Source organism: Oryzias latipes, chromosome 1, assembly GCF_002234675.1.
Source record: "Oryzias latipes chromosome 1, ASM223467v1".
In the NCBI taxonomy this organism is placed as follows: Eukaryota; Metazoa; Chordata; class Actinopteri; order Beloniformes; family Adrianichthyidae; genus Oryzias; species Oryzias latipes.
In genome coordinates this window covers 16206973-16350244 of record NC_019859.2, presented here as the reverse complement: position 1 = coordinate 16350244, position 143272 = coordinate 16206973, and the positions used below count along the sequence as shown (strand labels likewise).

General features: G+C 40.2%; 7 protein-coding genes and 1 long non-coding RNA gene across 9 annotated transcripts; 6 read left to right on the top strand and 2 right to left on the bottom strand.

The window, feature by feature from the left end:
* The first annotated feature begins 2262 nt into the window (after positions 1-2262).
* On the top strand, positions 2263-5076 carry LOC105358436. Of its 2 annotated transcripts, XR_002873671.1 has the most exons (6): positions 2263-2419; positions 3307-3570; positions 3652-3915; positions 3997-4260; positions 4342-4605; positions 4687-5076. It is a non-coding gene; the product is annotated as an uncharacterized LOC105358436 (long non-coding RNA). The 2 variants fall into 2 exon arrangements; XR_002873670.1 differs by having other exon boundaries at positions 3997-4605.
* Positions 5077-32336: 27260 nt separating this feature from the next.
* Positions 32337-40072, top strand: LOC101157418 (tetratricopeptide repeat protein 39B-like). Its single transcript, XM_023957457.1, has 16 exons — positions 32337-32440; positions 34292-34423; positions 34575-34651; positions 34988-35117; positions 35217-35322; positions 35625-35690; positions 35833-35941; positions 36533-36600; positions 36689-36748; positions 36823-36984; positions 37066-37157; positions 37236-37356; positions 37434-37545; positions 37628-37745; positions 37897-38013; positions 39354-40072. The coding sequence occupies exons 2-16, from the start codon at positions 34305-34307 to the stop codon at positions 39466-39468; spliced, it is 1572 nt and encodes a 523-aa protein (XP_023813225.1). The 5' UTR covers positions 32337-32440; positions 34292-34304; the 3' UTR covers positions 39469-40072.
* A 2365-nt stretch (positions 40073-42437) lies between these two features.
* On the top strand, positions 42438-49562 carry dnajb14 (DnaJ heat shock protein family (Hsp40) member B14). The gene is made up of 8 exons (XM_023957452.1): positions 42438-42624; positions 45387-45561; positions 46073-46218; positions 46909-47097; positions 47280-47365; positions 47644-47753; positions 48493-48665; positions 48752-49562. Exons 1-8 carry the CDS (start codon positions 42492-42494, stop codon positions 48874-48876), a joined length of 1137 nt encoding a protein of 378 aa, XP_023813220.1. The 5' UTR covers positions 42438-42491; the 3' UTR covers positions 48877-49562.
* A 1152-nt stretch (positions 49563-50714) lies between these two features.
* Positions 50715-56533, top strand: pla2g12a (phospholipase A2 group XIIA). The gene is made up of 4 exons (XM_023957447.1): positions 50715-51159; positions 52304-52380; positions 52506-52671; positions 56043-56533. The coding sequence occupies exons 1-4, from the start codon at positions 50895-50897 to the stop codon at positions 56159-56161; spliced, it is 627 nt and encodes a 208-aa protein (XP_023813215.1). The 5' UTR covers positions 50715-50894; the 3' UTR covers positions 56162-56533.
* Positions 56534-59363: 2830 nt separating this feature from the next.
* LOC101157998 (caspase-6-like) lies at positions 59364-62147 on the top strand. The gene is made up of 7 exons (XM_023957445.1): positions 59364-59401; positions 60136-60166; positions 60261-60416; positions 60552-60628; positions 60712-60887; positions 61059-61209; positions 61849-62147. Exons 1-7 carry the CDS (start codon positions 59398-59400, stop codon positions 62079-62081), a joined length of 828 nt encoding a protein of 275 aa, XP_023813213.1. The 5' UTR covers positions 59364-59397; the 3' UTR covers positions 62082-62147.
* A 9048-nt stretch (positions 62148-71195) lies between these two features.
* Positions 71196-75534, top strand: casp6 (caspase 6). Its single transcript, XM_023957443.1, has 8 exons — positions 71196-71286; positions 71553-71594; positions 71986-72019; positions 72102-72251; positions 72388-72464; positions 72554-72729; positions 72895-73045; positions 73710-75534. Exons 1-8 carry the CDS (start codon positions 71271-71273, stop codon positions 73940-73942), a joined length of 879 nt encoding a protein of 292 aa, XP_023813211.1. The 5' UTR covers positions 71196-71270; the 3' UTR covers positions 73943-75534.
* A 1948-nt stretch (positions 75535-77482) lies between these two features.
* mcub (mitochondrial calcium uniporter dominant negative beta subunit) lies at positions 77483-92710 on the bottom strand. Its single transcript, XM_023957439.1, has 8 exons — positions 92385-92710; positions 82860-82929; positions 82598-82765; positions 81824-81928; positions 81550-81710; positions 81274-81477; positions 77782-77898; positions 77483-77695 (listed from the first exon to the last, which is right to left on the bottom strand). Exons 1-8 carry the CDS (start codon positions 92493-92495, stop codon positions 77618-77620), a joined length of 1014 nt encoding a protein of 337 aa, XP_023813207.1. The 5' UTR covers positions 92496-92710; the 3' UTR covers positions 77483-77617.
* An 11145-nt stretch (positions 92711-103855) lies between these two features.
* LOC110013859 (zinc finger and SCAN domain-containing protein 2-like) lies at positions 103856-119442 on the bottom strand. Its single transcript, XM_023957433.1, has 2 exons — positions 118920-119442; positions 103856-105869 (listed from the first exon to the last, which is right to left on the bottom strand). The coding sequence occupies exons 1-2, from the start codon at positions 119089-119091 to the stop codon at positions 104707-104709; spliced, it is 1335 nt and encodes a 444-aa protein (XP_023813201.1). The 5' UTR covers positions 119092-119442; the 3' UTR covers positions 103856-104706.
* Between the last annotated feature and the right edge of the window lie 23830 nt (positions 119443-143272).

Here is a 143272-nt window from a genome sequence, read left to right as displayed (position 1 = left end):
ACATTTTTTCTGCATTGCAAGTTTTTCAAAGTATAAACTGGCCAATCAGATGCCTCAATCAAAGCAGGTGGCCTCACGTTCAACGTTTAAAATGTTTGATTGGCAGATTTCGTGAAGCCTGCTTTCAGTAGAAGGGTTGTTGACTTCCAACAGGCTCACTAGTAATTGTCCAGGGTGGATGCCATAGAAACTCAGACTGACTCGTACCAATCACTTCTTACTAATGCTGTTTGGTTCCTACATGGTGGCGACTGAACTGACTTAATTTCATTGGAACTGAAAATAGACCGTTTTCTTATACAGTCAATCATGCTGATAGATGACTGTCTGTTCTCACCATTTTGATGACCTCTCGGATGGCAAAGTATTTTTCGGTCAGGTCACCTGCCTCCGTCAACGGGGCGTCATAGTCATAGCTTGTGGGCTGTGCGCTGTAAGGTGAGTTAGCACCTGGAGGTGAGATAGCGGTGACCCTGTGGCGGGGGGCTACTTCAAAACTCTTGCGGTTTTTACGTTCCAGCACACTCACCATTCCAATAACCAAACTTTATTCCACCTATGAACATGTACCTGTAGGAGAGGGAATAAAAGAGGCTAAAATATACAAACGTCTGTGATGGATGGAAAAAGCCTGGTTGCCCTAAATTTGTCAACAGGTGTTTTTATAGCATGTTTTCATGGTTTTCCTGATGATGGACAACACAGATTAGAAAAAATAAGTTAAAATTACCAATTTGTAACATTTCTTTATTCAAATCATTAGGAATCAGGAGGAGATGAGAAAATGCCTTTGGAAAATATCGTATTTGTTAAATAGAAAATGCAATTGTCAGGCCACAAGCTCCCTCGTTGGCTACATACTGATGCATCCACTTGTAGATGACTGGATCCATGCACGTCTTTGTTTTCCTCGTGCACGCTGGAATCCGCCTCAAAACTGTAGGGCTGGATAGCTCCGACATTGCTCTCCATTTTGGTTACACCGGTAAAGTTATATTGGGGTTGTGAGGGGCTGTAATTGAGAATTGGATGGCTTGGCCAGTGCACAAGAGAAGCAGGCCCTGATGTATTTGCGCACATCCTTGTCCACGGTGGGCCAAAAAATGGCAGAGAATAAGGGCCAAGGTCCTGTGGATTCCAGCATGTCCCCAGGTAATGACATCAGACCATAGTGAAGAAGGCACGAATAGAGTACCTGTTAGGGCATGGTGCATGATTCGGTTCTTCACCTTGGGCTTGTTGAACCTTAGATTCGATTTCCCACATGAGGATGCCCACAATACAGGTGGATGGAAGAATAGAGGAGTCAGAACTGTCTTCGGAGGAGTTGAATTGACCAGAGAGTGCCTCGGATTTCACGTTACGGCTGCCGGGTCGGTAAGTGATGGTAAAATTGAACCAGTCGAGGAAAAGACACCAGCGGGCTTGTCGCGAATTGAGTCTTTTAGATGAACGTTGGTAGGCTAGGTTTTTGTGGTCGGTCCAGACAATAAACGGTTGCGCTGCCCCCTGCAGCCAGTGACGCCACTCCTCCAGGGCGAGTTTGATGGCCAACAGCTCCTGGTTACCAATATCATAGTTCTGTTCTGCTGGGGATAAATTCTTGGAAAAGAAATCACATGGTTTTAGCTTGCCTAAAGTGTTCTCTCTTTGTGACAGGACCGCGCCAACGCCGGAGTCAGAGGCATCCACCTCTACCACAAACTGGCGTGAAGGATTAGGTTGGATCAGATAGGAGCGGAGACAAGATGCTGGTTTCCTGCCTGCAGTACCAGATAAGATGTACCGAGGTCAGCAGCAGGCTGGTCTCTGGTTTATTTTTGTGCAGGTGTGTTTATGGAACACAGTCTTGGCAGAGAGAAAACAAAAACGTTTTTTCAAAAAATGTGACGGTAAGGTAAAATATGATTCACACAGACAGCTCTCACACAGAGCGGGAGAGAAGCTACCGCTACTGGGAGAATCTTTGAATGAGCTCAAGAAACCCTGAATGGTACATGATTACCGATAGCCCAGTGGAAATTTCAGAATAAAAGCAGAGCATCCGTTGCAGGTATACTTCCGTTTTGAGACAAAGTGTTGTGGTGTGAGTTGATTTGGTTGTGTTGTGAGTTGATTGATTTGTGTTATGATTTATTGTTTTTTTGTGTTGTGAGTTAATTGTTTCGTGTTGTGAGTCATTGTTCTGTGTTCTGAGTTATTGTTTCATATTGTGAATTATTGTTTCGTGTTGTAAGTTAATTTTTTTTATACCATGGGCTTAGCAGACATCAAATCTTGGATGGAGCCTAACTTCCTATGTCTGAATGAAATCAAGACAGAGGTGCTTGTTTTTGAAAAGACTGATCTGCTAACAGGTTCCTGTAGTGCTGTTGGCCCCCTGGACCCTTCAGATGCTTCTTTCATTAGGAATCTTTGGGTAAACCTTGACAGGCATTTTAAATATGACTAACATGTCAGTGCTGTAGTCCAGTCTAGTTTTTATTACGTGAGGCTAATCAGCAAAGTTAAGCCATATCTTCCTCCTCATGCTCACAAATGATCCATGCTTTGATTTTCTCCAGACTAGACTACTGTAATTCTTTGTATAGTTGCATTGGCCAGTCTCTGCTCCACTGTCCCCTGGTTCAAAATTCAACTGCTCGCGTGTAAACAGGGACCAAACGGTGGGTGCATATAACTTCAATATTATGCTCTCACTGGCCGCCTGTGACTTTTAGAATCATTTTTAAGATTTTACTTCTAGTTTTTAAATGTTTGAATGCTCTGGCACCTCAGTATCTTTCTGATACATGTCAAGTCCTAAGATCTGAACATCAAATGCTTTTAATGGTTCAAGTTGATGTATCAAGTTCGTGCCCTTTTAAACACAAACAGTTCTTGCCAATATAATTAATTGATACACTCTTTAATTTGAATTGAATGTCAATAATGAACTCTAAAAAATACTATTGAAACAAAGAAACCAGAGTACCTGAAAAAATCCCACACATGCATCTGAAGAACATGCTAACTATACACATAAAGAGGCTGTTTCAAGTTTTAAATGTGCTCTTTTTATTAATTTTTTTTTTAAATGTGCTCATTTTAAATGCAAACAGTTCCTACCAATATACTAATTTAATACACTCTTTAATTCTAATTAATTGTCTAATTCTTAAAAATCCTACAAAAAATCCTACACATTAGCTAAACATGGTTACTCTTTCCTTCCCCACACATACTGTGAGGTTACAGGTCTCTTGTTTGGTTCAACTGTCAGATTCCTGTGAGTCTGTTCAGTTTTCTCTCGTTTGGCCTTTTCAGCTTGTTTTATGCCAGCCAAACGATTTCTCGCCATACGGTTATGGCGATCCAACAGCGGAAGCGGTGGTGAGCGTGTTGCCTGCTTCCTTTTCACAAGGGACGTTTGGCGAGTGATGTGATGAGGGAGGGTTTCGCCTTTGAAGTCTAAATAGTGTTGCGCCGTGTCTAAGATCCTATTACTTTTTGTTTCTTTTTGAGAGATCTCAGACAGCTTGAGTGTCCGACCTGTCCTTAGCTCCATTTGTCTCCCTTTTGGAAGCTCAGGTGGGTGAGGCTTTGCTTCTTTTAATTGAAACTGGCCTTCACTGTGCATTTCCTGAGCTTTCTCTCGTTTGGCCCTTTCAGCTTGTTTTATGCCAGCCAAACGATTTCTCGCCATACGGTTATGGCGACCCAACAGCGGAAGCGGTGGTGAGCGTGTTGCCTGCCTCCTTTTCACAAGGGACGTTTGGCGAGTGATGTGATGAGGGAGGGTTTCGCCTTTGACGTCTAAATAGTGTTGCGCCGTGTCTAAGATCCTGTTACTTTTTCTTTCTTTTTGAGAGATCTCAGACAGCTTGAGTGTCCGACCTGTCCTTAGCTCCATTTGTCTCCCTTTTGGAAGCTCAGGTGGGTGAGGCTTTGCTTCATTAAATTGAGACTGGCCTTCACTGTGCATTTCCTGAGCTTTCTCCTGTTTGGCCCTTTCAGCTTGTTTTATGCCAGCCAAACGATTTCTCGCCATACGGTTATGGCGACCCAACAGCGGGAGCGGTGGTGAGCGTGTTGCCTGCCTCCTTTTCACAAGGGACGTTTGGCGAGTGATGTGATGAGGGAGGGTTTCGCCTTTGACGTCTAAATAGTGTTGCGCCGTGTCTAAGATCCTGTTACTTTTTCTTTCTTTTTGAGAGATCTCAGACAGCTTGAGTGTCCGACCTGTCCTTAGCTCCATTTTTCTCCCTTTTGGAAGCTCAGGTGGGTGAGGCTTTGCTTCATTAAATTGAAACTGGCCTTCACTGTGCATTTCCTGAGCTTTCTCTCGTTTGGCCCTTTCAGCTTGTTTTATGCCAGCCAAACGATTTCTCGCCATACGGTTATGGCGACCCAACAGCGGGAGCGGTGGTGAGCGTGTTGCCTGCCTCCTTTTCACAAGGGACGTTTGGCGAGTGATGTGATGAGGGAGGGTTTCGCCTTTGACGTCTAAGTAGTGTTGCGCCGTGTCTAAGATCCTGTTACTTTTTCTTTCTTTTTGAGAGATCTCAGACAGCTTGAGTGTCCGACCTGTCCTTAGCTCCATTTGTCTCCCTTTTGGAAGCTCAGGTGGGTGAGGCTTTGATTCATTAAATTGAAACTGGCGTTCACCGTGCATTTCCTGAGCTTTCTCTCGTTTGGCCCTTTCAGCTTGCTTTATGCCAGCCAAACGATTTCTCGCCATACGGTTATGGCGATCCAACAGCGGGAGCGGTGGTGAGCGTGTTGCCTGCCTCCTTTTCACAAGGGACGTTTGGCGAGTGATATGATGAGGGAGGGTTTCGCCTTTGAAGTCCCAATACGTTTGTGCCATGTCTAAAATCTCAGTTGTGTCCTTATGCCTGAGACCTTGGTTCTTGAAACACACTTACAGAAGAACATTTCATGTATTTGCAGATTTCTAAGTACTATGCAAATGATGTAATTTAGTCAAATATGATATCAAATGATGTCACGGGGTTGTATGTTGTAGTGTTGGGGACATCAAAACAAGCAATTATGAAGTCACAGGGTTGTATGTTGTGGTGGTGGTGACATCAAAACATGCAATTATGATGTCACATGATGTCACAGGTTTGTATGTTGTGGTAGTGCTGGTGGCGGCATCAAAACATGCAATTATGAAGTCACATGATGTCACAGTGTTGTATGTTGTGGTAGTGTTGGTGGCGGCATCAAAACATGCAATTATAAAGTCACATGATGTCACAGGGTTGTATTTGTTGATGTCACAGTGTGAAATATGAGGATGTTATAGTGTGACATGTGACGATTTCACAGTGACATCATCACAATGTCACATGTGATGACATGTGACCATAGACCCTATACATAAAGATGGACACAGCTGAATGTGACTTCTCGAGGCACACCATTCTGCTTGTTTTCATGTTGCCCTGCTTTTGCACACATGATTCAGCTCATCATCAAGCCCTGCAGAATTCAATTCAATTCTATTTTATTTGTATATCCCAAATTCACAACAACAGTCATCACGATGGGCTTTGTATAGGTAATTGAAGAAGTAAAACATAAAATCAAAAGGATCATGAATACAAATATTCAATAGAAAAAAACTAAATTGAACTTAGAAACTGACTTAGCTAAACTGGACATCCTTGCCCTTAGACTCCCATTCGCGCTAAGGAAATACTCCTAAAAAAAAAGGATTCCGGGAAAAACGTAGAAGTCTGACAATGACAGTCAACAAAGACAAGTGTGTTTGAGGTTGGATTGAAGAAATGCAGAACAGTGTCCCCCGAGGACTAGGGTTGGGAAACATTGCTTTAAAAAAAACCAAACTTCACAAATAAAAAAGAAATAGGTTTCCACTGTTGTTCAAACCACTCTCCACGTTTGTGGATCAATTTTAGTTCAAAGATTCTAAATTGGGGGTTGAGCTTTCAGTAAAATTATTGAATACATAGTTGAAATCAATCAACCAAGATCAAGTTTTATCAAAGAACAGCATGTGCAGTTTTGTTTGGTTTCCTATGTTTTGCTTAAAAAAGTAAGTGTTTTGGAAGCTGACCTTCCTGCATTTGGGTCTTTGGTGTTCCCAGTGAAATTACATTCTGACTATGATGGACCCAACAGGACAAGCTGGATTTTTCTCTGCTATCCTGTTGTTTACTTAAGGGGATCTACCACAGGATGGGTTTTTCCTGGGATCTGAGGAACTGGATGTCGAGCATGGACACTCATCTCGCCTGAAGAATACTTAGTGTCCTTCCAAGCAGATTAGACTTGGTGCTCCTGCACCTTTTGATGGGTCTGCTGAGGACTGCTGTGCCCTGTTTATCTCCTGCCAACTGCACTTCGACTTCAACCCAAGAGAGCTTCCCTTTGAATGGAGTAAAGTGACGTTTGCTCTGAGGTTCCTTATGGGCAATGCTCAGTGGTGGAGGAAAGCAGAGAGGGAGAGAGATGAGGATCTTTTAGCTTTTAATAAACTATCAGAAGTCCGTGAAAAACAGGCCGGTAAACGCTCTATGAAGACTGGGTAACACAATAAGTCAGTTCCAATAACACGTCTTTTGCGTCCTCTATAGCAGCAGGAGTCGTCTAGATCTCCCCTTCAGGCGGAGGGATGCTAGACGTACAAAGAAAGCAGAGGCCAGAACTCTGTCCTAAACACAGATATAAAGAAAGGTAAGCCCATCTACAAATTGGAACCTCTGCTGGGGACTGGGGTGTAAGAGGTATGGGGACAAAATAGACTTCAAACATTCGTGTGTGCGTAACACTTGATTTGTAACTTGTGTCTACCTAGTTGGGTATAGCTTTGGGTTTCTCTGTGCATAAAATTTGATTTGTAACTTATACATTTTATCCGTAATTGTGTAATTGCAGTGTATTTACATGCAAGTATCAAAACCGTACAAAATTACAATACAATTTACACATGCACAACTTGAAATTACACCAACTAACTGAAGTGAAAAGAGTCTCATAACCCCTCGTGCACTTGTAACTGTGATCCGTGCATAGGTGTGGTTTTGTCTGTGTGTACCGAGATTTGTAGGCATGGGAGCCGTTTTGAATGAGTAATTAGGAGTCATTTCAAGTTTTGCGTGCATAAATTGTATTTCTTATTTGAGCGTACATGTGAATGCACATTTGCAGATACACACAGTTACACACAAAATGTACTGTATGAGTTACAAATCAAGTATAACACAAATGATTTGACTATTTTCTCTACTCACATACAGGACTCTTTTAGAGCATTAACACCATGGCACCGTTTGTAAAAAGACAAACCTATAAGCCTTTTTACACATGAAAACATATTCCTGTTTATTTTGAATAAAAACTTTAAATGCACAAATAAGTTTTGCAAAGTGTCTCCTGTGCTGTTCATACTCGGACCGGACTGTGGCGTTAAGGATGGGAGTGGCAGAGAACTCCACAGTTCACGGCTGGGGATTGCAGGAAGCCCCTTCGAGCTCCAGGACGGAGTGGAACTTTTAGACAAAGCTGCTTCATCCTTTGAGTATTAACATGTTTTGTATCCTAAAAACCTAAAATAAACAAAGAAAACAAATCCTCTAAATCACGTTAGATACAAAGACTAGACTGAACATGCCTTCCTCCAGTTGGGCAGTTTGATGTAGGTGTCTTGGGGGAGGTCTGGGATGCCGTCTGGAATTATGAAGCTTCCTCCATAGAAGGCTGGTGTGGACAGAGAGGCAGGCTGAGGAGGGTTTGCCCATGCAGAAGGTGTTTCTCCAAGACGGCCCTGGCTGACAGCATCATCTATGCTGAGACCATACATGGTCCAGCCAGTGAGTGTATCCTCGCCCAAGGTCAGGTTGGACACCAAACCCTGACATCCGATGACAGCAGTTGGAAAAATTCTAATGACTATCTACACACTTTTTGTCAGTTCAACAGAAATAAAAAGCCATTCAGTGGATCTTTAGGCTTGGAAATGCATTTTAATGAACCTTAAAGACGTTGATGCCTTTCCCGTAGTTGATCCGACCCATGTTCTCTACCAGCATGTCCAGCTGCCAGCTTTCCCGGTAATATTGATGCTTATGACTTTGTTCCTTTCAAGGATTCCTGCAGCCACCTTTAGAGTATATACTAAAAGAAAGAAAGTGCCTCAGAATTTCATAAATTTTAAAATACTATATATACACTTTAATACCAATTAAAAATCCTTAATGTCATACATCATCTAAGAAAAGCATTGTAAACATCTGATGGTGAAGAACAAGACTCACCCTGTCTACAGAAACAAACGCCCTGATAAAGGGGGGTGGGCTCACTGCAGGTCACAGGCAATGTGGTTCTGTAAAGAACATACCCGTAAGCCTAGAGGTAGAAAGAAAATCATTACAAGCCCAAGTTTATTTATGAAAGATGAAGAATAACATCTTTTTTAAGAATGCCGGATTTAAATCTATGAAAGTCTGAGGATACGTGCTTTTGACAGGACCAGAGAAAGACAAGATTTCCAGAGCGTCCGCTACTGTCTGCAGCCACAGGATCATAGTGTAAGTACAGAAATACGAAGTTAAAATGTTCATGAACTAATTTTCAGAACGGAGATCCAACCTTCTCCATGGTAATGGTCCCTTATGTGTATTTGGGGGTTGACGGTGGAACTGATCCCTCTGGGATTCTCAGATACTACAGTGAGAACGTTTTTAGTGAAACAGTGTGTCTGTGATGAGAAATGACTGTATATGACAACTGGACTGAGTGACCCCCTCCCCTTTCGTGTTCCAAACAGGAAGTACCCCTCTGGTCCATAAAGCCAAAATCCCACAGATTAGGAAATGAACAGCTATTACTCACTCATTGTTTTTGTCAGAATAAACATTCTTGTGCAATACCGTTTTTAACATGTCCTTGCTAATCCTAATATTTTTTCATTACATTTTTTCTGCATTGCAAGTTTTTCAAAGTATAAACTGGCCAATCAGATGCCTCAATCAAAGCAGGTGGCCTCACGTTCAACGTTTAAAATGTTTGATTGGCAGATTTCGTGAAGCCTGCTTTCAGTGGAAGGGTTGTTGACTTCCAACAGGCTCACTAGTAATTGTCCAGGGTGGATGCCATAGAAACTCAGACTGACTCGTACCAATCACTTCTTACTAATGCTGTTTGGTTCCTACATGGTGGCGACTGAACTGACTTAATTTCATTGGAACTGAAAATAGACCGTTTTCTTATACAGTCAATCATGCTGATAGATGACTGTCTGTTCTCACCATTTTGATGACCTCTCGGATGGCAAAGTATTTTTCGGTCAGGTCACCTGCCTCCGTCAACGGGGCGTCATAGTCATAGCTTGTGGGCTGTGCGCTGTAAGGTGAGTTAGCACCTGGAGGTGAGATAGCGGTGACCCTGTGGCGGGGGGCTACTTCAAAACTCTTGCGGTTTTTACGTTCCAGCACACTCACCATTCCAATAACCAAACTTTATTCCACCTATGAACATGTACCTGTAGGAGAGGGAATAAAAGAGGCTAAAATATACAAACGTCTGTGATGGATGGAAAAAGCCTGGTTGCCCTAAATTTGTCAACAGGTGTTTTTATAGCATGTTTTCATGGTTTTCCTGATGATGGACAACACAGATTAGGAAAAATAAGTTAAAATTACCAATTTGTAACATTTCTTTATTCAAATCATTAGGAATCAGGAGGAGATGAGAAAATGCCTTTGGAAAATATCGTATTTGTTAAATAGAAAATGCAATTGTCAGGCCACAAGCTCCCTCGTTGGCTACATACTGATGCATCCACTTGTAGATGACTGGATCCATGCACGTCTTTGTTTTCCTCGTGCACGCTGGAATCCGCCTCAAAACTGTAGGGCTGGATAGCTCCGACATTGCTCTCCATTTTGGTTACACCGGTAAAGTTATATTGGGGTTGTGAGGGGCTGTAATTGAGAATTGGATGGCTTGGCCAGTGCACAAGAGAAGCAGGCCCTGATGTATTTGCGCACATCCTTGTCCACGGTGGGCCAAAAAATGGCAGAGAATAAGGGCCAAGGTCCTGTGGATTCCAGCATGACAGGTGACACGAGACGTATGTCCCCAGGTAATGACATCAGACCATAGTGAAGAAGGCACGAATAGAGTACCTGTTAGGGCATGGTGCATGATTCGGTTCTTCACCTTGGGCTTGTTGAACCTTAGATTCGATTTCCCACATGAGGATGCCCACAATACAGGTGGATGGAAGAATAGAGGAGTCAGAACTGTCTTCGGAGGAGTTGAATTGACCAGAGAGTGCCTCGGATTTCACGTTACGGCTGCCGGGTCGGTGAGTGATGGTAAAATTGAACCAGTCGAGGAAAAGACACCAGCGGGCTTGTCGCGAATTGAGTCTTTTAGATGAACGTTGGTAGGCTAGGTTTTTGTGGTCGGTCCAGACAATAAACGGTTGCGCTGCCCCCTGCAGCCAGTGACGCCACTCCTCCAGGGCGAGTTTGATGGCCAACAGCTCCTGGTTACCAATATCATAGTTCTGTTCTGCTGGGGATAAATTCTTGGAAAAGAAATCACATGGTTTTAGCTTGCCTAAAGTGTTCTCTCTTTGTGACAGGACCGCGCCAACGCCGGAGTCAGAGGCATCCACCTCTACCACAAACTGGCGTGAAGGATTAGGTTGGATCAGATAGGAGCGGAGACAAAGAGGTTCTTAAGTGTGTCAAAAGTGTCCTGTGCATCGGTAGTCCAGTTGAATGTCTTCACAGGTGAGGTGACCTAAGTTAATGGGGCAATAATTTGGCCTTTGTTGCGGATGAACCTGCGATAGAAATTCGCAAATCCTAGGAATGATTGCAGTTTTTTTCTGTTGGTAAGGGGTTCCCATTTGGAGACAGCCTCAATTTTGGGGGGATCGGAACGAATGTGACGAATGTGACATTTTCTCAAAATCTTCTGGCCTTCGACTAAACTTACAAAAATGTGAATTACTCCTACTGTAGTCTTGTCTGGAAAAAGAAATGCTTTCAATCCCAGTTTTCAGATAATTGCATCTAGACATTAAAGAAAAAACACAAGTAGAAACAACAGACCACAACAAGAATCAAGTTTCTCATGCACGAGGGAGAAGAAGCAAGTGTGGCAGAAGAGGTCCACCACACTTCTCTTCTCAAAGGATCTGCTTCTCCCTGTGCTCCTTTTATTAAGACTTCAAGTAGGAGGTAACAATTTTAAGACAAAGAGAAAAGTTCATTAGGGGGTGTCGTATAATGACCCATTTGGTGGATTCTAACTTCAAACAGTATTCCTTATCAGCTCAGGACAGTGTGTCGTAAAATCCCCTCTTCCTTGATGGGGATGAGAAGCAGATTTACAAACACACAACTGTTTTCAGAAAAGGTAAAAAGGTCAATCTGAGTTAACATTTAAACATAGATTTAAACAAATACATTTAAACAATGATAATAACAAAACATTTTCCTTCACACCAGAAAAACATGAAATTAAATGTTTAGGAATTAATTTAATTAGAAATGAAAAAGAAAGAGAAGAAAAAAACATGATGGAAAAAATTAACCAAATGCAGAAATCATTAAATCATTTGTTAATCAGATTTAACCATTTTTGGAAAAAAAAAATAGTTGTCCAAATCAGAAGGAATTTCAAAATTAATATATCCGTTTCAATCACTCTACATTAACCTAAAGAATGTAAAAAAAAAATAACTATAAATTTATTTGGAGAAATAAGACCCATTACATGAGAAAATCTCAACTAATTAAGGAATATAATTTGGGAGGTATAAAGAGGACTGATTTTGAATCAATGGTTGGAACCTTTAGAATAAAATGGTTAAAAGACTTTATAGCTGACCCTGAATATGGTTTCATAATCCCAAAAACATTTTCAAAAAAGTTGGTGGATTCAATTTTTTGCTGAGATGGGATTTTGAAATTTCCAAACTACCTATAAAGATTTCAGGATTTTACGAGGGGAACTTTTTCACTGGAAAATGATATTTAGTCATAATTTTATCCCTCACTGCGCCACCCTGTGGAACAACAGATTAATTACCACAAACAGGAAGACGATGTTTAATCAGAATTTGTTTGATTACAAGATTATCTTTGTAAATGATATCCTTGATCCGAATGGAGAAATTCTTCAGCTTAGAGACTTCAAAAGCAAATATGATATTGAGTGTTCAACCAAGGAATTACAGAAAACCTGCAGAGCAGTTCCAATTGCTATAATACATTTAATAAAATACAATATTGTCGTCCAATGTTCAAATTAAACTACCAAATTTAGTAGTAGGAGAATTTAAACTTCATGAAAAAAATGTGATAATAAATACCTAAACAAATAATTTAAAAGGTAAATTATACCATGACTTTAATAGAAAAGTGAAATATAAAATAACTAAGACACCTGTCACATCTGGTGCTCATCTATTGAAATTTATAAAAGGGCCAGTGGTCCCCAAAATTAAAGAAATGCAGTTCAAAATTATAAACAACTATTACCCATCGGCAGAGACGTTGAGGAGTAGATTTGGCTTGGAGGTTGATCTGTGTGATTTCTAGAGGTGTAACGATAAGCTAAAATCTCAATTCGGTTCGATTGCTTTGTAGGGCTCGGTACCCCTAATCTAGGGGTACCTAGGGGGCGTAACATAAAATTGTTTTGGCCACCAGATTTAAATTAACAAAAACACCAAACGAATGTCTCCATACAAAATATAACAAATTTTATTTACAAATAAATAATCAACATTAACTAAAAGCGAAGCAAAAAGGCTTCAGGGTGAACCAAGGCTAAAATAACAAAAACCCCCACTTACCTGAAATCTTGTTTTCTTAACTGTACAAAAGAAAAGGGAAAACAAAGACAAACACTAACCTCCCTGACTTAAGAAAACCAGGGGAAAACAAGTACTAAAGAAAATGTAAGAACCCCTACAGCTTCACATAACATAACTACAAACCGGAAACAGTAAACAGAGTGGGCATGGACAAAACTACGAAGAACTACAAAGTAAAAAACAAAGTGCAATACAAACTAAAAAAGGTGGTGAAGTCCAAAACAAAATAGAGAAGAGGGCCAAGCTACAATGGAGACTAGTTGCAGCCAAACTCCCTTCTCACAGGCTGGAGGTCCAAATGGTGCTTTTATATGAAGGTATTAAAGGCTGCCTCCATCAGCTTGGGTCCAAATGGAGGCCACACCCTTTCCAGCACACCTGAAAATAATCACACATAGACATACACACACAAAGATACACAAAAAACACAAGTCCCACTCTGATTCAAATCAAATATACAGAACACAGAATAAACCGAACTATACATGGCCACAGCTGTAACAATTTTATTGTTATTTATTGTGTGTGTTTTGCTGTCGGACACCTGAATTTCTCCCTTGGGAGATTAATAAAGTTTTTATCTATCCATTTTCCTGTATTTTTCAGTACAAAAAAGGCAGTAAAAAATTACTTACAAAATGCATTTGTGGCAGGATGACCTAATTGAGGTACAGGTGTAGTCACTCATTCTGGTGCTGCTGCTGAGCACCTGGCCAGCTATAAGAGGACTGAGCTGGCTCTCCCTCAGTTCCTGCTGAGACTGCCTCTTGTTCTGCATTCCTGCTCCTCTGTCAGTGCAGGTATTGTGGCTGGGGCTTGCTCCGTGCACATTCTTCCTGTCTAATGCTGCATTTTTGGTGTCCTGTTTTTATCATACTGCAGTGATTGACGTTGTCCCTTGTCACACAGTGTATCTGCGTCTGACAGGAAAGGGCAAAGTGGAACGGAGCGCATCGATCCCTGCCCCTCCCTTTAGGTGCAATCAGCGCTGATTGGTGTGTGTGTGAGGTGTGCCTCTTCACCCTGCATGTCCTCTGGTTGCGGATGTTATGCCCTGCCGCCCGTCTTCTGGTTTGCTCCACTGGGTTTTTTGGTGGAACCCGCTGCTGCTGGGACCGGTTTTTGGCCCTCCTTTGGGAGCCTGTTGGACTCGTGACAAACTACTCCTTCCTGGCCACCTGTAAAAGTGACTCTGGTACACAAGTGGGAATTCACTTATGGCCCACAGCATATTGTAACTGATCGTAACTGACCATATTGTAACTGCAACAAGGGTCGAACACTCAAAAAGGCCAAAAATCGCTTATGTGTTTTTTTACACAAAATGGAAAATTTTACTTCTTTTTTTTTAGAGCGATTTACATGAAATTTGACTCAAATGTCCCAAGCATAAGTCTTCAATTACCTCTGGAGTTTCGTCGACTTTTGACTTTGTGAAAAGGCTGCTATCTTGAATTTTCTATAAAGAACACCTTTTTTGTTTGTTTTGTTTTTTACTTGTCCTGTCCAACAGCTGGCAAGCAGATGAGAGCTGAAGGCCTCTTGTGTTGGACATATTTTACTGTTACACAGGGGTTTTGAATCTTCTGACAAACCAGAGGTATGTCTTAATAAACCCCTTTTGTAATCGAGGCCAAATTGTATTTATTTTAATCGTATTTGAAAATCTTTTGTGTTGGACCAGACAGAAAAGGAAAGGAGGGAAGAAGAGAGATGGTTGTTAGAGAGGGGGGGGGCGGGGTAGAATGGTGATCATGGGGGGGGGGGGGGACTAGGGATGGGTATCGTTAAGGTTTTAACGATACTACTACTCTTATCGGTACTCTTATCGATACTTTTTGAGGACGAAAAAAAATAAATAAATAACAAATTAAGAACATAAAGTGTTTTATTTCCTCACTATGCAACAACATTGTTTTTTTTAACAAAACATTTTACTTTATACATGAGAATGTTCCAGACAGGATATTTATTTAATTATTTAATCTAATTGTTTTTATTATTTATGAGTGTGATGTTTCCTTTGATCTTTTGTCCATTTTCCACAACCTTGAATAGACTTTTCTGTCTGTCAAACACCAGAGTTAAGTTAAGTTAAATGATGGAAACAAATTCACTTTGATGCAGACTCCTTTCTATTTTGCCAACTCCATTTATTTTTCTTTAAATCCAGTAAACCCAACAAATGATATTAATTTTACGGATGACAACTATCATTAGTTATTAATTATTATTAAGTATTAGGAAGCAGCTGATAGTTTGTCGCGGGTCTGGAATCATAAGCGGTGAGTCTAAGCCCCGCCTCTCTACCTGTTTGTTGTATGCTCCGCGTGCAACGCCCCCCCAACCCCCCCTCCCGCTGCCCCAGCCTGTTCTGCACAAACAGCGCAACATACGGTCATCGTAGTAGCAAGGTGACAGCATGTTCGGCAAACTTAATAATTTTTACGCAGAAACGTTAGTTCTTAGTCTAGGGCGCTCACGTGTCCCCTACAAGATCGCCACTGACTGCGTGTGCGCTGCCTTGTCTTGTGTGTGCGCGCGCGGCGCGTGCTCTCTGAACAACAGCCCCGCCCCCCCGTGCACACAAATAGACAGACAGAGCTCTCCGCTTCAACGAGAATACCGAAATTAATATCATCATTAATTAACGGAAAATTGACTGACTTGGTGAGTCAAATATGGCAGATAACGCTTATATTTTGTGGGACACACAAAAAAAAAAAAAGAAAAAGTAACTTCTCCAGTACCGATAGCAGAACCGTTCAGGTCAGATCTTAACGATACTGCAGTCTTGAAGAATGCGGCCCCGGGGCTGGTTCAATACCGGGGCACGGTACCCACCCCTAGGGGGGACCATGAAGCAGCATAAAGCAACAAGTTGCTAGATGTTAATCATCGCGGTTAGGTTCAGATGTAATACAAATCTAGAAGGGGCGGGGCCTGTACACACACGCTCAAATGTTGTAAACACACCTGTTGGCTGCAAAAATCTCAACATGTACACAATACACATAGTGTTCACACACACATACTTATGCCTTCAAACCAACTAGTGTGAAATATTTCATTCAATCATGCGAAGTGTTTGTGCAAAGGTGAGCTAACACCTGTGCTCAGATGAGTGTTTATGTTCTTCTAAAATGGATGGTGGAACGTGAAAAGAAGGAGGGAGAGTTCCCAGCCATCCCCACACTAAGACCCCCGCCGCAGCAGCTGTGGCAGCCAGAACCCTCCAACGCCACTTGGCAGCAGGCAGAGAACAACCGCCCCCCGGGCGATCACATCCGCCACCCAGGCCAGGGCCAGCAGGACCGCCCCGAGGCCCCCAGAGCCAGAGAGCAGAGAGGCACGGAGGGACAGAGAGCGCAGCCCCGGCCCAACCAGGAGAGCAGACCCCACCAGGCCGGGAGGGTCCCACGCCGGGCCCCCACCCAAGAAGAGTGCCCGCAGCCTCAGACAAGCACCTCATCACCACCCAGGAGTTCTTGGCATCCCCCCGCCCCACCCAAGGTACGGGCCAGCACCCTCCAAGGGAGACCCGCTTTGCGCTCCAGGCAGCCACCCACCCAGCCCATGGTGGGTCCAGGAAGGAGTATGGCAGGGGCCAGCCGCCCCCGGCCAGGAGGAGGGCACCCAGGAGAAAAGGGAGCCAACAAGGGGTGTTGTAAAGTTGGCCCGACCAGACTCGGCCACCATTGGAAATGTGGTGAGGCCCAGCACTCAGGGGCAAGGACCAGAGCCCACACCACAGGGACACAGACACCCCCGGCTCAGGTGTGATGTAAACCACGGCTCTTGGCCTTGCCAGAGAGCTCAGGGATCCCTCTCCCTGCGTGGAGAGAGCACTGCCGGGCCCAGAAAACCAGCCCCCAGGGGACGCGGCCACCGTTGCCAAGGGCCCAGTAAAGAACACCTTTACCACCGGATTCAAAAGTAAACTTGTCATTGGAATTTTCATCGATCGTTTCGGGACTTTTTTGGCATCAATGGCAAGCTACTTTGGAAAAAATGTTGGAATTAAAAGTTGTAGATTTTGAACGGCATGCGCGTGGCGCACTTTTAACTTTCTTTTACAGTCCAGTTTCATTGTACTTAAGAGGTATGTACCAAGTAATATTCAAGTGAACATATCCAGCATTTACTACTGAAAATACCATGTAGTTGAGTGGAAATAGGGCTGACTTTCTTTTACAGTCCAGTTTCATTGTACTTAAGGGGTAGTTTCTGTGGTAAATTCATGGTAAATACCATGAAACATACGAGTGCAGACCTGACGGTCAATGTCATGGTGCCTCTGGCAGTATTTCCTCCCCCCTTACCTCTCTTCTGCTCTGATGATTGGAACCAGCTGTGGACACTCACCTCATCTGCTCACTGCCTTTTAAGGAGATCAGCATTCATCGGCAGTTCATTGGCCTTCACGGTGTTTAGTCTGGTCACATAGTCTTTTCAATGCTTGCTACGTTTTCTCGTGACTTACCTCGCCTTGTTGTCTTGTTCTCAGGTCATTCTCCACGAGTGTCCACCTGGAATAATCCTCTTCAAGATCTGCCGCTGCCTTACCTCGCCTCCTGTCACGCTCCGCTCCAGCCACGACTCTAGCCACAGCCACGAAGAGAACTCCTACTACGGCAAGACCACTGCCTATACTGATCATTAGCCGAAAGGAAATAAACTCCAAAGACTATTAATTTTTCCAGCCAGAAAAATAAAAACTTTGCCATTCATTCTTCGTTTGAGTTCTGGGTTCCAGTATCTGGGTCTGCTACGTCATACAAATCATGACATCCAAGGTACTTTGTTTGTACTTAGCTTGTTCTTACATGTGGTAAGTACCACAAAGACACCTTTGCACAACATGTAAATACCCAGGAAGTGTTTTATAATTACCCAGTATGTACCACATAGGTATGAACCAAATAGTAAGACAAATACACAGTAGGTACCAAGTAAGTACAGAGTAGACACAAAAAAGTACCATGTAAACACACTATTAGGACCCAGTATTTACACAATAAGTACCATGTAAATGCCACTTAAGTACACTGTAAGTACTGTAAAAGAAAGCATTACCTTTTCAAAATAGTTGAATTCATTAATAAATTGTTTTTCTTCATTTCTATTTTTCATGCTAGTTAATGATAATTCATTTCTACTGTAATGGTTCTGACAAAATTTCTCTTGGGGTTGAAACCTCAGTCTTCAAAAACTAAACAGTTTTAGGGGCATATCCAACACTTCTAGTTCCAGCTTCTTTAGCTCTAATTGTCCTTTGTGTTATTCATATTCTTGTTGTTTTTTATGTCTTTGTAACATTAATTACGTACTTACTTTACACTAAATGCTATGGGTTTGAGAAATTCTGTTAAAAGAAAATCATTTTTTTTGTTTTGTAAGAATCAAAGATCTCAATGCTTCTCTTTGCAGGAAACTCATTCCAGTGAAAGGGATGAAAAATTCTGGTCTAAGGGGCGATAAAATCTACCTCTGTCATGGCAGTAACAGGTCAGCAGGTGTTGCTATACTACTGAATAACTTTCCAGAGAAATTGTTAATAGTGAAGAGGGATGTTTGGGGTTGTTGGATTATTTGCGTTTTCTGGCCCTAAGTAATGTTTACAGCTATAATTCTAATGCCCAAAATAAATTAATGTTTTCCCAGCTGATCGACACATTTAAAGACCTTAGACAGAGGTATCCTATTCAAATACGATTAAATGGTGGTGATTTTAACATGGTGGAAGATGATTGGCTGCACAGATCTCCATCTGCATTTCTGAATCAGCGTTATAATCCAATACTCCTTCATTTCTGCAAAGAGCTGCATCTAATAGATGTATGGCGTAGAGATAACCCTGATGCTCAAGCCTTTACCTGGTTTAAACTGGATGGTACAGTTAAATCTAGACTAGACTTTTGGCTAATCTCAGACGATGATCAGAGTTTCATCCCAAAAGTAAACATTTCAGCTGCTCCGTTAACGGATCACAGTATGGTCAGTCGTTCCATTCAACCTCAGAATTCTCAATCTAGAAACAAAAGCTATTGGAAATGTAATTCTAATCTTCTTAATGATGAAACATGCTGTCAAAACATTATTAATACAATTAATACAATTAATAGGGAGGCCCAATTCACATCTTATAGAGATAGATGGGAGTTTTATTTTAAAGAACAACAAATTTCTATATCTAGAGGTAAGCAGATGAGTAGGCAATATAAACTGAAGGAAGAAGAATGTTTAAATGAAATATGATCATCTTGCAATCCTCCTTGGATAAAATGTACACAAATAAGGCCAAAGGTGCATATATCAGATCGAGAGCAAGATGAATTGAGAAATGTGAAAAAAAAATTCAGCATATTTCTGTAGACTGGAAAAAGGGCAAGAGTGAAATAGTGTAAAAATATTGTTAATTAAAGATGTGGAGAGGACAGGTCCTACAACAGTTACAAAAGAAATGTTTCAGTTCTACAGTGAGCTATACTCATCCTCACTCCCTCCATGATGCTGAGGCCTTTTTGAATCAAATCAAACATTTGGTCCCTAAAATAGATGGTGGCTGAAGAGAGCTTTGTGAGGCAGAGATCACCATGTCAGAAATAGAAGATGCTATAAGGTGCTTACTCCAGGTTCAGACATGTGAACATGTCAGCCCATATCGGCCCATGGGAACATATGAAAGACCTCCTCTACCTGACACTGAAAGAAATAAGTAACAGGCACACTCTACCAACAACTATGAAGCAAGGCATTATAACTCTCATACCGAAATGTGGCAATGATCCTTGAGTGATTGATAATCTGAGACCAATTACCCTGCTCAATAACCACTATAAAATCTTAACCCACATGTTTGCCACCAGAATGAAAACTGGGATGTCCCAGATTATTTCTGACACTCAATCTGGCTTTCTGAAAGACCGACCCATTCATAATAACATCTACCTCAGATTGGACCTGTTAGATTACAATCATCTGATTGAAGACGAAGGCTTCGTTTTATTGATTTTTTTTAAAGCCTTGCTCAGTCTAGAACATTAATTCATGTTTCAAACTCTAGATTTAATTGGTTTCAGACCCAACTTTATCAATTTAACCAAAACACTTTATAGAGATCATTTCATTGCCACATAGGGGACCTCGCCGAGATTCTCCATTAACAGAGGAGTTAAACAGGGCTGTTCTATCACCGCTTAACTCTTCATCATAGCCGATGAAATGTTATCTATCCATTTGGATAAAAACTCAAAATGTCAGAAACTTAATGTTTAGGCCAGCAAATAGCAATCACTCAGTTTGCTGACAACATTTCTAATCACTTCTCAGTCCACCTCCAATAGTAAAACCCAGGTACTCTGTTTCAGTCTCGGCAAAAACACACTTGGCTGGATTAACTGTCAGTCCCACTGAATGTAGACACTCCAGAACTTTAAGGTGTTCTAAATGTTCGTCCCACGTTGTGCTGTAAACAACAATGTCATCCAGATATGCACATGCAGACCCATCAAGCCCACTGAGTACCTGGTCCATGAGTCTCTGGAAAGTTGCTGGGGCACCATGTAATCCAAACGGTAGAACAGTGAACTCACAAAGGCCCCAGGGCGTCCGGAAAGCTGTGTACTCTTGTGACCGAGCAGTAAGGGGCACCTGCCAATAACCTTTGCAGAGGTCAATGGTGGTTAAGTACTTTGCTTTCCCCAGACGCTCAATGAGATAGTCAATCCGAGGAGTCGGATAGGAGTCGAATTTTGACATTGCATTCAGGTATCTAAAATCAATGCAAAATCGAATCGACCCATCTTTCTTTGGAACCAAAACCACCGGATTACACCACTCACTTTTTGAAGGCTGGATAATCCCAAGAGGCAGCATGAAGTCCACCTCCTTTTTTAATGGAACTAGGAGACGCTCTGGAATCCTGTAGCTCATCCGCCTTACAGTGGCATGGTCCTTCAGCACAATGTCATGTTCCACAAGACTGGTGTGTCCTGGGCACTCCTGAAATACCTCAGGATTTATTAGTGCTTTCACCTGAGATTGCTGGTTTCAAGGTAGATGACTTAAATCCGGAGTGGTGGCAGTTGATGTTGGCAAAAATTCAACCTCCTCCTGCTTTACATTCTGGATGAGCAGCACCTTGACCTCCTCCTCAGCTCTTGGGAACCATTCCTTTTTTTTTTTTTTTTTTTTTTTTTTTTTTTAACTTGTCCTGTCCAACAGCTAGGCAAACAGATGAGAGCTGAGGCCAAAATTTATTAATTTCAATCATGTTTGAAAATCTTTGGTGTTGGACCGGACGGAAAAGGAAAGAGGGGAAGAAGAGAGAGGGACGTTAGAGAGAGGGGGGGGTAGGAGGGTGATAATAGGAGGGGAAGGGGGGTAAGACCATGAAGCAGCATAGAGCAGGCAGGTTTACTGGTTGTTTATCGTTACGGTACGGTTCAAATGTAGTACAAAAAGGGCGGGGCCTGTTCACACACACTCAAATATTATCAACACACCTGCTAGCCGCAAAAATGTCCACATGTCAACATGCACACAAAACAGATAGTGTTCACGAACGCATACCTATGCCTTTAAACCAACTAGTGTGAAATCTTTCATTCATTCAATCATGCAAACTATTAGTGCAAAGGTGAGCTAACACCTGTGCTCAGGTGAGTGTTTATGTTCTTCTAAAATGGATGGTGGAATGTGAAAAGAAGGAGGAGGAGCGCCCAGCCACCCCCACACCCATACCCCCGCCGCAGCAGCAGCGGCAGCCGGAATTCCCCCAACGCCACACGGGAACAGGCAGGGAACAACCGCCCCCCGGGCGACCAAGACCGCCACCCAGGCCAGGGCCAGCCGGACCGCCGCGAGGCCCCCAGAGCCAGAGAGCAGGGAGGCGCAGAGGGAAAGAGAGCGCCGCCCCAGCCCAGCCAGGAAAGGGAACCATTCCTTTAAAAGATTCACATGAAGCACTCTGCTGGAACGTGCATGACCTGGAGTAGACACCTGGTAAGTCGTGGCTCCAAGTTTTTTGTGCACCACAAAAGGACCTTGCCATTTGGCCAGCAGTTTACTGTCGCTTGTTGGGAGCATCACAAGAACCTTCTGACCTGGGAGGAAGCTTCTGTGTCACGCTTTCCTGTCATACCAGGTCTTCTGGTACTGCTGAGCATCAGCCATGTGGTCTTGAGCCAGCTCACTCATCTTCTGCAGTTTTTCTCTCATCTGTAGGACATAGGAAACTGCATTAACATGCCCCTCCCTCCCCTGATCTTTGTCCCAGGTCTCCCTCAGCAAGGTCAGAGGTCCCCTTACTTCAAAACCATCTAGAAGTTCAAATGGGGAAAACCCAGTTGAGGCCCGAGGAACCTCCCTGTAGGCAAAAAGGAGGTAAGAAAGCCACTGATCCCAGTCAGAACCAGTATCATTAACAAACTTACGGAGCATCTGCTTGAGTGTTTGGTTAAACCGCTCAGTCAGTCGGTCTGTCTGTGGATGATAGGGGGTTGTTCGAATACTCTTTATCCCCAGGAGCTGGTAAACCTGTTTAAGCAGTGTAGACATAAAGTTAGTCCCCTGGTCTGTTAAAATTTCTTTAGGGAAACCCACTCTTGAGAAAAACTGCACCAGAGAGAATGCAACAGCTTTTGCCTTAACACACTTCAAAGCAAAGACTTCTGGGTATTTTGTAGCATAATCTGTAATGACCAACATGTAACGATTTCTAGCTCTGCTTCTTTCTACAGGGCCAACAACATCCATGCCCAAACGTTCGAAGGGAGTCCCAATAATTGGAAGAGGCTGGAGCGGAGCTTTCACTGAACTCTTCATAGATGTCTTCTGCCACTGAGGGCAACTCTTACAGTATCTGTCAATGTCTGCATGCAAACCAGGCCAGTAAAAGTCTTTAACAATGCGAGCAGTAGTCTTGTGCTTTCCCAAGTGGCCAGCCCAGGGAATAGAGTGGCCCAAGTTGAGTATTACATCTCGGACACTCTGAGGGACCACTAGCTGCTTTGTTTGACCACGCTGATGATATAGAACACCATCATGCAGAAAAAACTCCCTCCTTTTCTTGGACTCAGTCAATTCTTTAGCTTTCAGAAAGCAGAAGGACAGAGTTGGATCATCATGCTGCATTTTAGTGATGCCATAGGGCAATTCAAAACCCAAAGCACTGTCTGGAGCCGTTTCAGTTGTTGGCTTTACAGCTGTGTGCTTAAATTTCTCTTGCCTCCGTTGACTACGTGGCTTGCGAGACTTTCCCAGGTTTGTCTCTAGCTCAGCATCATAGAAAGGCAAAGCACTGAGAAGTTGGGAATGCGCCTCCTCAAGTTGAGTCTGTGCCCTTGTAACTGCAACATTGCTATTTCTTTTTGTCTCCAACAAGTCAAAAAGAACAGGAAGGTCATGACCTAGGACCACTGGAAAAGGCAGATCATCCACAACGCCAACATTTAACAAATATGTCTGGCCTTGGACTTCAACATAAAGTTCAGCAGTGGGGTATATTTTCCTATCCCCATGCACACAGCAGATTGAGATGGTCTCACGGGTACAAATAATATTAGCTGGTACATGCTGTCTCTGCACGAGAGTCTGTGTGCTGCCAGTGTCCACAAGGGCCTTGTGACTTTTCCCATTAATCCGTACAGTGGTCAATGTCATAGATTCACCTTCTTGGGTTTCTGGTGGAAGACTTTGGTATGGAACAAGGCACATTTGAGTGAGCTTCACTGGATGTTTCGGACATAATGGTTTAATGTGGCCTTCCTGTCCACACAAATCGGTGTTTTACTGGAAGGCTTTCCTGGTCTTGTCGGTTTTTCTGTCCCCAAAGGAGTTCTATTCGTACCTGGGGCAGACCTCTGATGGTATTGATGGTTTGCTGACCTTCGAGAGTCTTTGGAGGCCTGCCATGCAATGTTGCTCCATGGAAGGTTTTTCTTTCGAGCAGCCACAAAAACCTCTCCCAGGGAGGCCACTTCAGCTGCCGAGTTAGGACCATGTTCCTTTATCCAAATCTGAAGCTCAGGTGACACCATTCTTAAATATTGTTCCATGATTATTATTTCAGCAATTTCTTTTGTTGTTTTACCTTTAGGCTGAATCCACTTGTCATACAGCTCTTTCAGTCTGGCATACAGCTCTTTGGGAGTCTCCTCAGGTCCAACTTCTAAGGAGCGAAACCGTTGCCTGTAAGACTCGGGGTTGATGTCATATTTGTGCAGAATGGCAGTTTTCACTTTTTCATAATCCTGTGAGTCATCAAAATCCATGCCAACATTAGCACTCCTAGCCTTACCAGTGAGCAGTGGAATAAGGTGGAAAACCCAGTCAGATCTGATCCACTTGCAAGCTGTGGCGAATCTTTCAAATGTTACAAGGAAATGTTCAACATCATCATTTTCTGTGAGTTTCTCCAACCTTGGCTCTCTAGAAAAATGAGGTCGACTAGGTGCTGATGGTTCACATTCTGGAGCAGATGTTGGTTGTGAAGATTGATTTTCAAAGTTTGACACATCTGAAGGATCAGGTGCTGATGAAGTGAGTTCTGGGATAGGAGAAGTGCGGGCCTGCACCTCCATCTGAAGAAGATGAAACTGGTGCTGCAGAGCTTTTAGACGATGTTCTTGCTGTTTAGCTTTCTCCTGAAGTTGCAGCTCTCTGGCTTCCTGTTTTCCCATGAAAGCCTGGAGAATATCAGTGAGATTTTTCAATGTTGGCTCATGCGTGTCTTCACCCTCAGTACCTGGTGCAACCCCTGTAGCTCCAGCCTCATGTTGTTCCTCTTCACGGTCTCCAAGTCCACTATTAATGTCCTTGTTCTCTGTGCGAGGTCTCACAACTCTTCCTCCACGATTCATGGTACACTCCACAATGAACTGCAGGTGTCAAAAAGGGGAGAAAAAAAATTCTGTGTCCTCAATTGCTGATTCCACTTCTGACACCACATGTGAGGGATCGAGCAGCCAGAGAGGACAACAGAAGTTTATCAAAAATGAAAGTTTTAATTTTCTCAAAAAATGTAAAAAGATGAACAAACTGGGCCCATAAAAGAGGTCAACAGAAACATAATTAACTCAGGCAATAACTTTAACTTAACTAACTGAACAGACCAAGTAACAGAAACAAACTGACCTAACCAAAGACACAACAGGGAACATATATAGTGGCTGATCAGACCACTTGAGAAACATGGGGGAACTAACATGACTACAAAAGACATTTAACAAAGACTATAAAGACAAGACTAAACACAACACTTGGTCTCCTAGTGGAAAAGAAAAATAATCAAAAGTGGAACAAAATTAATAATGACCAACAGAAGCAAAGCAAATAAACATTAAATAAGTCCATTGGTTTCTCCCCTGAAGGCTTCTGTAGATGGCGCCATCCTAATTGTCTGACTGGAGTATTTAAAGGCTGTGAAGACTTGACCTTCTCCTTTGCCAGTCCTCACAGCACAGCTGCAGCAGCAGAACCCCGGCCACACCCGTAGCAACCAGTAGCACCCTCAGCAATGGCAACTCAAAAACAGGTGACATTAATTAAACAGACCAAAATAAGTAAACTAAACAAGTGTACATGTGCTAGAAATTATTGAAAACAGATAATAAATGTATATTTTAACTCAAAGAAATGTGTGCATTTATTTATGAATAATGAATCTGAAATAATAAAATTAAAAAGAAAGTGTGCAATGCTGGGTGAGGTTACCGCCATTTTGTTTGTGGGTGTGGCAGGGTACGCTGCCATCACAAAAGAAAAAGGAAAGCATTTTTGTATTAAATAGTATCACAGTGTTTAAATAGGATCACAGCCCCAGGGCTGTGTGCTAATCCCCCTCCAGTTCACCCTGCTCACGCACGACTGCACAGCGAGTCACCCCAGCTGTCTGATCGTGAAGTTTGCGGATGACACAGCTGTGGTTGGACGCATCTCCAACAACGATGAGTCCGACTACAGGCAGGAGGTGGAACATCTGGAGAGCTGATGCAGAGACAACAACCTCTGCATCAACGGGAAGAAGACCAAGGAGATGATCGTGGATTTCAGGAAGGACAGATGCCCCCTCCCCCCATTCACATCGGAGGGGACGTGGTGGAAGTGGTTTCCAGCTTCAGGTATCTGGCTGTGCACATCTCCAGCGACCTTACCTGGAGCACCAACACCTCCTGCCTGGTCAAAAAGGCACACCAGCGCCTCTATTTCCTGAGGAGGCTCAGGCGTGCTGGGATGGGGATCTCAGTCCTGACCTCCTTCTACAGGTGTGTGGTGGAGAGGGTCCTGGCCTCCTGCATCACGGTGTGGCACGGCAGCTGCTCTGCGGCAGAGAGAAAAGCTCTGCAACGGGTGACCAAAGCTGCACAGAGGACTGTGGGCTGCAGCCTGCCGTCCACCACTGACATCTATACGGCCAGATGCCGGAAACGGGCCTCCCACATCCTGAATGACCGCACTAGCCCCTCACACCCTCTGTTCTCCCTGCTCCCCTCAGGCAGGAGACTGAGGAGCATAAAGAGCAGGACCACCAGACTGAGGAACAGTTTCTTCCCTGAAGCAGTCAGACTGCTGAACTCCGGTTGATCACTGCACCCCCCCCCTCTCCATGGACAACAAGCTAATTCTCAAATGCAGTATCACAGGGCTGTGCAATACTTAATATAATATACTGTGCAATTTGAAGCATACTTTCTGTGCAATACTCATCAGGAACAACACCGTAACATATTGATATCACATTGATGTTAAATTATTTATTTATGTCTGAATGTAAACGGCTGGCCCGGGACCAGAGAGCCTAATTTCGTTTTATCATGTGATAAAATGACAATAAAGATTTCCTGATCCTGAGTGTTTGTCATTAGTTTTAAACTTTAAAAAATTTCTTTACATTCTTATTGTAGCGTTGGTCTGAGTCTGATGATGTAATCAATTAAAATAACTTTATTTTACGAAGTTTATTTGTGCCTAAACAAACTTTGGATAAAAATTTTTTTTATAGAAAAAAGGATGTTCTTTAGTGACAAATCAATAATGAGCAGTAAGTCACATCTAAACCAGCCAAAGACCAGAAACCTTAAAGCGCCTCATGCAGTTTCCTGTCCTCTTCCAGGGGAGATCATAAGGTCTCTGTGGTTTGCAGACAGAGGCGGTTCAAAGATTTCCAGCCACATCCTTGCTGGAATTCAGTTTTTCCAACACGGGTCCATAGTTTAGTCAAAGGTCTTTGCTTTTGGGTTAAAAGCTTAGCTAATTGGTGTAAAATCATTCACTTGAATGGAAGTCTGGAGTGCTGCATGTGTTATCACATGCTTTTCTTTCTGTGGTAGTTGGAATTGTGAAATGACATTTCATCTAGACTGAAGTGGTGATTGTTTCAGACTCTACTGACAAGATGACCAACGGTGAGATGAGTCCTGCAGAAAAGAAGGAAGAGATGGAGCAGGAGAAGTTCCTGGAAGACTCCTCAGCAGCAGAAAACCACAGGTGTTTGATGGAAAACTTCAGCTTTCCTCATTTGAACCAAGACTTTTATTTTTGTCAAGTAAATAGTAAATTACACTTGTTATATAAAAGCTTATGTTACTTTCCAATGATTTCTGTTCCTTAAAAGTTGCATCTTTTTCTTTTTGGTTTTTGAACTTTAGAGGCCACCTGAGCATCTGGCTCACCTGCAGAGGTTGGCTGCTGTGCTGACACCACATTTTCTAGAACTGGGTTCGAGATAAAGAGTTGCTGCTCTGAGGTGTCACTACATGAACCAACAACCCCCCAATGCACATTTGTTGTACTGTAAATTATCTTATACCTTATTATGCTACTTACGTAGTTAACCCACAGCAGAAATGAGTGAATGTGCAGAATGTTTGTGATCAGGAACCTGATTGGTCTGTTAGAGCCCTGCACTTCCTGTTTTGGATGCATGGTTTTTCCTGCTGAATCTGCTCTGGCCTTCAGTTCACATGATCTGGAATTCATGAGAATGTCTGAACGGTTGCTGGATGAGCACTTTGATAGATGTACAACTAATGGTGGAACTGCCAAAGTCAAAGTGGAGGCTATTTTTTTTAAACCATGTTCAAGTTTTCTTTTAAACGTAGATGTACTTAAGACTTGTTTGTGTCTTGCAATAAAGTCAGTTATATTCTTCTTAATACTTTAGTTTTGCAGAGAACATTAGTTTTTAGTGTATTTATACATTAGAAAACCAAAGATGTTGGCAGTTTTTGAAAACAGGAAATTTAACAGAATTTAAATCTAACATAACCTGAATGAATGTTTTGCTGCTGTTTAACAGCTGTTTAACAACTACTGAAACAAAAAGGATACTAATTCAATATCTTAAATTGAAAGTATTGTTGAGAACAGCTGATGGAGAACCATCTAGATAAGTCAACGGATGTAAGTTTTTAGTTTAAAAACATAAGTGAGTTTTTACAAAACATTTTTACAAACTCCAAACTGCTGTTTGGCCCGTAAGCTGGATTTACAGTCAGAGACCTGTCCCCCACCCGGAGGCGGAGGGACATGACCCTCTCGTGTACCGGGATGAATTCCAACACTTGGCAGCTGAGATCACAAGTAAGTCCACACCAGCCCGCCGCCTCTCCCCATGAGCAACTCCAGAGTGGTAGAGAGTCCAACACCTCTCTAAGGACTGAGTTTCAGAGCCCAAACTATGTGTGGAAGTGAACCCAACTATATCTAGACGGTATCTCTCAACCTCTCGCACATGGATGGATGGATGGATGGATGCATGGATGGGTTTTTCCAAACCTGGCAATAAAGAGATGGCAGACAGCACACTTCTGTGTGAGGACTTTGTGTTTGTGTGTGAGCATAGGGTACAGCTTCTTATCCAAGCAATCGTATTTTTGGACCAGCCTGTAATAAGTAAAGAAAGTTAGGATTTTGAGATGTTCCTTTTTTCACAGAATGTGGGTGGAAATCTGTCTCACATTCATGATTCCAAGAGCTGCTTTCAGTTGTGGTTAAGATTTGATGTCAGCTTCACTCTGGCTTTTGGGCATATACGCACTTATCCTGCGTAATTGCCTCCTGATGCAAAAACACCACCTACGAATAAAAGTCCAATGAGATCAAAACAAATCTGCTATGTCAAAAAGATTACTGTAGAAATTCTGGGAATAAAGGTTTTTATAATAAAATAAGGGAAAATAATTTCAATTCAAGAGATTTTCCTAATCAAACTTGACTGAGTTGAGCTGAAATAAAAAAAAAACATGTTGAGTGTGATGAAATATCAGTGAAATTACTGTAAGAATCACAGAATTGTTTTCTCCGAACTGTCTTCACTTTTCAGTTTTAAAACAAAATTAATATCTAACTCTGGCAGTCGCATTCTTTCTACTTTTTTTCCAGCAAATACTTACTGCTTCTAGCTGGTGTTCTACTTTACTTTCTTAAGAGCTAACAAAAAAGGTGGCTGAAGTGGCAAAAAAGTCCAGCTGTTTTGCATCTGTCATAAGTTTCTTTTAGAATTACAGTCACCTATTCGCGCCAATATTCACTGTGTGTGGGGTCATGGGGTGTATGTGTCAATGGAGGGGACTGGGGAGGGCAAAAGTGTGAGTTGGTTCTAATTTAAACTTATTTATTTGTTTACCTGTTTTTTTCAGGGTGGAAACTGGGGACCTACGGTGTGTGCTCCATGAAAAGTTTCTGCCTACAGACAGACTAAATGAAGCGTACACAGACGTCACACAAGTCAGGACAAATGCGGGTAGATGCTCTTATGGTAAATTTGGCCACAAAGATAAAAAAAAAAAACTTTAATTGAAGGAGTCTGTGGCAGAATAACTAGTAAAACCAGCAGAAATAATTGCTTGGGAGGAAACATCACATGCCTGCATGTGCACATAAATGTCGTAACACCCATGCTGTTTGAGGAAGCAATATTTATGGTTCACTGCCTTTATCCTCATACACCTGCAGATGCCAGAAGTACTTCTAAAGTCAATGTTCTATGTAGAAAAAAAGCCTTTTTATTAAGATTTTTTAGAATTTTGTGTTTGTCCTGCTCAAATTAAAATTGTGTATGGGAAAAGTACTATAAAACTTTCACACACAGTTAAAGGAATTGTTCGTCAGGACTGTCCCACCTTGCCTTTTAGAGCTCCCTATTTGATTTCCATTTGTGCTCCAGCTGAATATTGTGTGTTCAGTCAGTCAGAAGCTGCATTGTCTAGACCAGCTAATCAGCAGTGATAGAGCAGGAAGACAAAGCAGGCTGATGGTTTTTGATGACCCAGAGGGGACACCTCCTTCAGTTATAAGCCACTCCCAACTTATATTTTTCTACTGCTACTTCAATGTTTGACTTAGACAGCTTATTTAAAGGGATCTTGTAGTGGTTTAGCCTCTTTGTACACTTTTTTGGAGGGACTTAGTGTGTTTAGACACCAAGGCTAAATAAATGGAGAAAAACGAAGATTCCTTTCAAGAAGTGAGTATAACGCTTTTTTTTCCTCAGTTATTTGTTTTTAATTGCCTTGGGAACAATTATTAATCATCTGTTGTTTATTTTATTGTTTTTATAATTCCATTATTCTTTTCTGCACTTAGAGGCTTCATTTTAAAAGTATTTGGATCAAACTTGCTTGCAAACCATCTAAAAGTCTGCAATATTTTAAAATGTATTTTTCATCATCTCATGTTTTTGTTAGCATTTTTGAACCTTTCTTAGTTTAATTGAAGGCTTTATGCTTCCTTAATTATCTGTTGAATTTGCATGTTGTAAGTTTGGCTTGAAAAATGTCTTCTTTTGAGTGTCAGGGACCAAAAATTAAACTTATTGACCTACTTATTTAGAAAATTTTTCTTTCAAGTTTAATATCAAAACAAGTATTGGCGAAAACTGGAGATTTTTTCTATTACATCAAGTAAAACTGAACCTAACAGAATAAATGATGGAAATCCATGTTGGCCACACATAATATGTGCAGCGAAGATGCACATTGCTGCACTGCCTGCATGGATTTGAAGTACTTTCAAGGTTGCATTTCATTGTTGGCTTCAAATTAAAACTAAAATTAAAGCCTCTTTATCTGTTACACACCTAAGGTGTGTGAAATGTGCTCTCTTCATTTGATCCATCCCCTGGTGGAGCGGTGAGCTGCAGAAACAGCCGCGCTCAGGAACCATTTGGAGGTTTAACCCTAACTGGAACCGTAATCCTAACCTTAACCCTTCCTCTTCCTTCGTGCAGCCAAGAAAAAGATCAGGGCTGGTTGCAGAAGAAAATATACTTTGCAAAAAAGTATTAAAAATTATGTGATGTCTTTTTTTAAATTAATTTTTAATGTGGCATCTCTGGCAGACTTCAACAATCACATAGGCTACATGATGCATGGCTTGTCTAATATTTTCTGAAATTTTTTTCAGGTGGACGTTTTTGAAGATGAAACGTGAGTAAAATTTAATGCAGTGATCAACAAACTCTGAATTACAGAGAACCTAATGGATTCAGCCAGAAAACTGGACATCAGAAAAGCTTCAAAGAAGCCTTGTTTTCAAGATCTTCAGCATGTGTCATACGAAAGCACCTGTATTTTTCAAAAACTATGCATACCCATACAGTATACTGTAGTATGCTTTTGTCATTCATGATTAACAACAGTTTGTCTCGTTTTTAACACAGATCAGCACAAATTGACCTGGAAACTGCACTGGAGGAGTGCACGGTTTCCAGTGACGTGCGGTGAGGTTAATGGCTGGTGAGGCACTGACGTCATCAGTCAGATTTACAAACATATGAACCATGAGTATAAATAACTGAGTAACTTATTCACCATTTGATTGACAACAGTTAACGTTTTGTTTAAAATATAATTTCAACATGTTTTTTTTCATATACAAACTGCAGCATAGAAAAAAGCACAAACGTTATTATCGTCTTACCTTTAGTTGTAAATAAAGTCCATACGCCGCTCCTTCTGAAGAAAATGACTTGCCGCTTGCTATCACTTCTTCTAGTATTTTTAGCGTCATAATCTCAGGGCTCACCGGCGCCCCCTAACATGAGGCACGAGAACTGCAACATGAGGCACGAGAATGTCTGGCCTCACCCAGCGGCTTTTTCGCCGTCGTTTAGCGCTCAGCACAAGAAACACGTCCCTCACATACAGTTATTTATAAAAACAAGCACTGTGCATCATATACATCTGCTAAATTATTTAAACTCAGCTCATATAGTACAAGTGATTGAACCGACATACAGAGAGACAGCAGTACCGTCTGACTGCATAGGTATTGCGCAATCCAAGGTGAGGCTCAGCGGGCTGGTGCCTCATCGCAGGTCACTTAGTATCTGAACGGCAAATGCGGGAATTCAGCGATTTTGAAAAGAAAAAACACCCAAAAATGGTACATTTAAATGGAAAATGACCGCAAAGCACAACTTACTGATTAAATATAATAATTGAATTTATTTTTTCTCTTTTCTTCCCATAATGACAGGTGAGGCTGTGCCTCACCTGCCTCTCCTGACTGCACGTCACTGACGGTTTCCCTCTATCACTTTCTGAACAACAGGTTTGCTGATTCACTTGCTGCTTTGAAACCTCGGTGAGTCTCTGGTTCTCTTAAATCCCTCTGGTTTTAATTGTTTTTGTCCTGATTACAATGCATATACTACATTTGGATGTAGCTGCTGTGTGTTTATTGTGTAATTCATGTTTTATCAAGGAAACATCGGTGTGAAAAAGAGAGCATTCTAAAAAAGTGTGCAGTTTAGATTTGCGCTGGACATTTCTCATATCTTTCCAAACTATCTTTAAGGTTATAGATGTAAATTTGAAAAGCAAAGCCATGCAGGCCTTCCCCAATGACAACTTATTTAGTAGGGGGTGTAACAGTCGATACACGTAGCTGGACCGAACCGTTTCAGTACGGCACTTTCGGTTCAGTTCATTCTTGTACCGTTTCGGGGTTTTTTTGTTTTTTTTTTGTTTTTTTATTTTCCCCCAAATGTATTTTTGCACCTCATAGAAACTCATGTTACTCACGGTATTCAGCCGAGACTCTCACTGGTGTCTGCACTCACGCGCCTGTAGGAAGGGGGGGGGGGGGGGGGGGCAGATCGTGCAGCGCAAGAGTGTGTGTATGTGTGTGTGTGTGAGCATGTGTTCAGTTTGTGTAGCTCAGTCATGGAGAACAGCAATAAAAAAGGTTTCCTCCTAAATATTGGAGTCTGGAGGGTCTGAACAGGGAAGTGAACGCCGAAGGAAGATCTGCCTTCCACGGTCAGAAACGTCATTGCAGTTCAGGTTCAACAGCTGTTAGGTGATGGAGGTGACAGTGCGCATGTCCACTTTGGTGGAAGCGATTGTGTAGCATAATTAAAGACAAAAGCCAAAACCAAAAATCCTTTTTCATTTTCAAAATGAAGTTTCATTTTTTTGACTTAAAATTAAAATGAAAAAGCAATCCACCAAAATGCTTTTTCATTTTCTTCCTCATCACAGCTTATTCTGTCACTTAATTAAAATTAAAATGGTATTTGACGTTTCATTTTCAAAAAGTTAGCTGGTAAATATGTAGGAAAATTCATTTAGAAATGTCTAATTTGACAATTAAAATGGATTAACAGAAATGCTTTTTCATTTTCAAAATGAAGCTGCAATAAAAGATTACTTGCAAAATGCATTTATTGGTTTTATATAACAATACATAAAATCAACCTATGTAGGTGATATGGTTTATAAAATAAGAAAAACTATTAGTTGCCACGAACCAAAAACTTTGGATAATTAACATTGGCCTAAAAAATTAACTTGCACCTTTATTTTCTTGTAGACTCGATTATACTCGATATAGTGGGGGGATGCCGTTTTAAGTGCATTAACACGAAAAATACAGAAAATAGATAGATTAAAACTTTATTAACTTTATTTTTTTTCTTTAGCACTTTTCAGTTTTTGTGCAGCTTTTTTCTTTTTTTTTACAGCATTTTGGACACACCCTACATTTACCCTAAATAAAAGTGATTTCGAATAGAAATTGACTTTGCCTGAGCAAAAACTATTCAACTCTGACCCATTGCACATTTTGCGTCACTCCCATGATGACCCTTCTAAGAACATGAAGCACAGGAAGCAACATGAAAAGATAACACAGTAAGGGCCTTGAAGAGATAACAACCAATTCTTTCAAACCAATTCTCAATTCAAAGTAGAACAAAGTGGCCTCAACTAACACTTAATGCACACTTTGAAATAATTGTTCTCCTTTACCCCCCACCCCCACCCCCTCTAGGCTGCCCTATTACCTGATAAGTCTTTTTTTATTCTCTCTATTCTGAGAAGTTGGTTGTAGCAATAACAGTTTGCAGAAAACATGTGTTAAATTCAAAAGTATCTCCACTGTGTGGTCCACAAATCTATATTCACTGCTGAATTTGCGCTGTGTGTTTTTTAGAAAGAATACTAGTATGTACCATGCAGTGGGCTACAGCAGCATTCTGCTCATGCAGGCAGCCATGACCTTTGACCCAAAGGACATGGATGCTGCTATGACATCACTCAAGGATGCCCTGCATGTCTGCCAGAGGTAAGGCTGGATACTTAGAACAAAGTGCTAATTTTGCTTTAATGTTGTGTTTACTGTTGTGTTTTTAAGGTAAATTAAATTAAATTTCAGTTGAAGTTTAGTATTGTTTATTTTGAGAGCCAATGAATCATGGATTTATTCCTAATTTTAGATTTCGAAAGAAAACTGGACTAATGGAGAGCCTAGCCAATTTTTGGTATGGACAGCAAAATGAAACCTTGACAGAAGGTGAGCAAACATGTTAATGTTTGACAATAATAGTCCTTAGAACAAATATGTAGGAATGTTATGTTGGGAGGTTATAAGAATCAGATGGCGTATTTTTACACTTTATTTTAAAGTCTTCGCAAACAGTCACATGAGGACAACGCAGATTCGTTTTGTCCTCTTGCTATTTGTCTCACATTGACATCTAGTGGTCACATCAGAACACAACAAGGAACCATTCAAAAAGATTTGAGTTACTAAAACAGACTATTGTCCTGGTGCCTGGTTTATTATGTGCATCAGAGAAGGTAGATGTCTTATGTCTGTGCTGTTAAAGTCATGCCTTTTTCCCCCCAGAGGAGATGCATGCAGAAATATGCTGTGCAGAAGTTTTGATGCAAAAAGCAGCACTTACTTTTCTGGATGAGAGCATAATCGGCTTCATTAAAGGAGGGATGGGAATGCGAAACAGTTATCAGATTTTCAAGTAAGTGGCTCTGCAGACCATATGACATTAGAAAATATTGAAAAATTTTGGACGTGGATTGTTTGTGGGATTGCTGAAGACGTTATGTTTCAAAATTAGGTATTGCCAGGACATGGAAAATGTGCTGACTGATGAAGAAAAGCAGAAAAGAACTCATGTTCATTTCCGGGGTGGCGTCAGCATGGGAATTGGATCATTTAATCTTGTAAGAACATTAACCGCATTGCCCCAAATTATAAGACACACTGACCTTTGCAGGAGTTAAATGATCATTGAAAAACATCCTTAAAGTTACAGTTATCTACACTTACTGTTCATTATAAAGGTTGTATATTTAATTTCTTGGAAGGCCTGCCATAATATTTTGAAACTAAACCTGAGTTACTTGGAGTTTCTCAAAACAAAATCACTTTTCTGAACTTATTCATTTATTACCTATTTAGAATTTTGTGCATATGTTCTTCTTTTTATGTTCTAACAAACTGAATGTTTTCTGTTTGTTGTCAGATGCTATCTCTTTTTCCAGCCAGAGTCCTCCGACTGATGGAGTTCCTTGGCTTTTCTGGAAACAGGGTGGGCGCTGTGACTCATTTTTTATTCATTTAGGCAAAGCTTTTGTCAACCAATGTACATGTGATGTACATGAGTATCATTAGAATGAAGAAATATTTGAACAAAATTGCTACAGTTAAAATGTTTAATGATTATTCTACAGGAGCTGGGTTTGGCAGAATTAAGAGCAGGGGCATCTAGCAACAACCTGCGCTCCATCCTCAGCACCATGACCATGCTGATGTTTCATCTGTACATCACAGTCATTCTTGGTGAGCAAACTGCATCAATTTCAATATGGAAAAGAGTTTCAAAAGTATACAAAGTTTTAAATTTCATGGAATAAAGGAGTAAAGAATACAACACATAAACTTACAGTCATGTAAGCACAGCAATTGGAAAGCAGGAGCATAAAAAATATTTTTTTGTGGTCAGGTAGTTACCTCTGTTTGTCTTTTTTGTTTAGCAGGAAAATGTGTCTGGGTTTGACAGTTTTCTAGAAACATTTTCCAAATTTGAAGTGTGGTGGCAACAGTTTGGGAAATCCACCACGTCAGTGAAAAAGCTACAGTCCAGTCTGAGTTTGCATGAGTTTGTTTTAACTGGATTTAACACACCAGTGCCATGTGAGATAAAGCTGAACTTTAACTGCAGGGCTGGTCATTTTTTGTTTAACATTTGGTTATCCTTCAAAGATTTTTTTTTCATTGAACCCCATGAGGTGTGCCAGTGCTTCAGTTCATTCACTGTAGTCAATCTGTTGTCCATATGTATTCCCCCTTTCTATTTTGTGTAAAAAAAACACACAATTACAGCTGTTTACTTACATATTTTTTTGAATTGTTCTGAATTCATCTCCTCAGGTACTGGAGATGGAAACCTTGCAGAGTGTGAATCTTTGCTAAAACCTTATGCTGAGAGGTTTCCCAATGTGAGTGGTGCTGTAAATAATTATATTGTATTTTCACCTTGCTAAATCATTATTAGTCAATAAAGACTTCATTTTTTTTTATCCTAAGGGAGCCCTAATGCTTTTCTTTACTGCAAGAATCGCTGTGCTCAAAGGGAACTTCACATTTGTAAGTTATCATTTAATATCTTACGATATTTTGATTAAAGGCGTCTCATTCAGTGACTTTGGACTTCCGGGCAGGCTCAAGAGAAGTTCCTGGCTTGTATCGCAGCACAGGAAGAGTGGCGCCAGATTCACCATCTTTGCTACTGGGAGCTGATGTGGACGTATTCGTTTGAACAAAACTGGAAAGAAGCTTATCGATACGCAAATCTGCTTTCCAAAGAGAACAAGTGGTCTCAGGTAATTTGCTTCATTTTAGTCTCAAGTGGGTTTATTTTGGTCATAAATTGGAAAACTTTTGTAATTGCTTCTTTCTTGTAGGCCATTTATGTGTACCATAAAGCCGCCATCCTGAGCATGCTCCCTCAGGAAGAAGTGTCTAAACTGGGAGAAAATGTAGTGACTCTGTTCAGGTCTGCAACCTATTTGACAATGAATACAAATTTTCTTAAGTCATGCATTATAAAATGACTTGAATTCTATTTATATAGGCAAGTGGAGGGTCTCCGATTAAGAATTGCTGGTAAATCCATTCCAACTGAGAAGTTTGCTGCAAAGAAGGCCGAGAGATACTCGTCCCCCAGCCCTGTGAAACTGGTGGTTCCAGCTTTGGTAGGAACAAGTTTGTCCTTTCATTAACCGCATAACTTAAAAAAAAAAAGTCTTAGTAAAAAAATGTCCTCACACAGGAAATGATGTATGTATGGAATGGCTTCACAGTAGTGGGCAAAAGACCTGACTTGACTGAAAGCATCTTGAGCACCTTAGAGAAAGCTGAGAAGCAGCTTCAAACCGATTTGGGTAAAATATTAAAACTTCAAAGAAATAAATACAATATTTCTCTGATACAAATATGTAACAGAGAGTTATCTTACCTCTGCAGCTCCCTCTGAATATCACTTGGATGATCAGTGTGTTATCCAGCTCCTAAAGGGTCTGTGCCTCAGAGAGCTGGGCTTCTTGGACCGAGCTGAGGACTGCTTCAACCACGTCATTTCCAGGTGAGGTCATCTGTCACTACAAGCAAGAATGGTCAGTAGGTAAAGAAGGAATAAACTGTCAACTGTTAGGCCAATTTCAATGATTTTGTTCATAATTAATTCTAACTGAATTATGTGTTTTAAAGTGGTTTTCCCATTGTCCTTTTTGCAGTGAAAAGGATATCAAGTATGACAACTACCTGGTACCTTTTACCATGTATGAGTTAGGCCTTCTGCATAAGCAGACAGGAGACATCAATAAGGCCATCGCAGTTATGGAAAGAGTGAAGTAAGTGTTTTTAAAGATAGGAAGAATTCTCATTTAAATGTGGTATTGTAGGCTGGGTCAAATTGACCTCGAGTTATACAGTTGGTTTCAAACTGTTGAATCTAGATTTATTAATTTTTTTTTATTTTCAAAATTTAATTTCCTAAGGAAATCATATGCTGTGTTTCTGTGCTGCAATCCATTTCTGAAGACATTTGAACTTGAATAATACTTTGTCTCAGTGTATCAGCTGTTGTGCAGCACACAGTGAGGTTTGTTCATCACAAATGTATTATGGTCAGATAAATCAGTTTCCCAATATGCTCCTTTTAATTTTCAAAGAAATGCATGACATTTTCCTGACCAAACTAAATCAGTAAAAAACCATGAAGCATCTGCAATGGAACACTGCGTCAGCACCCAGGGTGGAGGTTTTTTCCATCTGCAGCTTTTATGCAAAAAAAAGATTGAAATCATGTAAAGTCTTCATTCAGACCAGCCCAAAAACTATACTGGTCTGACTTAAGACGTCACACCGAAGTCCCACTCCAATCATCTTTTGATCTCTTCTAACGGCTTTCCCAGCGGTCTTTTTCAATTTTAATTACGCCGTTTTAGCCCAAATTAAAAAACTGTGTTTTTCAGGTCATAGTTTCTGAAGACAAAGGAGAACTTAACCGAAGGAGTTCATTAGAAATCCTTAGTTGTGAGTGGGACAGTTGTTGTCAAGTAAGCCTGGCACTACTTCCTGGCATTAATCTGTTTACACCCCCTCTTACAGCCCCTCACACCACTAACTTAACATTACCAGTGCAACAAAAATGACAAGCAATGTTGGAGATATCCATTTGTACAGTTTTCTTTAAACCAGATACCAGCTTGGACGAACAAAAGACGGACATGGGTCTCTTCGGCCACAAGTTGCTACATCAGAATGTAGCGGAGCAGGGACCTTGTGACCATAGTAGCTTCACTGCCTCAAGCTTTTTCCAACGGCATTATTGCATCTGCTACTTATTCACTACAATCTGAACAAAGACAAACTTATAAATGCAATTTTAAGTTTAATATCATCCATCGTAAGAAAAATGCCACAAGAACAAGTTGAAAACACCCAAAACAGGATTTTTATGATGTCTATAATGAGAATTTCAAAAGGGAAAAAATAATAACTGCCTCTTAGATTTGCACACTATAGAATATAATCACAGGGCGGACCAATGAGAAAGCTATTGGTGGACAAGCTTTCAAAGATAGCATAATCTCTTTTTATTTTCTAAAATCACATGACATTAAAACTTTTATAAGGTTCCTTAATAATTCATCTTCCAAAAATAAATAACAAGCTGTCTTATTTGCAGGATGAACTACAAAAACTACAGTATGGAGTCGAGGCTACACTTCCGCATTCATGCGGCGCTCAACACCATGGGCTCATTTGAAGCCAAACTCCCTCCTTCACGCACACCAGCTTAAGCCGTCGTGGCCGGAAAATGACAAATGAGGGCGGAACGAGACAGAAGATCTGTTCTGTTTACTGTGTGCAGTTTATACTGTAACCAAAGCATTACTCATACTATCACCCCTCTGTCCTTCATTTCATTTATAGTAAGGTCAAGTTTAAATAACAATATACTGTGTTTTAGACTGAAGAAATCTATTTGAAGATTAAGACTTGTTGTATACTATATTTTGTTGGTGACTTATAAATAGGTACACTGTAACTGTTATATTTAAAGCCAGTAACTTATATGTTGATGTGTAATCCATCTGCAGCATTTCAGTTTTAGTTTTTAAGGCACTGATGGCTTTCTGACTAATTTAAAAGCCCTAGATTAACTCTCACTTTATTCAGATCTCACCCTTATAAAGTTATTCTACCTTGACACATAGAATTTCTGGTTTTATTTTGTCTTACATTTGCTCCCTTCAAGGGATTCATTCACCCACCTCAAACATTATATATTAAATGGCAATAATTTGAAAATAACATTTTAGTACAACATAAATGAATTTGTAAACCTGTCCTGTTACAAAGTGCCTTAGCAAAGGCATTTGAATAAATGGAATGGGCAAATCATCTGATTGTCAAACTCATTTTTTTACATGAAAACAACCATATCGATGGGTAAGGAATGACAAATGTTGGTCCATCAGAGCTGCCTTCATGATAGTTTCAAAAACATCCACTGTGGACCAGAAGGAGGAGGTTCTCCAAAGGATATGCTAAAAGCATTAAAACAGAAAAAGAAGAAAGTTATTTTATCCAGACCAAGCACTTTGAAGAAGATTATGCTACAATATGGAATTGTTAAAGTCCCACTCCTATCATCTTTTGATCTATTGTAAAAGTGGTCTTTTAAGTATGATTATACTGTTTTTAGATAAAATCAAAATACGTGTCGTTTGCTAGAACTGATTTTCTGCAGAGTGGCAGAAGTTCATTAAAAAATTCACCTCTAAGCTGTGGGCGGGACTGTTGGCAGGGAGTAAGCCTCCACATATTTCCCATTATACATCTGTTTCCACACTCTCCCACTATTACGGCCCCTCACAATTCCACCAAAACATTAGCAGTACAACAAAAATGGCAAGCAATATCGAAGCTATCGAGCTGTACTGTTTTGAGCCAGATGCCAGCTCAGATGAAGAAAACAAAGATGTACATAGATCTAGTCGTCTACAAGTGGATGCATCAGAATAGTGCGGATTGAGCTTAATTTTGCGTATATATATATATATATATATATATATATATATATGCAAAATATATATATATATATCGTCCTCCATTTTAAAAATGCTACAAAAACATTAAAAACACCATGAACATAGTTTCTATTGGAGTGGGTCTTTATTTGGTATATAAAATATTGTTTCGTGGAACTTCTTTTAGAAAAAATGTTAGAGCTTTAAGTTAAAATTAGATTTGGTAGTGTAGTGGTGTCAAAAGTAAGATTGCAAATGGCATGGTACTGAGAATCTATGTTTTAGCAGAAACCTGGCTACATTTTTGTGGGGAAACTTTGCAACAAAGTTAATGACAGTTTGTAATTGTGCATAAAACGTAATAGTCAATAATCTGGCTTCCCACAATGCATTACACAGTACAGATCAACCAACCAGTAGCTACTTTTGCAAATACACCATATCTGCCCATATAGTGCCGTCAAGTTTACATTTGAAAAATGATTGAAGCTGCTACTATTTATCAAAACAATATTGTGCTTTATCATATATTTATTTTATTTCACTTTATAATTATTATGATGATTCTAATTATTATTAGTAGTAGTAGTATTATACTCTCAAACACAGGCATCTATGTTCATTAAGTTCCTTACGGAACACTTCCAGTGTTGCCAGATAGAGTCACAGTTTTCCAGCCCAAAAGTCAACTAAAAACCGCCAGACCCCCGGGGGGGGGGGGGGGGGGGGGGGTCAAAAATAAGACCAATATACAGCTTTTGTAGATTTTTTCCCCTACTGGACTGATTAAGTACCCGATGCGGTGATTTTTCAAAATAAAACATTTCTCAAAATCAAAGATAGTTCAGACTATTAATAAAAGGAGTACAGCATTGAATATTTCTTCAGCAGACCAGCCTTCTTCCATTCATTTTCTTAACCCGTTATAACCAATGTATAACCTCTTCCATCCTTGTGCTGCGCTTGCGCCAAAGCGCCCCGACTACTACCGTGTCAACCTGCTGCTATGATGACCGTATTTAGCGCTCTCTGTGTTGGACACACTGAGGAGCGCGGGGGAAAACAACTCTGAGCTGCAGAGGATATGAACAGGTGAACAGGTGGAGCGGAAAAGCAGGTAGAGGGGCGGGGGAAGGGCTTTGGCTTCAAACTGTCAGAGAGATGGAAACACGGGCGTCAGATTTAGACGCAGCTTTCACTGCAGGAGTTGAAGCAGAGACTATCTGGGACGATCTCATGAACTCAAACATGGAAACATGATTACCAAGCAGAACTCTCCAAAATATTAAACCTGATCTCTCCACATTCTCCGTGTCTACCATGCATCGATACACACAGACATGCAGCGATCAGACCATAACGTTAGCTCGTAGCTCCGCCCACACGCGACCGCGGTGTCAGGTTTAAAGAACGCAACTTCTAAGAGGAGGGGCGGGGCGGCAAACCCCCAACAACAGGTTAGATGACAGAACCCATTAAGTGTCTCTACCTGCTGCGTTCACTGAGCTTCAGAACATAAGACTTCAACAGCCACCCAGCTTAAAGTAGTCCGTTATTATGTATTCATGAGTGGAAAAAACCCGCCGAACAGACCCTAAAACCGCCCAAATTATGCATACCCGCCCAAAGCCATTTTTACCCGCAAATTTAGAACAAAAACCGCCCAATTGGGCGGAAAACCGCCCAATCTGGCAACACTGAACACTTCCACTGCCCTCGCGGGTGACCACGTGGTGCGTAGAATGCTCAGCTGACTGACTGACTGATGTGGGAGGAAGGGGGGAAAGAAGATGGAAGGCAACCGGGACGAAGCAGAAAAATGTATCAATATAGCGATCCGGTCGATTGAATGTGGGGACAAAGAGAAAGCGCTGAAGTTTCTCTATAAGGCTGAGAAACTGTATCCCACCGACAAAGCTAAAGGTAAGGCCTTTTTGCGATTGAACCGCCTGTTTAGCATCTGACTTAGCTAGCATAGGAGCGGATATTGCTATCACCAGCATTGGAATCGACAGGTGTTTTCATGTAGCCGCTTTGAAGTAATGCCAATCACATCAGCACGTTCAATTCACACTGTGGTTAGAGTATAACCCACTTAACACTATTACTTAGATCAGGAAGAAGAAACTAGAGTTTGACCATTTATGCTAGCCGTACGGTCTAGGCAGCGAAGTCGCTAGCCTGTGATGTAGCTAGTCAGTGTCTCCTGTCAGTTGCTTCGTATCAAGAAATTTTAGGTTGATTAGCATTAGCATCGCCAAAACACCGCATTAAAGGCATATTCTTATCGAGAAGCTTCTCTTCGCTTAGCTAATGCATTTTATGTCTGTTTCTTGGTCTTTTGGTTACGTGTCGAAACTGTCGTTCCGCTTTCAAGGAACACAACATGATGATGATCGTGAGAAATCCATCAAAAATGTATAGAAGTGCTTGACTGAAAGTGACTTTTGGTTTGAGCTGGTATTTGGGTCAGGGAAAGGATTTAGAGGGATATGGCCACATTATCCAGGCCATACAAGCAACTCTCAATCCTTTAATGAGGCGATTGTCCAGGTAAGAGTCTTGAAGAATAAGCTAGACCAGAGCACTGGCCGATCTGTCAGACCTGCCGTTACTGCGAAAATGGATTCAGTTTGAGGGGGATCTAGTAGCACAATGGGGCACGAGTGATGTGATCTCAGGGCTTAATACAGAAAAAGAGATGCTCAATATACTGCCACTAAATGTATTCTATTACACTGTGATACAGTTACATACTCTTGAAAGACTGATTCAGAAATGGATAAACATACTATCTTTACTTTAAGCTTCCTGCACAAGTTAATGAAAGTAGAGAAATTCAAAGGGGATGAGAAATGCTTAAAAACCTGTAGTAAAAGCCAGATAGTTAACACATTTGTCAACTTTTTTGTGCAAAAAATGCTTTAAATTTGGCGTTTGTTTATTGTTCATTTGATTATGTTTAACACCTAATTATTCAGCACAGAAATATTGTTGAAATATTATTCATTATGGATGTGGAAGGTGTACTTAGTAGTTTCTTATTTTGTTTACATCTTGCACTACCTATAAAAGTGAATGAATCCATCCATCCATCCATCCATCCATCCATCCATCCATCCTCCAAACCCACTTTGGTTTCTCTGGGTTGCTGGAGCCTATCCCAGCCACTGTTGGGTGAAGCTTGGATACACCCTGCATGGTTTGCCAGTCTATTACAGAGCCATGGAGAGACTTACAAGCACACACTCCTTAGGGAAGATATAGAATCCCTAATTAAACTCTGAAGCCTTTGGTCTGTCTGAGGAAACCAGAATGCCCAGAGAGAACCCATGGATGCACAGGGAGAACATGCAAACTCCGGGATTTGAACCAGGGCCTTCTCGGTATGAGGCAAGAGTGCAAACCACTACGCCACCACAAAGCCCTTAGGTCATTCCCATGGTCTCAATTTTAAGTTGCAGTGGTATTAAAATGGATATAAATGTAAAATCTTAAATGCAATTACCCCAAATTTGTAGACTCTTTTGCGTATTTTTCGTTTATTTTTACTTTTTTACCGGTTCGGCTGCATCAGGACAGAACAGACAATATACGAAGAAATATTCTCATAATCGTGAAAAAAATGTAGCATTTCATTTGAGGTTAAAAGGTAGCTTAATGATGAACATATTTCCAAAAATTGTTTTCACTCTGAACAAAATAAAATACAGGGTTGCCGTCCAGGGTAAAACTCTCTGCCAAAAGCAAATGTTCAGATCTGTTAAAGCTGATTGGCTGTGGCGATCCCTAAAGGGATATGGCGAATGGTGTGCAGTGTTCACTCTGAACTTGGCTGAATTTAGGCCCGCCCTCTTTATAGTCCAAGGAAAAAATGAAAACTATCTCAACGTAAAAGCATTTAGACTCTTTAACTACTGTTCTAAACTAGTGGCATTTCTTTTTTAGGTTTATTTTCAATAGGTTTGTCAAAAATCCTGATACTGTTGCACCCATGTTTCTCTGATTTCTTTCAGACTGCTAAAAAGTTGAAATTGAGACTTGGCTTGGAGGGAATTAGTACACAGCCAGTCATCTTAAATATTTTGTCACAGATCATTTTCCCCACAATGCAGCACATGTGTTTACAGGTGCTTCAGAACGGATGGAGACCCAAATGTCACAGTACAGTTCAAGAAAAGCCATGCTCTGATGTGGCCCTTTTGTTTGGCCACATAGGACGTTTGGGGAACAAAAGCACTTGTTGTCATACTGTTTGCTTAAAATGTACTTGTTCAAAACATTTGATTGCATGATTTTAAAAGAACTTCAAACAACTTTAGATATTTTTTATATTCTTTTACATTTAATACTTTTATTCTTGTAGTAATTAAGTATTTGGAATATTTTGGTAAATCCTTAAAGATTTTTTAAACTGCTTATTCTAATAGATTTATTTGGATTTGATATCTGCCTGTCTAAATATTTGTGCTGAAAGCCGTCTAAAAGAGAACAGAAAAGTGTGCTGAAAGACTTGCATTTGTGGATGCTGCTGTATTCAAAATAGTGTTATTGAATTAGTATGTTTATTCAGATTTGTACTCATGTTTGATCTGTTTATATACGTGACTCTCTGACAAAAGGTAAACCAGTGTGTGTCTCCTCATTTGACCTGAGATGACCCCTTCTTGTTCCCTGCCCCTCAGCTCTTTTGGAAGCATTAACAAAGAATGGGAGCTCAGCAGGAAACGGTGCGTATCGGCGGAAACCGGCAGAACAGTCGGAAACAAACTCTTCCCAGCCAGGGAGAGGGGGTCAAGAGTCTGAAAGAACCGAGGCGACAAAAGGTTTCACGAAAGACCAAGTAGAAGGTGTACAAAGGTGAGAGTTTAGATTTGCTCTGATTAGCTTTCATAAATTTATAGTCCCACTATATTTTCACAAGTGTCATTTGTGAGAATAGTTTTCATTAAAGTGGATTACATTTTTTTGTCTGCAACTAAAAGAGGACACCGCAGTCTCTGTAGTGTTGTGTGCACACAGCTGTTACTATGGGAACATCTCCATCTTTGAGTCCCACGAGGAGGCGGTGAGAGACATCTGGCCATGTGAGCTAGATAATAGGAAAACACCTAATGCTGTGATTCAGACCATGCAGGATAGAAACGGAGAGAACTACATTGTCCAAAATGAAATCACAGAATCACAAGGACAGTCGTGATGCTCACACCAACTCTCGTATTGCATCTAAGTTTTATTCTGAGAAACCTTGATGGTCAGAAATAATTATCGTTATTATCTTTACAAAAGCCGACAAAGTAAAAAATGTTAGCCAATGTCAGTGTGCAGTTTATTTCATATCTAGATTGTTATTTTTTTTCCTGTCATTTAGAATAAAACGGTGCAAGGACTATTACGAAGTGCTCGGCGTTATCAAAGAAGCTGGAGACGATGATCTTAAGAAAGCTTACAGGAAACTGGCGCTGAAGTTCCATCCGGACAAGAACCACGCACCCGGAGCAACAGAGGCCTTTAAAAGTAACTCCTTCAGTCACATTCAAAACACATGTATGAAAAAAACCGCCATTGTCTTTTTAACTATTAGACCGTGTCAATAAAATGATTCTAATGTCTGCACTAGGGGTGAAGCAGATCCCAAACGGCTCACAAAGTTTGGATCGTGTCATGGTTTTAGAGTCACGCTTTGGATCATTTATCAGATCCAAAAAAAGGGTCGAAAGAACAAGATAAAAGTTCACACTTCATTTTTTGAAAAGTCCTAAAACCAAACATATTTAAGAAACATATGTAACGTACTTAAAAACAGACAAACTATAATCCGTGGTAAACGTGTGTGCTGCACCGTGGCGAGGTTCAGCCATGATCCTTCAACCAACCTTCCTGTTAAGATCAAATGTTGACAAACTAAGCTAGTTTGGACTCGTGCCTTTCTATATAAAATCACTTGTAGGTTTTCCGGTATTATCAGAAAACATCAGTTAAGATGTCTTTATTTTTTAACTAGGTTTTTGGGTTCTCTCTTTTTTTTTTTCATCTTACAAACAATACATCTGGGCAACGCTGTAGTTTTAGCTTTAGTTTTACAGCTGTTGTCGGGACAATTCAACACATTAATACCAACTACAATGTTCAAACGGAATGTTTCAATGTTGTTACATTTCAATAAGAGATCATTTTTTGCCAACCTTTTTCCTTTTGTTTCTCCAGAGATTGGCAACGCTTACGCAGTTCTTAGCAATCCGGAGAAAAGACGGCAGTATGACCTGACGGGAGGGGAGGAGCCGAGCAGCCCGAGCCACTCGCACAGAGGTGGCTTTGACTTCCACAGAGGCTTCGAGGCAGACATCACACCTGAAGACCTCTTCAACATGTTCTTTGGAGGTGGATTTCCACCCTGTAAGTGAGCAGTCAGATTATATTTCTTTGACTTTTACCCAATATGGTTAAGAAGACGATTTACTCCTGGTTCATCACATTTATTAAGAACAGCTGGGAGTTTTCAAATTGAAGCAGTTCTCATTCATTTGGGACGGTGTGTTCCATGTTTGTTTCTGACCTGGGCTTCATGTGTTCAACAGCAAGTCCACAAACGTTCACCAACGGCAGAACAAGTTACAGCCAACAGACAGATTACCGCCAAGAAAGAACCGAGGAAAGAGGAGACGTAAGTAAATACACTTTTAAAATTATCTTTTCATATTTTTCGCAAATAATATATTTGGAAGCACATTGTGTAAATAAACATTGATTTATTTTTTTGACCCTCTGTGAGAATATTGTTTTCTTTTTTTGGATGGGCTCTTTGGAATCACTTTGTGATGCAGTGTTTTGCCCCAAAAGTACTATATTAATATAACGTAAAATACACAATTTGATTCATGCATCAGTATAACGAATGTAACCATTTCTTGTCTGTTGACACTTTTGTGTGTTTGTCTGCAGGGTGGTTTTTCGATGTTTATCCAGCTCATGCCCATTGTCGTCCTCATTTTAGTGTCAATACTGAGCCAGATGATGGTATCTCCTCCACCCTACAGTCTCTATTCCAGGACGTAAGTGCACACTAGCATTTAATGAAGCACGCAACTTATCTGTTGGCAAAAACTTGGTGAATGCTAAGGTAACATCTATCATCAAAAACAGATGAATTCAAAAGGTTCTACATCTAACTGTAAGAATGCCGTCTTTGCAGTATTTATTCCCCTCATTTTTTTCCATCAATTAAGTTTTTCTATCAGTTTCAAATCTTAACTTTGCAGCATTTTGATTTTTTTTTTTTTTTTAAAGAATGCAGCTGTGGGTTAGCTGTTGCAGTAAAATTCTTTTGTGTTGCGTTCTGGGCCCCAGCATTCGCCTGCATCATGTCACACTTTATATTTCAAAATTAGTCTTAAAGATTAGGCAGTCACTTGCTAAAAAATATAGAAGAGTCCACCGTGAACTGCAAGGTACCCAACGCCAGTTCTTCAATCAAGGCTTTATGTTTTAATGACATCTTTTCATTTTTTGCACTCATCCCTCCTTTTGTTTTGTAATTCTGAAATATAAGCTTCTATCATCATTTTTCTGTTGACAATCTGACTGATTTAACATTACTTGATAGAAAGTTAAGAGTTATGGAGTTTGTTTTTTTAAAACAAAAATAGCAAATAAATAATGTGTTGTCACTGTTTTTTGTTTTTCGATTAAAAAATTGTTCCTCACTGAGTGCAAACTGGACTAGTGCAATTTTTCTGCTATTTATTTGCACGTAACTCCTCAAAGCCAGTAACCCTGTGCCCTCTTTTCCAGGTCTACAGGGCAAACTGTAAAAAGGCAGACAGAGAATCTTCGCGTCGACTACTACGTCACCAGAGATTTCAAGTCCGAGTATAAAGGCTCAGCTTTACAGCAAATTGAGAAAAATGTGGAGGAGGACTATGTCACAAATGTTAGAAATAACTGCTGGAAGGAGAGGCAGACAAGTGAGCAACTGAAGCCCACTAGTCTACTATTCTACTTTGGTTTGCTTTTGAACTTTTCTGACATTTGTTTCTCTCGTCACTTTCAGAAACCGAACTGCTTTATGCTGCTAAAGTATACAGGGATGACCGAATGCGGAAGAAGGCAGAACTCATGTCTATGGACAACTGCAAAGAGGTGGACAGACTAAATAACCTATTCAGAGGTGGATGAGATGACAACTTTTGGGATATGTATATATGCTGTATATGACTAGATGTTGATGTTATATTTCTTTTTTTTTTCTAAAGAAGAGCAAAAATTTAAATTATTAACTCAGCTTCACAGTTGAAAAAGCCCCTCTCTTGCCGACTTCTTCCTAACTCCAGCCTGGCTGTAGACATTGCATCACCTTGAACTAATCTACTCACTGTTGACACTTCCAGATTTATTTTCTATTATACTTTTTTTTTTACTTTGTCTTTCTCCTGGGAACATGGCAGAAGAGAACCTTGATTGTAAAGGCATGTGTTTTTAGTCGTAAGCACTAAAGTGGCATTCTGTACAAGCAATATACTGTCAGAAAAACAACTAAGTGCAACAGCTTTTTGCAAAGAATGCTTATCAAATCCACCTCCTGTATGTAGAAGGAAGAATAAAAGTTTGTTTTATTTTTTTTTCCACTTCAGTATTTGAAGATAAGTGAATCTTTGATTGTGACTTTTATTCTCTCCACATATTTAGTTTTGCAAATTTTAAAGCAAGCTGTTCTAACCACGAGCAGACACTGAAGCTGTTATCATTACCTGGCTGTACATTTTCGTTTTGAATGTTTAATTAAAATGTTATTTAAATAAATATAGAAGAATTAACTTTTTCTTCAGTGCTTGCCTAAATATTGAAATAAAATTGATTCCATAGATTGGAAAAGATTGTCATTTTACTCATATACAATTCCATCCATACATAGATGTATATGGTATGAGTTTTTTTTTTGTTGTTGAAAATTTTCAATCATTTTATAAAGTTACATTTTTCCATCCAAGAGATTTTTTTTCTCATACTGAGCCTTGGATTGGGAAGACAGGTTGAGAAACATCTAATGGAAGGCGTTCCAGAAGACTTCAGTCATCATGGAATGGTTTCACTTTTACTGATAATTCGGACACATGCATGCACATGTGCATTTGGGAACAGGAGGTAAGTTATAAAACTTCAAATCATGAAGCTCATTCAATCCCAGTTGTCGTGCTGTTGTAAAACCTTTTTTAATTTAAAACTGAAACAGATTTATTAATCTGGGTATTATTAATGTACCTGAATGTAACCTGAATCAGAATCACCGATGGAGGACCTTACTATCTGGACTTTGCATGCTCTTTCCGTGCATGCTTGGGCTTTCTTCCACCATCCAAAAACATGCTTCATAGGTTAATTGGGTACTCTACATTGTCCCTAGATGTAAGTGTGCATGTGACTGTGTCAGACTGGCGACCTGTCCCCTGCCTTGGCCCGCGAGTGGACAGGATAGGCTCCAATAACCCCGTGACCCCAAAAGGGACAAAAACAGGTTTATAGGAGAGAGAGAGAGATATGAACACTCATTATAAAATACAAAGTTTTAGCTCATTGCTCCATTAATCTGCCATTGTCAAAAATTTAAAGGGAGAGAGAAGTTGGTATGTTAAAAGATGCCTCGGAATGGAGCAAATCCGGAAGCTGTGGTCAACGTCACCTACGTCACTGCTATAAGCTTTTCCAACTGCATTTTTTTCATTTGCCCCTGATTCAGAAAGATTCGAATGAAGAAATATCTTAAGTTTATTAACATATGACCTTCATCAAAAGAAAAAAGCACTAAGAATATGTTTAAAAAAACAACCACAGATTTCATTTAAACACCTTTAAATTTTAATGTCAAAGGTAGGATTTAAATCAGCCATAAAGTTTATATTTAGTGTTGCCTGCAGTAACCTTTAAAATAATTTTTTTTAGCTAAATTATAGTAGTTAAATTTACGTTTTTATGTACAGCAAATAAAGTCGTACGTTGTTTATTGGTGATCACGTGAACAGCCCAAACCCGGAAGTGACACCATAGGTTTGACAGATGAGTTGGAAGTAAAATGAAAACAGCTACCGCTTAATTTTAAGATGTTGCCGAAACAGCACACTGAGGAATAATTGACATCCCGGTTCTGAGGACGTTCTGATCTGGATCCCGGACCTGAAGATCAAGATCTTAGACTTACTATGCGTCTGGAAACGCTGCTCTGTGTGGGAGGCAGCACACGGACTATGACGTCTCCCAACCCCGCTTGGCTGCTCCTGTTCAGCTTGTTGTTGTGTGGACGTTTCGCGTTTGTTTCAGCCTGCAAACAGGAGCCCGAGACCCCAGACTGGAGATTGACACTCAAAACTATTCGTAACGGAATTCACAAAATCGACACGTACTTGAACGCAGCTCTTGACTTGTTTGGCGGGGATGACGGGCTGTGTCATAACAAATGCAGTGATGGTGGGATTTTCTTCACAATGTTTGCCTTTTTTACCCCCTTGTGCTATCCTATGGGGTCAAGATGACCATTGAAGTGTTATTCCTACCATGACAAAGGTGGATAAAGGTGGAAATATTTCATAGACACCAGTGAAGATTACAAATCATTGAAGATAAAGGTTTAGCGCACTGTCTAGTGCAGGGGTCACCAACCCTGTGCCCGCGGGCGCCAGTGCGCCCGTGAGCACCCCTTGTGGCGCCCGCAGGGAATGCACCCAAAAAATTTTTTTTTTTTTATTGAAGCAAATATTCAACAAACAACCACGGCATGTCTGTCAATGACAACAATATCAATTCTGAGATAAAGGTAGACAAAGAAAACCCAAATATGTAAACAAATATAACTTAAAAAATAATCACTAAAAGTAAGGGTCTATTACAAAAGTTTAAATAGATCAAAAAAATTACACAATTTTACACATTCTTATGATTCATGTAATGTAAAGATTTTGAGAATAGGTTGAGGTGGTTGAGTAATCCATTAATGTGAGGATTAATATTCCTGTCTGTTTTTATTTACATTTATGTTTAAAAAGTTAAAATTAAGTTAAAGTTCTAAAGGTTTAAAAGTTTAGCTTTAGTATGTTCAATAAATATTTATCTTGTTCGGCTGCAACCTAAAGTCTGTTTTGAAATTAGGCTCCCGCTGCAACTGAGTTTGACCCCCCCCTGTAATACGAGTCTAGAAAATTCATGCATGTTTTTGTGTGCAAAATGAGCAAATAAAAATAGGGCACACAAAAGGAAGTCCTCAAATTGTGTTGTTTTTTTTCTTTTTTTTTGGGGGGGGGGGGGGGGGGGGCTAGGAGGTTTTTAGTGGCGCCCTTCATACCACTTGGTGCCCATGAAATAGCCCTCGGTCTCAAAAAGGTTGGTGAACCCTGGTCTAGTGGGTCTAGGATGACCCAACTCCCAATGTTAAAGTGCCTAGGATAGCACAAGGGCTATGCAATACTTCATATTTATACCTATTTATAACTTGTCAACGTTGTTGAGCTGAATCAAACAGAATGATCTGAGAGACACATTAAGCTCCAAAATCTTCTGTGTTGATTTGATCATCTCAGCTGTGTAAAAACAAGAAACCTTTGCTCCCTTCTTACAGGTTACAAACCTATAGCTCGTCCTGGGTACAAACCTTCACCACCAAATGGATGTGGTTCCCCGCTCTTTGGATTTCAGGTAGCATGGCTTAGTTTTAAATAATCTTCTGCACACTTTCTTGAATATATTTTTTGTTTCTAAAGACAATAGTGCATTTGAACAGGAAATGAATAAAAAAGGAGTAATGGTGTTGTTATTTCCAGTTTGATATAGGTATCCCATCCATGACCAAGTGTTGTAACCAACATGATCGCTGCTATGACACCTGTGGTCGTGAGAAGCATGACTGTGATGAGCAGTTTCAGGAGTGTCTGGAGACCATCTGCAGAAATGTGCAGAGGACTCTGGGGTTAGCCCAGTCTGTCCAAGGTAAGAGACTGAGACAGTGTTTAAAGACGCACTCCAATGAAAACAATGTTTTTTTAACATGTTCTTGTGGGATTTTTAAAATATTAAGCTTCAAATTGTATTACATTTCAGAGTATTTCTTTATTCAAAAGGTTGTGAATCGGGAGCAGATGAAAAAATGCTGTTGGAGAAAGCTTGTAGCTGTGATGTAGAAGCTACAATCAGCGACCCACAGGCGTCCACTTACAGCTAGATCCGTGTACGTCTTTGTTTTCCTAGTCTGTTCTGATATCTGGCTCAAAACTGTTCGGCTAGACAGCTCCAAAACTGCTTGCCCTTTTTGTTGCACCGCTAAAATTAGGTTGGGGTTGTAAAGTGCTGTAAGCAAGTGGGAGAGCATCGTGGGGACATAATTATATTCCTGCCCACAACTTGGAGGAAAAATTTCAAACGAACCCCTGCCTCTCTGCAGAATAGAAGCTACGTCCTAGAAAAATGATTTTTGGCTAAAACGGCAGGATGATGATTTAAAGACAACTGCGAACACTTTTAAAAACTAGTTCAAAGTCTATGTATCATAGTAAATGTTTAGTAAACTATATTATGGGTTATTATTATAAATAAAAGTACTTTGCTTTATTATCAATTGTATTGGGTTAAGCCATGAGACTGTGCTTTTTACTTTATTATAATTCATCCAAAGTCTCCTTTGGCCAGATTTCTTTTATCTTTTTTTAAATTATATCTTCTATCTATGTAAATGGTAAATGGCAGATACTTATTTAGCGCTTTGATACCTTCTTAGAAGCCTCAAAGTGTGTTACGGTCACTGTCCCATTCACCCACACTTCCACACTGCTAGCAGCTCCGCTGCCAAACACTGGCGCCCACCTAGAACCAACAGGAGCAATGTGGGGGTCAGTGTCTTGCTCTACACTTTGACTCATGGGCAGGCAAGGAGGACACTGAACCTGCGACCTTCTGATCAGAGGCCGACCGATCTACCTCTGCAACATGACCGCCCTGTAATTCAACTGCCATATTACTCAGCTCTTAGTAGAGCTTAGGGTTGTCATCAAACAATAAAGTTTAATTTTTTAAAGAAATTTTGCACATATGCATATTTCTTATGCATAATTTTCCATAATGATTGGAGCAGTCGTATCAACTATCTCTCATCGGAAATATATCTCTTCCTAGCATTTTTGAAATAGAAACACCATAAATGTAGTCAAAACATTAGATTCCAAAAAGACAACTAATTGCTATTTGTTATAGCCTTTGTACTGCAGCTGTTCACATTTTTTTATTATTTTTTTTAAAGTTCCTCTAAACAGGTTTACCTACTTGGGCGGCCGCGGTGCAGCGGTAGGGCGGTCGACCCATGATCGTAAGATTGCAGGTTCAATTCCTGCCTTGCGCCCATGAGTCAAAGTGTCCTTGGGCAAGACACTGAACCCCACCTTGCCTCTGGTGGTAGGCAGGCGCCTGTGTTTGGCAGCGAAGCTGCCACCAGTGTGTGAATGTGTGTGTGACTGGGTGAATGGTCCCGTGACTGTAAACCGCTTTGTCCTTTTAAGAAGAAAGGCGCTATATAAGTATAACCCATTCACCATTTACTTCAGCTATATGGAGCGCCAAATGTAAAGGCTCAGCTAAGTAAAATAAGAATTGCCAGCTATCTCACATTTGTGGATTCTTTTATACACTCTTTGCAGAACTATTACAAAATAGTGTGTCAGAAGCATGCCCATTGAAATGCTAAACATAAATGTAAATAGTTAAGGATAAGTGAAAAATATTGTAACGTCTAGCTGGACATCATGAGAAGTCAGAGACGGCTGTTTCCAATTGCAAAGCCTTTAATGTAATTTAAATGGTCGCTGTCTGCCGCAAACATGGAAAATACAGCACAAACGGAGAACTTGCCCTGACGCTGTCTCCTCATTCATTTCAAACTCTCATGCTCTAATGACGCTTCCTTATGTTCACTTGCTTCTCCGCCCCCACCCACACTCCTCCAATCACAGTCATCCATCTGACTAGAAAAGCGATGAAAAAACAGATCCCCAACAGAATCATTTAACGCTAACTGGGGATAGCAACACAGAACAGATTAGCACAGCTTAACGTCGGTCGCTACAATATATATATAAATTACAGTGTTGGGTAGATTACTTTTTTCTTCCAAACTTTATTTGTCAGCTTTATCAACCATAATATTGCCCTACAGTATTGTTGGACTCATATTTATAGATATGGACCAGAAAAAATATAATGATAGTGCAAAAAATAGTGCAAAGTATGAACCTGGTTCAAGACATAACCTGGCTACATTAGAATTCAGACAACAGTGTGAAAAATGACTCAAAAATAAGTTACAACACATGTGGTCTATGCCAATGATCAAAGTGAGATATGGAAATAAACTGTTATGCCTATATTCGTCAAATCTGAAATTAAGTAACTCTTTTGAAAATGAATGATTTATTACCTTCATATTTATTTTTGCTGACTTTAGGTTTTCCATTAGAATGAATTGGACGTCTGCCTTTTGTGCACAGTTCTGCACAGCTGCGGGTCTATCAAACTACCCCACCAACTCTCTCTCTGCGGAGCACATCGAGCACTAACCCATGCAGCTTAGAGCGAAAAATAAAGTAAGAATAGATGAAATATAGGAAAAAAAACTACTCCCAGGAAGCAGTCAGCTCATGGTTTTCTCACTAGAGAGATATAGCTATAGAGTTGTGTCTTTCACAACCGACTCATCAGCATTCAGGGCGGGTCTCTGTTCTGCTGCTCACCCACTGCTCCTCAGGGATGAGAGGACTCCTTGCAGCATCTCTTTTTGTCTCATCTCTGAGCAAGTTTGGAAAGCAATGTGACTGCAGCAATGAGGGCATGTCTGTTCTTTGACCAATCCCAATCCGGAGCATACATGCGTGCGTGTATGCCCCAGTTGATCCTACCTTTTTTTTTTTAAATTAACCTCTGCTTCGTTTCATTTAACTGAGAGAAAATGTCAGAGCCTACAAACCTAAGTAATAAATTAACAAGGGTTTCTATGGTCCAGTAATTGTAATTAACTACCAAAATTTTAACTCGTACACATAACACATATTAGGGTTCTAAGTTCTACCCAAACATTGTTTTTCTTTTCTTCTTTTTTAAGATTTTTCATGCGGCTGCGTCTGGTAGTTTTAGACATTGCTTTTTTCCGTAAAGCAATATGATTGAGATTTCATGAATAACAAACTGCTTTCAGTTACAGAACCATGTTGAAATGTTGATTACATTTATTATTTTCTTGTGGTAACGTGCTAGCATGATCATACATTTTCCCTTTGACATGTTTTCTCACGTCTTGCATTCCATATTTGTCTCCACAGCATGCGAGTCTGCAGTAACCCTCCTTTTCGATGCCGTCATGCACTTGGGATGCAAGCCGTACCTGGACAGCCAGCGGGCCTCTTGTGTGTGTCAGTATGAGATGAAGCGGGAGCTTTGATACTACAGAGACTGGCACGGACACACTAGGAAGACTAATTAAAGAAGACCAAGAATAAAGCTCTTTATCTAAATATGTAGATTTACCTCAGGGATACAACTCCTACTGATACTAAGTTGTTCACCTTCTTTTATAGAGAAGAAAATTCTAATAGTTATAAGTTTATAAACTAGATGTACAATGACGTTAGTTTGTGGATGGTTTATGCCCTGTCTATGTAAATGTTTGGAAGTGGTTTGCTAAAGATTTTGATTTTTTTTGTTATAGGACATTATAGGACAACATTAAACTAAGAAAACAAAAGTGTCCAGGTCTTTACCTGGTCTTTTACCAACTATTTTGCATCAATAAAATTACCTTCTTGCCAGAAAATATGGAATATTCATATTATTTAGGTAATCATAGCCAAGAAATTGGCAGTTGCCTAATTCATAATGTGCACATTTTGATTAAAACATATTAAAGATTGAGCAGGAATGTTAATTGTGTCCTAACTATGTACATTTGTTTAAAAAACATTTTTTTAGAATACTTGTACACTTTTTAAATACCAACATTAAAGTTCTGTTTGTCATTGTAAAGGAAGTATAAGCTTCAAATAACAGAACAAAAAACTACCATCCCTTAACAAAACATAGTACAACTGAAGTTTTTATTAAGTATACCTGAGTATAAATGTAGCAAGTCTACTATAGGCCATGGACGTGTAATGTAGGAAGTAAGTGAATGCTTAAGACTAAATTGGAACATTTTAAGTTCACAAGATAGTGAACTTAAACCTTAATGTGTATAACAATGTGCATCTGCTGAAAATATTCACCCTGGGGTCAGTTAACGACCGGTCATCAATGTCTGTGATACACCAACACTGCTTGGCTTGACGAAAAGATTCTTGTCCTGGAAGAAACCAGACCTGTAATAAGACAGGGAGTGGGAGTCTTCTCTGATTGGCTGTCACGGTCTTACGAGCCTCTGGCTCCTCTCTGCTCCTGCTCCTACACTTGGCCGTGGACGTCGCCTCTGGCTTGTCTCGCACCCCCAGCAGTCCCCCAACTCCATCTGGATGCAGGCCGTCTGCTGAACTATTTAAACATGTGGTTGTAGTCCTGGTACATCGCCTCCTACTTTTATCGAGGCATCTGATGGGTCAGTTTATGACTTGAATAACTTGCACAACAGAAGAAATATGAAATTATGATGATCAAGATCATGTTAAAAAATGTAGCAGAGCAAGAATGGTTATTCTGAAAAACATAATGACTGAGAAACAGCTATTTGCTTACATTTGATCTAATCTAAATTCATGAAAAGTAAAAAAATAATAATAATAATTTCCACTTTTGTTAATAACAGGCTAATTCGTTTTACGAGAAATCTTAGTTTTTTCTTTTTCGTGTTTTTCTCCCTTCCTTCTTTTTACTTTTTCAATGTTTTTTTATTGTTCTTAATATTTGAGAAAAACTTCGGTTGTTGCTTATAAAGTTTAATAGCAGTCAATTCTTTCATGTTTTACTCAGACTGACTGCAAAAATGACAGATGTAACATAATTAAAAATGTTTCATAGTTGTACTTTTAATCAAACCAGGAAGTAATAAATAATGGGTGATTTCTAAATATGGCTAATTAATCACTGATTAATATTTTGGGTGGTTTTTAAAATGTATTTACCAGTATGTATTTTTCTTTTGAATCTGGGAGTTTTTAGAAGACTTTCATGCTGGAAAACCATGACTATTTAACCAACACTGGCAGAGATTAAATGATTAAAGATTAAAAAGTAAATGATTTGAAGAGTGAGTGGTAGACAAAGAGAAAGTAAGACTTTTGCTGCCATACTTCCAAAAGGGCTGGAAGAAAGACAAGATAGCAAAAAGAACAGACCAGAACCCCCCACCCAAGCCTGCATTGCGTTGCAAGTGCTGTTTAGGGGACAGGAGCGCGCTGTTTGCACGCAATCTGGCTGTTAGAAATGAAACAATTATACAACCAGAGCGTGGTTTGTGAGGGCATCTCACGGGCATTTATGTATCACGTGCACGCCCCGTGCGTAAAGCCTTAGCGCGTAGTCAGTGAGCGCGTTCTGGGAGCCAGTGCCAATAATGCGCAGCACCCGTACGTGACGAAAGCTTCAAACGTGGGTTTTTGTGCACTGCTCGCTCCGGTAGCCAGAGCCGTTACAATACTAAATAAATAAATAATACAAAAAATATACAAAAAAAATAACAGGATTTGCGTCTCTACAAGTTAGGAAAATGAAATTAAGTTGCTAGCTTTTCCTTCTTTTTTCTAAAGTAGGCTACTAAAGTGAGCAGAGCTTTTTGGCACGAATACTATATACATTTCTGGAAATCGAAATAGATTGTGTCTTCTTTTTGTTTAACTTGAGAATGATGAACGTGGGACTCGCGCACTGACCCCACGAGAAACTGATTTATTGTAATTGATTGATCACCACAATCTTCTCTGCAGACCTAAGTTATGGATCCCACTGTGTGTCTTCAGCCTCAATAGATATATACATTAGAAATAACATTAGGAAAATTTTGACGTTGTGCATTTCAGCGTGAGATAACGAGGTGTGGCGTCAGTATTCAAACATATTCAAATGCGCGGGTTTCATGCCGGTGTGCACTCTGAGAGTTGGCTGCCCTGTACTAAAACAAGCATATCAGCCAATCAGCGTCATCATGGAGGTGGTGCAGGTTGTTTTAAAAGCAAGGTTTACCCCCAATCCCCTCTTTAGGTGAAAAGAAGCGCTGTGAACCACATACTTGTGGAGGTAACGTTTTCCATGATTACTTTGCAATATATTCAGCTTTTTACTTTGTTTCAGGCACTGAAAGGTAAGTTTGAGGTACTGACTTTGGCTTGAACAATAAAGTTGTGTTCACACAATATTTTCATTTACTTTAGTCAGCTAAATTGACAAGAGCAAGTTATACTGAGTACTGAAATTATTTTCTATCAGACACACTGGTTTGTTTTTTGTAAAACGTACCGACATATTTCGCTGGAATACTTCAGGTATTTCCACTGCAACATCATGTCGGTACGTTTTACACAAAAAAAACAGTGTCTGATAAAAATAATTTAAGTACTCGGTATAATTTATAGACACAATGAACTTCATTGAATCAAGAGCAAGTTAACTGTGGTTAAGCTCTGTTAAGTCAGAACTTCTTTCTTTGTCTGTTCAGGAAGTGTTAAAAAGGACAGCAAAACAGAAGCTGCAGAGATGGGTGAGTATTTGACAATGTTTAACGCTGTTCATGTATTGCCGGGTGTTTTCAAAAACTACTGTCAGCACAATTTATCAATAGTAAATCTACCGGGGATCTCTTCAATGTGAAAAACCCCAGCACACCGCCATAAACCTCTATTGCTCTCCTCTGTTTTACATTGGTCATCCACCAATGAGCAGATTAAAGAGGGTCTATGCATTTTCCAAAAATTGAACTAAAAGGACTGACTTTAAGCAAAAATCCAATTGTTTCCTCAAACTAGCATTCTGTGCGCACAAGTCAGCATTTGCCTGCCGTCTGGGTGTGGCTACAAGTAGCTCATCATCACCAAGTATGAATAAGAAAATGGAGACTTTTTAAGCGCTTTGAGCTCCTAGAAAAGCACAAAATAAACCAAATCCATTGTTATTATTAGTATCGTATTAACGTCATCAAACTGTGACAAAGCCTTGTCCAAGACGACTCCAGAGAAAGAACCCTCAGGCTACAGCTCTGACAACAGCGTGATCCACTTTTTTCCTTCAATGCCTACTACTAATTTGTGCGCACAAAATGCTGATTTGAGTGAACTATTTATTTATTTATTTATTTATTTATTTATTTATTTATTTATTTATTTATTTATATCCAGGGTTCTGTAAGTAACAGAGGAGTGTATTCTTCCAAAATTTTAATCCAAATTGCATAGTATCCTATAATTTATTGCATGTTAATGTTGTTTTCTTTTGCAGAGAACCTGAAGGAGATTGACTCTTTCAAAGAGTAAAGACTTCTTTATTCTCCTATATACTCTATAACGGAGAACATTTGCAATATTTCTGATTTTTGATTTCCTCTCTTTTTTGATTCATAACAGATTATGTATAGCCGGCTTGAATCCAAATGAGGAGTACAGGATGACCCACAAACGTCGAGGCCTGGCCCTCATTTTCAACCAGGAGCGATTTTACTGGCGGCTGGAGATGAATGACAGGCATGGAACAAATGCTGACCGCCACAGCTTGGAGAAACGGTATCCCTCTCCCACTCCACCGCTGTGGTTTCTTGAAAAACATGTCTGAACGTGTATTGTCTTTTTGCAGAAAACATTTTGGTTTCTTTGCTTCTATTTTGCTCCACCTGAACCCATTTCTGGTTTATCATATAGACTCCTGGATTTAAATTTTGACGTCCGGAGTTATGACGATGCAAAACAGACAGAAGTCCTGGATAGAATCCATGAAGGTGGTAATGACATGTGCCTCTACTGTTTGAGCTAATGTGACAGTAAAACTCAGCAAAGTTTGACAAATAGGTGTGTCCCCCAGCTGCTGAGGAGGATCACTCTGATGCCGACTGCTTTCTGCTGGTCTTCCTGAGCCACGGCGAGAACAACTGCGTTTACACCTACGACGGCATGATCAACATCCAGGACATCACAGCCGCGTTCAGAGGAGACAACTGCCCGAGCCTCGTAGGAAAGCCCAAGATCTTCATCTTTCAGGTACATTTAAACAATACAGATGTCTAAACTGTTAGGGGGTGCACTCAAAAATCTACTAGTTGTTTATTTTATTTTATTTTTTAAGCTAACCGTCTCCTGCTGCCTTGGAAAAACTTCTGGCTGTGTCATATAGGGAAAAGATGAAATTAATACTTCAATGTGTGTCTGCAGGCGTGTCGTGGAAATAAATGTGATACTTCAGTGGTTATCACTGCGGCTTCTGCGAATGATGAGGTGAATAATGAGGTGGTGGTGGATGCCAGCGCAATAAAGACTCTACCTGCGGCAGCTGATTTCATCATGTGCTATTCTGTGGCTGAAGGTGAATTAAGACAGTTACTCAAGAGTTATTTGTCAGATTTTCTTGGGCTTTTATCAAATAAATTTGAGGCCAAATGAACAGGTGTTTATGTCATTTTTGAAGAAGTAATTAATATACTTTAACTTCAACTTCCCCCTTTTTGTCTCCTAGATTAAAAGATCTGCATTTGATAGTTATTGTTTGAACACTTTTTCTCTCGTTATATTTTTAGCACTTTCACATTTCCAAGCCTTTAATGGAACTTGCTGTACATGTTACAGTTTTACATGTAATGATAAAAATGTGTTTTGTGTAATAATGGAGGAAAATAAATAGGGGAAAGGTTGCTTGGTCAAGGTTTCCTCTGCAAGGGAAATTAAACATTATTTTAATTTCTGTGTTACTCTGTTTAATCTTTAAATAGTTTAGTTGTAAAATTAATGCAATTTTATTTTTTCTTTTAAAACCCTAGTCAGAATTAAATCACTTAAGTCTTTCAAACAAGTAATTACTTTTTAAGATATTAAGGGATTTTTAAGTGTGTTAGTGAGGCCTGGAAATACTAACAATAAACCTCTTTGATTATGGAAAAAAAAATAGCAAAACACAGAATTACCTGATTACTCAGCAGCCTTTTCACTTTTTGTTTGCCTTTTTTAGGTTTCTATTCCTTCCGAGATCCCATCAAAGGCTCCTGGTACATTCAGGATCTGTGCGAGCTCCTTGAAAAGTGCGGAAGTCGCCTCGAGTTCACAGAGTTACTTACCCTGGTCAACAGAAAATTGGCAATGAGAAGTGTGAGGATGAGAAGTGACCCGAATGGTAGTGAGAAAAAACAGGTTCCTTGTTTTGCTTCCATGTTAACCAAGAAGCTGTACTTCCGTCAAAAGTAACAGTATCAGTTCACAGTTAGAAAATCAATCGATTTAAAAAAAAAAAAATGTTTTTTCATCCCATATCCTTAAAGACCCATTCCGATCATCTTTTAAGTTATTTTAAAAACATTCCCAGTATTCTTTTAATTTTTTATTATGCTGTTTTCAGTCAAAATCAAAAACCTCTGTCGTCTTTCAGGACATAGTTTCTGCAGAGCGGCAGTAGTTAATTAGAAATGAGGGCTCGGAGCAGGGAGTTTTTGGCTCACCCATCAAATTTTCTGTCACAAATACGATCTTTTACAGACTGCATTTTTTTGTCTGCTCCTGATTCACGATGATTTGAATAAAGAAATACATTTTTGGGGTTAATGTTCTATCATCAGGAAAATGCCTCAATGACATGATTAAAAAAAACACCCAAAATTAGATTTTCATCAGAGTGGGTCTTTAAATTCACTGTGAACACTTTGAATCAGTCTGTGAAATCTTGAGACACCACAGGTTATCTAGAGCACTACAGAAAACCGACTTTTCAGATCACACCTCTCTTGTAAGCAATAGTGTGGAGAATATGCAGTCCAATACAATAGACCCGGCTGGAATTCAGGTTAAAGGTGCTGACGATGCTGGTTTTCTAACTCCTTCACAGGCTGTTCATTTTCTACTTTTTCATGCAAATGCATCCCTGATGTAGTTTGTCAGTTTATCAAAAACAATAATAACCTTCATTTAAGTTTTTTATTAATACCAAACTCACCATTGCTGTCCACCCCTATTTTTGCTCAGGTGTAGCCATCTGTAGTATCACTTGTACTTGGTTTGTTCTAAGTGTGTTTAATTGAGAATATAAATAAAAATATTCTTCTATAAGACAGAGTGCGTTTATCTTTTATTTGTTTTGAAATAGTTTGCAAGTACTCCTTGGAAAGGCTGAGCAACTAAATGGCAAATAGAAATAAAAAATGTGTAATGGCTAACAACAATGTTTTACAGATTTTTGTGCAATTCTTTATTTATTTTTCTTGGACAGTCTTTTTTAAAATGTATTTCAGACATTAAAATGTGGATGGGAGAGAACTTTTTGCAGCCCAATCAGGACAAGTCTGAAGTCTTGGTTATTGGTTCTGAAGCTGAGATATCCTCCAATTTTATCTGTCAACCAACTGTATGACTGCATGTGATAAAGTAGGGAACCTTGGTGTGATTCTAGATGCAGATCTAAGCTTTGACCAGTGCTGAATTCCTAAATCATGCTTTTATCATATCAGTAATGCGTTACTGTAATGCCTTCCTTTCTGGAGTAAAGAAAACCACTCTTAATCGTTTGCAGCTATCCAGAACTCGGCTGCATGACTTTTAACGAGAACCAGGGGGAGAGAGCACATTAAACCAATCTTAAAAATCTCTGCACTGGCTCCCTGTCAGCTTTAGGAATGAATTTAAGATTCTTTTAACCCTTAACATTGGGAGTTGGGTCATCTAGACCCAATTTGCAAGCAAAGCAGCTGCAGGGCAACACAACACAAGAGCCTGCTCGGGAGAAACAGAAAACATTCAACGTCATCAGCGTCTTGTGTTACATGCAAAGCTCAGCTCCACTGCAACAAAAGAAAATGTGGTTATCAAAAGGAGCAGAAATAACTGAAGAACAAATTTATAAACTGCATGATAAACTTATACTCCGGAAAACAACAACAGCAGAGTCAATTCATACACATGGGCAATGCCATGTGTCGACAGGAGGAAAGACTTTCCCTAAACTATAAAAACCCTTTACAGGTACAACACATGGATTTCAATGAACTAACGGCAAGGGGATATGCTTTCCCTGCCAGCATCTTACACCCTGCAGTTATGTGCTGGATTGTTTCAGGCGCCTCTTTGTACAGCCTACACATTGGGTCTTGTCTGGTGGAGTAAATCTGAGCCTCTATTGCTCTGGTGCTCAGGGCTTGAAATTGATTGAAAATTAAATAATCAAAAACAGCCATTACTTTTGAGTTGTTGATTAACAGAATTGTTTTAAAAAAAAACTAAGGAAATTGGGCTGAAAAAAAATGATGGTACTCATAACTTAATATTTTGTTGCACAACCTTTTGAGGCAATCACTGCAATCAAACTGTTTCTGTATTTGACAATGAGCCTTCTGCACCTGTCCACAGGTATTCTGGCCCACTCCTCATGAGGAAACTGCTCCAGTTGTCTCAGATTTGACGGGTGTCTTCTCCAAATGGCATGTTTCAGCTCCTTCCACAAATGTTCAATTGGATTCAGATCTGGGCTCATAGAAGGCCACTTCAGAATAGTCCAACGCTTTTCTCTTACCCATTCTTTGGGGTAAGAGGTCCCCATCCAGAGCCGCAGCGGCTGAACAGCAGCCGACCCAGAGGGACAGGATCCAACTGAGGAAGCACCGGAAATAAAAATGAAAATAAAAATGAGAATGAACAAGTAAACATATTGATAAAAACAATAAAACATTGAAATAAGGTAAATTAAAATAACGCGTTAAAAATCTAGTTCAAGTTAATAAAACAATATAAAATGGATAAATAAATAAATACATAAAAATAAATAACTAAAAAAATAAATAAAAGTAATAAAAAATTAGCTAAAAGCCAGGTTAAAAGATAGGTCTTGAGCCTTTTTTAAAAGCATTAATGCTCTCTGCAGCTCTCAGGTCCTCTTGCAGACTGTTCCATAAACGGGGGCCATAGTGCTAAAACGCAGCCTCTCCATAGGTTTTGTTTTTCCAATCGGAATGGTTAAAAGACCAGTGCGAGAGGATCTCAGGGTCCACGAGGGTTCATACTTTACTAAAAAATCTGATAAATAAGAAGGCGCAAGACCGTTAAGATATTTAAAAACAGTTAAAAGTATCTCAAAATCAAGATCTGACCTGAATCCAAGGCACATCTGACATCATTAACGATTTTTAACAAGGCTGTCTCAGTACTGTGGTTCGTTCTAAAGCCAGACTGGTTTATCTCAAAAATATTATTTTGTAAGAGAAACTCATTTAGCTGAATAAAAACAAGATTTTCTAAAACTTTGCTTAAAAATGGAAAGTTGGACACAGGCCTGTAATTATTAAAAACTGAAGGGTCTAAATTGGTTTTTCTTTAGTAAGGGTTTCACCACTGCAGTCTTAAAGGCAGCAGGAAAAATACCCATCTGTAGAGAGGAGTTCATGATATTTAAAATCTCACTCTCAAAAGTAAAATGATTTAAAAAGTGATGTAGGGTTGGGATCTAAAAAACAGGTCGTTGGATTAACTTGGGAGAAAACTCAACCAAGTGTTGCAGCTTCAACCAGGTCAAAACTGTCCAGTGCTTCCTCAGGTAAAATCAAGCCATCATTACCAATAGAGAGGCTTTTCTGTCCTTTTATGATGTTCGATCAAACAGAATGGATCTTGCTCCTGTAGTGGTCAGCAAAGTCCTCACACAATGAGGCAGAGGCTGGCATTGTGTTTTTGTTTTCATTTGAGTTGCTCAAAGATCAATTGTGGTGAAGAGGACTCTGGGGTTACTTTTATTTACAGAGATGATGTTCGCAAAATATGAATTTCTGGTTTGTGTTACTGTTTGATTTTATAGTTTTATAGTTTTAGTTGGTTTTGGTATAATTGATAGTTTATTTCAAGTTTGTATTTTCTCCAAAGTCTTTCGGCAGATCTACAACGACTCTTCAATTGTTTAATTTCCTCAGTTCTCCAAGGGGGTGTGGCTTTGGTTCTTATCTTATTAGAGTTTAGAGGAGCAACTGAGTCGAGGCTGGATTTTAATTTACTGTTAAAAATTTCAACAAGTAGATCACAGGGGGCTGGTAAGACAGGTGGAGAGTTGGAGCGAACAGATGTAATAAATCTTTCGACCACCTCAGGAGTCAAGTAGCGCTTCTTCACCGTTCTCACAGAGGTCTCCTGCTTTATAAAACCAGTGATGTTAAAAAGCACACAGTAATGGTCAGATACAGCCAGATCCACAACAGCGGACACACTGGTAGGTAAACCGTGACTGATGACGAGGTCAAGAGTGTGCCCCCTGTTGTGAGTCGGCTGCATGACGTGTTGTTTAAAATCAAGAGAAGCGAGCAAGTCCAAGAACTGAGAGGTGCCATAGTCCGACTTCCTGTCTATGCAGGTTAAAATCACCAGTTATTAAAATGATGTTAAAGGAAGTGTGGACAGATGCTAAAAAACTCAGAAAACTCCTCAATAAAAACAGAGCTTGGTTTGGGTGGTCTGTATGCTGTGATGCATAAAGCTGTCGAGGCGGCTGCGGGCTGCTTTGTCGGCAGATGGGACGTCTTCCCGTAGACAGAAAAGACGATCCAGCAGGTTGGAGCCCTTCCACAGCAGATCTCTGGCTGATCTGGGCAAGAACCTAATGATTAAGGGTCAAGCAGGTTGGTTAGATCCATCTGCTCGGGGTTTTTCAGCTCTGTGAGCATTGTCAAGTGCAGAAATCACCACTGTAGAGACCTTCGTTGGTAACATTTCTTGTTGGATTCTGGATCTGACATCCTGTGAATTTCATTCAGGGACTTTTTCCGGGCGTAGGTTTAATCTTCTGCTGTAGCTGTCTGCATCATTTAGTTTAGTTTCCAGCTCTTCAACCTTCTTCTCCATCTCTTTACATTGCTTTCCCAGGTTTTCATTTGACTTTTTTAAAACCATTACTTCTGGATGGCAAAACTGCAGCAACTTCTTCAGACAATCAATTTGAACCGAAGGACCCAGAGGACCTGAGGGTCGCAGAGAGCATTAATGCTTTTAAGAATAGGCTCAAGACCTACCTTTTTAACCTGGCTTTTAGCTAATTTTTTATTACTTTTATTTATTTATTTAGTTATTTATTTATAAGTATTTATTTATTTATCCATTTTATCTTGTTATGGGCTGCACGGTGGTGCAGTGGTTAGCGCTCTTGCCTCACAGTGTCCCCTGCCTTCGCCCACCAGTGGCCGGGATAGGCTCCGGCAGCCCCGTGACCCCAAAAGGGACAGAACGGAATAGAAAATGAATGAAAAAAAAGAATCTTGTTTTATGAACTTGAACTAGATTTTTAACTCGTTATTTTAATTTACCTTATTTCAATGTTTTATTGTTTTTATCAATATGTTTACATTTTCATTCTCATTTTTATTTCCTTTTTTTTTTTTTTTTTTAACTTGTCCTGTCCAACAGCTGGGCAGACAGACGAGAGCTGAGGGCCTCTTGTGTTGGACATATTTTACTTTAACAAGAGGGTTTATTAATCTTCAGACAAACCAAAGGTATGACTGAATAAACCCCTTTTGTAATTGAGGCCAAACTTTTATTCATTTCAACCATGATTGAAAATCTTTGGTGTTGGACCGGACGGAAAAGGAAAGAAGGGAAGAAGAGGGAGGGGTGTCAGGGGGGGTGGGGGGGGTGGTGATAGTGAGAGGGGGGGGGGTAAGACCATGAAGCAGCATAAAGCAGACAGGTTTACTGGTTGTTTATCATTACGGTACAGTTCAAATGTAGTACAGAAAGGGCGGGGCCTGTTCACACACACTCAAATATTATCAACACACCTGCTAGCTGCAAAAAAATGTTCACATGTCAACATGTACACAAAACAGATAGTGTTCACGAACGCATACCTATGCCTTTAAACCAACTAGTGTGAAATATTTCATTCATTCAATCATGCAAACTATAAGTGCAAAGTGAGCTAACACCTGTGCTCAGGTGAGTGTTTATGTTCTTCTAAAATGGATGGTGGAATGTGAAAAGAAGGAGGAGGAGCGCCCAGCCACCCCCACACCCAGACCCCCGCCACAGCAGCAGCGGCAGCCGGAATTCCCCCAACACCACACGGGAACAGGCAGGGAACAACCGCCCCCCGGGCGACCAAGACCGCTACCCAGGCCAGGGCCAGCAGGACCGCCGCGAGGCCCCCAGAGCCAGAGAGCAGGGAGGCGCGGAGGGAAAGAGAGCGCCGCCCCAGCCCAGCCAGGAAAGCAGCCCCCCCGCCGCGCCGGAAGAGCCCAACGCAGGGCCCCACCGGAGAAAGACGCCCACAGCCCCAGACGAGCACCCCACCACCACCCAGGAGTTCCGTGCATCCCCCCGCCCCAACCCCAGGTACGAGCCAGGACCCCCCAAGGGAGACCCGCTCCGCACTCCAGGCAGCCACCCACCCGGCCCACGGTTGGTCCAGGGAGGAGCAAGGCAGGGGCCCGCCGCCCCCGCCCAGGAGGGGGGAACCCCGGGGAAAAAAGGGTGGCCCACAAGGGGTGTTATAAATATGGCCCGACCAGGCTCGGCCATGTTGGAAGTTTGGCGGGGCCCAGCGCTCAGGGGCAAGGTCCAGGACCCACCCCCCAGGGACACGAACACCCCCGGCTCAGGTGTAATATGAACCCCCCCACCGTGCAGAGAGAGCACCGCCGGGCCCAGGGAGCCGGCACCCAAGGGACACGGCCACCATCGCCAAGGGGCCCGCACACCCACCAGGGAAGGGGTAGGGGACAGATGGACTCTCATTTTTATTTCCGGTGCCTCCTCGGTTGGATCCTCTCCCTCTGGGTCGGCTGCTGTTCAGCCGCTGCGGCTCTGGATGGGGACCTGCATCACTGCTTAGCTGTGGTGGAGCGGTCCCCACCTGTGATGCTGCATTTGGCTGTCTATGCAGCTATTCAAATAGAGGGAGGTTCCAATTATTGGCATTTCCAACAACTGGTTTTCGTGCTCAGCCTATTTCTCATCCTCTTTCCCCATCAGTTAGGGGTGGGGAGTGTGAAAGGAGTGGGGGGATAGGTACGGGGAGGGGGGCCCTATTTTTTAATTTTTGTGCTTGTTTATTTTGATCGTCATGCTTTTTTTATATTTTGTTGTGTTTTAATGTAAGCACTTTGTGTTATATTTTATATGAAAAGTGCTTTATAAATAAAGTTTTGATTTGATAGTGTAGTTATTACATGTCATCAGAATCAGAAAAAGGTTTATTGCCAGGTTCAGTAGAGCGCACTTTACAAAACGAGGAATTTGACTTGGTGTTGGCAGGTGGTGCATCTCAGATTAGAAACTGTTCTAACTGTGAATGCTAGGAATATCAGAGACCAATTAAAAAGAAAAAGTGTTCTTCTGTATTGCCATAACAAAAATGTGGAATGCATCCCCACACCAATGGGAGAACTCCCTACAGGAGGTGTTTTGAAGGTTTTTAATGTTCTAAGTTCCACTTAAAGTTTTATTTGAAGATTTGTCATGCAGGTGTGTCTGGTAGTTTAGCTGTTGCTTTTTCTTATAAAGAAATGGGATTCAGATTTCGTTAATAACAAACTGCTTTCAGTTTTAATTTTGAATTGACTAACCTATCATTTACTTGCAGTAACTTTGTGGCATACATAAAAATTTCCCTTGGACATGTTTTCTCACGACTTGCATTCCATCTTTTGTCTCCACAGCATGTGCGTAGTCAGTAACGCTCCTTTTTGATGCAATCATGCACTTGGGATACAAGCCATTCCTGGATAGCCCGGGGACCTCCTGTGTGTGGCAGTGTTACGTCTTGCAAGGGGAATGTTCCAATAATCCGGACACTTTTCTGAAAAATTGAGTCACTTTTCATAGGACAGTAAAATGGAGAAAAACTTACAACTGTTGACCTAAAGTCTGTGCGCTGCCTAGCAATTTCAGTCTCCAAATGTCACCAGAACAACACATTCCATACATTACATAGTCACCCCCATCTTAAACATAGTCATAGCCACTAATAAACCAATCCCAGCATCTCATCAAATTCTATTCGCAGTCAAAGGAAATTACTCTACAAAACATAATTTTCAGAACTTCAGTACATGTTGAGACACCTTTTCTCTTAACAAACTTTTTATAAACCATAAACAATTCTTGAACACATTTCACATTACTTATGGAACGTAATGATGTGGTCGTCTAACGGTCCTTTCAAAATGGCATGGGATAAACTGTGTCCACCCAATATGAAACATTTGGAGGGAGTTCCCCAACACACTAACAGCTAATATGTCAGAGTCCTTGTCTGTTTGTTCTTCAGATCTCACAGTCTCTTCCATCTCTGTCCATCTGACATTCTCTGACATAAAGGATTCAGGACCTGTTTGTTATGTGATCACCCTAGTAATCAACTTGGGACCTCGTCCAGTAGTGTCTCTCAAGTACACAAGTTGATCAAAAGTAAATCCCTGTTCCACTGCTCGCTGATTATAATAGAACTTATGCTAACTGTTGCCTTTTCCTCACATTTTCTTTCACTTTTGTAAAAAAAAAAAGGTGTCACTTGTAATCAGACATCAAAATGGAGAGAAACCTACAACTGTCAGCTCAAAGTTGGCGGGTTGCTTAGGAACCGCAGCGTGAAAATTGAGCAGGAATTAACATTATTTGAGTAATTCCTGTACATTTTTTTTTTTTTGGGAAAAAGCTTAGAGAAAACAGAAAGACTGCCATCTCCATCATACCATCCCAAAAAGTAGTACATTTGAAGTTTATTTAATCTTTAAGGCAATATTTTACCAATGTGGATAAGAAAAAATATCACAAAGTTGGAAGAAAACTGTCAGATTCTGTTTGTTTTGGATGGTGCTTTTTCTCCTGCCTTGCCTCTCAGTAGTCAATAATTCTGATACCTGCACCTATGGTGCCCTCTAGCGGTTGTTAGTGGTTGAATGGCAACCGGTTGTTTATGAGAAAAAAAATTAGTATATGAAAAAAAAAATCACAAATAAGTCGCTCCTGAGTGTAAGTTGTATCCCTGACAAAAGTATTGAAAAACCTTGACTAATATTCCAGAAAATACTGTAAAGAAAAATAAACATCAAATATGACCCTGAACTTTTTTTTACTCCACTAAATTCTTAGCAAGTCCAACTGCTGAAAATATTTCTTTTCCCTGGGGTAAATTAACTGATAAATGTCTGTGGTAAAACAACGACGCTGCGTGGCTTGATTTACACGACTCATATCCTGGAAGAAAATGTACTAGTAATATAATGGAATGGAAGTCCTCTCTGATTGGCTGTTGCGGTGTCACTTCCTGTAAAAGGAGGGACTTAAGACAAGCGTATCAGCCAATAAGCGTCATCGTGGAGGTGGGGCTCGTTGTTTTTTAAGCAGGTTTTGCTCGTAAACGCCACTTTTGTGCGTGATTCTTGGGAGAAAAGAAGCACTGTGAATATATCTGTCATGGCTACCCACGGAGGTAACGTTTTACATGATTAATTTGAAATATATTTAACTTCCGACTTTGTTTGAGGCACTAAAGAGCAAGTTTGAAGTTACACTTCCGAGAATTGGCTAGGTTCTTATGAACAATAAAGTTGTGTTCACGACAATCCCTGTGGGTTTCTTTCTCCCAAACTTTACAGTTTTATTTTTATTTAGTCAGCTGAAATGACACGATCAAGTAAAATGTTGTTACGCGGTTTTAAAGTTAGAACTTCTTTCTTTTTTCTGTCTTCTTTCTAGGAAGCGTTGAAAAGGACAGCAAAACAGAAACTGTGCAGATGGGTGAGTACGTTGTTGTTTTATAACTCTGCTAATTATTGCAGCTTCGCTCAATACTGCTCTGATATTCACGAGTGGGGTTAGAAGACAGGAAACAACTTTCAACACAATTTATGATTAATAAATCTCTTCAATTGTGAAAGAAAAACTAGAAAACCACCATCATAAAGTCTCCATTGCTATCCTCTGTTTTACATTAACTTGATGCACACTCATCCACCAATCAGCTGATTACAGAATTTACAGGATGATGTCTATGCATTTTCTATAAAAGGAACTAAAAATAGACTGCTCCACTAGACGACTTTTTTAATGTGTTCCTCTGCAATTATCTATCTAAGTGCAAAACCTGCAGTCTCCTGAACGTCATCTAATGTTGTGTTGTCTTTTGCAGAGACTGAGATGACTGAGACGGATTCTTTCAACAGGTGAAGACTTCTTTCTTTTTCTTATGGATTTCTTTTTGGGAAAACACTCATTCATATTATATTTTTTCTTTTTTGATGGCAGATCATCAGATTTGAATCCAAATGAGCAGTACAGGATGACCCACAAACGTCGAGGCCTGGCCCTCATTTTCAACCACGAGCGATTTTACTGGCGTCTGGGGATGAATAGCAGGAGTGGAACAAATGCTGACCGCCACAGCTTGGAGAAACGGTATCCCTCTCTCACTCCACCGCTGTGGTTTTTAGAAGAACATGTCTGAACGTGTTTTGTCTTTTTGCAGAAAACATTTTGGTTTCTTTGCTTCTATTTTGCTCCACCTGAACCCATTTTTTTGTTTATCATATAGACTCCTGGATTTAAATTTTGACGTCCGGAGTTATGACGATGCAAAACAGACAGATGTCCTGGATAGAATCCATGAAGGTAATAATGACATGTGCCTCTACTCTTTCTTGCATGAGCTAATGTGACAGTAAAACTAAGCAAAGTTTGACTAATGCGTTTCCCACTAGCTTCTGAGGAGGATCACTCTGATGCCGACTGCTTCCTGCTGGTCTTCCTGAGCCACGGCGAGAACAACTGCGTTTACACCTACGACGGCATGATCAACATCCAGGATATCACAGCCGCGTTCAGAGGAGACAACTGTCCGAGCCTCGTAGGAAAGCCCAAGATCTTCATCTTTCAGGTACATTTAAACAATACAGATGTCTAAACTGTTAGGGGGTGCACTCAAAAATCTACTAGTTGTTTTGTTTAATCAAGCCAACAGTCTCCTGCCGCCTTGGAAAAACTTCTGGCTGTCCCATTTTTAGGGAAAATATGAAATTAATACTTCAAAGTTTGTCTGCAGGCGTGTCGTGGAGACAAACATGACACTCCAGTGGTTATCACCGATGCTGTTGACGCCAAGCAGGTGATTAATGAGGTGGTGGTGGATGCCAGTGCAGTAAACACACTTCCTGCTGGAGCTGATTTCATCATGTGCTACTCTGTAGCTGAAGGTGAGTTAAGACAGTTACTCAAGAGTTATTTGTCAGATTTTCTACGGCTTTTATCAAATAAATTTGAGGCCACGAGTGGCCGTGTGCACTCTGGCAGCCCGGTGACCCTGAAAGGGACAAAACGGGTTTAGAAGATCAATATATTACAGTATTTCAGGCAAAATAAACAGGTTTTTGTCATTTTGGAAGAAGTAATTTATATAATTTAACTTGCAACTTCCCCCTTTTTGTCTCCTAGATTAAAAGTTCTACATTTAATGGATTTATAGTTTGAACACCTTTTCTCTCGTTGTATTTGTAGCACTTTCACATTTCCAAGCCTTTAATGGAACTTGCTGTACATGTTACAGTTTTACATGTAATGATAAAAAAACTGAGTTTTGTATAATAATGGAGGAAAATAAATAGGAGAAACGTTGCTTGGTCAATGTTTCCTTGGCCAAAAAGAAGAAGCATTATTTAAAATACTTGAAATGTTTATTATTGAACCAAATCACTTTTTAAGTCTCATTAAAGAGCAATAACATTCTAAGAGATTTAGGTTTTTTTAAGTAACTCTATAAGATCAGGAAAGAATATGACTAAAGCATATGATTATCAAAAGAAAAATCACTGCACAACTCAGTCGGTGCCTTTTTTTATTGGCCTTGTTTTGTTTCTTTAGGTTTCTATTCCCATCGAGAGACGATCAACGGCTCCTGGTACATTCAGGATCTGTGCGAGCTCCTCAGAAAGTACGGAGATTCCCTCGAGTTCACAGAGTTACTCACCCTGGTCAACAGAAAAGTGGCGATGAGAAGTGTGGGGATGAGTAGAGACCCAAATGCTATTGGGAAAAAACAGGTTCCTTGTTTTGCTTCCATGTTAACCAAGAAGCTGTACTTCAAGAAAAAGTAACAGTGTCAGGTCACGGTTAGAAAATCAATTGATTAAAAAACATTTTTTTAACTCTATATCCTTAAAGACCCATTCCGATCATCTTTTGAGTTATTTGAAAACACTCAAGAGAATTCTTTTAATTTTTTATTATGCTGTTTTCAGTCAAAATCAAAAACTTTTGTCCTCTTTTTCAGGACATAGTTTCTGTAGAGCAGCAGTAGTTAGTTAGAAATGTGTCTCTGTGTTGTGATCGTTGGTGCATAGCAGCCCCGCCCCCCTTCCCCTCCCCTGTAGCTGAGAGCTCGAAGCAGGGAGTTTTTGGCTCCCCCATCATATTTTCTGTCACAGTCAACAGCTGCAACTTCCAGCTTTTTCTGCCACAATTATCACAAAAATGCACGTGAGATTGTGGAGGGGCTGTAGATCAATACAAACTGAGTTTCTCCTTTTTTTAAATTTTTGGATGCTGGTGTGTTGTGGGATTTTTGTCAAGGTTAAAGTGAACTGTGGCTCAAAAAAGGTTGAAAAACACTGCTCTAGAGCACTACAGAAATGGCCCCATTTTCAGTCCTGATGCTGTGGAGAAGACCAGCAAACAGACTTTTCAGATCACAACTCTCTTGTAAGCAATAGTGTGGAGAATATGCAGTCCAATACCATGAACCCTGCTGGAATTCAGGTTAACCCTTGTGCTATCTTAGGTGACCCCACCCTTACTTTGACGTGTTTTCCTACCATGATAAAGGTGGATAAAGGTGGAAAGATTTCATGTAATCCATGCACACCAGTGAAGATCACAAATCATTGAAGAAAAAAGGTTCAGTGCACTGTCTAGTGGGTCTAGATGACCCAACTCCCAATGTTAAAGTGCCTAGGATAGCACAAGGGTTAATGGTGCTGACGATGCCTGTTTTTCTAACTCCTTTACAGTTTTGTACTTTTTCATGCAAATGCATCCCTGATGTAGTTTGTCAGTTTATCAAAACAATAATAACCTTCATTTAAGTTTTTTATTAATACCAAACTCACCATTGCTGTCCACCTCTTTATTATGCTCAGGTGTTGGTTGCTGACAGTGATTCAAAAAGGGCTCAGATGTAGCTGATGATTCAGCTAAATTCCTCTACCTCTGCAGCATTCAGTTTTTACTCCAGGCATGTAGTTTTGACATATATATCTTTAGCTATGTTTAGGTGAGCTTAGTTGTCAAGGATCTTTAAAAGGAGCAATCATTAGAGAAAAATATTTCACCACAGCACCACACACCCATAGAAAGACACCCACTGCCATTCCAAGCCACTTCTTTAAAAGGGAATTCATGATTGTGCTGTTGTCGCAGCAGTTCATGGTACTTTGAATAATGCATTTTTGCACCGCGTTGGTTAAAACAAACTACTGTAGAAAAATCTCAGGGAGGACTGTGTTTGCTTTCTTTTTCCTTTTCCACAATGTTGTGATGTGGGTCTGACATCCAGCACATTTGTCTTGTGCTGAAAACTGTTGCTCTACTGTTGTGACTTTCTGGGTAAAACTGTAACAGTTTTAATCTCTGGTTTTTTTTCTCAGTGTGTTTAATTGGGAAAGAAATAAAAAATATTCTTTAAATGACAGAGTGCATCTTTTATTTGTTTTGAAATGGTTTACAAGTTTTTCCTTGGAAACACAGAACTACTATATAGAAAATAGAATTAAAAGAAAACGATGATGCCTAACAATGTTTTAGAACATTGAGCACATACACAGCCACACCAAAAAGAAAAATCTCTAACTACACAGAAATAAGGAAAACATGAAGCAGGGCGGTTGTGCAGAACTAGAACAGCTGTCCCCTGATCGGGATATAGCAGTTTTGGTTCTGGCCCTACCCACCCCACATTGCTCCTGGTGAAAGGTTGCTGACTGTAAAGCGCTTTGGGCATCTCTTGTGCATAACACACATCCAAACACTCTAGCAGCCCAGGGCCATGTGGATGTGTTCTTGGTTCCTGCCCTTTTTATTCCCTCCTGCACAGATGCTGGGAAATAAGACTGCAATTAAAACCCTTGTGCTATCCTAGGCAATTTACCCTTGACCTTACCCCCAATGTAAAAATGCCTACCCCTTGTGCTATCCTAGGCGTTGGGAGTTGGGTCATCTAGACCCACTAGACAGTGCTCTGAACCCTTATTCTTCAATGATTTGTGATCTTCACTGGTGTCCATGGATTACATGAAATCTTTCCACCTTTATCCACCTTTATCATGGTAGGGAGAACACATCAATGTAAGAGTTGGGTCATAGGATAGCACAAGGGCTAAGGGCTCTTCTGTGTCTCTCCCTCTTTGTGCTCCTGCCGTGGTTCAGGTCTTTGCAACAACTCTGCTCCGGTCATCATGCAACCTTGGGAGTTGGGTGCCCTTGGTTTGCTTTATACTCCATCCACAAGCTTACACTCACACACCCCTGCAACACCACACCTTTTTGCTTTATTTTGTTACTATATCCCTTGTGCTATCCTATGGGGTCAAGATGACCATTGATATGTTCTCCCTACCAAGACAAAGGTGGATAAAGGTGGACAGATTTCATGTAATCCATGGACACCAGTGAAGATCACAAATCGTTGAAGAAAAAAGGTTCAGAGCACTGTCTAGTGCACGTGTCAAACTCAAGGCCCGGGGGCCAAATGTGGCCCGCCATGTTATTTTATGTGGCCCGCGAGAGCATAAGAGTTTTTAATTTCTTAAAATAAAATGTTTCTTTAGTTGATTACATATTATTTATGTGTAGCTACTGTTGTAATTATTCAGTTTTTGCAGGTCTTGTGTGAGTTTGCTGACAAATTGTTGTCATCAAACCATCAGTTGGATGCGAGGCTGTGTGCTGCCTTTTTTGTAAAATATTACAAACTGTAACATTGTAAAAATGTTAAAACAAAATGTAAATGTAATACATGATCTTTGCAGCTCAGTTTTATGTTATTTCTCTTTATTCACTTGGACAGTCTGATCCTTCATTAATGGAGTTATGTGGGTTTTAATAAGCGGTCAAAATTTAAAAGGATTTATGGTAGAGTAACAAGCAGACATATGTTTTCTGTGCAACTTCAATTGCCACTTTAAACAGTTATAATACATAAATAATGTTTTTTTTTTTTACATCAAGGAGTAGTTACATTTTCTTTTCATTACATTTAGCTATATGTATAAGTTATATCTGGCCCTTTGAAGACAGCCACTATGCTGATTTGGCCCTCGGTAAAAATGAGTTTGACACCCCTGGTCTAGTGGGTCTAGATGACCCAATTCCCAATGTTAAAGTGCCAAGGATAGAACAAGGGATATTAAACTTATTAAAAACTCTGTGCATGCTAAAATTGTCTTTGTCTCACCTCATTTTTTGTTACGGTTAAGAGCCAAGCATAAAAACCAAAAGTCATAAATCAAGCACGCATGTTTATGGAAAGGTGACGAGGCTAAAGAAATTGGGCTTCATTACAAGTTTTTTTTAACTGCCAAGGATTGCATTTCAACTTTCATTTCGCCTTCAAGTTCTATGTGAAACAACAAACTGACATGTTGGAAAAAAAACACCTTTTTATTATATTTGTTGGCATCACAACACTAAACAACTCATGATCCTCTGAATTCCAGATTATTATGAAAAAAGGGAAGCGTCTGTTTGACTGTGTTGACATTGATCTCAGGTTTGGTTTATGGCCTTGGCTGGATCTGTTCTAGTGGCAGCTGAAGCTGGGTTGGATTTCTCAGACGCCTCAGATCCTCCTCCACCTGACAGACCAGAAACAAAAAGGTGTTTTCGCTCAGGAACTGGTAATTGTCGTGATTCACTCTAAAAACAGAAATGTCATACCAACCTCAGCTAGTTCCTCCTTCAGTTCATTGTATCTTTTCACGTCGAATCTTCTCTTTCTGGCCCCCTTATAAAAGTAATGCAGGAACTGTCTGTCTTTGGCATCTGGATATACATAATCCTGTGGGAATGAATCAAACAGTCATTATTGCTTTAAAAGAAAAAACTACAATTATCCTCCAAAGCTGATCTAATGTCTTATTTACAGTAGCCTTTTAATGACAGAAGCTTTTTCAATCAGACTCCTCCAAGCTTGTTAGGTGTCTAAATGATAACTGTTTCAATCTAACGTAAAAGCTAATTCCACAATGCATGTGTCCTATAAAAAGACAGAGAAAAAGCTTCCAGAGCCGCAGCTTTTTGACCAGTAAAGGACTTTTTGTTGTGGTTCTTTCCTTAGCAAAGCTGACAAAAAACAACATCAACAAACCAGTCACACAGGAATACATATGCATGTTTGTTGGAAGGATGCTGCAGGCAGTGGAGAAAGGTTTCAGGTGTCATGTCTGACAGGATTGTCAGAAATAATAAAGACCGAAGAGAGCAGCCGTGTTGTTGGTCTAGAGACTCTGGTTACGTCTGAATTCCCTTCCTTGTCCCCAACAACTAAAAAACTATCTAGTGCTCTGGATTTTTACAGTATTTCCGACACCATGCTCCCTACTTTTTCTTTTTTTAAGTGCCAGACACGATGTCATGTTTCCTGACTATTTATGAATCCATTGTGTTCTGATGATGAAAATGTGGTTGGTTTATAAAAAGTGAAAATGTGTTCAAACACAATGCATTCTGGTCTATATTCTCTAATCTAGTGAGCATCAAAGCACACTAGTTTTTCACAGAGACTTCTGGGAAATTTCTAGGGAACTGGATTTTGGAATTGTAGATTTGGACAGCACTACAAAATGTGAACACACTATATAGTGCTCACTATGCAGAGAGCAGTGAAGGAATTCGGACTAGGCTGTAGGGAACAGACAGGAGGCAGAGCTGAAGACGTTGAGGGTCTCTTTGGAGGAGAAAGATGTAAAGAATCAGGAATCAGAGGAACAGCTCATGATATGTTACTTGTCACATCGGGCACGTCACACGTGTTTAAGAACGGTTTACTAGATCTGTTTTTCAAACCTTTTTTGAGCCAGGGCACACTTTATCCTTGACAAAAATCCTGCTGCACACCAGCATCAAAAACATTCAAAAAAGGAGAAACTCTATGGTCTGTATTGATGTACAGTCCCTCCACAATCTGTGGAGAAAAAAGCTGGAAGTTGCAGCTGTATTTTTCTAAAAGTTGTAATAATAGTTAAGTTAGCATTCAGTATTAATTTTCAATTAAATTATTTTAAATTTTACCCTGGTAGCTGTTTATCCCCTTCAGTTTATTAACATTCAATTTTATGTAACCTCACAAAATACAAATAGATTCTTTCTAAATAGTGATTTATTTTTTAAAAGTTGAAAAGGCAACTGTAAATTTTGAACAATATGATCACAATATGTTTGAAATTTTACACACGAAAAAGCCAACATTATATTTATGTTTTCTGTAGCGACACAAAAAGTGAACATGTTAATCAAAAATGAAGTCTTTGAACACTTTAACAAAAAACTTTTATTTCTTTTTAGATGATGAAATTATTTCAATTTAGTTAAAGTGTTTCTGATGGCCACTTCACCTAAATCCTGTTTCTTAAATGTTATTACTTCTTAAGTTTAACATATAAAATAATCCAGACGTTGTTAGAAAAGTGTTTCATTTAGAACTTCGACCAAACTCTGGGATGTTTGGCTGTCATAAACACAAACTTTGAAGGAGAAGTAAACTGTTGACCTCTGATTTCATCAAGAAAATTTAAAACTGTTTGATGTGTGTTTGTTGTGGTTTCAAGATGTTTAAGGGAAGACTCATTGTAAGGCAGAAATGCTGTCACTTTAACACAATGCATCATGGGAGATGTAGTGCAAAACCGACGCAGATGCCAGACAGACTCACTTCTTTGTGCTTCATTGATTTGTTCACTTGTTCCACGGTCTGATATCAGATCCTGCAGAAAGCTACACCGCTAAAGACGAGCTTTAGCTGGTATTTTTGTTAGAACTTTAGAAAGAGACTTTATGAGCTAAATCTGAACAAGGAAGTGAAGACTTTAACCACTTCTGATTGGTCAGACTGATGACGTGTGATTAAGCCTCCAAGACTGATTGGTGGAGACAGTTAAAGGGGTGGGACTTTTCCAAAAACAGAGCTGGAGCTGTGGCTAAATTGCGGTACCGTCATTCTTATCAAAATGTCTTTAATAGAATCAAATAAACAGAAAGAAAAAAGTACTGTACGGTCTTTTATATTCATAACTACTCAGTATTTTATCAGGGTCTGTTTGGATGAACAAAGAGCTGATATCTTGGCGATGGTAAATGTTTTTAAATGGGTAATTTCCCACGGCACACCTGACAATATCTCGGTTGAAAAACACTCTACTAAAGCATGCCGCAGTTGGAGGAGGCTTGGTGTGAAATGTTGAAGCGGTGCAAATCTCAGGAATCTTGCTCCAGGCTTTTTCTTTTACAGCTCTGTTCCGATTCATGAAAGACTTGATGTCATAGAATTCCGGCAGGGAACAAACCGCAATTATTAATTTCTCTTTTTGATCAATTTTTAAACAATTGGTTCCCCTGTGAAGTAAAAGGATGCCATCCATAAGTCACTACCAAATCCAAAGCCCTGATTGGTCAAAGTCTGACCTGGTCAACCTTCAACTAGCATTCAATGGACGCGTCTTTTGTACGTAAAGCCCTCAACTGGAAACTTACGCAACAAGTGTAAACACAAGATTTTTTAACGTGGAAGCCCAAAACGTGCATTTATGTAGATTTACATAGACTTTATATTGGAAGTGGCTGCTTGAAAGGCGTGTTGCCGAGGCCGGTGTGAACGTAGCTTCAGATGTTTTGGAGATAAATGCAGGGAAGCAGATTGAGATGGTTTGGACTCATTGAGAGGAGGGACAGTGATTATGTTGATAAGAAGATCCTGAGATAGGAGCTTCCAACAAGGAAGCCAAGAGGAAGAGCAAAGAGAAGGTTTAGGGATGTAGTCGAGGAGGACATGAGGGTGGTTGTTGTGAGCGAGGAGGATGCAGAGCATTCGCCGTGGCGACACATGAAGGGAGCAGCCAAAAGACAAAGAATTCATTTAGTTAGGATGTTAGAAAGTTCATGTCTAAGGAAAAATGTCCAGAGTAATACAGCCTTATATCTGATCAATAATTACAGAGCATTAGGATTAAAGGGGCTCCTTTTGTTACTAAATTATATAAGCAAAAATCAAAAATAGTAAACTGTTCGTTCATTTTGCGTTTCGGGTGAAACTTACAGGAATCAGATCTGAAACAATTTCCGATCTAATATTGATGAGTGAGTCAGGAGAAAATGTAAAGTCATCCTTTACATGAAGACGTTTATAAACCGCGGGGGAAAAAAGAGAATCTGCTCTTGCCTGTTTGGTCAGAACATAGTAGGCGAAAATTCCGATGCTGGTCCCATACGTGATGAAGTAAGTGACCGGTTCCATGACGTCCCACGAGTAGACCCACCAGGTGAGCCAAGCCAGGGCCCCGCCCTGAACAGACAGCAGCGCCATGCCGGTCCACAGAACCCTGGAGCTGTGGAACTCAGCTGTCTGGGACAGCTGTGCCTTCATCTGAACAAAAAAAAAAGAAGAAGGGAAAAGTGAGGAGTGTGGATGTAAAAAGCTGCACTTTGATGCTCATACCTTCTCCAGAGGTGTTAACTCCTGTTTGAGGTTGTCCAGTTTCTCCAGCAACTGCCTCTCTCTCAGAAGGTGGTGTTCAGGCAGGTGAAGAGCGGTGTGCAGCAGGTGCACGACATGTTTCATGTCCTCTATGTCCGTGGCATGCTCACTGGTGGCAAACACTGAGGAGGAGGGAAAGCAAAGGGATGAGATCATTCCACCTGAAAGCTTAGCTCATCAAGAAAGAAGAGCTAACTGGAGCGATTGAATCTGGAGGCAGAGGAGTGCGCTTTACCTTTTTCAGGAGGGCAGACGTTGTAGCAAACATCATTAATGACGAGGAGGAAGTCTTTGCCCAGGAGGGCTTCTATTAGCGTGGAGTTAGCAACACGCTCCCCATCTGTGAGGATGGAGGAAGTTAATAGAACATTCATTTACTTCATAGAGATTTACCGTAAAATAGAAATCCTTTCAAAGACTGGTTCTCAACAGGCCAAACTTGCATCTTTTTCTGAAATAGTTCCATGAAAAAAAAGTAATCTAGTCACTTGGACTTGGAGCGTCTCATGTCTTTTCATTAGATGTGCTGCAGCTTCAATTCCAGATCTAATTTCTCAAGTATCTCTCCTCAAATGCAGCAGTACACAAACTAAAGCTTGAAAGTCAAAAACATTTTACTTTTTTTTTTCTCATCTAAAACCAGTCGACTTTCTCCTCAGATGTCCAGATCAAACACTTTCTAAAGATCCAACGCATCAGTTTTTTTTAAGCAAACAAAAGCTTTACACAACATGATACAATGCTGCCTGAAGCACATTTAGTCTAAGAAAAAGATGACATAAATCCTATTTTGAGGCAGAAATCTCTACTTAGAAATAAAAAAAGTTGCCATTTTTATTTTTAGAAAGTAAAACAATTTAACAATTTTCCTAAAACCTTTTTGAGGGGTAAAATATTTTGCTTGAGAGAAACAGGGAGGCATTTCTCTCACAGATTGATCAAACTGGACCAACCAGCCCAGGCTTGGCTATCCCCTCCAGCCTGCACTGCAGGATTCTTGGTGCCACACCTTTGGAGAGAACAGCAGCTGTCAGCCCAGAGTCCTCCCGCTGCAGATCCGTGATCAGATCTCCCACATTCATCAGCATGGGCCTGAGGAAGAACAGACACTTCTCATGTCTGGATGGCAGTGGCACCTCCAGCACCAGACGGCCATGTTTATACTCCAAAGACAAGTCTACAACAAAAGCAAACAGAATTGTCTTTTTTGTCATTAGCCCTTAAAAGGCCTACTTCTAAATATCAGTTTCTCAGTAATAACATAGTTTTACCACAAGAGGGAGCTAGTGTGCTGAAGAGAAGAGCTCTGCGACTTCCAAGGGCAGCATGTCTGTGATGAACCTGAACAGAAATACAGACTCAATGAATGGAAGAAAAGAGAGATAACACAGCTTACCCTCTGTGCCAACAGGCCCCTCCCACAGTTAACTGCAGCGTCAGCAGACACCTAGGAGTGAATAGATCGTCCTGAAGATGGCCGCGCTCACAGACCGCCAGACCTGGTTTCAGACTTCTATCTGATCATGTATTACAATCACTTCTTATTTTATCCCATCAGTGTCTTTTCTCTTTTTTTTAACTGAGTTAAAAGAACCTCCAGAGTTGCCCGTTTTCATGACGATGCACAGAACACGGATAAGGAAAAGGCTGCAGATGCTGGGGGGGGGGGCTTTCCACTTCAGTGTGTCAGTGGATGGAGCCCATCCAGTTTGTAATTAAAGCTGAATTTGGGAGTTTTGCTATGTGAATGTATTGTTAGGTACTTAATCTGACTGTTAGTCAGTTTTTGTTGTATACAACCTTAGACTAAGTACAAAAAAATCATAAATAGGTTAGAAATAATTCAGTGATAAAAAAAAACAACGGTGGTAACTCGTCAAACAGAAGTCATCAGGTCCTGAAATGCATCTCTAAGTAAATAGAATAAATCCTCCAACTTCAGCTTCAGATTTTACACAAACCTTTTCTAATGTAAAATTGTAATTTTTGTTTTTTTCTGAGCATCGTTGAACTGATCTACTTTTTTCCCTTACTTTCGTTTTTTAAGCTTATATCAATTGGATTTACAATCCGACATCGTTCGATGGTATATGGATTTATTTGTCAAATTCCCATCCATCTTAGGACTCCACTGTGACCCTTCAGGGGTCACGGGGCTGCTGGAGCCAACACGGCTGTCCGGTGAAGGTGGGGTACCCGCTAAACAGGTCGCCGGCCTGTCGCAGGGTCACACACGTACATCTATGGGCAACCTAGAGATTCCAATTCATCTGTGAGACACGTATGAGAACTGTGGGGAAAAGCCAGAGAGCCCGGAGAAAAACCCAACCCCTGCACCAGGAGAACACCCAAACTCCACCCAGAGAGGTCCCCGCCGGGATTTGAACCGGGGCCTTCTGCTGTGAGGAAAGAGCGCCGATCACTACACACCCCATGCAACTACCAAATTTTCATCCCAAAACAAATTTTGTCTGATAATGAAGACAAGAAAATTACAAAAAAATGAACTTTGAATAAAAATAAAAGTGGATTTTCAAAAGCGTTAAAAGCATTCTGAACAGTACAAACATTTCTTAAAAGCTATTTATATTAAAAAAATAATAATAAAAAAGTGTTACTGTCAATAAACCTCTGCAGCACCAACGCATGACGTGACCTGACAGTACAGTGCAACTCTGAGACAACTCATAGATAACCACAGAATGCTAAACGGGCAGAGACACTCCTTTATATTCCATCCACACTGCCACAGTCATTGTGTTTCTTTTTTTTACATTTTGAACTGGCTGCAGACACATGCTGTGCAGCAATGGCTTGGAAACAGATGAACCACTCCAACGCATTTTTCACATCGATAAAGGCTTTCCATTAGAATAAGGTGAAGGAGGGTTTATGTGTGCAATTGAAAATAGCAGATCTGACACCAAGCAATAACAGTTCAAGGAGTTACGACTGGAATATGCTTGAAACACAGTTTGCGCGTGTGTGGAAGGTGCCCGATAGGAGTACACAAATTCTTATTACAATACAAAAAGCAGTTTGGAATTTTGATTAACAGACTGGATTTGTTATTTGGCTTCATATCTTCATTACTATACTATATACTATACTATACTATTATCTAGTCACAAAGATCCAAAAACGTCCTTCTTTCTTGAATCAAAGCAAATGTTTTAAATGTGGAAATTGCTTTCCATCTAGCATCATTGTTTTGGATGCAATATGAACAATTAAAAAGAAATGTTAACAGGATACAAGGACACCGTGTGCGCATAAGACTGCAGAGTAGATATGATTTTAATAGTGTTTTAATTGCACTGGTCAAAGAATAGAAGTGTTTAAAAAGTTATTAAATTATATGAAATTATAATATAATTAAAATTATAAATGTAGAAAACGAATGTTAACTAATATTATTAACCCGATTCAAAACTCTGCCTGCAGTATTTGGTCCTTCAGATCCTGCCAGCTGTTGAAAATTACGCCCAGACTGCATTTCAAAATGCATCGTCTGAGCAGAATTTTTAGCCAGCAGCATTCAGGTATTAAGTATGTTAAATGTAATTTTCTGACCATTTCTTTAAGGGAAAATGTCTGTAAAATGTAGACAATTTGGTTTGCATAAATTGTAAAGCACCAGCCAAAGACCGCACAGTGTAAGCTGTGCACAGATTAGAAAAACAGATGGCCAGAACGTGGCACCTATCCCAAAACTAATATAATATTAGTGATCAATATTGCAATGATGATATAACTTGCAATACATGAACAAATAACAAAAACAACCAAAAACATCATTTCCTTTTCACTGCAACAGTTTAATTTAAATAAGAATCAACATAACTTAAAGTATTCAACAACGTGAAGGAAGGCATCCTTCTGATTGGTCAAGTTCATAAAGGGATTCATTTGATTTGTTAAATACTTCAAGCTTCCATGAGACTGGTTTGGCACATTTATGGTAACCAATTATTGCAACATTCGCCATCTTTTGTGATAAACGTATTGCACAGCTTGATATCGCGATAACAACAATTTGGGATTTATTGTTCAGGCCTAATAAATGCTAACTCTTGTTAAAAACATGTGGATCCACAAGGACAGATTGACTGTATTTCATTGGAACCAGAAGCAAAACATTTCCTGTGGGTGACGTCATGCTCACTCAGTCCAGTTCTCTTATACAGTCAATGCTCTAGAGTAAATATTATGTCCAGGTACAAAGATATGATCAACATCCAGAAAATGACAAATGTTTACATGATCAGTTTTCTAAGATTTTAAAGTTGATTTATTTAATCTAAACGTTGTTGTGAACAAAATCGTTATACGCAAATACATGTTTAGACTGGCAAAGACTGATCAACAAAAACCTGTAAAACTACGTTTTTATACATTAACACAAAAATAGTTACTTTACTCAATACTTTTTGGCTCAAGTGTGAGTAACTACAACCAATTACTTTTTTAAAGTAACATTCCCATCACTGCTGATTTGTGTTGTGCCTTTTGATGGACATTTGAGAAAAGCAATCTGAATTAAAATAGGATTTTGTGTTTGTTCATTAAAGTTTTGCTGTTGTTTTTTTTAGCAAAAACATTTGTTGGTAGAATAAAACCAGCTGTTTACCCGACATTTGTCAAGGCTGAGAGTCAAATAGAAATGTATTTGAAGAAGCAGAGCCAAAATATTGAACATTTTTTCCTCAGTTTGCAAAGAGCTCAATAATAGGTAGAGGTAGTTTGGCAACTGTGTCTGAATTACTGAAGCACTTTTAGTTGCCTTAAACTTTGAGTTTCCCTGGAATGACTTGTTTGCATACACACCCATGACTGTAACGCCAGACCAGATCGCTCTGTTTGAACACGCCCAAACATGACAAACACACAACTAACAGGCGAACACACAAACCTGAAGCAGCAGGGATCGATGCTGCACATCTGCCACCTATTATTAAACCATTACTTTTGGCTGTTGTTTCCTGCAGAAATCTAGAGGCAATGGTGCGATTATCCCGTGAGATAAACATTCCTTATTAATACCAAGCTGATGGGAACAGAACAGAGGGGGGGAGGCTTTACAGTTTCGGGGACAAACTGCAGTCTCCCACCAACGCTTCCTGCTTGAGTGATGATCACGGTGACAAGCAGCTCTTATGTTCACTGCAGTCTTTCAGCGGGTCAGTCCATTATGAATCCTGTCACAAGTGAGCAATAGTCTGTTGCCTCACGGCCTCCTATAGGGAGTCTCCTCCCACTCACGCCAGAGCCTTCAAATTTGCCAAGTGTGTGGGAAGGAGACGCTCATTTGTGGCTGAGCCTCATTCACAACACCTGACACGATTACACAAAAAGAAATTCTACACAGTCCACGCCAGAGGTTGCAGTGAATAACCACGAATGCGAAAAGAAAAGAGATTGCTTCCTGTCGCCGGTGTGATTGAGAACGGTGGGCACCGCACCATGAAATGATTTGCACTGAGCCATACATCTTCCTATGGCCACTTAATGACCCACTGCAGTTAGCAAAGTAAGGAGAATGAACAAATCTGGTAGGGTGCTAAATGGGGAAGGAAAAGGGGGGTGTAACAACAATTCCTAAGGTAAATCAGCAAAGAAAAATGCCTTATAGCTAAAGACTTTAAAAAAAAAAGCCCACCTTCATTGATATACAGTGTGTTGGAAGATTCGCTTTTAGTTTGCGATCATCTTTTGATCTATTGTAAAAGTGGTCTTTTAATTATGATTAGGACATTTTTAGCCAAAATTAAAAACCTGTGTCGTTTTCCAGGACATAGTTTCTGCAGAGCGGTTGGAGCTCATTGGTTGTGCTTCTGAGGTGTGGGCAAAACCGTCAGTGCCGAGTAAGCCTGCTCCTACTTCCCATCATCCCTTTGCTTACATTGTCTCCCACTAGCTCACAGCCCCTCACACTTCCAACCTAACATTACCAGTACAACAAAAGTGGCGAGCAATGATGGAGCTATCCATCACTGGAGCAATACAGTTTGGAGTCAGATGCCAGCTCAGAGGAGCAAAGACGTACATGGATCTATTAGTCTATAAATGGAAGCATCGGAATGGGAAGGGGTAGGGAACCTGTGGCATTTTTTTCCCTCTGCTCTTGAAAACATGTTAAAACCACCAAGAACATGTTTTTCTGAACGGAGTGGGTCTTTAGGGGTTTTATGAATGCGATAAGTGCCCTCAGAAGGTTTTTATTTGTGTCTGAAGTGAAGCACAAAAGACGAATAAAAGAACAGTATCCTTCCTGCTTTGCGTGAAGAATATAGCCGCGGTTACATGTGCAAAATAACTTGATCGGATCAATGGTCAGATTAGAATTCAACCGTTTACATGGGCCCAGAAAAACTTTTTCCGATTAGAACAAACGTTCACATGGTCTCACTTTCAGTCGGAATAAATAAAGAGGAAATGAGTCCCGATGTAAACAACCCGAGGGGCTACATACATCTATTGAGCAGCTCCGTAATATATGAGATGATCTTCTAAACATGCTTTTATTAATATTATGAATAATATGAAGCGCCTGTTCGCTCATCATTTTATTTTTAATCTGTGTGGTCAGTGATTTTTTGTGAAAGAACGGAGCCGGAAGAACGGTTAGGAGAAGGCTAACACGCGCTAACAACAACATTTAGCCTTTGATTAACATAAATGGATGCGGGAAATGCTGCAATCTGCATCTTGGCTGCACGTAAATATGTGGGAATAACATCAGCCTTTATTTTGTCGGGACACAAATCCTAGTGATTGTTTGAACAGTTTCTAAGGACTGAGCGGCATTTCTGCTTTAAAAAGCTCACACACTACCCCAAAGCCGCTGAGTAAGCTGGCGGTCCGGGAGACGGGAGACATTGTTCTCCTAAATTCGGCTGCTCATTCACATAGAGCTGCAGGACAGATGGCAGTCCGAAGTCTCCCACACGTAAAAAAGCATCCTCCCCTCCCCTCAAACACAAAATTTATTAAGTCCGACTTCTCTGCTCAGAGACACGGTTCACTCCGTCCACCGGCAGCCGCGTCTGGGGGAGAAGGTGTCTGAGAACATAGGAAGGGAGATCAAAGAGCCCGCAGGGCGAGGCGGAGCGCAGAGTCAGCGTCAGTGCTTTGCACCGGGCGTCCGCGGAGAAGCTGGTCGGTCCTGTTTGAGCTCCTGAGATGGACAATGCACTGTAGGCAGGGGGGGGGAGCCTTCTGCCCTGCATTAAAGATAATGTTCTGTGGCTGACCATCCAAAAAAGGAATACTTATGTAAACTCTTATGTACTCTTATATAAGGTTCTATGTTGCTAATAACCAAAAAAGGAGAATGTCTTGATATGTTTATGATGTTTCTATGACTGACCCCCAAAAGGAATGTTTAATATAAAGTTTTATCCTGTTAAGGGAGGACTCTGTAGAGCATATCCTGACAATGTTTAGAATTTTATCCTATCCTGTTATGTTACTGACCCGTAAAAGGAGTGCTCTGTAGAAGATAGTCTGACATGTTTATGATGGTATAGGATGAGTCTACGTAAAGGGTGAGCCTGCGGGAAGGGACCGGCCCTCCTTTTCCTCACGCTCATCAAAGAATATAAAAGATAAGGAAGCCCAACTTTATTCAGAGTCTGCTGTGGGTTACGTACGAACGCCCAGCCGGAGTTTTGTTTCAAGCCACTCTATCGGGACTGTTGGCTCTCCAGTCCGTGTGTCACGGTAGGGGCAGATGAAATGTTTTCTGTTGAAACTGCATGGCTTAAACTCCTGTGTTATGTTGTGTGACTGTTTTGAAGCGGGGAATAAAAAGACACATTTTATTCTAGCTTGCAGTCTTTGAGTCATTTGTTTCTGCTCAGTGCCTACCTCCCTCGAACCTGCAAAAAATTATATCATAAAACAGCTCCAAAACTTTCTCTGGAGCGAAACACCGCCTATGCATGATGTTAAACCAGAGCAGTAGTGACACACGATCGGAATAAACTGTTTACATGAACAACGATCGGATCAACAATCGGCATAACCCACCTATCTCCGTCGGAATTTAAATTTTGATCCGAACGAGTCTGATTGGGGCAGACTATTCCGTTTACATGAAACATTTTTCTTCCGATCAGGCATTCTGTCCGATTACTTTTGTCCATGTAAACACAGCTTATGTTTCCATCCTTAAAACAGGAGAGCTTTACGCCTCTACTCCTTTGAGTCAATAAAGGGACGGATCACCTTTTCCTCGTCTTATCACATGGTCAGGACATGACTAGGGGCAAAAACTGTTAAACAAAGAAAAAGAGGAACAAAAAAAAGCATTCACACCACTGTCACCCCACAGTTTGCTGTTAGAACCTAATGTCCTCTTAGTGAAGTCATTACTATCACATAAACTCTTCTATAAGGTTTACTTTTTATTGAACTATTATGCAAATATACTTTTCTATATCTTAAACATTTTATTTATTGTTATTCATTGTTTTTTTTCCCTTCATAGATGTGTTTACACACACACCAACAAGCTGCTGATCTACAACAGAAGCTGAACCGGCGCCATTTTAAAAAAACAGCCAGGAGATAAAAATCAATGAATTGACTGAAGTGTGTCCAACTTCACTGTGATAGATGAATACAGTTTTCCTCTGATTGCTAGTGAAGATCGTTTTATCTTCGTACTGCCAACATTTTTTAGCCACTTCTTTGGTCGCAAACCAAAAAGACAAACAAAAGTTGTGGCTAAGAGGAAGCTGGTAACATGCCAACTGTAGGTGGGGCACATCTACAGCTTAGAAAGAGTGCTTTGGCATTTATTTTTACCACTAGTGTGCAAAATGTGATGCAATTTTATCTGAAAAGCTGCTTCCTGCTCTTTTCCTTGTTACGTCCTGAGCTGATTCAGTGGCAGGATTCTGCCAATTTGTGCAGAGTCAAATACAGAAATAATGCAGTTCACATGCAGTGTGGCTCCAATATGGATTTAAGATGTAAAATATTCTATATCTATGTCTATAACATGTATCTTAATCAAAATGTTCAGCAAAACAACCAAACATTTTGATTCATTTCTGCTGGGCAAAATTTGTGCTGAAGATGTGGAATACTAATTTTTTACTTGTTTTTATTCATAAAGTAAATTATCTTTGCAATGCAATATATCATTATATAATTTACTCCAAAAAAAACATCTAAAAAAGGGTTCTAGAAACGCCCAGAATTTTCTGTCCATCTTGCTAACCTTTGTGCAAAATGCAGCAGTCATGTAAATACAGGTTGCGCTGCAGATGCTACTTTGCAAATATGTTTTCCTGGTTCCTGATGTTAAAGGATTACCGCTGTATGGAATTTTCAAGCTTGCATACACAGCACTGAGTCTGATCACCTCCATCTGGCATGCAGGCTGTTAGCATGAATGCCACATCAAATCAGAAATAAAATAAAAAAGTTTGATTTCCATAGGATTCAAACTAAAAATAGAATCCCCCCTTTTTAGTCATCCTGGGATGTGGAGTGAGTCATGACCTTCAATCCCACACACTGCATGTCAGTATATTCACTCGGTAAGCAGAATATAAGAGCACATTTGGCAGAGAGGCCCTGCCGTTCTATCTGCATTAATGCACCTTTCACTACTGCAGGTTTGCAGGATGGACGTTCAAATTGAACAACCCATGAGTTTAACGGCGTGTGCAGATTCCCACTTTATCAACCGTTTGGTGAAGCTCTGATGGTTTCCCATCCTGCAGCGTTTTCCTGCTGCACTAAAATCCTGGATGCTTTATTTGTGCACTAATTCTTCTTGGACAAGGGAGTGATGTTGGTGGATGAAGGGCAGCAGGTAACAGATGATGAATTTTCCATCACTTATTATTGGGAAACTTAAAGAAAGTAAAGAAAAATATTAGATAAAGGCCTGAACAGTTTTTTTTTTGTGTGTGTGTGACATAAAGTCCCACTCCAATCATCTTTTGATCTATTTAAAGTGTTGTTAATTATGAATTTTCTGTTTTTACCCAAATTTTTAAAAAACCTGTATAATTTGTTAGAACATAGTTACTGCAAAGCAGCAGTAGCTCATCAGAAATTCACCTCTGAGTTGTGGGCGGGACCATTGGCGAGAAGTAAGCCCACCCCTTTTCCCATCATCCATCTGTTTACACTCTCCCACTAGCTTACAGCCCCTCACAAACCAAACCTAGCATTTTCAGATGCCAAGGAAAACAAGGACACACATGTATTTGTCTGACAGTGGATGCATCGGAATGGAGCGGAGCAGGGAGCTTATGGCTTGCCGTAGAAGCTTTTTCCAAAGGCATTTTAGCCTCAACTCCTGATTCACAACGAATTGATCAAATAAATACTTAGATATTAAAATTCTAAGCTTAATTTGCCCTCTAACCTAAAAAAATGCTACAAGAACACTAAAGACATTATTTTCAATGGAGTTGGTGAAGATAATGCAATGTTAGGGTCATGCTTTAAGGATGCTACTGATGTAAACATCAAAAAAGTTAGCTTGGAACCGGAAATGAAAAGATGTGAGGGATCCAGTAAAAGTAGTCAACATTCTCCTTAAGATATTCATAAACCAGCTTCTGTCAACGAGAAAGAACAACCAGAAAAGACGGGCTACCTCATGTTTTAGAACACTGGACATAGCATAACAGGAAACCGAGGAAGAAAAGACAACAGAAAGAAGGAACCTCCATCTTTTTTTGAGAAGTTACATTGTTTACTAATAGCTCTGCATGGTTGTAAAACCCCTTAATGGCAGCAGGTCACACAGATCCCCCACACCCGCTTACTTGTTCTAGAAATGTCGCCAGATGAGGACGGGTGAAGCCGCAGTGAAGAGTCTGAAGACTTCCCCGAAGTCTCGTCCCAACTTTGCCGATCATCCGCACAGAGAAAGACATCCTGAAGGGTTTTAGCTGCCTCTTTGAGGCATAACGCTACAAGGTTACGTCACTCGATGTCCTTAAGGGCTCAAAGTTTCTTGCTGAGCCCGGCTATTGTGTATGTAAGAAGCCACGAATGCGATAACAGCGCGGATCACGGAGGAACAACACAGCCCGACCGAGCTGCTAAAACATCCGCGCCGGAATGCTGCCCCGGGTATGGCAAGCCAAGCTGGGTCAAAAAGCGCTGTGTTGGAAGGCGTTTAAACGCTGAGCATATTCTGTTGCCACAATAATTCATGTCAAACTCCACCTTCTGGTTGGATATATTGTTTTGGATGCTGTATGAATATTAGTATTAAATTAATACCACCAAGATAGTTGCTTAATTACCAGTGGGCACTTAGCAAACAGTCATCACGATTCAGAAATCCACTGAACTCACAACAAACCCAGAAAAAGACAAAAGAAACAAAATACACTAAAAATGCTGAAAATGAAGTCTGAAATAATAAGTCTTAAAATGATCATATTTCAGACTATTATATCACTTTTTTCTCACTTTATTTTCTTTAAAAAAGTTACAATTCACCACATTAAAGGGCCTTTATGGTGATTTTCTTAAGGATTTCAAAAGAAACTATATCCATATATAAGATAATATATTACCTTTGACACACTAAAGAACAAATTTTATGAATAAATTATGACTTATTTTGAAGGTTCATTTTCCTACCAGGAAGTAAAACGACTAGTTCTCTGAGACAGCGGCTTTCGCTCCTTTGGGTGTCGCCCATTTCATGACAACATGATGAAGTGCATTTTGTGCATATAAATTAAAAGCATTTCGCTGAACACAGCTGGCTCCGCGAAGAAAGTGTGTGTGTATGTGTGTATTTCCCTGGGGGCAGCGCAGACTCTTCCTGGAAGGGGCTGTTCCTCACTTATCTACTATGTCACGGTGTGAGAACCCACTTGTTTTTTGTACTGGTTGGGTCAGGTGCTCAAAGCGCAGGTTTTTAGAGGGATGCTCAGAAATGCGTGAATGGATCCAAATACCGCTCTATGGTTTTTTTTTTTCTGAGGAATTAACATTACAATACACTTAAAAGCTCCAAAAAGTTGATTTTGCATTATAAAGGCCCTTTGAGGGGAGCAGAGGTGTGTCTTGCTGTTCCCTTGTGGCTCACACAGCCATCTCAAGGGACGTCATGAAAATGGAAGGTGCCATTGTTGTGTGCATGTGGTAGGTGTTTTGTGAAGTGTCTGTAAGTATGCATAATGCACAGGAAGTTACATTCACTTGCAATGTACGTGTGATGCTGTCGTACAGTGCCCTTACACCATATTATGGTAGTTTGTATGGTGAACATACTGGCTCCTTACTGATCGCATGGCAATGCTGCACGCAAAGGGTGTTCATGTGAAACCTAAGTGGCCACACAAACTATGCTCTGATGACCAACCTGCACACCCTAATTGTAGTGTTGGCATAAAAGCATGACTTCATGAGTGATTTTATATTTTATTTTCATATCTTCCACTTCCAAACCCGGAAGTGGAATAAACGTGCCTTTGTTTAGATAGTTTGAGCTGGTTTTTGTTTTGTTTTTGGTCAGCATAAGGAAAATGTGATCAAAGTAATTTAGAAAAAGGTTTCAAAGCTGGCTGTTTCTGTGTGATGCACCTTTCTCTTGATGGGGTTAAAGTCCCTTTTCAGCTAAGCTTTTATTAGTGTGGAGTTGGTAACACATTATCCATTTGGCAGGCTGGAAAAGTTTATTAGCACAAGGATTTCATTATAAACATTTGCTGAAAGTATTGTTGTCAGAAGCCAGTGGTGTTGGACCCAAAATGCAGGAGACCAGGCTTGGTGGCTGAAACTCAAACATTTAAAAAATAAACTTGACACAAATAAAAACCATGAACTGAGGGAGCAATAACAGGGCAATGAAACAGATGACCTACCTGACCCTGAAAAGCTGAAATTTAGACACTTGAGTACAGAGAAGACCAATAACACAAATTAAGACAGCTGTGGATGAAGGACAGCCCAAACTTTTAGTGACTGACAGCGAAAACCTGAAAACTCGAAAACAAAACTGAATAAAAACCAAGGAAATAAAACTGTAAAAGGGTAAAATCCTCACAATCATTCAATTTCATATAAGAAATTAAATATGTGGGTAAATCAGTAAAAATCGTCTATAATTTTAAAAAATGACTCATGCCTGATTGAGATCAACCGGCCAGACCTAATATAATTTCATTTGAGCTTTGAGGCTTTTATAGCCCTGAGTTTTAAAGCAAATCCAAAACAAAAAAGAAAATAGACACATAAACCATGTGGTTTCGGGAGGCAATGGAGGTCACATGTCTTTGGGCATTGTAGTTTAACAAGTCTAACTCAACAGGGAATGCAATCGTTTTTTTGTCCTATTTAAAGGCAGCAAGACACTTTGAACTCAACCTTCAAATCACTTATAAGAACTTTCTCTGAATGCAGCCCAACTCATACCAGTATTTTGGAAGTTTGCAACCTGTGTGTTAAACACCTTTGAACACACTTGAAATGACAAAGAGCTCATGTGAAAGAACTGCAGATGGTTGTGTTTTTTCTAATAAATTCTGCATCACCTAATACGTCACTTGAGGTTTAAAAGTTTGGTTGGAATGTGTGGTATGCAATTCTAAATCCAGACTTTCTCTTTTTGGTGAGTTTCCAGCATACTGTTAGGAAATTACAAATCAAGCATCCACTCTACACAGACAAGCCCTTTAGCTCTGCTATAGACACATCCTAAGAAAGCAAAACCACAACTGTAACCAATACACACAACAGTGCTGGACATCTTTATAAAGTAAAGGAATTATTTTTTTTCCATATTGTGAAACACAGCATAACTTTATCTTTTGTTGGTGATCTTTTACTAAATTTATGCTTAGATGTTTTGCCAATATATGTTTAAAATAGTCAGTTTATGTGCAGCAAATAATCTAAAATGTTACTAAATTACAACCTTCTTCAAATGTTTATTTAGTCCTAACAACTTTTATGTTAATTGCGTCAGTCACTCATTAAAACATCTAAATTCATGTTGTCTGTTTTAGCATCCATCCTTTCACAAATGAACTTTCATTACTCACTCAACAAAAATATCACAGTTCACACTGTCTTATTCACAGTTATGTTTATACATGGCTACAGCTAAGCAAGTGTACCTTTTTTTTTCATTTCATTTTTCTGTTGAGTAATACATAGATTTGCATGTCATTGCTGTCTTTTGCAGCTTTAAACAAAAAGTCACTATAAACACAATGTTTTGGACCACCCCCTCTTTTTTAGTAGTTTAGTATTAGATTTGGGCTCAATAGCTGCTATTTCTATTTTCTGCACTTTTATAGTCCCTTAATCCTCACAAGGTTGCTGGAGGCTATGTTGGGCCAAGGTGGGGTATTTCCTGGATAAATCGTCGAAGAGACATACAACCATGCATGCACACTCACACCTAGAAACATTTTAGTTACATATTAACCAATAAGGCAGATTTTTGGGATGGTGGGATGAAGCTGGAGTGCACACTCCACACAGAGAGGATCCAGCTGGGGAATTGAACCAGGGCCTTCTTGCTGTAAGGGGACAGAGCCAACCACTACCTCACCTTGCAGCGAAGGAAGCTTGTTGACTGAAATCACTTTGATTGATGAATTGAGTAGTGTGTGACTTAGCTGAGTAATAAATAAAGAGGGTTGTTGATGACTTTCAGTCAATAGGGCCATGCAGTAGACAAAATGGCAATTTGAAAGAGCAATTGATCCTGGTGTGTTCATAAACAAGGTGAGTGGTTTGGGATCAGAGCAGTGCAGACAAAATCCATCCAAAAAATTCTTCAGCACATAAAGAAGTGGACCCCTTTAAAGACACACAATTTTTGGTTCTTTACACTATAGCTGTTTAGTTAAAGATAGATAGAAGTGTTTTTGTTGTTTATCTGAGAAAAAAAACATGACATATTTCACATATTGGTAGTTGAATTTCAAATTTTCTAAAAATGATCAAAATTAATATGTAGACTCTTTAACCAGATTTTTCATTGGACCTTCTCATTTCATACTTTTTCTTTAAATGTGAAGTTAAAAAAAATCCATTTCTGTTTATTTCTCGGTTTTGTAAACCTTGAACTAGCTTGCCCTCTGTCTGTTTAAAGCAGAATTACAATCAAACCTTCCACAGAGTACAATATTTGTTTTATCAAGGATTACTTGAAAACAGTTTTCAGTTATATCTTTGTTTTTTTCCTGCAGTTTTGTTAGTAGAAAATAAAAGCTCGGGAGTGGGGTCATCTAGACCCACTAGACAGTGCGCTAAATCTTTTTTCTTCAATGATTTGTGATCTTCACTGGTGTCCATGGATTACATGAAATCCTCCTCACCTTTATCCACCTTTGTCATGGTTGGAATAACACAATGTAAGGATTGGGTCATCTGGACCCCATAGGATAGCACAGGGGTTAGGACATTTTAGCAAAAAAGATTTGAACAAATGCTGAATCACAAATAGATAATGGTGAAGATTCCAGTTAAACTGTTGTTTCCTGTGGTTGTAATCAAGATTCAAAGCATTGGGACAAAAATCTGAAATTATATATATATAGAATTTACAAGTTACACTAATACAAATAAAACAAAACCTGCTGGTAGTCGTGGGAGATTTTTTTTGGTTTTAATGAGTAACATTCTTCCAAGGCAATTATAAATTAACTCTGTTTATTGTTTAGAAAAAAAATGAAAGGAACAAGAGGAACTTAATCACTAAATATGTAAAAAATAGTAAGATAAGATATTTTGATATTAATTTACTTAATTTATTTTATACATGAAGTAAAAAAAGTATTTACCACACAACACATTGTTTCATATGTTTACAATTTTGGGATTTAGTCGTGTCAGGAGACTATTTGTGTTTTTAAAAATATTTTCTTTGGAAAGCTTGAGTAACTTTCAGCATTGCAGTTACAAGCTTCTGCCAGGAGGAGTCACTGCAGCCCTGTTCATTTCTCTGCTTCATGTCTGCAAAAGTTGGCAATCACAAGTGTTATAAATGTGTTGAGCATTGCCTCAGGGTGAAACAATAGGAAAAAAGCTGTAATAGTGCACGATAATATTTTTACGTTCTCATTTTTATGGGTCTTTTGGTTACTCCACCTCCATCAAATTCTAATCTTGCAGCCGTTCATTCGTTTGGGATAACCTGATCTCCCAAAGCCGGTTTCAACTCTGCTATAAAAGTCATACAGCACTCCACCTCTTTGTCCACTGCTCTCCTCGTGTCCTCTTCATCTTCCTCCCCACCAGAGTCATCCTGTGGGTACCAGGTAGACCACAGGTGTCAAACTAAGAGCACTGGTGGTGGTTGTTATTGTTTTGGGCCATGTTCAATCCAATATGGAAGTTCTGAGGCCTGTTGCACAAAAGTAGAATTAAGACATCCGGGATAAATGACTGAGCTGAGCTCAATGAAGCCAAAACATGTGTGTCCAGGCTTAATTGGTTGCACAAAGACCAAGCCAGGATGAGCAGACACGGATTCATCAAGCCAGGTGAAACCAATCCTGGATAGGTGAGCGCTCACGGCTCACTCAAACAGACCTCGCCACAGATCACAGATTAACTGATTTACCATGGCAACTGGAGCCGCGTACCATTCCCCGTCGGAAGCTCAAATCCTGATGGAGGCATACAAGAAGGTACAGGATATTGTAACGATCCGGCCGGACCGTCAGTTTAGTGGGGAAGCAATAGCCAGACTGCTATGTAGATGGCTTCATTGGACAACTGTCCGTACCCCATACACCGCATGACCCCGGACAGTCTCGGACAGAAATAAGCAGGGAGAAAGGCAAAGTCTCCTTTTATGCATCAAGCCGTTTATTCAAGCACACATACAGCCCAAACAGCATGGACTGTCAATTCAGCTTCCAGCCCTCTGACTCAAGGTTTCACCCTAAGCTCCCCACTTCCCATGAGCCTCAGGGGCTGAAGGCGGGGCTAACCCCCAGGTCGCTACAATATAATTAAGAAGAAAGGCAACACCACCACAGTGATAAAGCACACTCAAAAAGAATTTAAATTAAATTACCAGCCAATTAATTTTATCAAAATGTAACTTGTCATTTCAACCAGAAAATGTTATGTTTGTAAATCTTACGTGAATGAATCATGTCGATCGTACATAAAAATAATCCATTTAAAAGTTACTAATTTCAATCATGTTGCTCCAACATGATACCATTAAATTGGATACCTTAGTAATCGCAACGAATTGTGGGATTCCATTTTCTTTGTCTATCTGGGCAGATTGGGGTCTAAGTGTGAGTTTTTGTCCATGAGTTTTATTGTCTAGCTGTTTGACTCTGTTTTAACTAGTGATTTAAACTGATATGTTTATTTTTTTTCTGCACCATGAGTTAGAGTGTGGGAGAGAATGATGACCAACCCCCTTGTGCGGTATAATGTTAATGTTACAATAAGACAGAATTTGCGTTATCCGAGCCTCTGTCTATTGATGTGGGACTTTGCTGCGTAATTCATGTCTTAGATGTGAAAATTAAAAGACCTATTGGTTGAAACTTTGGAAAACATTATCAATGTCAGATGTATAAATAAAATTAAAGCAAAAAATTAAGTTATATCAATATAAATTGTGTTAGGTAGTCATACAAATTTAAGTTGAATAAACTTAATTTAATGAGGTGTGACCAATTGGAGTGATTCAATTAAGTTGGATCAACTTTTATCTTTTGAGAGTGATCAACAATATTAATTAAAAGTTGGGTCCAACTGCAGTATAAATTTATTAGTTTGAACCTAAGTACATTAAGTAGGACCAATATGATTCATTTTTCTTCAAGTAACGCTGTCTAATCATGTGGAAATCATTTCCATAATTTTTTTATGTTCATTCAAAGTAAACGTTTTATGAGTGTAGTTGACCTTCTTTGTTTTGTCCTTATTCAATAAAGGACCATAATGTTACACATTGTGTATTTATATTCATATTAAATGTGTATTTGTTTATATGACAGAGTACTAGGGCCCCAACTGAGGAAAAAGGATAAAGTCATAAATTTATGAGACTGGTTCTTTCTGTAAAAAGGCAACATATTCTTTTTACAGTTTTAATAGTTATGACAATGTGATACTTCATATTCTGGCACATCAGCATGTCTTCGTTAATGAAACCATACTGAAGTACAATTTCAGGAAATGCCCCACATCTGCCTTTTTAACAACTGTCCTCCTTTAAAACAACTGGTTATAATGTTATGACATCTTTTTTTCCCCTCTGTGGCCCTAATATTCTATCATTTTACATATAGCCTTATTGTCTATGGGAAACTGTTAATTATCTAATGATAGCAACATCATCTAAAACTCATTATTTATCAAAAATGATTGAAATTAATGATCACAAACGTTTAAATAATGACAGTGGGTCTAGTTATGTGTGATAACAATGTATAGTGAGCAATGAAATAACTATTGGTTTCCATTTGTGGCGACTGCTGACTGACATTAGGGATGAAATTAAATAGATCCTGGAATTTAGCCTGGTCTGGAGCAGGCTAGCTCCAAAGAATAAATCTCCATGGTAATTTATATCATAAAATATCCTCCTGCCCCCTATCCAGCTTTAGTGCAATGGGATTGGGGATCAATTGAGCCAGGATCACCAAGATATCCTGGCTTAATCCCTTATCCTACTTTTGTGCAACAGGCCTCTGTTCACGATTCACATGACCGATTTGGTTTTGGTTCTACGTCTGATGCTTTTCCTGACACAACGCTCTATATCAGGGGTGTCAGAAGGCCTCGGGGCCGGTGTCCAACTTGTTTTTCAACCAACCTGCCATTGAATTTCCTTATTGGCTAAAGACACAGGATCCAGAAAATCACAGGATTGTGCCCCCTTTTGGTTGCATTAGTTATGTTTTACAATTAAACTGATATTTTGAGCAAAGGGGAACCAATCACACCTAAAATAAAGGAGTAAAACTGTGGAACTCTTACACTTATATAATGGCTCCATCATTTAAACTTTAAGCTTATGTAGGCCGGCAGAAACTGACCGAAACATTACCATCACACCTTTTTTCATGCCTTTTTTTTTTTTATCAAAAGAACCTGTTTGTCAGATAGGAAAAGATTTTCTTAATAAAACACAATTCCAATGACGAGTGTCAGAGTTCTTTTCTTTGGTCCCACCCTCAGGTTATAAGATCATGAACATTTCAAATCGTCATTATTAGTTAAATGAAACGTTCTGAGATGTATGCATGCTTTAAATCAGCCTTTCACTTTTTCTTAGGTCTAAAATAAAAACATATTAAATTTTTCTTCACGATAAAAGGTTTACCTTGTGTAAAAGGTTTGCCAATTTGCCCATATACCAGCTTTGCAACAAGATGGTTTCAATGCAGTTTTGCCCTGATTCACTAATTATTTCAATATAAAAACACATTAGGCGGGATGTAAAAAGTTTACCTATTAAATCAATAATGTTTTTAAATTTGGTGTTTTGCATTTTTGGTGTATATTTTGCAGTTTCCTGCAAATCTGACATGTAATCAGATACATTGGTTGTTAAAAATTCCACCTTTTTTTGCAGTTGAATATTGCTATTGAACTATTGCTGCCGTTGAATTCAAGTCATCAACACATTCTCTAGTTCAGACCATTTTGTTCCATGTTTAATTTTGTGTTTTTGAGTTTCAGCTTGTAACAAGACAAAGAAGCTTCAAAGCAAAGCTAAACGCTTTCATGTGTATCCTCCTCGTTCACAGAACTAGATTTTGTTTAGCAACTCATTTGGTGTATGGTAACATTCTTTTCTGGTCATGTTGTAACATATGATGAAAATCTGTGTCTGTAGTGCCTTATTAGATCGTCTGGATGTGTGTCAGTCAGAGTCAGGCAGTCAGAGTCGACACATTGCCTGTTGTTTGAAGTGCCAGCATGCATGGAAGTGAAGTAATAGCGTCTGACGGGCAGCAATAATGATGAGACCGGGATCAGATCAGCTGCACATCTCCTTCTTCCAACCCCCCACTTCTTGCCTCATTTCTTCCTTTCTCTACTAATTGACCAAGCCGCTTCTCTCCCAAGCCCCTTTGTTATTATTTATCAATAATTCATTGCTAAATAATTCACACCATAGGAACTGCAGTGTTAATTGTAGCTGGTGGGGGTGTGAGCAGATTCCTGTGTGTGGAGCTGAATGGGATGGTGTGGCAGACAGAAAGAGAGAGAAATGGGGTTAAGGAAGTGAAGGCCTCACGCGTGATATGGGCCACAGTAATCATGATCATTTTTGTAGGCAACAAAAAAGGTTCGTTTTTTAGTTTTGTTGACTTGTGTCTTGCCGTAATTCCTGCAATTGGGTAGAAAGTGGTGGAGATATTCCTCCATCCATTTTCTGTCATGGCTGCTGTTGGGTGAAGGTCGGGTACACCCTGGGCAGGTTGCTGGTCTGTCACAGGGCTGCAATCACTCAAAGAAACTCAAACTCAGGGACAATTTAACCAATTGACCTAATCTGTCACAGTGGCCTTGCGGTAGAGTGTCCGCCCTGAGACTGGAAGGCTGTGATTAATTGAAACTCAAATAATAACAATTAAGAAACAGTTTTTTCTCTGGTCCCAAACAGTTAACATCATTTTAAAGTATAGCTCCGACTGTCTTCTTGGGTTGGAGTACTGGAAGTGGGGGTGTTTTAGAAATAACTTGGTTGGGTACTGTGGGGCCTTGCCTAGATAGAGTGGGTAGGGATGCTGCGGGCTCCTTTGTGGTGAAAGGTGCTGATAGGACAGCGGGGTGGAGCCCTTGCTCAGCTATTGGCTGTATGTCTGATTCTTGTCCCTAGTGGAGTATCTGTCTGCATCATTAACTGTCTGTTAACATTTTCTTGCTAATCTGAATTTTTTTAAATATATTTTTTCCGCAATTAAGGTTATTCAGATTATAACTTGACCAATCAGCTGCCTCAATAAAAGCATTTGGTGTCCACTAGCCCCTAAACACAAGTTGGAAAGAAGTGATTGACACATTCTCCCGAGCTTGTTTTCAAGTGGTAGGGGTGGGGATTTGAAACAAGCTCCCTCTCAAAAGACAAGAACGGTTGCCATAGAAATGTTGATTGACTCATACAGATTTTGACCAATCGAAGTTTATGGGCAATGTCTGGCTCCAACATGGCAGCATGTATTTTGTGAAAAAAAGGCGACTGAATTGACTTTTGTCGCTGCTGCCATAGACATGACATACTTAGAGACATCATGGACTGTTGACACTTATTGGAGCTGACATGTTTTCTAATTAGGAAGTTTAGCAGTTTTCTTTTTTTCTTTTATAAATTCTTTCATTTGTAATATACTTTTAATAGTTTTAATTTTTCATCTCTCTTCTTATAAAAATAGAAGATTATGGCAAATTCTATTTCAATCAGAATTTAATAAAACAAAAGTATTAATATCATTAGTAATATAAATGTAAGGATTTATTGAGGACAACCGAAAACAGTCTACCGTAAAACAGCCGAAAGCGTTATAGAAACATTAAGAAAACATGAATCGAGGATGTCTGCTGTCCATTAAAGAACAACTGTAATGAAGTCTAAAACACAAAAAAAGAGATAATGAGGAGAAACAGACATGGCCGGAGAAAATATCAGGGTCAATGCTAAAGCATGAGATAATCGTAGGCTTTAAAGTTCGTCCTCTTGATGTGAGTGGTCCAGTAAATTCAAAAATCCAAGACTCCTCAAACAAAATTACGACAAGAAAAAAAACAAAATCCGGTGGGCCATATCACAAAGAAAAACTAAAAAGGAAGACAAAAAACTTACAGCAATCCAACACAGTGACAACCTCCAGTAATCCACACTTAGAGCCACACAACAACAAGACAGAGCAAACAATGAAAAGCAGGACAAAAAACTCCTCCAACATGACATCTATTTTGTTAAAAATGGCGATTGCATTGATTTCTGTTGCTGTGACCATTGACATGCCATACATAAAGACCTCATGGACTGTCGCCAATAATTGGAGCTGATATACCAGCACAGCTCTCATAATGGTGGGATTTATATTGATGCAAAATTTAAATTTGATTTCAGTATTAAAAATTTAAAGTACAGTATTTTAGAGTATCTACTTTACATTTCATGGTAAAACATAAAATAATTCCTTAAGTGCTAGACCAAAAAAAAACATGCAGTCAATTGAGTTGTGGCTGAAGATAAGACATGACATGTTGCTGTGATGTCATCATTTTGTTGTCCCTCTTTTTTGAATTTCACATTGACATCACTGGGGGGGGGGGGGGGGGGTATTTTTATAATGTCACAAAGAGTTTTGTTGTGGTTACATGTCATGACATCATAGATCTAAAAGACATGCGGAATCTCGGTTCCATGATGAGTATTTCATTGCCCAATAAAATCGAGAATTGGAAGAGGCCAAACAACAACTGGCCAAACAGAAACAATTGACGGAGAAATAGATTAATGATGGAAAAGAAATCAAACTGGAACTGGAGAGGTTTCAAAAAAAATGTCGATCCAGAAGTTTTGAGGGGCGGCCGAAATTGCAAACCAGGTGACAAAAGACATCAAACACAGACACAAGAAGGACCTCCATAGATATTATGAGGAATTAAGGGTGACCTTCGTAGAAAATGTAGAAAAGTTTTCAAAATAACTTAAGGCTGTAGGGAGAAACAACAACATCAGATAACATCATCTAAACAACATTCAGAGAGAAATAAAATGTCTCAGATGGCAGATGGACTCCAAAGCTCCAGAATCCAAAACAAAGACTATCCTGAAGGAAGAGGTTGAACCTTTGAAGGCAGCTCACAAAGACCTCACCTCTACTTTTGATGCCCAGATTATAGCTACTCAGAAAGAGGTGGAAATCCTACACCAAAAGATGGAAAATCAAAGATCTGTTTGCTAAGAACAACTTGATTGAACAAGAGTTCAATCTAGTTATGAAAATTTTGTATAGAACTTTTTTAAATTCACATGGTAACACATACAGTAAGTAGTTAACAACAACAACATATGATCCTTGCAGTCTTTAAACTGTAAATATTAGTATGGTTGCCCTAACCCTAACTAGAACTAGAAACTAGAAAATGTCCCTTTGCTAGAGATCATGTGGTTTTTTAGGTTGTGTTATTTTCTTTTGCTTTTCTCCTGTGAATTCTCAGGTGTGTTTTGAGAGTAGACACCTGAGAAAAGCTTTTACCACATTCTTTACAGGGAAAAGGCTTCTCTCCTGTATGAATTCTCAAGTGCTGTTTGAGAGCACCCTTCTGAAGAAAGTTTCTACCACATTCTTTACAGAAAAAAGGCTTTTCTCCTGTATGAATCCTCAAGTGTCTTTTGAGAATAGTCTCATGATTAAAGCTTCTACCACAATCTTTACAGGAAAAAGGCTTCTCTCCTGTATGAATTCTCATGTGCCTTTTGAGAGCACCCTTCTGTGTAAAGCTTGTTTCACATTCTTTACAGGAAAAGGGCCTCTCTCCTGCATGAATTCTCAGGTGACTTTTGAGAATAGACGCCCGATTAAAGCTTCTACCACAATCTTTACAGGAAAAAGGCTTCTCTCCTGTATGAATTCTCATGTGCCTTTTGAGATTACACTTCCGTTTAAAGCTTGTACCACATTCTTTACAGACATATGGTTCTTCATCAGACTCATGTTGGCTCCCTGCTTCATCCTGACTATCAGTTTCATTAAGTTTCTGCTGATTGTTTAGATCTGCTTCACTGCTCTCATCTTCCTCATTAGTAGGACTCTCCATCAAGGTACCAGCCTCCTGTATCAGATCAAGTTGCTCTTCATCCTGACTAATGGAGAGTTCTACTTGCTCCTCTTCAATTTGAGGAGAGTTCTGTTGCTTTGGCTTGTCCTGTTGCTGTTCTGGTTCCTCCTGTATCAGATTAAGTTGCTCTTCATCCTGACTGATGCAGAGTTGTTCTTGCTCCTCTTCAATTTGAGGAGAGTTCTGTTGCTTTGGCTTGTCCTGTTGCTGTTCTGGTTCCTCCTGTATCATATCAAGTTGCTCTTCATCCTGACTGATGCAGAGTTCTACTTGCTCCTCTTCAATTTGAGGAGAGTTCTGTTGCTTTGGCTTGTCCTGTTGTAGATCAAGTTGCTCTTCATCCTGACTGATGCAGAGTTCTTCTTGCTCCTCTTCAATTTGAGGAGAGTTCTGTTGCTCTTGCTTGTCCTGTTGCTGTTCTGGTTCCTCCTGCTTCACACAAGAGTGGGAATTGTGTATTGTTATCTCATGGTTATCCAGAAAATGTTGGGCAGGGTCTGCAAGGACACATAAAAAAAATATATATATTATTTTCAAGAACAGCATTTCCTCTGTCTGAAAACATCCACCAGTGTCAAATAAGGCTGCAGTAAATAACACTTTGGCAGTAAATAACACTTTGTTATTTACTGCCTTGTTACTATCCTTCAAATGGCCCCATGATGGACATGCCAGTAAATTTTACCATCAGCATCAATGTTGCCTTTATTTTTTAAAAGAGGTTGTAGTCTGACCTTCTGTCTTGCTGACCTTATTGTTTTATAGAGTGGATATATGTTTATTAGATCTGGGCTTAATGGCCAAAAAATACCATCTGAGATTTTTTCATTTTTCATTTCAATTTTAATTTTAATTATTTTTTTTCTCCCTGCTTTTACTTTCTTTAGCAACAATAACAGATTATATTTAACAAAAACCATTTTATCTCAACATCTCCTTTGGATTTTGGCTCTTACACAAAGTTCAACTAAGTAAAACCTGTAGAAATGTTTGCAGATCAATACAGCAGATGTTTTGTGAGCTACTGCTAGCTTGAGCATCTCATAAAGAGAAATACTTGAACGCACTTGGCAACATTTTTGACAACAACCACTGTGAAATGGATTTTGCTGTGTGGTTTGACTCTCCAAGTTTAAAGTCACAACTCCAGTGACCAAAATCTCATTTCTGACTCACCAGCCAAGTTTGTTGGTACATAAAAAAAATCTACCAACCAAATTCTTCCATTATTTTACAAACAAAAACTATAGGTGTTATTTAAAAAAAATGATAATATGATGGCAGCGGTGCGGCAAAAGGCTGCAGAGGGCGAAATCATGGTGGATGGAAAGAAGATCTCTTTCTACAACGACCTGTCGGCTGCGGTGCTGCAAAAGCAAAAGGAGTTTACACTGGCCAAACAGCGTCTGAGAGAAATCGGCAGGGAATACTCCATACTGTTCCCGGTGAGGCTGCAGGTCTCATTCAACGGCTCCAGAAAAACTTTCCTCTCTCCGGCGGAGGCTCTGTCGTATGTATCCAACATACAAACATACATACAAATAACGGCTGAATGAGGACACCGGTGGTTCTAAATAAGGCGTTGGTTGTTCCTAATATTTACCTTATGACTCATGTTCATGCCCTGTGTTTTTTTTATTTTTTATTATTTCTGTCTTTATCATTTTTTTCTCTCTCATCTTCTTCTGAATATGTGATCATACCGAACTTGCATCATTTATAACTGGCATCTTTATTGGATCAAAGGAGAACTGCTCCTAAAGTTAAACATTAAGGGCGCTTAAGTAGCTGCCTGCCACAGTATGGCATTCCTGCTGGTTGTGTGTGCACCTTTCCCAGGTGTCTTTCAGGAAAGCAATCCCCGACCAACCTGGGGAGAAACCCCTCACCTTTTTTTTCCATTTCGTTTTAGTTCATTGTTCTCTGTTGTTTTTAGTTTTTATGTATGGTGTTCTTGGATATTGTTACTGCTCAGCACAGGTCTGTTATGTTATTTAGTGCAAACCCAGATAATTATACTTGTTTTCTTACCGTCTCTCATATATCTCATTACTTATAATGTCACCAACTAAAGTCAAATTTTGTTCATGGAATGTAAGGGGTCTGCGGAGGAAAATTAAACAGAGGAAAGTGATTTCTCTTCTACACAGGGAGAAAGTGGGTGTGGCATTACTACAGGAGTCACACCTCAATGATAATGAGCATCTGAAACTGAAACATGGCTGGGTTAGTCAGGTCTATTTTTCCTCTTTCACAACCAGTAGGGCATACTTGTGAATAGGAATTTTCCTTTCCAGATTGAGACTTGTATCAAAGATAAATATGGGAGGTATGTTATCATCAAAGGTGTCTTGCAAGGTAAAGAAATGACCATTATGAAACTGCCCACCAAATTATTCCCCTTTTGACTAAAACATTCTCTCAATTCTCTGAATTATCTTCCACCATTTCCCTGGTAGGAGTGATTTTAACTGCTTACTTAAGATAGATATCCTTCTCGAAGCTCGCCCCCAACCAACCAAGCCAGAGCCCTTTCTGCCATTTGTGACGAAATCTGTCTAGCTGATGTTTGGCGAACCCTTCATCCCACTAACAAAGAGTTTCCTTTCTACTTTCCTCCTCATAAATGCCACACTCGCATTGCCATTTTCTTAATTCCAAAAATTCAGGTGCAACAAGTCTCTTCTGGTGAAATTGGAAATATTTTGGTTAGTGATCATGCAGTGCTGTATCTAGAATTGACCATTACCTGTATTTCTGCGAGCAGAAACTCAGCAGGCTAAAAGCGCCCTTCTATTTTCCAAGCAGAGGCTATGTGAGTTTGGAAACAAACCTAGCAGATATTTGTCACATCTAATAAAGGCCCAGACTGATTCTGAAACAATTACTTCAATTGTTGATGCTACCGGCAATCGCTACTTTGATAATATACACATTAGGGCTGCACGATATGAGGAAAACTTGCGATATGCGATATTAGAGATTAATATTGCGATAACGATATAATTTGCGGTATATAAAAAAAATAGAAAAATGCCAAAAACATCATTCCCATTTCATTAGAAACAGTTTAAAATTACACTCCAAATGACCCTCATCGACATAGGTGACAAACATCTAACATAATAGGCCTCCATCTGTTTGGTCAACAATGGGAAGGCGTCCATCTGATTGGTCAAAGCATTAAGGGATTTATTTGATTCGTTAAAAGCGTCAAGCTGCCATAAGATTGTTTTTGTTGGGTTTACGATTTATTGCGATATGCCTGTTGCAGAGCTGGATATTGTGATAACGATAAATTTGCGGTATATTGTGCAGGCCTAATACACATTAATAACATATTCAAGGAGTTTTACAAACAACTATATGAGTCAGATCTGCATCCAGGAGCTTCAGATGAGATGGTGTCCTTTCTTTCAGGGCTGACCCTCCCTAATATCTCTGAAACTCAGAAAGCTGAACTGAATGCTCCTATCACAAAGGAGGAGACCCTTGTAGCACTTAAATCACTTCAATCAGGTAAAGCTCCTGGGCCAGATGGTTTAACTTGTGAATTTTATAAAGAGTTCCATCATGTGCTGCTGGAACCCTTTCTGGCCATGCTAGATATTACACTCATTTTAAAAAAAGGGAAAAACTCAGGGGACTTGGCTTCTCCATCACCATTTCTTTGGTAAACAATATTAAGTGCTGAAACAATAAAAAGACAACAGGATCCATAAGAAATTCAAATTATAGATGAAGACACAGGCAGAACATTGCTCTAGTTATAGGCCTATTGCCTTGCTGAATAAAAGAGGACCAGAAAGGCTTCATTAAAGGTAGGAGTTTCAGTCATAACATTGGGAGACTTTTAAATATTATTAATATATGTCAAGTGCAAGATATGGACAGTCTAGTCATCTCACTAGACGCGGAAAAGGCATTTGACCACGTTGAGTGGCCTTATCTGCATCCAACATTTATTCAATTTAGGGGAAATATTTATACACTGGGTTAAATTATTGTACCATAACCCCTCGGCCTCAGTTATCACAAATGGCTGTAGGTCTGAAAGTTTTTCATTGCATCGCTCGACACGTCAGGGTTGTCCTCTCAGCCCTGCACTATTTGCTTTGGCGATAGAGCCTTTAGCTGAGTCCATCAGGCAGGACCTGATTATACGGGGAGTCTCTGCTGGTGGAACTCAACATAAAATATCATTGTATGCTGATGATATCTTATTGTATGTATTGGAACCCCCATCTTCTATACCAGAGGTGGGCACTGAGGGCCGCAGTCCTGCATGTTTTCCAGCATACCCTGCTCTGGCATGTTCTGATTGGCTGGACACACCTGAACCAGGTAATCAGCCATCAGTAGGGCAAGAGTATCTGGAAATCATGCAGACACACCGGCCCTCGAGGCCTGGAATTGCCCACCCCTGTTCTATACCTAGACTCATTGAAATGATTCAGCATTTTTCGACATTCTCGGGTTACAAAATTAACTTTTCCAAATCTTTAGCCATGCCAATGGGTAGACTCAAAAGTAGAACTAACACACTGGTACCATTCCCTTTCCGCTGGTTATTATCAGGATTTGTATACCTCGGTGTTCAGATCACTCCCATGTTTCATCAGTTTTTCAGGGCTAACTTTACACCTCTCCTTAATACTATTAGAATGTCAGGAGCCGGAGCCAGGGCGGGTTTGGTGGGTGTTTTCTCACTTCCGGTTTTGGGCTTTTATTTTGTTACTTCCTTTCAGGGCCCCTTTTGTTTCACTAGGTAACTTCACCAGTCATCACCGGCACCTGTCTGCTCACCTGTTTGTCATTCCCATTTGTGTATTTAAACCCTGGTCTGTTTGTTTCTTGTCACTGGGTCGTTCTGTAAGTTTGCTTCAGTCATTTCAAGTACCAAGTGTGATTAAACCTTGTTTGCTTTTGAAGCTCTTTCGCTGTCCTGCATTTGTGTCCTGTCTCAACCGTGACATAGAAAGGACCTTGAAAGATGGAACCAGCTTCCCCTCTCCTTGCTTGGTAGATTATCAATAATTAAGATGAATGTGCTACCAAGATTATTGTATGCCTTACAAATGATCCCATTATTGTTCTCCAACAAATCTTTGAAGTTACTCAATGGTTGGCTGAGTGAATTCATATGGCATAAAAGGAAACCAAGGCTTAAACTTTCAAAATTACTGCTTCCCATTTCCAAAGGAGGCCTAGATGTACCCAACTTCAAACTTTATCAGTTGTCATCTATTTTAAGATTTGTGGAAAAATGGGTGGGGGGCGACCCCACATCTGTCTGGCTAGGCCTCGAAAAATCACAGACTCACTGCTCACTTCCTGGCCTTTTGTCCTGTAAAAATCTTAAATCTGTCAGAAATTTGTGCTGTAACAACACTATAATCACTAACACAGTTAAAGCGTGGTTTTTGGCCAGGTGGTTGGAGGGGAGGTCTCTTTTAACTCCTTTGCTTTCTCCTATACAAGGCAACCCTGAGTTTCAGCCGGGCATGATTGATGCAGGTTACAACATCTGGACGCAGGGCTCCAGACTGCGACCAAAATTTGAGAGTGTGCGACTGAATTTTACATCCAGTCGCACATGTGCTACCAGTAAATTTGGCTCCCCCACCCTCCGTATTTTCTATACATTAAACGTGGAAGGGGCACGTCAATGATCAATAAAATGAGCAATTTATCGTTATCGCAATATCCACACGCATGCAGACAAACACTCGCACACATACTCATGAGACGTGAGCACACACTCACGTTTCATTGAGTGGTGCCTGTCTGTGAGGCGGCCAATGTGTGTGAGAAGAATAGGGAAAGTCAATGCAAGTGGCTAAAATGCGTGGAGGGGCCTAGAGATAATCAAGCGCGCGTAAACATCTGTGGGAAGGAAACGGAGACAAATATCATCACAACCTGATATGTGCGTGCGTCTGAGCTATGAGCAAGCGAACTATTGATTCGTTCTTCCGACCTGCAGCTAGTCTACCAGTGCCAGAGTCTGCAGCAGGGGTCTCAAACTCGCGAAGCAAACCACGGTTCTCATGCACGGCTGTTACGGCAGCACACCGCTCCCGCGGGAGATGGTCAGCTGAGGAGAATAAATGTCCCACACCTACATTCGAGGGCTTGAACTTTAAACACGAGCGAGCAACAACACGCTTTAGTGTTGGACACACTTAAAACACGTGGGGAAAATGCAACGATAGACGTGTTTAAGATGAACCAGCGCCGCGCCTGGATCGTTGGGGTGGGGGGGGGGGGGGGCATGAAGGCGAAGCTAAAGCAAGACTGAAAGAGAACAGGAAGTTGTAGTCATTAACATTCAATTTAGTTTAATATGCCTCTAACCCTAAGTATGACCTGTGATATTACATCTTTTATAATTATTTTAATGTTTTGTAATGGATGTAGCCTTTTTTTAATCAATTGGTATTTTAAATTATCTTAATTGAACACTGAACTACAAAAAACCCATCAGGACACATGTCCCATAATGAATTGTTTTGTAGTCTGTAGGGCAGCTGTCAGTCAGTTCAGTACTAAATTTCCAGCTGCGTTCGCTCAGGTTGGGGTTTTGCTTCTGGCCCTTTCTTGTGATATTTTTGTTTTGATTGACAGGTGATGTTAGAGCAAAAACAAAATTATACATCTCACACCAGGTGATCTGTGCAGCGTTGCCTCCACCTGGGTGATCTCAAACACGCTTATTGTGCATCTTGGCTGCACCTATTTCAAGATTCAAGAGATTCAAGATTCAAAGGGTTTATTATCATATGCACAGTAAAGAAACAGGTTTCCCTGCACAATGAAATTCTTTCTTTGCTGTCTGCTCCGAATGCCCAAAAGTATAGAGGAAACAAAACAATTCACTCACATCATACACACAAAAACACAAGATGTCGAGTGGCTGTTGTAAAAGTGCAAATGTGCAAAAGTGACAATGACAGTAGCAACAATTAGAATAAGCAAAGGTGCAGATTGTTTTTCCAGACTCCAGTCAGCTGTTAAGGAGTCTGATGGCAGAGGGAAAGAAAGAGTTCTTGAGTCTGGTGGTCCTGCACTTCACACTCCTGTACCTCCGTCCTGAGGGGAGGAGAGTGAACAGTCCTCGTTGCGGGTGGGTGGGGTCCTTGATGATGGAGGCAGCTCTCCTGCAGACCCTGCGTTTGTAGATGCTCTGCAGCGAGGGAAGAGGAGTCCTGGTGATCTTGGACGCGGTCTTTACCACTCTCTGCAGGCGTTTGCGGTCCATGGCGGTAGAGCTGCCGTACCACACTGTGATGCAGCTGGTCAGGATGGACTCAATCATGCAGCTGTAGAAGTTGCTGAGGATCTTTGGGGACATTCCGAACCTCCTCAGCCTCCTCAGAAAGTACAGCCGCTGATGAGCTTTCTTCACCAGCTGTGAAGTCGGTGTCGCCAACTTGAATTTCCATCCCCTAATGTTAAATACATTTAAGTATTGTTTGAAACTGTGAAATGACCGAAAGGTTACTACGGTAATCACTTTGTTACTAAAAACATTTTTTTTATTCTGAATGTATGGTATTTTGTTTACTATTTGTACTGTCATGACAGCGATGGTGCTTTCAGTTTACCTCGTTGTTGCATCTTCAAAAGTGAAGAATAAAATCTGACACTGAATTTGAAACAGCACATTGTAATTTCTGCATCTATTATTAAAGTGTTTATTTGTAATACAGTGGAAATTAGTAGATCTGGTTAGAATGTTGATTTACGGTATGCGCCCCTAAATTTTCTGGTTGTGCCCCTAAAATTTTCAGTTGGGGGCAACTGTGCTCCTAGTGAAAAAAGTTAGTCTGGAGCCCTGTCTGGATGCAAAAGGGGATCAAGAATATGTCTCATCTGTTTACAGGAAATTCTTTGTCTTCATTTGAACAGCTCCGTGTCAAATATAACCTCCCTAACAGTCACTTCTTTAGATACCTAAAAGATTTTATATTTAAGAAATTCACCTTGACCTCCGATGCTACGCCCTCACAACTAGAGAAGCTATTGCTCAAACATCCTGGTAAAAAAATAATCACATGCTTTTATACTGTTCTGAATCAGACCAATTCAGTGACTGTACCAGAAGCAACAGAGAAATGGCAGGCCGACCTGAGTGTGATTATTGATAAGGATACATGGAATGCTATTTGGAACCAGACAAAACAAATATCTGTTTGTAATCATGCCAGGCTTTTACAGTATATAATTATTCACAGACTGCAAATTTCTCCAAACAGAAGACATCAGATGAACCACCAATGTGTTTAAAATGTAAATCAGCACAGGGAACTTATTCTCATTGTATCTGGTTCTGCCCTAAAACTGCATCATATTGGAGAGACACTTTGGAGGACATGGAAAAAATATTTGGGACAGCCCTGGCCCTGAATCCGGTCTCGTTGCTTCTGGGTTATAGGGGCGATAAAGTCATCTCTACTTCTAGCAGATTGTATGACATCCTAACATATGCCGCACGTAAAAATATTTTTCTGTCATGGATCAGTGACAAACCTCCATCCAAAGCAAACTGGCATAGACTCATCATTGAACTCTTTCCTCTGGAGTACTTGACCTGTCTGCTCCACTCAAAACGTGGACCCCCTATCTCCGCTTTACCACTCTCACTACTGCTTCCATACTAAACAACGTGAATGTGGACTAACTTTATTTTTGTTATTGTTACTTGTTTTATTTATTTTTATCTGCATCGGTATGAAAAGGAACTTTAATCTGGAATACACTTTTGCAAAAATTTACATGATTCTGGACCAATGTTGTGCTGAGCAATGTTTGTGTTTGTTAAAAACTATGCTTAAAAGACTATAAAAATACTTAAAAAAATGATGATATGTTAAATGCAAGCAGAGAGGAAGTCACAACATAATATAAACATCAGATAAAAACAATTGTTTTTTTTTTCTATAAGGAATTCCTGTATAGATTTTTATTCAATCTCTGCTTTTGCTGTTTTTACTGAATTTTTTATTTTCAATCACAAATGAGTTTTTTTGTTTTCTTGCTGAGTTTCAGTCAGTCACCTGTAGTCTGAACAAGCTGTAGTCAAATTAAAACCTGCTGAGAAACAAGAACAGTTTTACTAAAGGGGAGCAGATTGACAGAAAAAGCCCTTTATCAGCATTTTTATGAATTTGTTTGATAAGAAAATAAGAATTAAAATTTTAAATCTTAAAGATTAAGATTTTTTGCCTAAATGAATAAAGGATAAATGAAAAACAAGCGCTACTAAACAATAGTAAAAGAAGAAGAAGCACCTCCCTGCTGCTTCTGGTTTGTCCGGTATGAACCCCACAGGCCGAAACTGCGTATAGCATGTTACTGAATGTGCAACACATGCCTACTGTGTCCATAGCACAAGAAGAAACAAAGGCATGGACGTGAGCTCCAGTGGGTCCAAGCTTTCTTTAAAGTGCCTGGAGCAGATGGCTAGATTTTAAGTGGACTGCTACTGATGTGAAGGAGGCTCCTCTCACCTTTGTTCCCTTCACACTCTTTTTCCTCCTTACACCCATGTCCCCTTCATGCCCTTGTCCTCCTCTCACCCATGTCCTCCTCTCACCCATGTCCTCCTCTCACCCATGTCCTCCTCATACCTGCGTGACCTTTTTAAGACTCTGTCACGGACAAACCATAGAACATGGACCAAGCAATCAATAGCAATGGACCAGCGAGCAATCCACCCCCAATGAGGATCAGCATTACTTTAAGAGGAACTTCTGACTGAAATCAGAGCTGAAATGTGGCAACTGAACAACCAAGCTGATGATCAACCCAGACTGAATGGATGACATCGTCATAAACGCTATTCTCAAACCCAGCTGGAGTCAGAATAAATTGCAAAAGAAGAAAATAGATAATTGCCACAATGCTTCCCATAAACATGGATTTGACCATTGTAGGAGTACGCCCACAGAGACATCAGAAAACACAATGTGGACATGGACAAGTATTTGTTTCAGGCCAACCAGAAGACAGAGTTCAAAGTCAAATGATTTTAAATCATCAAAACATGTAAGCTGAGTTTGATATTATTGAAATGTGATTTCCATTTCTGTTTTATTTTGCATTTATTTTCTAATGTGTATTTTATGTTGAAACAGGTTTGTGTGTTTTCCTGTTTTGTTTCTGGTCCAAATGTCTCTAAATAAATGTGGCAATCACTCCCAGTTGGTGGTAGCTAAGAGTGAAGTCAGATAAAAAGGAATTGTTTGCAAGTGTGACTAATGTGATTCTTGAGAACTTTATTGCGGTGAAGTTTGACACAGTGGTCCAGGTACTACGCAGCATTGTAGTGCAGTTACCAACCTGACAACAGGTTATGGGCCCAGATACCTGATACTATCAGAGTGGTTTCCACTTTTTGTGAGGTAGATGACAACATGCGCAGACTGACACCTGATACAAGCCACTGGTCCCGGCTTCTGTTTAACAAAGATGAGAAAAACTATGAACCATGGGGGACCAAATTCTTGGGTCACCTGAGACTGCAAGGATTGAAAAACACCATTTTGAATGCGCCTGACCCTGATGATGACGATGAGCTAGAAATGCAGACGCATATGCTGAACTGATCCAGCTTCTAGATGACAAGAGCCTGTCGCTGGTAATGCGCAATGCAGCAAATGAGGGGCACAATGCGCTACAGATCCTGAGAGACTATTATTAAAATGAGGAAAGCCTCCTTTCATCAGTCTTTATACTGAACTGACATCACTGAAAAAAAGTGTGACAGAAAGTGTGACAGAATATATAATTCATGCTAAGACAGTGATCACAGCCTTGAGAAACGCTGGTGAAACCCGGAGCGATGGTCTGCTGGTTGCCATTGTACTGAAGGGGTTACCTGAATCGTTCCAACCATTTGCAATCGACGTAAGACAACAAGGTGAGACCTTGTCATTTGCTGAGTTTAAAACAAAGCTTTAGAGATAGGAGGACACTGAAAAGAGGCGTGCGACTGCAGCAGGTGACACCGTGAGGCTTGCATGCACCAGAGAGGGCAACATGCCGGCCTGAGCGAGGAGCAGAGAAGGCGACAACGGACTTCTTATGCTTCATATGCGGCCTAAAGGGACATCTGGCCAGAACCTGCCAGCGTAAGCTTTGGTGCAGCTTGTGCAGGAGCACCATGCACCAGGAAAGCACCTGCAGACGCAAACAGCACAGAGAACAAGATGATGCACGCTAAGCCTGCTGTGAGACAGAAAACCAGGATACAGAGTTCACTCTCTGAGTGAACGAGGGGAACAGGCATCAACCAGAAGGGCCTGATGGTCGACTGTGGAGCAACTTCACATATCATCACTGATCTCTGGAGGTTCAGGCGTTTTGATGAAAACTTCCAGGCCAAATCTCACTGTGTGGAGCTGGCTGATGGCACAAAGTGTAAAGGGGTGGCGGAGCATCGCGGTGTTAAACGTTTATCAGAAGAGTTATTGAGGCCGGAAGACTAAATCTGTGAATTTCTTTCAAACTTTACCAAACTGATATTTTTCTTATTTTAATGGTGAGAATAATAATAATAATAATAAAAAGGTCCCCTAATTTTATTTTTGTTCTTATTTTCCCTCTCGGGTTTTTGAGGGACATTGAGCCTTCAAAGTGGGTCACAGGGAAAAAGAAACATGAGGAAGGTTGTGGCTGACAGACAGACGGCTGGCTCTATTTTTCTAATTTTCAGTTCGGGGCCACAGTGCTCCTAGTGAAAAAAGTTAGTCTGGAGCCCTGTAAAGAATATGCCATTGTGTTTGATGCTGTTTCCAAAGAAATATGCCAAATGTTTAAAACAACTGCTACCAATGAAGAAATGTCCTCTATTGATGCAACTGACACCACCACAGGAAAAATTGGATTTACCCCTACCCACAAGAACAACAACAAAAAAAATACGTGTTTGTTTCAAAGGGATGTCATTTCTGTACCGTGTACTAAAACCTACTGGAGACATTTTGTTCCTGACAGTTTTTGGAGGAAAGGCTGGAGTGTGACCCAAAAAATTATGATAAATAATAAAATGAAAGAAGTTTCTTTTAAAATAATTTACCCCACTAATCAATTCATGCTAAGATACATTAAAACAATTGATCGTAATTATACTTTTTGCAAAGAATATCTAGAAACAATTAACCATCTATTTTGGAATTGTACTAAAATTAGAATTTTTTGGAAAAAGTGTTTACAATTTATTAGAAATTATGTTCACCCCAACTTTACTCTGAAGTTTGAATATATAATTTTTGGCTTTCATAATAAAAACTTGGACTCGAATAATAAACTTATAATTAATCTTATTATTTGTGGCAAATAATCTAGCCACAGGGGTTGCAAGCCAGTTGCCTCTGTGCCGGTCCCAAGCCCGGATAAATAGAGAGGGTTGCGTCAGGAAGGGCATCCGGCGTAAAAATTGCCAAAATAACCATGCGAATCATCCATAACACTTTAGACATACCGGATCGGTCGAGGCCCGGGTTAACAACGACCGCCACCGATGCTGTTAACCTACAGGGTGTCGGTGGAAATTTGATTACTACGACAAGAGGACGGCCAAAGAGGAGATACATGGATGTCTTAACAGAGGACATGAAGTTGGCTAATGTTAGGGTAGAAGATGTCCATGATAGAGTGAGGTGGAAAAGGATGATTCGCTGTGGCGACCCCTGATGGGAAAAGCCGAAAGAGAAAGAAAGATTATTTGTCGCAAATGTTATATTCAAAAATGTAAATTTTCTTCATCTTCTATTTTTCCCCGGTGTTAATCAAACAAATTGAAATGTATCGGTAACATCTCTAAGAGTCTTAATCAGAAAGCTGTATGTTTATATGAAAGTTGTAGAAACCTGAATGTTTTTATGTAAAATGCATATAATATGTATGCTCCCCTGGCATATCTGAAGTTTATTTTGTAGAATTGTGTTTTGTATTGTAATTCTGTTTTAAACAATAAAGTTATATAAAAAAAGTTAGAAAGATGACACAGTTTGGGGACATTGCACGGCTTTGCTGACATTAGATGATCAAATAGAAACAAGCAATTTGTCTGCTGCAACTTTGATCGATGTAGTTAGGGTGCTACTGCTTATGGCTATGTAAAGGAGTAGCCAATCACAAAAGCGTCTCCGCCTATTCCGGTTTGATTGACAGACAAGCTAATTCAGCTGAAAAAGCTCTTATGAAATAAACAAGTCATTCTGAAGAACAGTAATGTGAAATAAAAACAAAGATATTTCGTAAAATATTGATTTTGAAATCTTAGTTTCTGAAAAAAGCAGTAGAATTATAATAATACTCAATGTGATTAAAAATGAATATATTAAAATGCTGTTTTAAAATAATGAACAGGTTTTTAAAACAAAATGAAATATATTTAATAATATAATTGCTAATTTCAAATCTGATTGCAGGTTTTGCACATGTTTTTGTATTTGCAAAAGGTCATATTTATTTATTAATTAATTATATTATGGACAGTTTGGGACTCCATAAGAAAAAAAACAACTTTTCCTAAATACCTATATCGTGCAGCTGAACCTGTGGTTTCCAGATGAGATCCAGCAGTCTGCGCTGACGACACAGCTCCTGCTCGTACTGGAGGATAGTTCCTTCACAGAGTCGGAAGATTTCTTCTGCAGCAGCAGCTAGTCTCTCCCTGATCAGTTCTCTCAGAGACTGAAGTGAAGACATGGTTACTGCAACCGCTCTGATCTTCAGCCTAAACTCACACAAACACCGCCGTCCCCTTCGCTGCAGCTCCGATAACCACAGCAACGTTGTTTTTATGGCACTTTGAAATTTGCTGAGAGTTCGGAAACCAACCACGTATCCCCCTTTCTGTCTGAAAAAACTCACAAACGTCCTCACGAAACACCAGCGTTTTCCAACGACAAGCTAACGATGCTAGCATCTCCTCCCGCGCTTTTCCTTCTTCTTCTGTGTGGGAGGACTGTGATTGAAGGAGCTGGGGAGTGTGCGATTCTGTTGGTCTTTCCTTTGTTTTTTCTTTACTTTTTTCACTTTGGTGTTAGTTTTCTGTGATAACGGTGTATTGTTGGTGCATTTATTTTGGTTGTGTGGTGTTTTCGGGGGGTTTATCGGGTGGTGGGTGTGGAGCCGCCAAGGCTCTCACTTCACTTCACTACCAGGAAACCCGCCATTTAAACAGGTGCCGCTCCCTGCACAGCGGGGAGGATGTGGCCTTGGCCGCGGGGCAAATAATCGGACATGCTTCTATTAAATCTGCTGCCCGAATGAACGGAGCGTTGTTTTCTTTGTGGAGAGGGTTGAAGGGCGAACACGCATCCCCATCAATGGCGTGTTTGAACCCCGTCATTCATTCCGCTCTCTCAGACAGACAGGTCTTCATGATCTTCCAGAAGGAGGAAAACTTGAATTCTGTGTTCAATGTGCGTGTGGATGACTATGACTACGTGCTTTATGCTACCTCTGACTCTTTCAAATGTTTTGGTTGCGGCTATGAGGGACATTTGGTGAAGGTTTGTCCACATCCCGCCGGTTCTGCCTGGGGGGGCGTGGCTGCTGCGGCAGCAGGTAGCGTGTGGTGAAGGTGTTGAGCGTGTATGTGCCACAGAGAGCGCCAGCCAGCAGGGGTACGCAAAACGCGCTGGAGCGCGCTCTCGCGGAGACGCGCTCTGGGGGCTGTCTGTTGATTGCTTTTGTTTAAATTGTGCGCTCATCTGATGACAGTGCGCTTAAAATGAAAAGGCAAAAGAAAAAACAATTGGGGGATCAAAACAGAAAAAGCAAGAGGGACAAAGATGTAGAAGGAATGAAGAAAAGTTTCTCTGAATGGTTGAGACACAGCAGGTAAGTTACAGCAGTGTTAAAAACAGGCTTGTAAACATTCAGGCTAAAAGCTATTATTGTCACAAGTGTCTTACAACTGCAATCAGCAGGATTTAAGGTATCACTAATTGTTTGTACTGAATTTGTTTCAGACAGACAAATAATTTCTTGATGTACCAAAACACTGTAAACGTTTTAATCCTATGACTGTAACAGCACTAAATAATGAAAAAAAAACTGCTCCTATGGACAGAAGTAGGTAGAGGAATGTGTGATGGTGGGTTAAATGGTGTTTTTGTTTCTTTTTTGTATTGTTAAAAATTTGGACAATAACTTGAGTGACTTTTTAGTTTAGGCCTGTTGCTTTTGATATAACTTTGGCTGAACAACACTTTGGATATTAGTTGAATATTTGGAGATGTTGGGCAACAATAAAGAAATATACTCTTTTTAATCACACTAACTGATATCCAACTAAAATATAATTTAAAATATAAAATGTTTCTGTTTTTAAATATAGTTTAGTCACTGTATTCTTTTAAAGTCTTCCTAACACAAAGTTTATATCATAGAGCTGTGAGGATGGAGAGAAAGACGAGAAGAGAAAAAAAGAATCAGGACCGCTTCACAACTTTTAAGGAAGTCTGCAAATTCTCGTAATTCCCTTCCGTCCTTGGAGATTATTTTTGGCCAGCCATGGAGCTTGTCTCAAAAACATTTTCCTATGGTGAACTGATCTCCAAATTGCCTTTCCAACAAATGTCGAGCTGAGTCGTATGCATAGTCAGTGCCTATTAGGAGAAATTCTTCGACCGCTTTTTCTGCAGGTCCACCAACGTACTTTCTGAGGTGGTACAGCCTTTCGTTTTTTGGGGATATTTTTTCTTTTGATTAATGTTTCAAACGACAACTGCCAGTCTTTAAACTTTAGAGGCTCTCCAGTAAACACTGCAGGTTCTGGAGTTGGAAGCCGATTGGCACATAAAGCTTCTGCTAAGATGCCCACTAAATCAGAGTTTTGCTGAAGTTGTGTGGCAGCTGCAGGGACTGGCACTTCTGTAGGAACAAATGGCGGACTTGATTGTTGAAGGACTTGACTTGTGACTTCTGTGGAACAAATGCAGGGCTTGTAGCATTTAGAAGTTGTGCTGTGTTTGAAGCTTGAATAAATGGTGTGAGGGAAATTTCATTACGTTCAACCGCCAGTTTGTTGCTGCTTGTGGAACTGTAACCTTTGTAGCTATTTTCAGCCTGGCTTTGGCAGCATCATGTTTGTTAATCTCTTCTGAATGTTCTATTTTCCTGTGCTGTTCCTCCATTGCTTGTCTCATCAAAGTTTTAACTTTAGATTTTTGTAGTTTGCTCTTTTGCCTTTCTTGTTCCTCAATGACAGTTAAGATTGCTTGAGATGCTGCTGCATCTGCTGCTGCTTCTACTCTTTTGATTGACTGTGCCCATGACAGAGATGAGCTAGTTTACTTTTTTTTTTACCTGGAATTAGATCTTTCTGAAGCCAAACATGATCCACCATCTGGTCATGGCTCTTGGTCCTCTTCAGCATTTCCTTCTAGCCACCTTTCAGGTCTTTTAACAATGAAATCTTTAAGGGTTGTGAATGCATCTACCCTGCACCTCATCTCTGGATCTGGAGCATGTATTTGCCAGACCTCATTGTTAACAGCTTGAACATTTTGGCAACTAATATTACGTTGTTCATCAACTCTGTTAACTCACTCTCATTGGCTGTCGGTCAATATTACCTTGCTTAATCTTGCCTCATTATCAGGAACTGGTGGTGGAGGACCCAAAATGCAGGAGACCAGGATTGATGACAGGAAATAAAACATTTAATTAACTGAAACATGACAAAACTATGGGGAGAAACAAACCGGTGAAAAAACAGAGCAGATGACCTGACCAGGATGAACAGAAACCAAGACACTTAAGTAGGCTGAGGGCAATTAACTGAACTGAAGACAGCTGTGGATCATGAACCTGAAGCTGGAGTGACTGACAAGAAGGTGTCATGTTTGGACCCAAATGCAGAGGCGGAGGCACACGGTTCAAGGGCAAGGGGTTTAATAGAAACAAAAAGCGCTGCAGAGCAGGATGACAAAACAAAACTAAAACTTACTGTGGCATGGCAAGGAACAAGGCATGAACACCATAACGGGGGTAATGGACCAACACAGGAGGAAGGCAGAGACAAGACTTAAATACAGACAGGGCAGACAAGACACAGGTGGACACGATCAGGGCTGATGGGGACCAAAGGAAGTAAAACTCAAGAAAACAGACAAGACAGGAGACTTTCAAAATAAAACAGGAAACAGAAACAAGACAGAACAAGGACCAAAAACAAGACAACAAATTCAAATCATGACAGAAGGAAACCTAAAACATGACAAAGAAAACCAAACCACTCATATCTCCATTTTTCATAAGAAATTTTGTATTTGCGTTGCAGAGCTTTGAGCCTTGAAGCTCCTTGCCTTTTTCAGTTAATGTTCTTGTTCTTTCACTTTTGCAAATATTTTTCTGAGTATCTGGATACTTAGATACATCAGTCATCTGGTGAGTCGAGTCATATAGTTATTTTAACCACACTTAAGCCTGTATCTCACTTCTGATCACAAATGACTCAAATATTACCTTCAGATTGTTATTTCTTAGTGAATAACTTTGGTTAGTTAACTTCTTAACACAACTAGGATACGTTAACTTATAGTCCTTCAATTAACCTTTGTATATGGTTTTAATGTCAAACAAAATGTTCACACTTCAATAATTAGAACAAATTACCTTAAGGTTCAGTAGACAATAAGTAGCTTTGGCTTAATGTGCTGAAATAAACTTAACTTGTTTTAAGACACCCTTATACCCTTAGAGCAAAGCCCCTTTCTTATTTTCTACTTTACTTCATCAAAATGTCCTTGATTAAGGAAGGAGGCACCTGCTAGGAAACGGTGAGCTGGTGTAACGGCGCCCTCTTGTGGTGTGCGTCGGGTACCGCGACCAATTGTAGCTGATGTGCCGGTGCTGTGCTGGTTGAGGATCTCTGTAGCTCAGGGGTGCCCAAACTTTTTTCCTCAAAGGGCCAAAATCTAAATGTGATCCCGGACCGTGGGCCAAATACAATATGTTTTTTGCATGTCATTAAATAAAAGCAGAAAACAAAGAATATGGTTTAATGTGTTTATTTTTTATTCTGTATTCATCAAGGTGACACACACACACACACACACACAAAAAACATTCTTTCAAACCATTAAACATAACAGCAAGGCCTTACTGGCAATTTTCAACTAAAAAACAAGAACAAGCTAAAACAAACTTTTTTCGATTTGAAAACAGCAAACTGCGATCCTAATGAGAGACATGAAGCTGGTCTTTTGACTTCATCAGTGACTGAATGTTGGGCTGCAGCTTACTCACTGACAGTGTTAGTATGTCTTGCCAGTGTGAGTCTGTGAGGGTCCCCCTGAGTTTGATCTTGTTCAGGTTCATGAGACTAAATGTTTGCTCACACATGTAGGTGCTGCCAAACAGTGATAGCATTACTTGTGCATTTTTTCTCATCTGTGGGTATCTTTGTACTGACACATGTGGGTAAAAATCCCTCAGGGGTAATGATACAAATTTTCTTCTTAGCTCTGTGTCACATTGAAACTCAATCAACTCCATCTGCAAATGCTCTGGAGCTAAGTCGGGACTCACGCTGAAGGGCTGAGAAAAAAGCTCCATGTCAGCTGCAGTCTTCTTAAAGTCCACAAAGCGCAAATCAAACTCCTTGTTTACGTTGCTGAGAAGTTCTCCATATTCTGGCAACCTGTCCACCTCTACATTCACTTCTCTCAGGCTGGGGAAGTGTGCCAAGTTCCCTAAAGAGACAAAGTCAAATAGAAGGTGTCCATTACTATCATTAGGGCGGCAGTGGCTCAGGCGGTTGAGTGGGTCGTCCAACGATCGAAGGGTCAGAGGTTCGATCCCCACTCCCCCCAGCCAACTGTCGTTGTGTGCTTGGGCAAGACACTTCACCCTCCTTGCCTCCAGTGTGGCTCCACTGGTGTGTGAATGTGTATGAATTCCCTGGTGATGGTCAGAGGGGCTGTAGGCGTGAACTGGCAGCCACGCCTCTGTCAGTCTGCCCCAGGGCAGCTGTGGCTACAACAGTAGCTTACCATCACCAAGTATGAATGAGGAGTGAATGAATAATGGACACACTGTAAGCGCTTTGAGCATCTGGAAAAGCGCAGATAAATCCATTCCATTATTATTATTAGCACTACTATGAGGCACATAAGCTACAGGACAAAAAAGACAAAAAGAGAGCAATGAAAGCAGACCCACAAAGACAAAAAATGACGTTTTCTGTCAAACAGGCGTAAGCACCACGGACAGCGACACATCACAGCGACAGACACGCATGGAGCAGCACGTGTTACAGTCACAAATAAATAAAACAGCCAAAAGTCTGTGAGCAGCATGTTAATGACTTACCTGCTGAAAGATGCCGACAGAGTAGTTGCAGCTTCATTTGGAAAGCCTTGATGTGGTCAAACAGCTCCGTTATGATCGGTTCTTTGCCTTGAAGTTTAACATTCAGATTGTTGAGGTCTGTGATGTCCACCATAAAGGCCATGCCGAAAATCCATCTTTTATCAAACAAAATCCAACAAAATCGAACAAAAACCAAAAGCTGCACTGGATCCGAAATGTCGTGTTCTCATCACATACCCGTGAGAAAGCAACAAAGTCTTTTGACTTAACTGTTAAATGATCTCTAATGTCCCGAGACATTTCTTCAACACGGCGGGTCACTGTGTTGCGCGAGAGGCTAACTTAGGAAAAACCTCTTTCTTGGGAAGGACACATTATTGAAGCAGCTGTGGACAGGCACTCCTTAACAAAATCTCCCTTTTAAAACGATCTCCCACTCTTTGCAATTAGCGCCGAAATTTCGTAGCTGGCCCGTGTGGTGCAGTCTTGTGCTGTCGAGGGCCTCGTAAGGGTGGCTTGCTGTGACCGAAGTTTCGATAGTAGCTCGCTTAATTTTTCTCTTTTGCACCTTACCTTTGCATCTGGAGAAGACCGCTTGTTTAGTCTCGTAATGGCGACGTATATTGTACTCTTTCAGTACAGCCATGGATTGCTGGCAAATAAGACAAACAGCCTTAAGGGCCGTACACACCGGGACGAATTTTGGCGCACGTTATTCGCCAGCGTTTTTCAACACGTCTTTGTATTCACACCCAAGCGATTTTCGCTGACGATGAGCCGAGTGAAAATGCAAATTCATTCCCTGACATTAGATGGCGCTTAATGTAAAACAGAAACACTCCTGTACACGAGGTGGCGCTGCGCAACTTTACGCTTCTTAAACTCGCTTTTCACTCAGAAGAAGAGAGCAAGTATTTACGTGCTTGTCAGAATCATACAAAGAAAACATGAATATTTCAAGCACCAGTAGCTGTAGCTCTAGCTCCAGTGATGAAGAAATTATTGTTCTGTTGAATGATGAAAGACGCTGGAAAAGACGCCGATTTTGGGTACATCCCATAGTTACGAGAAGAGAAGAACATGGGGAGTTTTATCGACTGGTTCAAGAACTGAAAATGTATCATGAGCATTTTGTGGGGATATTTTAGAATGTGCGTCATTATTTCTTTGCAGCAGTGTAGATGCTTCTTGGCGTATATCTTCTTCGCTGTTACGTATGTGTGCTCAGCAAGATAGTTTTGTGTTTGAGCTGTGACTTCAGAAGCTCCAGACACGTGTGCAAAAGCGCCATTCTCATTGGTCGTATAGTTTTTTGACGCGCTGCGTCAAACCCAAAAAAACGAACCCGAGGCGTTTTTAAAAAAATGGCGCTTTTACGAGTGGTGTTTTTCACGTCGATGTGCACTCTCACATTGGTGCCCTTTGTTTAGTCACGAGGCGTTAAACAACTGATTGACTGCTATTCCAATATTAGGATGTGAGAGTAAACACATAAACCCGATATCGAAATCCCGCGAGTTCTCAGGAACTATCGCGTTTTTAATGTTATACACAACTTCCATATAAAAGTGCAATACAACTTGGTATTAAATAGAATAAAATCAAATAAAACACATTTTACACATTTTACAGTCAAAACACACATTTTCAACCAAAGTTCTTTCTTTCTTTAAACAAACAAAAGATAAACTAGAACTAGGACAGAGAGGTAAAGAAGAGAGGATTGGGGCAAGACATTACTTAGAAAACCCTTTTGAATGGCCTTCACATATTACAGTTTTTCTATGCGGAAGCGTACATTGTTCCAAATCATCACATAAATGTGATGTGCGGGTTCAGGATGGTGTTGTTGGCAGTCCAGGAGGATGTCTTTTGGCTCCTCTAGGAGGAAGGTGAGGGGACGTTGGGTGTTGTGAGACCCAAGGACAGCATGCCTGTGGACAAGCCACTCTAAACGCACAAAGAGTAATCTTACTCTTTGTAATATTACTAAAATAAATATTGGCCAGGAACGTCAGTGATGGCTCTTTGGCCAAAGATGTTACGGCCTCTTTGCTTTCGTTTCTGCAGGTTGAATGCTCTGATAATAGTTGCCACGGTGAACAAACTGAGGTTTGGACGGACTCTTAGTCCAGCTTTAGCCATTGTCATAGCATGGACAATGACATGGTCAATGACTGTTGCTCACATCTCATCCATAATGATGGTGTGAAGTTGTCTTGCTCTCCCTCCTTGACCCCCTCCTCTCCCTTGTTGACCTGCTCGTCTTCCTCCACTGATTTAAACTGCTCTTCCTCATTGGTTTGTTCCTTCATGGCCAGCTCTTCTCCCTCTGCTGACTCTAATTCCTCTTCCCCTAACTCTCCCTTCATCTGTTGTGTTTGTTTAGAATCTTCATCAAACTGTGACTCTGAACTTGATTTTATACATGTGCTCACAGCATTAGCAACAATTGTCTTCAATTTTGATTTGTTGTATTTAATGAATGACGCCAGGTGTGTTCATTGTGTTCAACTATTGCTGACTGTGGCAAGCATTTTGTATCACGTCAGCTTTCATTTGAGAATATGAGCAGAGTCCTTTTGCAACTTGTGTTTTAGCAAAGAACAATGTGTCAAGATTTATGAGAATGGAGGATTGTGTTTTGTGAAGTGTTTCGTCATGTGAAATGTGTTTATGATATTGGAAAATGATGGCTAGATTTAGTAAATGTGTTTAGAGAACTGGTCATTTGGTTTAGGGGACTGGCTTTTATGTTTTAGCATTTGAGAAAAACTGTAAACACATTTAAACAATAACAGTGTTGGGAGGGTCTTTAGATAGCTGGGGGGGGGGGGGGGGTCGCATTTTATAATGTGGCCTCATACCCTATGAAATTGGGTCATTGCACCCCTCCGCGCGATCACATACAGAGCGCAAACTCTGGGTGAGGCTCGGGAGTATGGAGGCCTAAATTGTTCATAATTAAAATAAATATATATATATATATATATATAAAAACATCATGAAATTGTGAAAAACCTGCACACTGATTTTAAATTAGCCATTAAATATTTAATATATTTCATTTTGCTTTAAAAACACGTTCATTGTTTTAAAACAGTATTTTAAAATATTCATTTTTAATAATGTTGAATATTATTATAATTCTATGGCTTTTTCCACAAACTCAGATTTCAAAATCAATATGTTCCAAAGTAGCTTTGTTTTTATTTCACGTTTCTGTTTTTCAGAATGACTTATTTATTTCATGATGAGCTTTTTCATCAGAATGAGTCTGCCAATAAAACCAAACAAGACAGAGGCACTTTTGTGATTGGCTACTCCTTTACCCAGACATAAGCAGCAGCACCCTAACTACATCGATCAAAGTTGCTTCAGCGTACGTGCACACCCCTCAACACTAGGTAGGAGTATGCACCTCAACACATCGACAACATTGACAGTTTTCAGCCCAATTGGGCAGTTTTGGTTATAATTTTGCAGGTTATGGCTTTGGGTATGCATAATTTGGGCGGCTTTAGGGTCGGTTTGGCTGATTTTTTTTCTCATCAAAAGATAGTTGTGGACTAGGTTAGGCTGGGTGGCTGTTGAAGCTCCGCTAAGCTTCTATATACTGGACCTCCACGAACGCACCAGAGGAGACATATAACCTGTTGTTGGGGATTTGCCGCCCTGCCTGTCCAAAATTGTACTCTTTACTCTTCTCTCTTCTTCCCCTCTTTCCTTTTCCGTCCGGTCCAACACCAAAGATTTTCAGACATGATTGAAATTAATAAAGTTTGGCCTCAATTACAAAAGGGGTTTATTCAGACATACCTTTGGTTTGTCAGAAGATTAATAACCCCTCTTGTTAAAGCAAAATATGTCCAACACAAGAGGCCCTCAGCTCTCGTCTGTCTGCCCAGCTGTTGGACAGGACAAGTTAAAAAAATAAAAATAAAAAAAAAAAAAAAAAATTGTACTCTTTAAAGCTTGACGTCGCAGCCATGTGTGGGAGGTGCTACCAGCCATTGTTTTTTGCCTGATTACTACATGGAGCAGTGTTTGTGTTTATCTCACTTACAAAACATGGAAGACTCAGAGTATTTTGAGAAATCAGGTTCATTTAATTTGAAGAGTTCTACATGGTAATCATGTTTCCATGTTTAAGTTCATGAGATCATTCAGAGATTCTGAATCAGAACTATCTTTTATTTAAAAAAAATAAATGGACCTGGGTGCTTAATTAGCCCAGTAAGGGGGGGGGGGGGGGGGGATATTTTATACATACAGTATTTTCATGACCATAAGGCGCACTTAAAGTTTTTCTCCAAAATGTACAGGGAGCCCTAATGTGTTGTTGTGTGAGTTCTGTAAAGAGGACGTAGGAGAGGACAGCATGTGAACTAAACCTGCAAAATAAATCACGAATTTTTCATTATAGCAATTTCAAGCTGTGCGATATCCATAGGCATAAGTCGGCGAAAATCATGATAAATTATAAACCTTAAATGTGCTAAAAACAATCCTATGGCAGCTTAAAATATTTAATTAAATGAATGCCTTTATGCATTTGATCAATCAGATAGAGCCCTTCACGTTGTTGGCCATGTAGACGATGTCATTTGGAGAATAATTAAAGGTATTTTGACTTGTATTTAAATTAAACTGTTGCAGTGAAATGGAAATATTGTTTTTGGTTGTTTTGCCATTTGTTCATATACCGCAAGTTATACTGTCATCGCAATTTTTATCACTTATATCGCACATTGCAAGTTTTCCTCATTTGTGCAGCCCTAAGAACGGTAAGGAGGGAAGTGAGGACGTGAAAAAAGACATAGCCCCCAAACAGTACAAAAGTGCAGGTATATGCATTATGCAGCAACAACTCTGAAATAACCCTGAAAATTACAAATACAAAGAGACACGCTTATGAAGCACTGTTTAAACTGAAATATATTCAAGGAGGTTAGTCTTGGTGTGTTTGCTTTATGAAACTGGGCCATCTTTCCATCAGACCAAGGACTACGGCGCAACTTTTAGTGGATTACAACCAAAAGCTGTCCATCTTCTCCTACTGCAGTGAAAAGATTGTGAACAGGGCGTCCAAAGTAAGGTAGTGAACGGCGTAGGAATGATGAATGACGGATGCCGAACACAGTTAACTAAGACTGGGAGGCATCGCCAGGCAAGTTACGCCTCAATTAGAAAATGGATTGCAGATGCTTGGACTATAAAGTCTGTTTAATAATAGTCAACATGATTAAAATTTATTATTTTAAAATGCTGTTTTAAAAATAATGAACAGTTTTTTAAAGCAAAATGAAATATATTTACTAATATAATGGCTAATTCAAAATCTGTGTGCAGGTTTTTCACAATTTCATGATCTTTTTATATATTTATGAGAGATTTATTGGTTGATTGTGTGATTGCACAAGGTCTTATTAATTTTTTTAATTATGAACAATTTGGCGCTCCATTCCGGTCATGTCTGACTGCAGGGCTCAGTTTTAACAGTGACGTGCAGTAAGAACGCGAACAAAAGGCTGTTGGTGAGATGAGCCTCGCCAGCAGGGGGCAGACGTAAGCTGAGAAGTACTCAGCAGTAGAACAGACCATGGACGTCTTTCTTTATTGGCCATAATCTCCGATGAGAGGAAGAGAATCATTAAACTAAAGGAAAATAAGAGAGACTTTTCCAACAGATCATAGAGCTTTTTGTGGAGAAGGCATGGACTCAAAAAGTAAGCAGCAAATTTTTTTTACAATAACATGGGAGAAGGTGGAAAAAATGTATGTATTTGGAAACTAAATTGTAGCCCTAAGAGAATTATTTTTAATTAACAGACAACATTTGATAACACTGATGAAAGCACCAGAATGTAAAGTTGAAAAAATACCAGAAATAGTTAATGAGGGTCAAAATTAAATGTGTGTTGAACACATCTGTACACTTTAAATTGTTTACAGTATATATGAATAATGTGTACAGTGATCCCTCGCTATAACACGGTTTACTTTTCACGGTTTCGCTACTTCACGGATTTGCAGCGTGCATTGTGTTCTGCATTCTGATTGGCTAAAAAGCCACTCAGCTTCTTCTCTACCTGTGCGTCAATAACGTTGCAGTTTAATATGTACACGTACGTAAAACAGCTTGCCAAATTTACATTATGTACTTGCAAATTCTCTTGATGTTGGCATGTCGGTGTATAAGGATGTTTTTGCGAAGAAGAAAAAAGAGCGACAACAACTGCCTATCACTATGTTCTTCTCCCGAACAAACACACCTGCAGCTGCACCGCGGGCTTTAAAAGAAGAAAAATCTGCAGAGCGGAGTCAGGATGCAGCGGCTCAGTCTGAACTTAGAGCAGTTAAATACACCCGAGTCACTATTTGTGCGACTGTACTTTGTATTTTTTCATAATCATCATTTTATATTTTCTCCCGTTTAATCCAATTACGCGGGTCGCGGTGGGCGGGGCTAATCTCCGCGATTTGACGCCTTCTGTTCACATTGATGATTAAAATTATTATTTGACAGTACAGAACAGAAGTTATTTGTTAAAAAACGTTTCTAAAGTACTTTGATTTGTGAAACAAATGCTTGAGCCTGTAAAATGGTTTGTTCTTTCTTTTCAATGTATAATAGAGTATTTAATTGTATCATAATTGAAAAAAAATAGAGGTTTCTACTTCACGGTTTTTGACTATCACAGGCTCTTTCTGGAACGTAACCCCTGCGAAAAACAAGGGTTTACTGTACACCAGAAGAGTGTTTTATCCATTTCTATGAAAGAAACATTCTCTGTAGGACAAATGTCTTCTTGTGTGTATCTTGTATGTTGTTACCAGATGTTGGATGAATGGTGAAATATTCAGTTATTGCAATTGTAAATCTGACTCCAGAGGAGTCAGTGCCTCACTAGCCATCAACATCACTGCACGTCACTGGCATGGGTCACTGATCGCCCCGTGCCCGTACCGCGTCCGGCTGCTTCAGTCGAGCGTCCTTTGGAGAACCTGGTCTCTGGGAACAACTTTCACAATCTAGTGTTCGCTGTATGTCAAAGAACAACTGTGATCAGCCCACGTTGAGGAAGTCTAACACACAAAAAAGAGATAGAGGAGAAACAGACATGGCAGGAGAAAATATCAGTCAATGATTAATCATGAGGTAATCGTAGGCTTTAAAGTTTGTCCTCCATCTTGATGTCAGCAGTCCAGTGAATCTAAAGATCCAAGACTCCTCAAAAAAAGTCCAACAAGAAGAAAAATTAAAAACCGCCAGCGGACCACCTCACAAAGAAAAAAATAAAAATAAAACAAAAACCTCACATTTATCCAACACAGTGACAACCCAAACAACAAAGACAAAGCAGACAAACTGATACTGGGGCGAACAGAAACAGCAGGATATATGCAGTGGTTAACAGATGAGACAAGTGAGGACTGATTACAGGGAGCAGGAAAAAAATCCAGATGAAAGAACAGCAGGCTGACAGCAGGACAACAAATGTAAACCATATTTTCAACAACAAATGGGTTATCAGTCATTGCAGTTCTAATAAAAATATAAACTAGATTTGTAACAAAAAATGTATAATAACCATAATTCTACTGTAGTTCGGGGGAATTCTTGATTCTGTTTGACCTCTGGGTCTGCGTTAAGTAAGGGTTAATGGCCGACGAAGTGTGCATTATTACTTTTTAACGCACGCCGTGGAAGCCTAACCCGTCCGACGCAAAGCGGGGGACGGTTGCTTCTGCAAAGTGTGTTAAAAAGTAATAATGCACACTTCGAAGGCCATTAACCCGCTTTTATACCATGGTCCGGTTGAATACTCGATTCTGATTGGCTGCTGGGTATGCGTTAAAACCTGATAACCGCACGGTGAAAAAAGAAGTTCCGGTCGGCTAGCTTAAATGATTTGTATCACTGCGCCGGCTTCTGTAAAACAACCTTTTGCTTCATCATCTGGGCAAAAACAAGCGGTAAGCGATTAACTTTCCCTCTGAATTGATGGTTTATTCAACCCATCGGACGATTAGCATATATAAATCGCCGAATCTTGACTGCAGCGGTGGTGCTGCGCGACGCGGACCATATGTTACGTGTAACGTGTTACGTAACATATAGTACGCTGTTTATGAGAAAAGTGATCCAAATCGAAAAAAAAAACAAGAATTAAGGACTAAAACCTGGTTAATATGTATTGCTTTTGTAAGTGACCATGGTATAAGCGGGTTAATGGCCTTCGAAGTGTGCAGTTACTACTTTTTAACGCATTAACCCTTACATACTATGGTCACTTACAAAAGCAATACATATTAAGCCTTTTTTAGTCCTTAATTCTTGTTTTTTTTTTTAAATTTGGATCCCTTTTCTCACAAACTATGAGACTATTTGTTAGTAGTCCAAATAGTCCGCGTCGCGCCGCACCACCGCTGCAGTCAATATTCGGCGATATATATGCTGATCGTCCCGATGGATTGAATAAAGCGTCAGTTCAGAGAGAAAGTTCATCTCTTACCGCTTGTTTTATCCAAATGATGAAGCAAAAGGTTGTTTTAAAAAAGCCGGCGCAGTGATACAAAACATTTAAGCTAGGTGACTTTTTAATGTACACCCAGCAGCCAATCAGAATCGAGTATTCACCCAGACCATGGTATAAAAACTGTTAACCTGCAGGGATAATGCACAGCTAAAAAAGAAGTTCCGGTCACATAGCTTAAATGTTCTATATCATTGCGCTGGCTTTTTTAAAAACAAACTTTTGTTTCATCATCTGGACAAAAACATGCCGTAAGAGGTGAACTTTCTCTCTGAACTTATGCTTTATTTAACCCATCATGACGATTAGCATGTATGTCGCTTTCCTTTGCTGCTGCAGTCGGCTCAGCCGGCTAAGCAGCACGTTGTCAAGTTGCCGTGACAACGCACTGCATCGCATAACAAATTGTTCGCTTTTTGTGAAAAACTGAAAAAATTAATACAAAAATAAAGTACTAAAAACTAATTGAATATTTATTTCTTCTGTAGGTGACAATGAAATGAGATGAAGTGTGCATTATCATAAAATTAACTCACTTCACGTCCTCCACTTCACGTCGGATGGTTCAGGCTTCCACGGCGTGCGTTAATTTCTGATAATGCACACTTCGTTGCCCATTAACCCTTACATATTCTAATGAAAATGTAGATATAAATAAAAAAAAATGAAAAATGTCATTTGGATTGATCAAAATTGACTTTTTGGCAAAATAATGCAACCACATGGAGACGCAATCAAGTGTCTCCATGTCCCGGTCCCAAGTCTGAGTGAACACAGAGGGTTTTGTCAAAAAGGTCATATAACATGAACCTAAACCAAATTAATCATGTCAATCACAACCAGACCTTTTAGACTGGACCCCAAGAGGTTCCCAGGCCAACCGAGACACCGTCTCCTGGGCCTCTGCCCAGTGGGACATGACCCTTACACCGCCCCAGGGAGGTGTCATGGGTGCATCTGGACCAGATGCCCCAGCCACCTCAAATGGCTCCTCTCCATGTGGAGCAGCAGCAGCTCTACTCTGAGCTTTCAGCGGGTAACTAAGCTTCTCACCCTCTCTGAGGGAGCATCCAGCCACCCTGTGGAGAAGGCTCATATCAGCCACTTGTAGTCAGGAGCTCATGACTCAGATCTTATAACCATAGAATGGCAAAGAAGATAGATTGGAAAATTGAGAGCTTAGTTTTTCTGGCTCAGCTCTCTCTTAACCACAACATCCGGTACAGTGACCGCATAATCACGGACGCCTCATCAATCCGCCTGTCTATCTCATGCTACGATCTTCCCACACTCATGAATAAGACCCCAAGAAATCCAGACTTAGTGGGGCTGACCCTCATCCCAACCGCCTCACACTCTGCCACAAACCATCCCAGTGCTGCTGACCTGCATGGTGGACACCAGAGTAAGGGTCATCATCAAGCTGAAGAGGGAGTCCGTTGGAGCCTGGCTGCTGACAGGTAAAATAGTAACACTTTATAAAGTGTAATTTTAACACTGGGCTGGTGAGAATTATATAATCACTGGCAAAGTGTTAAAATTGACACTATGGGAGTTAAATTAACACTGCTGATTTTGCTGTGTCCAGCAGTCCAAGTGAGTTGCTATGGATTGTGTAGCATAATTAAAAATAAAAGGCAAAACCAGAAATGCATATTCATTTTCAAAATAAAGCTGCATTTTTTGACTCAAAATTAAAACGAAAAAGCAATCAGCCAAAATGCTCTTTCATTTTCTTCTTCAACACTATATTCTGTTACTTCATTAAAATGATAAAGAAAATGGTATTTAACATACCATTTTCGGTTCTCTTGTAAATGTGTAGCAAAATTCATTTAGAAATATCTAATTTGACAATTAAAACGGATTAACAGAAATGGTTTTATAATTTTCAAAATGTAGCTGCATCAAATGACTCAAAATTAAAAGGAAAAATCAATACTTCAAAATGCTTTTTTCATTTTCTACTTAAAAACCGTTTCTTCTGTGTCTTAATTGAAACGAAAATGCAACGAGGGGTGTGCATTTTCATTTTAAATCCACCCTGTGAACATTGTCACATTATTCAATTCGAATAAGCATTTCCAGCGGGGAGGCGGGGCGATGACGTCACTGCTTTCTCCGTGTGTCCGGCTGCTAACAGACACAAAGATGCTAGGAGAAGTGTAGCTTTGTGTTAGCGTCAGAGAAGAGGGCTTTGTGATGGTTTTGAACTTCTGTTAATTTTACACAGCTTCTCAGGACTACGTAGCAGCATTTCCGCCTTCTGCCGTCCTCCTTCGGACGCACCTCGGACAAGCTTTTTTTCTTCGGACCGGCAGCCGCCTTTGCACAGCGGATCGCGAAGCTCCCGATCGCCGAAGGCGGAAATGTTGTTTTGGTAGATATCATTTTTATTTTGTTTTCTAGAGAGATTCTCATAGAGATTTAGCTTTAAACTGATTTATTTTTTACTTTGGAAATTATTCTTCAAATAATGTAGGACCTTTGCCTCTAGTGTGGTTTTCTTTTGTAAATATAGAGGAAATTGTCTATTTTTTCAGAAATAGATGTACGTCAAACTTTAGATTTTTCTTGTTGTAAACTTCAAAGATAGTGAGATGTTAACCTCAACTAAGAATTTTTGCTTTTGTTGCCATTTTAACCATTGATGTTAATAAAAAAGATTCTGTTATGTTGTTTATCATTTGTCCAGCAGAGGTTGCCATGCTGTATTCACATGAGTTTATGATCTATGATCCAGTACTGAAGAACCACAGCTGGTTCCTTTACAATAGGCTATAGAGGTTGGAGTGGCTGTGCTATGAATTACTTTTGCAAAGTTGGACACCAATTGCACAGAGATGGAAAAAAACAAGGATGTGACTTTTTCTGTCAGCTCATAAAGGAGAACTTATAAAAACAGGTGAGTTTTCTCTCAGGGTGGTGGGCACTTGGGCAGCTGGAGCGGTTTGGGGCGGGGGCGACATGCGGCCCTCTCTCCTGTTGGTGTGACGGGGCCCCCTGGGTGTGCTGCCTACATGCAGCGGGCAAAGGGGGTCTGTGGTGATGCCAGCCATCCACCCAACCTGTCTTAACCCTTATGCTATCCTAGTCACTTTAACATTGGGAGTTGGGTCATCTAGACCCACTAGACAGTGCTCTGAACCTTTTTTCTTCAATGATTTGTGAACCTCACTGGTGTCCATGGATTACATGAAATCCTCTTCACCTTTATCCACCTTTGTCATGGTAGAGATAACACGTCAATGTAAGGGTGGGGTCATAGGATGGCACAAGGGTTAAAACACATACCAAGGAGCCTAATAAGGCTGAATCATGCAGCTCCGCACTAACATAGGTGACCGGCGACTTTGAATACACCGGCTTTGTTTGAATTTCTTCACTACACACTACAAAGTGCACTATATAGTGCATTTGCCATTTTGTAGGGCTGTCTATGTGGAAAGATAATTTTACTACTTTTTAGGGATTTTCTCTTTAGTGTTCTTTTCCTGTTGCATTTCCTGTTTCTATGCAGTGTAATGTCCATCTCTTCAATTTCTCATTACCTTTCCTTTTGCAGCCAAATCCAGGGAGGTTGTCCACAATCCTGTGGACCTTTAAGGTCTCTATAAAAATGTACAACTGGAAGCACTGGAATATTAAGCTACTTTTAGACAGTCTCATAACTTTTATTTAACATGCATGTCTATAAACTCCAGAGACAATTCAGTCCTTCCCTTTCTGTGCTCCATGTTCAGTTTGATGCACAGCACATCACCAAATAGCACAGTGACCACTGTCCCCTAAACAGGCTGATTACAAACCTGAAGATCTGTTAAACAACTATTTAACCAATGACAACTTTTCACAAGATCTTTTATTTATATTTACTTTTATTGGTTTTAAATGATTTCAGTGGCCATTGTGGCTCTTCTCTTAAGCAGTCACCTCATTCTCCCGGCCCCCTGTGTCCCTGTGGAAATCTGCTACAAATTCCTTCCTTTGCCTTCACTTTCACTAAAATTCCTCCAGTCTTGAGCTCCGGAGCTGGCCAGTAGAGGTCAGCCTCTTCTCACTATCACCCCCTGCGTGGTGGCGCTGGCTTTTCAAAAGCTGCTGTTAAATTAAAGTCATAAGCTTTGTTTATAGAAAATGCTTGTGCAATCTTTCTTCAACTGTTTATTCAAAAAGTGCATGATATACAGTGGAGCAAATGGCTGCTATTTGCCAAAAAATACTTTCTTAATTAAAAAAGAAAGTGCCTGTTAATATTTGAACCTGCTACGTTACTGAGCTTTGATGGCTTTAAAGAAAGATTTGGATCACCGTACGGAATCTAGAATTAGTTCCATTTCAGTAAATCTACGACTGACCAGTTTACTGTTAACAACGGGTAACTGAGTCATTCTATTTTTTCTTAAAACCCTATTTCCCACATTCTTCAAGTCGTACACAACGTAAATGTTCATCCTTAAAGCAGAACTAACCTCCTTTGAAACTGAAACATTAACAGGAAAATGAAAAAAAATTAAAAAATCTAACTTTGGTGGAAAGCATTTTAAAGTTGTTTTTTTTTTTTTCAGGATGAAGGTAGCGGGGTGTTTGCGATTGGGAAAAACACAAGTTTGTAAGAGAAAAAAAAATCTCCAGTTTGTGTTTCTTTGGGGAATGCTTGATCTAAAGCTGTCGACAGGGTACATTCAAGTCTCCAGTTACTACAGAACATGCAGATCTTTTCTATTTTTTATGTTTTGGTGCTTTTGGGACCAGAGAAGAAGGGCCATCAGAGAGGAATCTGTCTACATCAGCTTAGTGTATGTACTGCATGTATTTTTGTAGACATCGCTGCAGACTTCACTTTATCTAAAAGTACATCAAAGCTGCCTCTGCTCCTCTTCTTTTAGCGAAACCCTTCTCTGGTCCTTATTACCAAAGTGCTCATAAATGCCTTTGGGGAGTTGCAAAAAGTAAAAACACACAAACAAAAAACAAACATGTTTGCTTTTATCTTTCAAATATCTATTTATGCTGGTACAAATGAGCATTCGGAGAGCTTATTAAATCCTACTTTATGTTGAGCTAAAAACCTGTTCTGAGTGAAAATAAAAGAATGAAAGTATGATTTTTTTCAGTGGCTTGAAGTAAACATGCTGCTACTAGGAAAAAAATGCATTTTTTTGTTCAAAAAAGTGCCAGCGAACATGAGATTAACAAATCTCTTGCACCGTCCTTTTGATTTGTGTTTGATGGCTGTGATGTTGAGCAAGCAAGTGAGGGGACCGCTGGCGTGCTCCAGTGGAACACGGGGCCAAAGAGTAAACAGGCTCTCGGCAGCACAGGAGTCTTTCCGCCAGGATAGAGAGTGTAGCCCCACGGAGATCCTAGAGAGTTCTGAAGCCCGAGATGGTGAATAATAGAACAAAGTGAGGAGAAGTCTTCAGAGGTTCAACTGCTCTTCTACATCCCTCTATCGCGCAGAGAAGGGATGCATTTGCGTGTGAAGAAGAACCTTTTTCCTTCCATGCCTGCTTAAGCTAAAATACAAAGCTCAAAGTTTCAGGATAATTTCCCATTTTTTCTGACAAAAAAAGCAAAAACTTTGTTTAGAAAGCAGCTTACACAATGCTTTCTGTCTGCATGTATGTGACAACATCCAAACTATGGTCTCATAGGACTGGAGCCCTCTTCCCCCCCCCCCTTTTGCTTATGAAAAATTCACTACAGTCACCCCCTCCACATCTCCTCTGTACATCTCCAGCACTAAGAACTAGCAAGCGGTAAACGGAGGAATATTCAAAGGCAGGCCCAGCCTGCCTCCCACAGGGGTCTTCTTTTCACCCCCCCCCCCTCCCCCCATATGCTGAGAAGTCAAAACTCTTTGGACGTCACACAGGCCGATTGAAGTTCAGCGTCTGCTCTTGAGTGGTCCCTTGTCTGAGGATGGCAGGCTTCATTAGAGCTGTCAGTCAGGCCCCGGTGACAGGGCAGCACCGTGGGGCACCCTCAGGGCCCAATCAATGTTGGGGTCCCAGAGAAAGGCCCATCAAACAACCCTGTGAGACTATACTGTAACCCTGCGCCGTGGAGATTCATGCTCATCCCCCACTGATCACATGATTAATAGTTCAGCTCCAGACTTTTAGCTCCGTGTTTTTGAACTCCAATGCAAAGCTGCGGTCTTGTATTTTTAATCACTGACTTCCCATTGATTCTGGGTATGGAAATGGGCCCCCTGAAAGTCCAAATGGTAAAAGTCTCGTTAAAACTCTAATGATTAAGAAAGAATCAAACTTCTCTCACAAGCAGAGGAAGCGGGGGAAGCAGGAGCCAGTTGTTATTTTTTGCATCATGTCAGCCCGCTCCTTCAAGTGTGCTGCAATTACAATGAGTCACATGATGCAATGAAAATAAATGAGGCAGTGGGTGCTTCTCTGTCCAACAATCTCAAATCCTGGAACAATGAGATATCCACGAAATCGCAGTACACAATTCAAATAGCAGCAAACAAAACCCAAACAAAAAACAGCAAACGTCTTTGAAGAGCAGAAAACTCAGACTGCCGGAGTTCCTTTCAACAATATACAGGGAGCAATATTCTCCGTACCAGCATGTTATTCACAGCGTTCGTCCAAATATTTGGAGAGAAGGAGGAGAGATGAAACAGGGCTAGAACAATAGGACTTTGGCTGTGTTATGGCGTTCGTGCACCTTGCCCCGCCAGCTCTTTGTATCGTGTGTTGTGTGGTGTCCACTTCCCCAGTTGGTCTCCCGCTTGTTCTGAGTCCAGGTGGACCCTCGCTTCCCCCATGGTGCCCCTCCTGCATTTGCCTATCTCTCACACACCTGGTCTATCACACAAACACAACACGCACAATTCTGCACAAGCTTGTACCTTTTTGTTATCCCACATGCAAATGTCCAAAAGCACACAAAAAAGGCTTTTATTTTTTCAGCTTCTTTGAAAGCTTTTATTTTTTCAAATATAATAGCTGTTTAATATCAATCTTTGACAAAGAACGTGCTTTTAATTCAAACCTGATTCCCATGAAATATTTTGCCCGTCCGCAGTGCTGTAACACTGAAATATTCCCTTTGATGTGTTTGCTTCAGTTCAGCTAAATACAAAGAGGAATTTTCATGGATAAAAGAGATTTTTTCATTTTTTATCTTTACAAAGAACAGGAATTAAGTCCTAATTATTGTAAAACCGAGATGTATTCTATACATACCGTGAATACTGAAATAATATTTTATTGATCACAAACAAGATCAGTGATGTCATTGAAGTGCTGGAGTTGGTTGAGGGATAAAGGCTGATGCTAATTTATGAAGACTCCCTTTCAGCGGAAATGGGGGAAAATATTCTCTCTGGGCTGTAACAGTCGACTCCAGAAACTTAAGCACAAAGTTTTCCCTTATTTCAAATGCATTTTAAATTTGAGCCGTTGCCTTTTGCACAAAGTATAAATGTGTTAGGATGTCACTTTTGGTTTATCTCACAACACATCAAATACATGAACTATAATACCCTTCGGTGCATGCTTCTTCTCCCAGCATCCAGTTCTGAAATAGACCACTGGATGCTGGTGAGACATCTATGCGCAAAATTTGGATGTGTAGCTGGAAACAAATAAAATAAAATAACGATGTCTTTGTCAGACGTTCAGCTTTTGGAGCTGAGCGCTTCTTGTTCTGTACAAATAAGATGCTGCATGCATCTTTTCATCCAGCAATAACAGGAAATAACAAAGTTGAGGTCTGACCTGTGCTCCACATTGAAAAGAATGCAGGTTTTTGGCCTCAATCACTCACATATTTCATCCTAAATAGCTCACAGAAAATGTTTAGGTTTGTACACAGATGAAATGTAGTGAGGATACACTATATCCTAAACTTTAGGACATAAATGAGAAATGTTTACACCTACTAGCACGTGGTCTCTGAATAAAACCTTCAAATATAGAAGCTTTTTTTAGGACCCCTGTCGCTGCCTCCCCTCTCCCTGCAGGGTAGTGTGGGGGTGTCCGTGGTCAGTATGTAGGGGTTCTGTCTGGTGGAGGTAATCCTTGGTGATCTTTCCTAATCTGTCACAGATATGCAGCTGAAGTGCAAAGTAGCTGTTAGAGGAGAGCAGGGAGGGGGATGAGAGTCAGAATGGGGGGAAAAAGTGGATTATTGCACTATGTCTGCATTAACTCAGTGGTCTTATCTCTTAAATGCTCTGCAAAAAAAGAAAAAAAAAAGCTTTGGTGTGTATGCAGGGAATGGAGTAGACTGTGAACTTGTATGTTACAGTGTGCGAATGTGTGCTCGTGTTTCTTTGAGCGCGACTCGATTTGAGTTTCTTTCATGCGATCCATGCAGGGCTGAGGAGCAGATTCCTCTGGCAAATATTTAACTGTCTTACAAATGTTTCAATAAACACAGATTCAGACTACTTTAAATGACTATCCTACACTTGACTATGGATTTAAGATGAACGCATGGCCAGTAAATTTAAAATTTTGCAAATATTCTAAATATTCTAAATTTTGATAGCTGTATGTGATATCACCAGGCATTTATGTGAATATTAGAGGAATATAAAACTCAACTTCTTTTCCTATTTTAATCAAAGAAACTTGTTCTTGTCACTTCAGTATTTCGCACAAAAAGACACAACTTAAAGATAGATGGCATAAATGGGTGAAGATGCCCCAAGCAGTTGCTTTGAGACCTCAAACTTGGGGGCAGCCAGTGAAAGATGAGGATTTGATGGTGCAGCGATGGAATATGCTCAGATCTCATGAGTAGTTGGGTCTTTCCTCTGAGAGTCTGTTTTGTTTGGGATGTGGGAAAGCATAATGGAGTCTGCTGCTGATCTTTTAAACCAATGCTGGTCAAAAAACAATGCACAGGGACTCTCCAGCAGACCCAAGACTGCACAAAAGCCAAAGTGAGTGATTTAAAATCTGTGCATTTTGGTAGGGGAGAAGAAAACAGCATAAATTCATAGATAGTAAATGGCATTAACTTGTATAGCACTTTTCTACCTTCCTAGAAAGCCCAAAGCGCTTTACAGTCCCAGTCCCTTCACCCATTCACACACATATTCACACACTGATGGCTGTTTTGCTGCCTAACACTAGTGGCAACCTATAACCAACAGGAGCAATGTGGAGTCTTGCCCAAGGACACTTCGAGATATGAGCGGGCAAGGCAGTCACCAAACCTGCAATCTTCAAATCAGGTCTCTCTCAAAAACGAAATTTGATCTCAAGGGACTTCATGGTAAAATAAAGGTGAAGTAAAAAAAAAAATTGACAAATGTTCAGTTGGGCTGCACGGTGGTGCATTGGTTAGCGCTCACAGCAAGAAGGCCCCTGGTTCAAGTCTCGGCTGGGGGACCAGAAACAGAAAATCAATGGGGGGCCTTTCTGTGTGGAGTTTGCATGTTCTCCCAGTGCATGCGTGGCTTCTCTCCGGGGTCTCCGGCTTCCTCCCATTGTCCAAAAACATGCTTGTCAATTGGCAACTCTAAATTGTCCCTAGGTGTGAGTGTGAGGGTGAATGGGTGTGTGATTGTGGCCCTGCAACAGACTGGCGACCTGTCCAGGGTGTACCCTGGCTTTGCCCACAAGTGGCTAGGATAGGCTCCAGCAGCCCCGTGATCCTGAAAGGGATAAAACAGTAGAAAATGAATGAAATTAAGTGTTCAGGTTTGTTAAGATGTAAACACTTTCTGTATGTTCTGAAAAAAACAGTCAGGCAAACCATTAAATTATGTAGCATACAAGTGACTCCAAAGCATTAATGAAAAAATTAAGACAACTTGCAAGAACGGTCAGCCTTAGAACAAAAAGAACCACAGGATCACAATTTTTCTAGTCAAAACCACAATTTACCTCCATAAATAAAATTTTATAGATTGAATTAAAAATGTTTCATGTGGTCATTGTCAAAATGTATATAAAAAACACGAATGTTAGCATCATTGTGAGATACATGTTTGTTCTAAGAATATGTTTTAAAAAGCAGCGGAGTGAGGGGTGGAGGGT

What these genes read in the sequence shown, in the direction of transcription:
- LOC110013859 (XM_023957433.1), bottom strand. Translation starts at nt 119,091, where the DNA reads ATGTCTTCACTTCAGTCTCTGAGAGAACTGATCAGGGAGAGACTAGCT. An exon ending in GGTTCAGCTGCACGATATAG is followed by an intron (nt 105,870 to 118,919) that starts GTATTTAGGAAA and finishes GTGTCCTTGCAG; the next exon opens with ACCCTGCCCAACATTTTCTG.
- casp6 (XM_023957443.1), top strand. An exon ending in CCTGGATAGAATCCATGAAG is followed by an intron (nt 72,465 to 72,553) that starts GTAATAATGACA and finishes GTTTCCCACTAG; the next exon opens with CTTCTGAGGAGGATCACTCT. An exon ending in GTGCTACTCTGTAGCTGAAG is followed by an intron (nt 73,046 to 73,709) that starts GTGAGTTAAGAC and finishes TTGTTTCTTTAG; the next exon opens with GTTTCTATTCCCATCGAGAG.
- mcub (XM_023957439.1), bottom strand. Translation starts at nt 92,495, where the DNA reads ATGTCTTTCTCTGTGCGGATGATCGGCAAAGTTGGGACGAGACTTCGG. An exon ending in AGTTAACACCTCTGGAGAAG is followed by an intron (nt 81,478 to 81,549) that starts GTATGAGCATCA and finishes TTTTTTGTTCAG; the next exon opens with ATGAAGGCACAGCTGTCCCA. An exon ending in TGAAGGAGGAACTAGCTGAG is followed by an intron (nt 77,696 to 77,781) that starts GTTGGTATGACA and finishes CTGGTCTGTCAG; the next exon opens with GTGGAGGAGGATCTGAGGCG.
- LOC101157418 (XM_023957457.1), top strand. Translation starts at nt 34,305, where the DNA reads ATGTACCATGCAGTGGGCTACAGCAGCATTCTGCTCATGCAGGCAGCC. An exon ending in GAATTGGATCATTTAATCTT is followed by an intron (nt 35,323 to 35,624) that starts GTAAGAACATTA and finishes GTTTGTTGTCAG; the next exon opens with ATGCTATCTCTTTTTCCAGC. An exon ending in GTACATCACAGTCATTCTTG is followed by an intron (nt 35,942 to 36,532) that starts GTGAGCAAACTG and finishes TCATCTCCTCAG; the next exon opens with GTACTGGAGATGGAAACCTT.
- dnajb14 (XM_023957452.1), top strand. Translation starts at nt 42,492, where the DNA reads ATGGAAGGCAACCGGGACGAAGCAGAAAAATGTATCAATATAGCGATC. An exon ending in TCCCACCGACAAAGCTAAAG is followed by an intron (nt 42,625 to 45,386) that starts GTAAGGCCTTTT and finishes CCTGCCCCTCAG; the next exon opens with CTCTTTTGGAAGCATTAACA. An exon ending in AGCAACAGAGGCCTTTAAAA is followed by an intron (nt 46,219 to 46,908) that starts GTAACTCCTTCA and finishes TTGTTTCTCCAG; the next exon opens with AGATTGGCAACGCTTACGCA.
- pla2g12a (XM_023957447.1), top strand. Translation starts at nt 50,895, where the DNA reads ATGCGTCTGGAAACGCTGCTCTGTGTGGGAGGCAGCACACGGACTATG. An exon ending in CCCCGCTCTTTGGATTTCAG is followed by an intron (nt 52,381 to 52,505) that starts GTAGCATGGCTT and finishes TGTTATTTCCAG; the next exon opens with TTTGATATAGGTATCCCATC. An exon ending in GTTAGCCCAGTCTGTCCAAG is followed by an intron (nt 52,672 to 56,042) that starts GTAAGAGACTGA and finishes TTGTCTCCACAG; the next exon opens with CATGCGAGTCTGCAGTAACC.
- LOC101157998 (XM_023957445.1), top strand. An exon ending in CCTGGATAGAATCCATGAAG is followed by an intron (nt 60,629 to 60,711) that starts GTGGTAATGACA and finishes TGTGTCCCCCAG; the next exon opens with CTGCTGAGGAGGATCACTCT. An exon ending in CCAAGATCTTCATCTTTCAG is followed by an intron (nt 60,888 to 61,058) that starts GTACATTTAAAC and finishes GTGTGTCTGCAG; the next exon opens with GCGTGTCGTGGAAATAAATG.